This window comes from Xiphophorus couchianus, chromosome 7, assembly GCF_001444195.1.
Source record: "Xiphophorus couchianus chromosome 7, X_couchianus-1.0, whole genome shotgun sequence".
Taxonomy (NCBI): domain Eukaryota; kingdom Metazoa; phylum Chordata; class Actinopteri; order Cyprinodontiformes; family Poeciliidae; genus Xiphophorus; species Xiphophorus couchianus.
This window is the reverse complement of record NC_040234.1, coordinates 37,176,126-37,298,021: the sequence shown is the minus strand read 5'-3', so window position 1 is coordinate 37,298,021 and position 121,896 is coordinate 37,176,126. Positions and strand designations below refer to the sequence as shown.

Below are 121,896 nucleotides of genomic sequence, written 5' to 3'. Positions count from 1 at the left end.
AAATCTAATTATTACTGAAGGACAATATAATATACAGACTTCATAATCTGCACTCTTGGTTGAATGCAGTATTTATTTCCACTTTGGCTTTATGTTGTTTAGTTGTTTTTTCCAAGTGAGTTTTTTGTTAATGGAGACTGAGAATCCATTTTATTTTTGGTTGTTTTGTTTATTTTGTTTATCAGCTCCAGTGTTAAATATTCTTTTGAAAATAAAGTGTATCTATCTTTGGCAGGAAATAACATGCATTATTACATCATTTCCATTAAATCAGTGTAAAAAGGTCTTCAGACAATATTATCGTTTATCGCAATAATTTTTTGAGACAATTAATCGCTGAGCAAAATTTGCTATCGTGACAGGCCTACGATTAACTCAACTCAACTAGAAATCTGGATTAGTTCTGCTGAAATAATCCAGCTACATGTGGAAATGAGGGTTTATCAAGACTGAGCTCATGGCGCCATCTTGTGTGCAATGGGAAACGTTTTTTAACTGAAAATATTATGAATGGTGATAAAAATGTTGTCTGGAGACTTTTTCCTGGTGGCTCTCCCAGCTGCCCCTGCAGATCACAGGTTCATCTCAGAGCACAGATTTGGAATCAAACTGACGCTCCTTTCTCCACTTCAGGCTCTTAAATTCAGAAAACAAAAGATCTGGTTGGGATATTTTATGTATCTTTATTAAAACATGAACGCCACATTGATTGTTAAAAATTGCAAAAGAAACACGTGCAGTTTGGACAAAATCACAATTAATCACAATAAAAGTTAAAAAGTAAGAGAACTCAAACGTTGTTTCATTATTCATTCTGCATTTCCAACCACTGCAAACATTCAAATGAATCAGATCACAAAATCATGACAAAGAAATCATATTTCGGTGTAACCATCCCACAGTGCAGGAGACGAGCCGACCCAAAGGTCCAAAACTGACCCAAAGGTCCAAACCCGACCTAAAGGTCCAAACCCGACCCAAAGGTCCAAACTCGACCCAAAGGTCCAAACTCGGCCCAAAGGTCCAAACCCGATGCATATTAAAGCTCACTGAGAGACCAGGCTGTTCTTCCCACAGTCTAAAAACATGACTGGTTAATTGGTCTTTCTAGATTCTCCCTATGTGTGTGTGTGTGTGTGTGTGTGTGTCCATGATTGTACGTTAGCTATTGAGGCAGCAGCTCCTCCTGACCCCACAAGGTTGTAAGGAAATGGATGGATGGATTTCTAATACAAGCTTTTTCAGTGAGTTCATAAGCGGTCTTCCAGTGTGAGATTAACCTTCCCAGATCTCTGGTCTGGTAGCATTGGCCACCTCAACACAACAGCAAAGAAGAACAGATGCAAACTCTCACTGGATGGAGTCGGCTCACTCAGAACCTGCTGAAGGGTGCGTAGCAGATGTTGGTACAAAATAACACTTTGTAGTTTGATGCGACTCAAACTACAAATTCCTTTGGAGGCTGGTTGTGTTTAGGATGGCATACTCCTTGGCAACTTTCTCAATCTTTTTAGCAGATAGCTAATCAGAACCGGGCCACTGATTGGAGCGTCTCCACCGTTCAGCACCTAACTGCTGGAAAACAAAGCGAAAATCATGTTCTGTTTTTTCAGGTTCTGTTGGGCCGCTTCCGGCCCGACACATGGCGTCTGTCCTGCTGCTCATCTTTTCCTCTGACCAGAAACAAGGCAGCTTTAAAACCGCCAACAGAGGCTAGCAACTCTTAATGCTAGCAATGCTTGACGCTAGCAACTCTTAACGCTAGCAATGCTTAACACTAGCAACTCTTAATGGCTGGACTCCATTAAATCATCCAACCGAACATCCACCTGACCATCCATCCAACCAACATCCATCCATCCATCCAACCAACATCCATCCATCCATCCATCCATCCATCCAACCGACCATCCATCCAACCAACATCCATCCATCCATCCATCCAACCGACCATCCAACCGACCATCCATCCAACCAACATCCATCCATCCATCCATCCAACCATCCATCCAACCAACCATCCATCCAACCAACCATCCAACCAACATCCATCCATCCATCCATCCAACCATCCATCCAACCAACCATCCATCCATCCAACCATCCATCCATCCAACCAACCATCCATCCATCCATCCATCCAACCAACCATCCAACCGACCATCCATCCACCCAACCAACCATCCAACCGACCATCCATCCATTCAACCAACCATCCATCCATCCGACCAACCATCCAACCAACCATCCATCCAACCAACCTGAGAAGCCGGAGAAGATCCTACAGAAAGGGGAGAACCTGTGGCTGGACGTCCTGCAGCGACGATGACGGCAAAAGATGCTGCATGTCAAAAAGAAGAAGAGTTCTTGAAATGAGTTTTGCTGCACAGCATCCACTGTCTCCAAATACTGTCCTAAAGGAGATAAAGAGTCCTAAAGAGAGCAGGATTAACCATTTAATGCTGCACACATCCCAGTTACTTACATCCGAGACATGAACACCTCCACCTGCTGGTTCGGAGAACGGTTGCTATAGAAACATGAACATGAGGTGATTGACTTTGTGCTTCAGCCTGGACCACTCGCTACAATCACAACTTATTGTTCAGTTACTGCATGAAAAGTTGTTGGGTTTTTACTTCTGAACAACCAGAACAATAGTACAGCCTGCACCGCCCCCTTTTGGCCCTGTGAGGTATTACTACAGGAGCCCAGAAGGGAAACCAAACCCTGAAGGCCAAAGGATCCAGTTACTCTGAACCCACCTTTTGGGTTTAGCCAATCAGAGGATGAGACTGATTTAAATGGGTCCAACAGAACCAACAGGTCCAACAGGACCAGAAGTCGGAACCAGAGCTGATGAATACTCTCAAGTTTTTTTCTCCTCCTCTCTCTGTTTCAGACTGAGATGAATCAATGCCCCGCTGCTGGTTCTGCTGCTGGTTCTGGTTCTGCTGCAAATGTTTTCCTCCTGGTTCCTGCAGAGCGGCGGCTCGGCGCCTCCAGGACGCCTGGACCTTCGACCCGTCTCTCCTGGAGCTCAGGCAACTTTTAGCTTTTTTCCACCATATTTTTTGGAAAATATGAATTTTGGAAGTTTTTTATGTTCCTGCATCAGATGCACCAGTTAACTGCAAGTTTTACATTTCAACTTTAATGTTTTATATTTATCAGCCCTAAGAGGCTGAAGTTGTCACTACGCAGTGCTGGAAAAGTATTTACACCCCATCAACCATAGGTCAGATTTTGTCCAGTTCCAGCCTTCAGTGGTTTTTGGAACAGAAAACTGTGAAGTTGAAGGAAAATAATGGGATGTTTCTGATAAAAACCTGAAAACTGAGGCATGCTTTAGATCAAAGTAGCTTCACGGCCTAGTCAAAGGCCAGACAACACCTACACTCTCTGGAGGTTTTGATAGTTCTGACTCAGGAACGTAAATGCAAACCACATTCAGAATTTAGTTTGTGAAAAATGTTAAAAACTTTATTTTTCTTCCCCTTGGCGGTTCTGGACTTTTGGATCCGTCAGGAAACAGAATTCATCCTTCACAATAAAACGTAACTCAGTTCAATCTGGAGAGACTCAGACGGAGAAAAGGGAAACAATTAGAAAAGTTTATTAACAGGATGAATTAAATCTTTGGCGCCCGGCTGAGGACATTTATTATCGCAAACTTTGCGAAGGGCTGGGATGAGTTTCCATATGCTGTGAGGAACGTCATCCCCGGGACCCGGAATGGAAGGGTTAGAAATCCCTTGGATGGTGCCGGTCTGTTGAGTCTCCATGCTGCTGCTTGTCTCTACCAGAAACCAGGTAATTGGGCCAGAGTTCTGATCCGTTTTATTGGATTAATTAAACCTGGGGAGTTATAAAACCATCTCAGACAGAAAGAATTAAACCGATCAGAAAGAGGAAATGAGAAGTTTTACTTTCACTCTGTTTATTTCTTCACTTCGCTGCAAATCTGACAGAATTTAAAGAAGAGCAACTGTACAGTTCATCATCATCATCATCATCATCATCATCATCATCATCGTCAGAACAAGAAAATAAAACCTGATCAAATAAAATATATAAATACAAGTCGCAATATTGCAGCAAAACAAAGTGACCAGCTTCAGCGTGGCGGATTCTTCTAGAAGAAAACAGAAAGAGGCCCGGAGGAGGAGCAGCGCCGGCTACGGGTCCGTTTCAGTACCGGATCAGAACTTCCTGTACATTCGAGACTTATGGGCGATCTGGACCTCCTCACCGACATCCAGAACCACCACAAAGAAAATCTGAAGATTCATCAGCAGGACAAAGGTTCCTGCTAAACTCTGGAGCTGGAGCGGCCTGCGAGGATCCGGACCCCTCCAGAACCAGATCCAGAGGCTCTACTAGTTCTACTAGAACCAGAACCAGGCTGGGGTGACAAAGTGCACTTTAGAAGAGGCGGAGCTCCACATGCTAGCTAGCTCCACATGCTAGCTAGCTCACTGACGTGCAAACAGTGACCATCGACGTGTATTTACAGAACGCCTGCAAGGTTCTGGTCCGGGTCTCCAGCAAGAGACAGAACCAGACCTCTGGGGAGCTCCAGACCCTGGCCGCTGTCTGCTCCTCCAGTTAAGGCAACCAGATACTCTGCTCTCTGATTGGACGGTGGGATCTGTGACTGTTCTTGTTGTCCAATCAGGAGGTTTTCTGAACCAATGAAAATGTCTCCAAACTTTCAGTTAAAAGTCACTTTTGTTTATGTGAGGCTGATTAATTCCTGGGAACCAAATTTAAAGGTTTTCATTCGGACTCAGCTGTTTGCTCAGACTGAGCAGAGTTGGTCTCAGAACCGCAGGTCGGGTCCAGATGTGTTTCCAGGTGTGGAGCGGGTCTCTGCAGGTGGAACAGAGAAGACGTCACACTAGAGCAACAATCAATGCTTTGGAGAACCTCAATTTGATCCAAAGTTCTGGATGAGTTAAACGGGTCGGGTCGGTCCCTAAGGGCACGTTGAAAACAATCAGAAGGTGCTGCTGAACTTCTGGATCCGGCCGTGTGAACTTATGGAGAAGCTGCAGGAGAACCGGGTCGGCTCCAGCTCAGATGCAAAGCAGGACAGCAGGTTAGGGCGGAGCAGGAAGTTCTGCTCGGGTCCAGAAGGCTCTACAGGGCTCACATTAACTGTGAGAGGAAACGTCAGAGGAGCTGCTGCTGTTGCTATTGGTGGTCTGGGCCCGCTTGATGTAGAGGTTCAGAAGCTTCATCTGCAGACAGAGACAGAACTGTCAGGAGAACCGGCCCGGTTCGCAGAACCGTCAGGAGAACCGGCCCGGTTCGCAGTCTGGATGTAGTTTGGATCCTTCTATACATTTGACTGTAGTTTAGAGGTTTAGCATTAGCTTCCTAGCTTCCACTGGTGTTTTGGTGTCTCCTGCAGCCACAGCGGCCATTTTGAAAAATGTCCACCAGAAGAGGGGAACTGAAATCAATATCAATGGTTTCTATGGTTACAACATGTCGGCTCTGACACAAACATCTGCTGGGTGATTTTAGTGCAGAAATTGATTTTCCATGATGGACAGCCATCTTGAAAAATAAAAACAAATGAGTTAAAATAATTTGTATGGGTTCAATGACTTATGATTTGACACCAAATGTATTTATCAGGGATAAATATGAACAAATTTAGTGCAAAAATTACTTGAAGACGATCTTGAAAAGCTAACAGTGTTTTTAATAAACCAGACTGGGTCAAACATTCAGGTTGCTGCTGCGCTGCAGGAACAGAACCGAGGCATCCATCTCACACTGACAGAGGATCTTTGGTCCGGACTTTGTTGTAGATCTGCTGCTGGACAGATGGATTCACACTGGACTTTAGAAAACTGCAGTGAGCCCACATCATCACCCCTGGGCCAGAGAGACCATCAGAACCTGATGTTGGACCTGAGACGGGTCCAATGTGTGTGTGGGGGGGGGGGGGGGAGCAGTCAGGCAGGCCTGACCTTCACAACTCAAGGACACCTGGACAAATCGGAGCCGCAGCTTTATTATCGGCCGGAACCGGCTGAAGAGCAACAACATGGGGGGAAGATAAGGCTCTGCGTCTGTTAGCAGCACGGGGAGAGCTGCTGTGTGTGTGTGTGTGTGTGTGTGTGTGTGTGTGTGTGTGTGTGTGTGTGTGAGAGCTACCTTGCTGCCTGTCAGCTGTGCCAGGTGTGGCTTCAGCTCCTCTCCAATCACAGCGTAGATGGCCACCAGGCAGAACACGCTGGCCTTGCGAACGCTGCTCTCTGTGTTGTCATAACCCTGCAGCAGACACACGCAGCATCAGGTACGCCGTGCACGGCCACACGCCTACACACACACCCACACGCACGCCCACACGCCTACACACACGCGTGCACGGCGGGTCAGCGGGAACGTGGGAGGAGTCGCACCCGGAGCAGAGTGCACACAAACATTTCCAGGGACAATTAAGGCAAATAATTCCCACTGTCCAAATAAGCCGCTGTGCGGGCGTCATGGAAGAACCCGCCGAGGGCTGGAAACGGGTCGGAACCGGAACCAGAACCCACCTGCAGCAGGCCGGGGATGATGTCGGGCAGCAGCTGCAGCAGCGAGTCCTTGGCAATGCGTTCGATGACCTTGGTCTGCATCTTGATGGCGGCCAGGTTGATGGGGTAGTCGGCGGTCTGGACGATGGGGCACAGCACCTTGATGCACTGCTCCGGGTGGATGGAGCCGGCCATCGTGGACGCCGCCTCCTCGGCCGCACGCACCACCTGGGGAGAAGACACGCTGGCTAGAGACCGGCCTCGCAGCCGACCTCTGACCTCTCACACCGAAACATTCCTAGATTCGTCCTTTAGCGGCCAAGAGCAGAACTCCAAACTATCAGACTCCAGGAGAACCAGAACCACTTGAGGTTGATGAAGACCAAATCCTTCTGATAAATACTTCTCTGCTTTTAATCAACAGCGAAATCAGGAAAAGGAACAAAAGACACAAATTCAGAGAAACAGAGAAAGAAGAAAAACCAGGAGATAAAAAACCAAAAATTAAAAAACTGCAGAAACAGAGCTGCTTTCAGGAACCCGAGTGAGGTTCTGGAGGTTCTGGAGGCTGCAGACCCCGTCAGTGGAAACCAGAACAGAACCGATTTGGACCCGAGTAACGTTCCAGGATCGACACATGGGCGTTTATTGATCCGGAGGAAAACTACCGGAGGCCAAAGCACATCCCATCCTGCAGAGGTCAAAGGTCGCAGCTGTTCCTGCTCAGACCTGTGGAAGAACCAGAGCTGCTGGAGAACATGTGATCAGGGGTCAGAGGTCATGTGGCAGGATAATGACCCAAAACACTCAGCAGCTTTATAGACAAGAGCTGAGAAATTCATTTATTGCCTCAGTATGAAGCTGCAGGTGCCATAATTATTATTATTGTTAATATTATTGTTATTATTATTATTGTTATTATTATTACTGTTATTATTATTATTATATTATTATTGTTATTATTATTACTATTATTATTATTATTGTTAATATTATTATTGTTATTATTATTACTATTATTATTGTTATTATAATTATTGTTATTATTATTACTATTATTATTGTTATTATATTATTATTATTGTTGTTATTATTATTACTATTATTATTATCATTATTGTTATTATATTATTATTATTGTTGTTATTATTATTACTATTATTATTATTATTATCATTATTATTATTGTTATTATTATTGTTATTATTATTACTATTATTATTGTTATTATTATTATTATTATTATTTTGAATGAATGAATGAATGAATATCAGTCGGCTGATATTCATTCATTCATTCATTCATTCATTCATATCAGGGGTGCCAATACTTTTCACCAAGAAACCAGGAGTTTCTCCTGCTGACCTCATTTAATTCAGATCCAGGTATTAAAACCCAGATCAGCAGAACCAGAACCGGATCACCTCTTTGTGGGAGTCCTTGTGGGCCTCCAGGGTCTTCATGATGGTCAGCTCGGCGTAGTTCCTGAACCGGGTCGGCTGGTTCCTCAGGATCTCCTTCAGAACCCGCAGGGCCAGGGCCCGGATGGTGTGCTGCCGGGAGACGAGAACCGGGTCAGTACCGCCCCAGAGTCCTGGTCCGGTCCCTCTGGAGAGAGACCGCCAGCAGGCCTGGAGGAACCCCAGGAAGGAGAACCGGACCGGGACCGACCGCCCCAGAACCAGAACCTACGTCCTTGTCGCAGAGCGTCTCCAGCAGCAGCAGCAGGACGGTCTTGAAGTGTTCGTCCCACACGGGGGCGCTGTCCTCCCGCGTGAACTTCAGCAGCTCCAGCAGCGCCGCGCGCCGCTCCTCGCTGCGCTCGTTGTGATTGGACAGCTCCTTCAGCAGGTCCGCCACCAGGTCCGAATGGTCCGGTCCGACTGCTCGGAACCAGAGAGGGGTTAGCACGGCCGCTAGGACGTCCCTGACATCCTGAACGATTCTAGAACCGGGTAACGTCCCAGAGTCATAGCAGAACGACCCGACCCGACAGAACCAATCCAAACCAACGGAACCGGCCCGACTCAGCAAAATGACGTTTCTGTCGAGTTGGTTCTGATCCGACCCGACCCAGCAGAACCGACCCGACCTGAGAGAACCCGCCCAGCAGAACTGACCCAACAGGACCTACCCAGCAAAATGACGGTTCTGTCGAGTTGGTTCTGATCCAACCCGACCCAGCAGAACCGACCCGACAGAACCGGCCAGACTCAGCAAAATGACGTTTCTGTCGAGTTGGTTCTGATCCGACCCGACCCAGCAGAATCGCAGCAGAACCGACCCAAACCAAAGGAACCGACCCAGCAGAACCGACCCAGAAGAACCGACCCGCCAGAGCTGACCTGACCCAGCAGAACTGATCTGACCCCACACTACCGACCCATTAGGACCGACCCAACCCAGAGGTTAGAACCCACACCAACAGGAAGTGGGCGGAGCCACAGGATCATAGGAGATAAATGAGGGAAACAAACAGGAAGAGGAGGAAGAGGAGGAGGAAGAGCGTTTACCAGAACAAAAGCCTTTAGGGAGACTTGTCTTGTTTTCACCCGAATCCTTCTGCCGGCCTGCAGGGGTCAGGGGTCAGGGAGGATGATGGAGGATGAAGATGGGGAGGTGGGTGCAGAAGAAACAATGTGATGGCAGCAACAGAAACAAATGAACAGCTGGATGGAGACAAGTTTGGTTTCAGCATCTTTGCTTCCTGTTGCCATGGCGACAGACTGAGGTCTGAGGTGACCTCTCACCTCTCACCTGGATCACAGGTTACCACCGGCGCCCAGCATCCCACGCGTTCTACTTTCATTTCACACCAAAGTGATCCAGGATTAGTAACAATAAACTAAAGAAATATTTATTTTACATGTATAAACAATACAGTAGTAATAATGTAGGCTGTTTAGTTCTTAATTTGAATAAAATATTTTCACACGAATGTCGCCTGATGGTCAAACTAGCTCCGTCCAGCCAAACAGTGATACTAACGTCTTTTAGTCTTTTCAAACTGAATCGGAGCGTTGAAATCGATTGGAATGGAGAAATGACATGGAGTGATGATGATGATGATGAGGACCAAACAGAGGAAGGGGAGGATTGGACATAGGAGCTGCTGCTGCCTTCAGCTTCATAAATGAAATGATGAGCGACATGTACCTCTGGTACCACAGTACCTCTGGTACACTGTGGTACCAGAGGTACTGTGGTACCTACGATAAGGATCACACAGTCCTTATCGTAGGACTGTGATCCGACCAGAGGACGCAGCCATACCTCCGACACGGAGGCCCAGAAACAGCTGTTAGAGCCTTCCTCAGTTTTGCTCATACAAGTGACTCCAAGTCTTTTGGACAGAAATGTTGAGGGCCAAATAGGCCCTTTGTAAGTTCTGTTCGGCTGTGGCTCTTCTTTTTGTACATATGGAAACTTATCTACTCACCAGTTTTTGTTTGTTTGACTTACAGCCAACAGCAACACAGTGTGGCATTATCTAAAATTACACCATTCAAACACAATCTGATAAACTCGGGTAAAGTTAAGCTTGCTGTGTTTACTCTGTAGATTCCAGTACAGAACAGGTGAAAAAACGCGTCATCAACCCACTGGTGAAAGAATGGTGACCTCTATGGGTGAAAAATATAACTAAAGATAAACATTTTTGAAGTAATTATGAGTTTTGGCATATCACAAACTGCATTTTTTTAGTTAAGAAACTTTCGACATATTTAGGCCAACATCCAGTCAATGACTGCCCCCTGGTGGTCAGATAGTTATACGGCCAATGACTGCTGTCACTTTCTACTAGAATAGCAGAAAGTACAATACTGAGTCAATTTTATTGTTGTCACAATGTTTACCAATATTATTATTGAAATATTTTCTAATACTATAGTCATCACAATATTTACTATAAAATCATAATCAGAATATTTTGTAATATTGTGCAGCTCTTATTTCAACCCTTCCAGAGTGAAGGAGTCTTCCTGCTGCACAGCGCCCCCTCTAGGAGTCACAGAGAACTGGTTCTGGGATCTGTTAGCATGTTAACCTGTGTGACCCCTGATTCAACCTGGAGACGAGTCCAGGTGATAACAGCAGGTAACCTTTGACCCTTGCTGGGACATGCAGAGTGTCTGCAGACTCACAGTCACGGAACTGCTCCACGTCGTCATCGAACACGGCCTCCTTCAGCGCGCTCTTATCGTAGGCGCAGATGGTTTCCCCGTAGCCGTAGGGGGCAAACTCGCGGCTCCGGGGCCCGGAGAAGGACCGTGGCGACGGGGTGTTGAGCAGCGATGTCTTGTTATCCAGGGCGGTGCGGCCGCCTTCCACCACGTCTGAACCCAGACGACCATCAGGACCTGGAGACGGAGCCACGACTTCTCTTCCCACCTGACAGGAGGAAGTTCAGAATTAATCATACTTTCAAAATAAAATACCAAGATTTAGCATCTCTTTGCATTTGCAAAAAGCCGATATCTGGCACCTGGAGCTTTATAAATGCAGTTATTATATCTGGTTTTCCTGTAGTATTACTGACTATATGAAGGAAGTGGAAGCTTGTGACTGGCATCAGATGCCAGCAATCCACCAGTAAATCATCAGTAATCTGCCAGCGATACTCGAGTAATCCACCAGTAAAATCCATCAGCAATCCACCAGTGGGAAACTCACGCCGTCGTCCCTCTTGCCGTCACGGCGCAGCGGCTCTTTCAGGTCCTCCTGGCTGCGGTAGCTGAAGCTCTGGATGGCCTCGGTGACGCCGCGCAGCGAGCTGTAGATCTCCTCTGCGTTCATGTTCTCCGTGTCGTACTCCGTCACGCTGCTGGCACAGAGGCGGAACGGCGGGTCAGAGGATGCAGCTGGAGCAGAAACACGGCCACCGGTCCGCATGCGTGCGCAGTGTTTCTGCTGCCGATCCGGTCCAAGCGTGCCGACGTGTCGCTGAGCGACGCCTTCTGCGGCGACGCTCAGCGACAAACAGAACAACTGGACTCGGTCTACCTGGGTGAAAAGGCTCGGCGCAGGGCCCTGAGGCCGGGGGTAGCGGGGGGCACAGCAGGGAGCAGCCCGTCGACCCCCCAACCCCACAAACCACTGTAGCAGCAGGAAGGAAGGATGGAGGAGAGGAGGAAACCAATGAGAGGAGGCAGGGCAAGGACGGAGAGAGAGGAGAGACAAAAAGAGTCTGAGCTGAGAGGTTCAGGTTAGAGGACAGATCTGCTTCCTGCTGACGCATCCAGAGGTTCTGACTAGTGGCATGCCGATCGATCGGCCACCGATCATAATCGACCGATTTCAGTGAAAAAGTGTATGATTGGTGATCACCGATCACTGTCTCTTGTTGCCGATCACCCGACGGTGAACTCTCACACCGAACGTCTGCTTAAAGCTGCAGCATGTAACTTAAAGTTTTTACATTTGTATTAAAACGTTCGCTGTCCTGGCATGAGAGATAATCTGGGAAAAAAATGTAAATAAAAGATGTAGCTGCTCTGCCCCCTCCAGATGTTCTGCAGAATTACGCCGCTGGGTCAGAAAGCAGCTAGCCATGCTATCGCTACCAGGCAGGTTGATCTGGTAACGTAGGGTTGATGATTTCAATGCAACCTGCATTTGACTTTGAATGAATGTTTCATTTTTTTACTCGGCATTATTTAAGTGTTGTGAGATGTATTTCACTTTATGGATAATTTAGGCTTTGAGAGCCTTACTGTTACATATTTTATTACAGAGTGCAGGTTTCCTGTTGTCTTTTTGACTCATAACTTTATGCTTCGGGCCTGCAGGTATTTTATGTCTTTGTCTAAATTTCATGGTTCCGTTTTGCCAGATATCATAGCAGCATTTATACCTGAAGAGAAACATTAACAGCCAATCCATGTGATCGGTATTGGCAGGAAAAAACCTGATCGGAGCATCCGGAGGTTCTGACCTTTCGGACTCGGGACGGTTCTGGCGGTTCTGATGGGAAGCTTTTCACTTCCATCTGGAGCTTGGCTCTCAGCAGGTGTCATCGCTCCGTTACGATTTTTAGCTTAAAGCCGATGATTTCTACGCGAGTTTACGGCAGCAATCATGGCCGCTGCCATCTGTGGATGGACTATCGTGGAACCAGAACCCCTGGTGGGTCGGTACCAGAACGCCTTGCAGCCAAGGTTCTCCAGGACCAGCAGGCAGGTTTGGTGGTGACAGAACTGGCCGCGGTCCAGTTGGTTCCTACCTGGGAGACAGGCCGCCGTGGGAGCAGTTGGTGGGGGAAGTGAGAGGACTGGACCTGCTGGGGGCGTGGCGCGGCGCCGTCCGGCCCACCGTGTTGCTTGGAGACCCCTGGAGAACAGAAGCAGAAGCTGAGCTTGAGAAGGCCTGGACCGGGTTCTGGAGGTTCTGGAGGGACTCACCACGCCGCTGCTGGTGTTGCTGGAGTTCTTGAGGTGGCTGTGCAGCAGCTTGGTGGCGCCGTCCTGGAAGGTCTTGGGCAGCGCGCCCAGCAGCATGGTGAACTCCGGCGTGTTCAGCTCAAACAGTGCGATCAGAACCACCTGGGCTGCCTGCGCACAGAACCAGAACCGCTTACTGATCCCAGGTCCTGGAACCAGCAGAACCAAACCTGCAGAGGAACCTCTGTCAGAACCAGAACCTGGCACCTTCCATGGATTAGAGCAGGAGAACTGGACCAACAGAACCCAGCAGCAACAGGTGATGTCCAGCAGAACCTGGAGAAGTTCTGGTGTCAACTCGGCTCTGGATCTGGTCTGGATCTCCAGGAATCTCCTCCAGTTCTGCCGGGTTCTGCCTGAACGCAGGCCAACCAGTGTACTGAGATCTAGAACCTGATCTGGATCCAGATGGTGGACCTGCTCTGCCCTCCAGAACCAACCCCTGACCCGGCCCGCTCTCTCAGCTGAGAGTTTTAAAATCGACGCTGGCCCTTTAAGTGAGCTGGGTGTCTCTCAGGGCTGTCCTCTCTCCTCTTATTCATTTATATGATACAGCAACCTGTGGGAAAGTTTGCTGACGACCCAGTCGTCGCCATGACGACCGTGATCCGAGACCTGGACCGAAGTGAGACTGGTCTCTCCAGAAGCTCCTCGCTCGCCCAGCTGTGGCGGCCCCATCTCCCTAAGGGGGGGCATCCAGGTAATGGACCGGAACCAGAACTCAGCCGCTACAGGTCAACTAGGGATTCTGATAAAAGGCTTTCATAGTTTCAGATCCAATTAATTTCAGGGTTTGAAATTAATTAAATCACATCTTAATCAGCAAAACTTTCAGTTCAAAACCTTTTTACTGCTAATTTATGGAATAAACAGACAAATGAGCTAAAAACAAAACACAGTTTTAATCTTCAGGTGGAAAGCCTTTACTCTTGAATCCTGGATGAAATGCGTCTCACCTTCCTGACGTCGGAGCTTTTAGGTTCGGTGGTCCAGGTAATGATGCGGGACACCGCCAGCCGCGTCTCGCTGGAGTTCACAAAGTCGGTCGGGTCCATCTGGCGAGCCAGAGACTCGATGTACTTCAGGATGGCGACCTTGACCTGCGGATGACGGGACGTTTAGTCCCGGGCCGACGGAGACGCGGCGGCGGGAGACGACTGTGGCTCACCTTGAGGTTGGGGGTCTGGGTCTGGTCCACGATGAAGCGCATCAGGATGTTGAACTGCTGGTCGAAGGGGAACGACTCCCTGAAACGCAGCAGACAGAAGCTGAGTTCAGCGACCTCTGACCCAGAAGGAGCTGACCGGGTCAGAGCGAAGGAAACCCTGAAACCAGCTGGACGGGTCAACGCCGGACATCATCTTCAACCATCACAGCACGTTTCCTAGGAAACTTTGATGATTTCAAGCTTTCACTGATCAGAGATGATGTTTGAAGAGTAAATATTCAGAGCAGAATAATTCACACCAGGTAACTGGCAACAGAATCAGATCCAGATCCAGATCCAGATCCAGATCTGGTACCAATTCACCCAGTCGCCTGGTTTGTAATATTTGGTGAACTTCAGGGCTGACGACTCAGCCTCCTTCTGGTCCATTTTATCTAGAATTTATCTCGAGTTTCTCCACCGAAGGTGGTTAAATGAAGGTTATTTGAAGTCTATTCTGGAACCAGAGAAAACTACACCAACATAAATATGCAGATGATGCTCTGCTTGTTGTTTGGCTCAGGGTCAGGTCACTCTGGCTGGTATGAGAGAAGACCGGCCAGAACCAACTGGAGTCAGAAGGATTTTCTCTTTTCACAGATAAGGAACAACAAATTGACAAATTTGTTATTCGGCACCGCTGAGATGGAGCAGATTTTGATTTCCAGGAAGTCCAAAACCGATTCCTGGAAAGCCTAAAACCCAAATAGTACAAGTTGAGCCAGAATAACTAGCAAGGGAAGGGAAGCAATGCCATTGGTCCAAACGTTCAAATACACACAGTGTTGTAGTATTCGAGACCGGTCTTGGTCTCAAGACCACTTTTTGATGGTCTCATCTTGGTCTCGGGTGTTGAGGATTCGGGATTTTATTTCAAGACCGGTCAAGACCACAACTGTGGAAATGTCACTAAACTACCAGCATATTGTCCAGATTATTTGTTAACATCTTTGTTTTCAGTAGATGCATAACATACCGACTAAAATTCAAGCAATAACGTGACTTACTAATTACGTGTTTCTGTTGTCAAACGTCGCCTCCCCCTTTAACTCGCACGTCTCCATCTCCAAGACATGCGCAGTGGTTTCCTCTGAGCGGAAGATGTCTGTCTAATCGTCAGCAGAGGCTCTGCCAGGAGTTTTGGGCCCCATGACCAAAAGTTTAATTGGGCCCCTCCACCAGCTGCTGTTACAATTTCTTGAGTTTATCTGAACCATCAAAAGCGTCACAATTTTAAAGCCTTGCTTTCTTTGGTCCAGTACTGATAAGTAGCACAATATTTACTGCTCATGAATTTTACATCCAACATTCTGCACACAGTTTGCAAGTATGTTGCTTAATTTTGTTCTATTAGTTTTAGATACTAAAATGTTTCTCCAAACCAGCAACAGTCAGAAATATTGGTGTGTATTTTGCTTCATGTGCAAAATACACATGAATCAATCCAGACTTCTCAAAAAATGCTATGTAGTTGCATTTTATTCAAACTGCAGTTTATAACTTTCATTCAAAAAATGTTTTCTCCATATTTGTTAAAGTTGTCACCATGTCATGCCAGTTTGTTATGAGACAGATAATCTGTGAAAACAATCAATCTCCTCCACCTGAACTGCTATTGCTAGCTAAAGTAATACAACGTTCCGACCAAAACAATCAATCAGACCCAGGAGGAGGGTCTTAGCGCTGTCAATCATCCTCATTCACTCACTGCTAAATGTGCTAATGGTGGAGAAACAACATATTGTTATTGCTAGCTACAGCACAGCACAGAGCACTATGTCACTTATAAAAGTGACAAAGTGCAGCTTTAATTGGACTAGGAGAGGAGAGAGGACGGGTCAGGAGGTCAGAGCTGCTGCTGACTGACTCACCTGTTGTTAAGTGGTAAAAGGTTCAAGGGACGGTTTATCAATATATGAATATGTTGGTAATTTCTTTCCTTAATTCATTAAATGTTAGTGAAATGGAAGCAAACAGTCTGTAGCTAAGCTAACTATGCTAAATGGATGATAATCTCACAGTCTACCCAACTCTTGGATAAAAACTGGATTACACATTGACACTCTTGTTTTTTTCTCTCTCTATTTTTGAAAACCTGGCTTTATTATTTTTATTAGCAGCATAGTAACAGCCACAGTCGTTCTTGTTTTCCACTGTCTGCTGCTGAACATCGTCACCGTCAAACTAAGCAGGAAGGAACCATTTCCTGCAGATCCAGGGGGTTCTGGGTAAATGTCTGCTTTTTGGTCTGGGAGGGGCAACATTTGATTTTTACTGCTAAAAACTATTTTAGAAAACACAATATGATTAGTTTTGTAACTGACAGGGCTCCAATTGTTTTTTTATTTCTATGAAAAAATAAAATAAAATTGGGCCCCCTGTCGGAAGTGTCCTAACTTTCCCGGCGCCCTGATCGTCAGTAACAGAATCCCGCTACATAAATCATCAGACATGGAGACATGTAAATTCAGCAGCGCTTCGCTTTCGCAGACGGTGGGACTACGTCTAACTTTTATGGTCACTTAGGAAAGAAGCTCAAAGAAAGGTAAGCTCTGTGAGGTGATGCTAGCTAAACTAGCTGTTCAGGGACACTTTGCATATGAAAAACGCTGTCAGTCACTGCGCTGCATTATTGTGTGGAGGTGTTGACTGACGTGTCACATATATGGGACAGCGCTGTGACCAAAATCTGCTATATAGCAATATGACATTCAGGAAGGATCCGATTCTTCTGAACGGCTCTTTACTAAGAGCGACAGTTCTGGAGCCTCACTGAGAGCCGCTCTCTGCAGTAGCTATTATTATTTTATTTAGTTATACACATTGATATTTATTTAACTACAGAATAAATAAATGAGCATGCTCTCTATCATGCTCATTGCTCTCTGTTGATGTCGTCTCCTGTCATGTGGGAGATGTTACAGCTCTGAGCTGCTGGGAGAGAGAGAGAGAGAGAGAGTCACAGTCACCTTGTGCTTGGTTCCTTCTTGCTCCTTGGTCAGTGTCCATAGTTGAGTGTTTACCATTAGTGCATTGCCTTAATTGCTATGTTTAATGGAGCTGACGGTGGTGGTTTCTGACATGGGCAGTGTGGGCAACCGCCCAGGGCGTTATCTTGTTAGGGGTGGCAGGAGACCTCCAGATCGTGGCTCAGAGATGGAAGCAAAGCAGAACAAATAGTCTGGAATGATAATGATATTGGTTAAATTTATTTCAGCTCTAAGTATTTAATATCTGAGTGTTTTTATGGGAATGTGGATGTTTGAGATCAATTTAAGAAGCAATTTTGATCATATTTCATTTCATTGCGTCAGGTAGAGCGGGGCGCCGGTCTGGGACCCTAAAAGTCTTGGTCTTGTCTCGGTCTCCATACACTCTGGTCTTGGTCTTGACTTGGTTTCGGGTTAGGTGGTATTGACTACAACACTAAATACACACCAGTAGAGATGAAGCCCAATAAAAAGTGATGCATCCAGTAAGAGCTGTGAGATTTTGGATATTTGTTGCAGATGTGTTTTGTGATTCCACAGACGTGCGATTAAATCTCTTCCCACTCGGCCTGAGCAGGGAAGAATCCGAGTCCTGTGTGTTATTTTATATTCATATATTCCATAGTTAGTCACTTTAATTCTCCTGTATGCTTCACCTGAAACCAGTAAAACCAGCAATACCAGGATCTTTCTGGATGATCAGGACATATTTAAATAATGGTGAATCAGAGATTCCAGTACGGCTTTTGGGTTTAGTTGTGGTGGTACCACCGGGCCTCTGGAACCTGAAACCAGTAGTGGAGCTCAGAACGTTCAGCCAATCTAGGAAAGGCAGCTCTATGTTTCAGCGGTTCACAGACCCTCTGGGTCATCGGATCAGCGCCTTATTGATAAAAGCTTGAGCAGCCCTCAGGCCGCGCCGCGTCCCAGTTCTGACCTGGTGACATCCAGAGCCTTCTGGACCTTGGCCTGGACCGAGCCTAGCAGGTCGGCGCCCATCTTCTTCAGCAGCTGAGTGAGCAGGACGAAGAGCCAGTCCTGCAGGTCGTCCTTGTGCACCGTGACGAAGTCCACCAGCGTCTCCAGGAACATGCTGAACACCTGGGAGCAAAGGCAGGTTCTGGTCAGACTGGCTCTCCGTCCGACGGGGAGGACGCGGACTGAAGGAGCAAACACTCACTCTCTGGGGTTAGAGCCACAGCAAGGCGGGCCGTGCAGCAGAACACACACAGTTAGCTCCAGAAACATCTCCAGCTGAAGACCATGCATGTATCTGAGGGTCTCTACCTTACTGTGGGGGTCTGCAAACATTCTGGTGAAGATCTCACAGAGTCTCTTCAGCTCCACCCGGCTGCACAGACAACAAACAGTTGGTTAGAACCCAACAGAACCAGAACAATGACCCACGACTTCCTGGAAGGCAGGTCAGGTTCTGCCCTACCAACACAAACGTAAACATATGGAGTTTATTTACTTACTTTAATTATTTCTAACAGACAAGAAGTAAAACTTTCCAGTAATCTAAACAGGAACTTTGGTCAGACTAAGATGGATCTTTGGAAGAAAAACTGCTCAGAAAAAACTTCTTTCCATGTTTAGTTATTTAGTTGTCGTCCACATTATACTGACCCAAACCAACCTGTTCCCCTGCTGGCCTGTGGGGGCGCTGCACAAAGAACCACTGAAGGAAACGACACAAAAACCTCTGAAGACACTGAGAGCAACTTCCTTCTTCACCAGATAGAAACAAGATGGAGGCGTCAGATTTTAGTCGGAGGATTTCTCTTTAGTCTTTGGCTGAAGACCAGGAGCCATTTCTGCTGCTAGCGCTAGGCTAACACGTTAGCTTTGGTTGTGTTTATCCAGAATGCCCTGCGCTGTAGTCCACTTCCTGCTTTTGGAGCAGTCTCTGGTCCGCTTGGCGCTCAGATTCAAACTGAACCCAGACCGAGGTTTGGAGGACCAGAGGTCAGAGGTCGATTAGCATTCACACCTCACCAACTGAACCGGACTTTATAGCAAGTTTACCGGAGTCGGGTGGAAGCGGACTCAACAGGGCTGGTGGTGGTGATGCAGCCTTGGAGAGATGTCTGAGATTTAAAGTGATGATCTTTCCACAACATTTATGCTGTTATTACAGCTAAAGCCATCAAGTTTCTAAACAGGAAGTTGGTGACGTTAGAAAGAGGTCAGTACAACCAGGTTGTGTCATTTGACTGGGACTGAATAAAACCACTTCAGCTTCCAGTTTGTTAAAATTTAAGATGTTTTGGTGTCTCTGGCTCCCAGTTAAGAAGAACCTGAATGGGGAGAGCATCTGGCTGCAGAAGGGGGAATACATCTGACAGTCATCAACATATTATGGGAGCTCTGTGTTTCCCTCAAATAACTCCTAGTAGCAGACGGTTACTTTACTAACCCCCCTGACAGGCTCCCACCTGAGGATCCTTTGGCTCTTCAGCAGGTTCTGCAGGCCCAGCAGGCCCTCCTTCCTCTCGGACCAGTTGGAGCTGGCGCAGTGGTTCAGCACCTCGGCAACGTCCTCCGTCTGCCGCAGGTAGTGGGGGATGCCTCCGTTCCTGGAGCTGTAGGAGCGCTCTGAGCAGGCGCTGGACGCGTCGCTGTTGGCGTCGTCATCAGAATACATCCCAGGAGACTCGTAGCGCCGCCGCAATGGCTTCCTCTGCAGCGGAGAGGGAAACGTTCATGCAGCGTCATGCAGGAATGAGAGCTCGGCGACCAGGGATGGAGGTTAAGACACATGCAGAGCTTTGATGTGATTCAGTCCTGATCTGTGAAACAATCTGTTTTCAACTCAGAGGCAGGCGAGCAGTGCCGCGAGGCTCTGGAGCAGAAACGAGACAGAAACCGGAGGAAGTAAAGGAGGCAGTGAGACAGACAGGCTGGCGATGGAGTGAACACAGACGGCGGGAAGCGTCCGTCTACCTTGTTCCTGGAGTCTCCCAGCAGCTGCAAGCAAAACGCCAGAAGGAAGACGAGAGAGAGGAGCACAAACCCAAACTGTCAAGGACCTTTTCTCCGACTTTCCCCCGTGGTTCTGAAGGATTGTGGCGTGGAAGCAGGAAGTCACTCACCAGAGCGTCGGCCACGGCCGCCTCCACCTCGGTGCCGGTGTTCAGGACCCGCATGGCGTTCACCGACGCAGAAATCCTGGCTTGGTGGATCAGACCGTATCGATCTACAAAAACAAGACGGACGGCTGATTAATGAAGGGAACCGGCTGCCTGAGACTTACCTTCTTCTTCTTTGGTTTAATCATCAGCGCCCAACAAGCAGAGGAAGCCAACAGAAGAAGAAGAAACAGAAACATGCACCAGATGCTCAGAGTCTCATTAAGGGATGAAAACTGAAACAATCAGGCTGAAAACACAAAGAAACAGAAAAACGTCACTTTCTGCATGAAATATGGATCGGAACCAGAACCTTCCTGGAACCCTAACTACGTGTTTCCATGACAACTAAAGAAAAACCTGCCATGCTGGAGTAAAAACTGAAATCTGATGGGTTCTGGCTGCAGCCATGAGGAACGACAACAGAAGCAGACTGGTGGGCCACTCCAGCTCACACTGGGAGGACTGGGAACATGCAGGTCACCTGACTGGCCGTGGGGTTCAGCAGAGGACAGAGCGCTGGTGGAACGGGAGTGGCGTCTGGAGGCTGCGGGAGAACCAGGAAGTTACTACTGGATCAGAACCACTGGGTCCAGTTTCCCCAGTTGGCCTCTGGGTTAAATATGGCGGCAGAGGACCAGGCCCCAGAGCCACTCACATTTAACCTTTGACCCTACCGGTCCTCAGTGACCAGCACACCTGCTGCAGACCATCTTCAACAGCTCCTCTAAACCCAGGAAGTAGGCGGAGCCATGGTAGAAAAGCTTTTATTTCTAAGGTTGTACTCAGAGGAGATAGCCTGCTCCACTGGAAGCCCACATCATCACTCCTCCACCACCGTGCCTCACTGATTTCTGGGTCTGGTCCTGGTCCAACATCACTCTCTGCTCCGCTAACCTCGGTCCGGCGGCCATGTTGGTTCTATAGAAGAGGTTTCTCCAGTAACCCTTCCAAGCAGCCAGACTGGTTCAGTCATGACCTTTGACCTTTGACCTGCTGACTCAGTCTGAGATGGAGCTCTGACCTTGAGATGTTTTCCTCTTGGGAATAACCTTTTTTAATGTTTTAATTTTATTATTTTCTTTAATTCCAATTGAAATGTTTCAATTTAATCATTTTTTACATTTTTTAAAATGTCATTTTCATTAATTTTGTTTTATACTTTTTTACTCATATAATTTTTTATTATGATTTATCATCATTATTATTATTATTATTATTATTATATTGGGAATAATGTTTCTAGAACAGATTCCAGAGGGTGTGGAGATGACCTTTGACCCTTCCCAGGCTGATGAAGGTGATTAGCGGAGCTAAAAGCAGCAGCATGGAGCCTTCCAGCCACAGCTTCTGGTTGTGTTTTAATTCATTCATGAGTAGAGTCAGTTTGCTGCTGATTCTCCAGGATTCATTCTGAATAAAACGTTGGAAAGGCAGGAGCGACCCTGAGGAACACCAGGCCGTACTCACCCAGAGGAGCGAAGCCCCGAGCGGGGCTGGTGTCGCGGCTGCTCTCGCGACTGGTGTCGCGGCTGCAGCCCTGACTCATGCTGGGGCGCGGGATGCGGCTCCGGGCTAGCGTGCAGCAGGGGACAGCAGCAGAAGAAGAAGAGCATTAGCACGCAGGCTAGCTGTCAGAACAACTGCTTAGCTGAAAACATCAAGCAGGAGAGAAACAGGAAGGAAATACAGAAGGAAATGCCGGTTCTGGACAGCCACCAGAGGTCCAGACACAAAGAACCAGGGAACAGAACGTGCTCCACTTCAGAAGGTGTTAAACTGTTGATGTGAGCAGAGAAGCTAACAGGAAACTCCTGCTAGAGAACAGATGGTTCCTCTGGGCTGCAGAGGGGGAACCCAAACACTCTGATTGGTTTATCATCAAACATCTGCTGAGAGATGGAGGACTGGAGAGGAGAGTAGAAGGGCAGTGCGAATTAAAACAGTAGAAGAAGAAACAAAGTCAATCTGCTGCTGCAGACGAGAGAAAAATGTTTCTTTTTGGTGACAAATTTCACTCATCCAACCAGACAGAAATGGACCAGGCTGGACCGGGTCAGTACCATGGCTTTAAAAAGGTTCTAAAAATATCCTGCAGCTTAAGAGCTGGTGAGACTGATCCTGGCACACTGCTGGTCAGCTGGCTGAAAGCGTGTGGGATGGTTCTGGTGGAACCCGGAAGTGCTGATTTATCAACATTTCCTTTTAATTTGGTCAAAGTGATATTTCACTGCAGATGGTCAGAGATTCTGATCCTGACTGGAACAGAACTGGACCAAGCCACACAGCAAGACGGCTCCAGGAAGCCTGCAAAGTTTTAAGAACAACTTCCTGTCTGCACAGGAAGTTTGGTACCTGGTACCATCCACACAGGAGGAAACACTGGACCAGGACTAAAACTCTCCTCACTGGCTGAGGTCAACCTGATTCATCTATGTGTGTGTCTGTGTGTGTATGTCTTGTCTGTCTGTCTGGATGGACGAATGCTCAGATGGACGGTGGGATGGATGCGGTGCTCGGCGTCCTACCCAGGCCCGGCCTGCTGGGGCTGGTCTCGCGGCTGCAGCCCTGGCTGCGGGGGATTCTGCTGCGTCTCTCTGCGGCGGTGCTGGGCGGCGCTGCGGCCCGGGGGAGGCGGCCGTAGCTCTGGCCCAGCAGCTTCCCTGGGGAACTGGAGCGACTGCCGGCTGTGGGGAGCAAACGACACACACGCTGAGAGCCGGACGGCAGGTGGACGGCCGACAGGGCGCAGCGGCGGCAGCAGGGAGGAGGCGGGCCTTAGGGGGACCCAGTGACACATGGAGCACTAAGGATGCAGTGGAACCAGTGAGAACTGCAGAAACCAGAAGTGAACTGTTGAATCAGAGTCATGCAGCTGCAGGCGACACAGACTGCTAGAGGAGCAGGGGGCGTTCAGCCAGAGGGGTCAGGGGTCAAGCTGATCGGGTGGAGCCTAGGCCTTACCGCTGATGGGATTGGCCGAACTGGATCCTGTATGATGGGAGCAACAGGCCGCAGGACAGAGTGGACAGAGTGGACGGTCAGAAACAGACAGAGGGATGCATGTTTGTAGATTTTTACCCAGCATGCACTCTGGCCTGCAGCTGATTAGAGAACTGAGTGTGCATGGAGGAGCATGAAGACGATCAGATGAGACATGAGCAGATTTCACTGCAGCAGTGAAATAAAAATGGTCGACAGGCACATCTTCATCATCATCATACAGACTTACGCTGCGACTGGGAGACCACTTTGGCTCGACTCCGCCCCCTGCTGTCCACTACTGACGGACTGGCTCCGCCCACGCTGCCGGAGCTCTGTCTTCTCGTACGAACACGACCTGCAGAGACACAAGATACACTCGATAGTTTGGATATGAAGAAGGACAGACGGAGGACAGACAGAGGAGGACCTTGATGAGGGACAAGAGACAAAGCAGCGTCTCTAGAGACAAAACAACAACCTGAGGATCTGCTGGTTAAAAGTACGTCTACTGTTTATTTATAGATGTTTGGCGTTCTGCCACCGTCTTTTATGCGTTTACTATCCCTCACTGAAGCGCCGTGACGGCTCTGACGATTATCACGCATTTTTTAATCGTGATGCTTTAATGAAGCATGTCCAGATGAGGACGCTTTGTCCCCAAAGTAAGACGACAGGACATCCACACAACGAACAAGAGGGGGAAAAGACAGATGGAGGAGACACAGGAACGAACGTCACTAACAAAGACTGGAGCTTACCGTCACTCTTACCAGCAGCGCCGTCTTTTTAAAAAAGGCAGCAGAATGGAAAGAGGGGAGATGTTAGCAGCATGACAGGATGGACAAAATGGACAGGTCTAGTGGTTACTGTCAGTCCAATGAATGGAGACAGGCCGCTTAATGTGAGCACTGGGAGCCTAATTCCAGTAAGCTTCCATCACTGCTGAGCAGCAGTCATTAATATCCACCACCAGAGAAACCAGGAGGAAATAGGGGTAAACCACTGGGAGAGCTGATCCTAGTCCAGGTCAGGATCCAGGACCAGAACCGTGTCAGCTCTGGAGAAGAGGTTACATAGGCTTCAAAATAAAACCTCTGATCTTTTCAGACCAAGTCAAATTTTACATATCTTTTCTCTTTCTTTCAGAAAAATTAAAATTGACTAATTATTTAAGAAGGACCTGGCTGCAGCAAACAGGAAGGGGCGGGACGGACCGCTGTCAGTCTCAGACCTTATTTAGAAATGGGACCATTGCACTCCGGAAGTGAAGGGGGCGCTGTTTCCTATATTATCCGCGGTCTTCCGTTTTCATATTCTTCTGAAATCTGTGATATATCTTCACCTTTAGGAAGGATTTTCACTCTCAGCATGTATTTGAACTTCTCTCTCTTTTATTTACTTCAGCTCAGCTCACAGTTTTTAACAGATTCTGTAGCTTTCTGTGAACTTCTAAATCTGCTCCTTAGTTGCATCTTTTCGGGCCTGATACTGCCTCTAGTGGCGTGGAGGTGGTAACACAACTACTATAATTACATTACTAAATCAGAATAGCACAAAGTCTTTATTATTTATTATTAATTTTTCACTTTTTGTAAGGAGGTGGAGCTAATTATATGACCTCAAAGTGGTTCCAGTTTCACTTGATGGCCAACTTGTTGAAACTGTGACAATTTTTGGGTCGTTCCTGGACAGCCAGCTCAAAACACTGAAAACACTGGCTATATTTTTAACAGCTGTTCTCAGAGACTCTGTCTTTTTGGAAGACCCAGTGATCTTGTGGTTACTCAACTAGAGGTTGTGTACAAGACAATGCTGAGTGTTTTAACTTTTCATCTCCTCGTCTGGATTGGTCACATGAGCTGCAGAATAACAGACAATCTTTGAAGAAAACTTTCAATGGAGGACTTCTGGATGGCGGAGAAGCGAGCAACAGCATAAATTTCGAGTTCCCAGACAGTCGAGTTACCCCCTGACCAATAACTTATAAAACACAGTTTTTAGTATTTACATGTCATGTCAGGGAGTAACAAGAGGAAGACCAGAGGAATTCAGCAAGAAAACGCGAAAGAAACTGTTTTATCCAAGGTCTCTGAAGATAGCAAGCTAGCAGCCGACAAAGCTATGGAAGCTAACATTCTTACAGCTGAAAGAAGTTCAGACAAACCTCAAAAAACAAATCACTGACCAGTCAGGACTCATAACAAAAGAAATGTCTGAGTTTAGAAAAGAGATGGGGAAGCGGCTTGACGACATTGATGCAGACCTGAAAGACGTAAAGAACAGAGTTGAGGAGGCTGAGCAGCGAATAACAGAAGTAGAGGAATTCAACATGGCCGTCAAAGACGTGCTGAGCCACACGCTGCAGCTACAAGAAGGCCTACAAACACGTCTAACAGACCTGGAAGCCCGTTCACGTAGGAATAACATTCGTATTCATGGGGTCACAGAGGGAGAAGAAGGCGACAACTTGCAAAAATTTATAGAGAATTTCATTAAAACTGAACTCTCCCTCACGGACCCCACGCTGGGCATACAGCGCTGCCATCGGTCACTCGGGCCCAAACCGCCGCCCGGCTCCAACCCCAGATCCATCGTGATACATTTTCTGGAGTATACCACGAAGGAACTAGTGCTTCGTTCTGCGTGGGGTAAGAAAGTGATACAGCTGAGAGGAAAACGCATGTTCTTCGGTCAAGATGTCCCCTGTGACATCCTTGCTAAACGTAAAGCATATAATCCCATCAGGAAGATCTTACAAGAGAAGGGACTTCGCTTCCAGTCTGTACCCATCCAGACTTCGTGTGTTTTATCAGAACGGCCCTGTGATTTACAACAGCACACAGGACGCATCTGACAACATGAGGAAGAGGAACATGTTCGAAGCGGCGGACAAACCAACGGAGGACGCCTCCCCGCCCAAACCGGGAGCCTTCTCCCGGGAAGGAGCGAGCGGAACCCAGCGGTGGACCCGGGAAACGCGAGTGAAACACATCCAGGAAAAACTTAGGGCCTTCAAGCGCAAAGACAACACCCTGTAACCTTCTGGTGAATTCCTCTGTAAAGTACCAGTATTACGGACGACCGCAGATCTGGGAACAGACATGCTTTCTCCATGGGCGCTGCCATGATGGACGAGAGACGAGGGGCAGCACCGCGGGGAGCCCCCTGGGGTTCCAGGGACTCTGAAGGTGGACTGGTACTTCACTCTTGGAAGTCACGTATGTTATGTGTTTTGTTGTTTTTGCAGATCCCCCCTTGTTCACCAGAGCACCTGGAAAATAATAGGTATTTCTTTTTTTGTAAACTAATGACAGAAGTGAAACAACAATATAAGGTAATTACTCTTAATGTTAACGGCTTACATAATCCCATTAAAAGAGGCAAAGCTCTTGTAAAGATGAAACAAGAAAAGCAAGATATAATTTTTTGGCAAGAAACACATCTTTCTACTGCTGAACATGAAAAATTATGTAAAATGGGGTTTAAAAATGTGTATTTTTCTTCATGTGCAAAAAGCAGCTCTAGAGGAGTAGCGATTTTAATATCCAACAGGCTGAACTTTCAGTTCTTCTCACAAATTAAAGACAAAGAAGGACAGTATATACTGGTCAAAGGATACATAGATCATAAAGAAGTAACCTTACTGAATGTGTATAGACCACCCGGAAATAATACACAACTTATTAAGAAAATTTCTGACATGATCGCAACAGAAGTATCTGGGATATTGATATGCGGGGGGAGACTGGAACGTTCACTTAAATCCTTTTCTGGACTCAACCAGCAAAATTACAAAGGCTCAGACAGAAGCAATATACATTAAAAGAATGCTTAAAGAATTAGGGTTGGTGGATATATGGAGGAACTTGCATCCTCGGGATAAAAAATACACCTTTTTTTCTCACTCTCATCAGATGCATTCAAGATTAGATTATTTCTTTATACAAAATGTTGATAAACATAGAATAATAAACTGTGACATCGGGGTGAGAGATATATCTGATCATGCGGGGGTGTATATGACTCTTCACCTGGATAATGATCGTAAAGAAACCCTGTGGAGGCTTAATAATAGTTTATTGAATGATACTAAATTTGGCAGCTTCGTAGAAAAAGAATTCAAAGACTATATGGACCACAACAACACAGAGGATATTTCTCCCTGTATCTTATGGGACGCAGCAAAGACTGTTCTGAGAGGGAAGTTAATTATGTGATCCTCCCATAAGAAAAAAGAAAAAGAGAAATGTTTAAAAGCTCTTACTATAAAATTAAAATCTCTAGAAGTACAGCATATGGAAAATAATAATGACCACACCCTGCTACAAATAAGAGAAACAAAACAAGCTCTAAACTGCTTATATGAAGACCAGTTAGAGAAAAAAACTAAATTTATTAAACAGAATTATTATGAAAATGGACCCAAATCAAAGAAACGTCTTGCCTGGAGAATACGTAAACAACAAACTGATAGATTTATACAAAAAATTAAAAATCCAATAGATAAAATGACACACCACTCTCTAAAAGACATTAAAAAATCTTTTGAATTATACTACACTCAACTATACACACAGCCTCACGCAGTGGACCCGTCCTCAGTGAGAGCATTTCTTGCCTCACTGGATTTACCATCGATAGGAACAGATCAAAATAATAGGCTAACACAACAAATAACTGAGGAGGAGATTAATAAAGCAATTTCAAAAATGAAAGGGAATAAGATGGCAGGTGAGGACGGCTACCCGGCGGAGTGGTATAGACACTTCCGAAAATTATTTACTCCTCTGCTTAGGAGTTGCTTTAATCATATACTTTCTGGAGGGGAAACACCACCATCTTGGAGAAGAGCAGTGATCTCAGTGATTCCTAAGCCAGGTAAAGATAAAACAGAATGTGGTTCATACAGACCAATATCAGTTTTAAACATTGATTACAGAATATTTGCAACAATACTGGCTAAAAGGCTGGAATTTATAATCCCAGAAATTACAGACGCAGATCAGACTGCTTTTGTTCACAACAGACAAACCCATGACAATGTGAGACGGGCTCTTCACCTCATAGACCAAATGAAATACACAGAATCCATAGCTCTCAGTTTAGATGCAGAAAAGGCGTTTGACTCGGTGTGTTGGAACTATCTTTATTTGGCTTTGTTAAGATTTGGCTTTAATAATCAAATTATAGGTTGCTTTCGGTCTCTGTATGAGTCACCCTCTGCCAGGATTAAGGTTAATGGGGATTTATCAGATAAAATACAACTAGGAAGGGGCTGTCGCCAAGGCTGCCCCCTCAGCCCCACACTGTTTGAGCTTTTTATTGAGCCTCTAGCGCAGGCCATCAGAGAACACAAGGACATTATGGGTGTAACCATTAAAGGCACAATGCAAAGATATGCCTCTATGCTGATGATGTGCTTGTAACGCTAACTAACCCGGAAGTCAGCCTACCTAATCTTCTTTCTTTACTGAAGACATTCAGCACTTATTCAGTGTATAAATCACATCAACAGAAAACACAAGTTCTCTCATTTAACTACCAACCGTCACTTAAAAGGTTCAACTGGTACAATAAACCTATAAAATATCTGGGAGTTAAAACTCCTTAGAGTTATCCCAATTACATCCCACTGACAGTAGAGATTAGGGCGGAGCTACAACGTTGGTCTCTATTACCCATGAATCTACATAATCAAATAGATATAATAAAGATGAACCTTTTACCAAGGCAACTCTAAGATAACTATAACCTGGAGAAATGTGACTTTTTTTAGATACCTCTAGCTAAAACACCACTACAATAGAAGTATAAAATTTGGGGGGAGGACGAGAATGGTATACTTAAAATCCTATTAGATTCGAGGAAAGAAAGATCTCCCAAAAAAACAATATCCAAACTATACTTATGTCTACAAATGGAGAGAAAATGTAATACAACATATATTAAGGTTAAATGGGGAAAAGAGGCCAAAATAACAATAACTGACCATGTTTGGTTAAATATATGCAACTCTGTGATTCACACGTCAAGTTCTGGCCTGTGGAAGGAATTTTCCTGGAAATGCCTGGTGCGTTTTTTTGTTACATCGAACATTAAAAGTAAATATTGTAACGATACTGAAAAGGCAAAATGTTGGAGGAACTGTGGGAATGTGTCTGCAGGACATTTTCATATCTTCTGGGAATGTATTAAGATCGCACCCTATTGGTCGGAAGTGATAAAAGAAATCAACACTAAAATGGACTTAAATTTATGTTGTGACTTTACTGTGGTTTTCCTGGGTAATTTACCCAGGAACTGGAGAAATCTGATAGATATCTCCTACTAATATTATTATCAGGTGCAAAGAAAGCTGTAACTCGCCGGTGGCTTGATGGGGAATCACCGTCATGTTTGGACTGGAAGGACATAATTGAGGAAATTCATGCAATGGAGAGACTGACTTTCATTAAGGCTTGCCACCTATAAATACAATAAATACTGGAAGAAATGGATCACTCATCTGACACCAACAGTATAATTAATGTAATTACATATTTTCTTATTTATTGTTGATTATCACTCAACTGCTGTCAAACTAGTTGCTCTGTAATTTTTGTTAGAGGGGGGTCTAACTGTTCAATGTATGTATGTGTATCTCTGAAACTGATCAAATAAAAAAATATAGTAAAAAAAGAAGAAAACTTTCAATCTCAGGTATAACAGCAGGTAAATAGTGGTGAAACCAAAAACAACTCTGTCTCAACTGTTTGCTGAAAGAACATGAAAGATGGCAGGAATATTTCAGCAGAGAGCCTCCATCCTCTTTATTCATCAGTTTGACCCTCTGAGCTCATGAAGGTGTTACTGTTTTCCTCTGGGAACTAAGAACATCTTTTAGAAATCATTTAGTGACAGTGCAATAATTATTCATAACCAAACTAAATGACAACATTTACCTATAGCTTGTTAAGTGTTTTACTCTATGAACAAATGGTTGATATTGTGATTATATGAATATGTTTTATTTTATCTCTTTAGAGTCGTTGGATGGAAAATAAAAAATTATGGTGTTTTATTAGAGAATTTATCTTTTACGGTGCCAGTAATACTGGAATAAATAGCAAATAATAAAGACTTTGTGCTATTCTGATTTAGTAATGTAATTATTAGTTGCTGCGACAAACTGGCGACCTGTCCAGGTTGACCCTGCTTCTCGCCCGGAACGTTAGCTGGAGAGGCATCAGTACCTCCCGACATCACTAGGGACAAGGGTGTAAGAAAATGGATGTATGGATTATATTAGTTGTGTTACCACCTCCACGCCACTAGAGGCAGTATCAGGCCCGAAAAGATGCAACTAAGGAGCAGATTTAGAAGTTCACAGAAAGCTACAGAATGTGTTAAAAACTGTGAGCTGAGCTGAAGTAAATAAAAGAGAGAGAAGTTCAAATACATGCTGAGAGTGAAAATCCTTCCTAAAGGTGAAGATATATCACAGATTTCAGAAGAATATGAAAACGGGAGACCGCGGATAATATAGGAAACAGCGCCCCCTTCACTTCCGGAGTGCAATGGTCCCATTTCTAAATAAGGTCTGAGACTGACAGCGGTCCGTCCCGCCCTTTCCTGTTTGCTGCAGCGAGGTGGACTTGAATTATTTTCCAAAACTTTCCTTTCAATCTTCCCTTCCTGCAAACAAGATGGCCGTCCTGGGCTGACGTCACACTGCACTACAGAAGCCCGAGGAGGACAATGGAGAGAGAAAAAAACCAGACTGTCCAAAAATGTAGTCTTTGATTCAGGACTAAAATCAATCAATGGCCCACCCCCGATCAGACCATCCTACTGACATGAAGGATGTCCAGGGTCAAAGGTCAGAACACTTCTGCTCATGCTGTACTCACTCTGAGCTGCATCATGAAGTTCTGCAGCAGAGCTGGAATAAAAAAGGGCTGCAACGATTAATCGGCTGAAATAATCATCAACTGATCCAGTAATGGATTGATTACTGGATCCAGACTAAACAGTTAGAGTCGTAATTAAACCAAACCTAGACAAACAAAACAAACATTTTGTGTTTAAGATAAAAACGTTCTGTGTAAATCTGTTCCAACCAAACTCCTCTAACAGCAGCTTTAGCTTGACTTGGTTCTGGAAAAATCTCCTATTAATCAATAACTGATTTCCAGATCAGCCGTTCGCTGAGCAGTTCTGATTTTCAGCTGCAGATGTACCCTTTGCTGCAAATGATCAAACATTCACTAAAGGAATGCTGATACTGACAAAATTTTCTGATTTAAATAAAGAATGAAATGATTTTTTTCTATCTTTTACTGTATTTCTAATGCACTTGGCTTAAGTGGTTAAAAGAAAAAACTTTTTTATCGGATTAATCGTCTGAAACGATTGTCTCAAGAACTGTCAGAATAATCAATTAATCATTGGGATCAATTGTTAGAATAATTTATTAAGTATCAGAATAACTGAATCATTATCTGACAAATCAATTGTCAGAATAATCGATGACTGAAATAATGATCAGTTTGGAATAAACTTGAGCGATCCATCCTCTGGAAAACCTTTAAATCAGTCAGTCAGTCCGACCCGTTACTTTTGCACAGCAGGAGGGGTGTACCTAGCGAGGCGTAGGACCCCGGGGGCAGGGCGGCGGCGGCGCTGAACGGCGAGGAGGCCAGGACGCCTCCCAGGCGGGACTTGGCGCTGGAGGCGGCGTTGACATCGATGTCGCTACGGGAACGCTGCAGGGAACCCGGCGCAGCCGACGCCCTGGAGCCCGCCAGCTTACCTGGATGGGGACAGACAGGAGACACTGGACCGGAGCCCTCTGGACCAGAACCCGCTGCACCCGACACGGTTCTGGACGGGCTCGGCCCAAACACACTTACTTCTGGTGATGCTGCCTCCGATGACACTCTTCACAGACAGAGGTCGGCTGGAACAAAGCAGAGAACGTTTTGGAGTCATCCTGCAGGAAGGCTAGCAGAACCAGATCCAGAACCAAATCCAGAACCTCCGGGTCTTACTTGAGGCTCTCCTGCGAGGATGAGGAGGAGCGGTCGGACTGCGGCAGCGACACGATGCTGTCGGAGCTCTTCAGGTGCGACTGCAGCGCCTTCTGATAAGTGGCCTCCAGCGCCTGGAACAGAAGCTCCGCCTCCCGGCTGTAGTGGCCATGGAAACCCCAGTAGCACCTGCGACGGGACAGACAGGTGAGTCGGAGGCCGCTCCCGCCGCTGGCATCGCAGTGTGAGGCGGAGACGCGTACTTCCTGGCGATGGAGCGGGCCTCGGAGTCGGCGTCGTGGATTCCCTTCCGGACGGTCTCGGTGAGGACGGCCACGTGTCTGGGGCGAGACGGAAACATGAGGACAGAGAGATGGGCGCTGCTGGTTCCCACGGCGACACTCGAGGAATGAGCTCGCTCCCTGGGGTTCCCTCCCGCTTTTAATGCCTCCCCTCCCGTGGCCATGGTTACAGGAGCGGAAGCCGCCTCACGGCTGGAAGATGATGAAGACTCGCCCGGCATCCATCGATCACCCCGGCTCATCGGGAGCTTAGCGAGCCGACGCCTAGCCGCCTCAAATGTCACCATGGGGGGAAGGGGAGGGGGAAAGGGTACAAGCATCCCCCCTCTCCTCCACTCAGACCCCCCTCCTCTCCCCCATCCCCATCCATGCAGTCCTGGTCCGCAGCCGAGGCAGAACTCACCTCTCCAGGGTCGACGTGTGCCACTCCTGCAGCAGGAGGTCCAGGAACTCATAGCAGCGCCTGGAAGCACAGAAGAAGAAGAGCAGAGCAGCCATGTTGGACTAGTTCCAGACTATAGTTTTGGTCAAAATTTCAAAAACATAACTTCCTTTTATCTTCACCGCAGACAAACAAGATGAATGATAGTTAACAGCAATGAGAGCAGAGTGGCATACCCATCTCAGAAACGATACAATGTTTTTATTGCTGACAACCGCGAATGTTAGTGACCACTCTGCTCTCCAGTAACACAGCTATGTTAGCATTAGCAGCTAGTATATGCTAATAGCTAGCACGCCGTGTTGCACCTGAATGTTTGTGACACCAGAGCGTTTGGTGCTTTGGTTTTAAAGAGCGCGTAGCTGAGCAGCCAGCGAGGGCCAATGAGAAACTCATTACTCACTAGCGTTAGCTTTGGAGAGGCTAATGACTAGCATGTCTAAGCTGGTCAGTACCTGGATTACTCTTCTTACTGTGCTCTCCAGTAGCACAGCCATGCTAGCATTAGCAGCTAGTATAGGCTAACAGCTAGCATGCTTTCTTCTTCAAAGGGAACATTATGACGGTTGACGTGAACTCTGTATACCTCATTGATGGATGTTCTGCTTACTGCAGCCTGACGCCACCAGGAGCTGAAGTTGGTGTCAGAATGAAGCTTCCAGTAAGACTGAAAAGCTATTCCTCCTATTTTAAACTCTGTTCCTGGTTTCCATGGATACCAGGGACATGCCGTGGAGAAGCTCTTACCTCCTGACAGCCACAGACTTAGAGCTGCAGTTGCTGGTGATGATGGGGATGAGGCGAGGGTAGTGGGTGTGCTGGAAGAGAACCACAGGTGTTAGTGTCCACGTCCCCCGGAGGGACTGAGACGCCCCCCTGGGCCGGAGTCTCACCCTGAGGATGAGGCGGATGGCGGCCGCTCCGGACGTGGCCATGACCTTGGCGCTGTTTGGTACCAGGTTGAGCAGGGTCGGCATCACGCTCTCCGCTCCGTGGTCAAACTTGTTCCGTAGGACGGAGGACAGATGTCTGGTGGACACGGAGACACGGTTAAAGACGCTGCTTCTCTCTGTCCACCTGGGACACTGCTGCAGTACAGTCTCGGAGGAACCAGACAGCAGAGAACCAGCAGAACCAACAGATCTGGTCCAGAAATAGTTGAGGACCTCATTCTGGTTCTCATTTGCTTATTGAACGTTTCTTTGGTTCCTCAATTCAGGCTGTGTGCTGTGAAAGCTCACGCCTGAAAGGCTAGTTCTGTTCGGTTCAGTCCGGTCCGGTTCAGCCTGTGACGGCCTCAGGTGGTACCACAGCACACTATACCACCTGATGTGGTACGGTGTGCCACATCCCATTTAGCTTTGATCCATTCATCAAGCAGCTGCTCTTTAGCTGCAGACCTGCTCGGTTCCACCTCATCTGGGTTCAATTAGAATCTGGGTGATGGATCGAAGTTTCACAGCCGAGCAGAACCGGTTCTGAAGTAAACTGAAACCTAATCAGTTCCAGACCCGGTTAATGTCAGAGCTGCCATGAAAACAATCAGGAGGGAATTAATGACGCCTCAGGTCCATTAATCAGAGGCTTCCTGCGGCGTGGCCTTCTTAAAGGGCCAGAGGCGTCTTAACAGGTTCTTAAAGGGCCAGAGGCGTCTTAACAGGTTCTTAAAGGGCCAGAGGCGTCTTAACAGGTTCTTAAAGGGCCAGAGGCGTCTTAACAGGTTCTTAAAGGGCCAGAGGCGTCTTAACAGGTTCTTAAAGGGCCAGAGGCGTCTTAACAGGTTCTTAAAGGGCCAGAGGCGTCTTAACAGGTTCTTAAAGGGCCAGAGGCGTCTTAACAGGTTCTTAAAGGGCCAGAGGCGTCTTAACAGGTTCTTAAAGGGCCAGAGGCGTCTTAACAGGTTCTTAAAGGGCCAGAGGCGTCTTAACAGGTTCTTAAAGGGCCAGAGACGTTTTAACAGGTTCTTGAAGGGCCAGAGAATTTTTAACAGGTTCTTAAAGGGCCAGAGGCGTCTTAACAGGTTCTTAAAGGGCCAGAGGCGTTTTAACAGGTTCTTAAAGGGCCAGAGGCATCTTAACAGGTTCTTAAAGGGCCAGAGATATCTTAACAGGTTCTTAAAGGGCCAGAGGCGTTTTAACAGGTTCTTAAATGACCAGCGACGTTTTAACAGGTTCTTAAATGACCAGCGACGTTTTAACAGGTTCTTAAAGGGCCAGAGACATTTTAACAGGTTCTTAAAGGGCCAGAGACGTTTTAACAGGTTCTTAAAGGGCCAGAGGCATCTTAACAGGTTCTTAAAGGGCCAGAGACATTTTAACAGGTTCTTAAATGACCAGCGACGTTTTAACAGGTTCTTAAAGGGCCAGAGGCGTTTTAACAGTTTCTTAAAGGGCCAGAGGCATCTTAACAGGTTCTTAAAGGGCCAGAGGCGTTTTAACAGGTTCTTAAAGGGCCAGAGACATTTTAACAGGTTCTTAAATGGCCAGAGGCATTTTAAAGTCTTCTTAAAGAGCCAGTGATGTTTTAGCAGCGTCTCACCCCAGCGTGATGCAGGCTTCTCGGACCACCTGGGAGCGCAGGTCTTTGGCTGACAGCTTCAGTGGCGCCTCCAGCAGCCGCATTTGGTGCGGGAAGCCTTCGTGGTCCGGCGCTCCGGCCAGGACAAGAGAACGGACCTTCTTGAGCTGCAACAGAACAGAAGAGTAAGCCGGGCTCATCGGTAGGCGGCCTGGCTGAGGTCAGAGGACATACCGCCACCACGCGCTGTTCCCAGTCGTGCTTGTCGTCAGACAGAACATCTCGGATCTTGGTCAGCTGGTCCTCCAGCTCCCTGTTGGAGTAGAACTGCACACCAAGCACAACCCAGTAAGAGCGGCTCTCCTTCCAAAGGTTTTCACTCTCACGCATTGCCCTCCGCCCACCCATCCCTTCTAGAGTCTGGAGTGACCTTTGACTTCAGTTACTTCCTAGGCGCACCATCTCGTCCCACGGCGCGTTTTCATCAACATGTTTTAAAGACACACTAAGAGGAAACGGACTGACGTTGCGAACGCTGCCATCTGCTGGTGGGTCTGAGCTATAAAAGAGGCACCGGACCTAAAGTTTGGGGACGAGACTCTTTCTGGTCCACGCTAGTTAGCAACCGCTACTTCCTGTTTATTTAAAAACCTCTGATGACATCACACCTAAGGTTTCCCTGACCTGTGAGACGATTGACTTGCATTATTTGATGATATCATTATGTTAGTCGCAAATGGTCTTAAAACAGCAAAATGATCTTTTATTTATAATAAATTGTTCCAGAAATTGTTCCATAATTTCTGGAACAATTTCTGGTCCAACTGGGGGATTTATCATGGAGACGATCCGAACTGGACGCACCTGGACTTGCGGGACGTCCTCAAATGCCTTCACAAAGTCGTCTTCATCAACGGCTCCAGCAGCCGCCTCCTTTCCTTCACCACAGGGAGACACGAGCAGAGACAGTCAGCAGGGCGGACGGGGACGTCTGTCCGTCCTGTTGGATGTGTCCCTCACCTGTGGACTTGGTGGACGAAGCAGAACTGGGCCTTCTCACAGAGCTCACCACCGGCCTCCGTCCACTAGGAGGCGCCTTGGAGGAGGACGACGAAGAGGACCGGCCTCCGTCCACAGAGTCTTCATCCTCAAAGTTTTTATCTGCAGAAGAAGAAGGAGCAGCTCATCAGAGGTTCTAACCACAACTGGACCGAACCGGCCCGGTTCAGCAGACTGTTGACCCGGCACCGGCCAGAGCGAGAACATGGACCACAAGCAGCGGAACCATTGGAACCAGTGGAACCAGCAGAACCAATGGAACCGTGAAAACAGGACAGCAACAGAAGTGGTTCCCAAAGTGTGGGGCGCGCCCCCTAGAGGGGGAGCAGTGCCATTGCAGCGGGGGGGCGCAGGAAGCAGTAGGAATGAATAAATAAAAAAAGTTACACAAAAGTGTTTCACTGTAAAGATGGTTTGTAGTTTGTTTTGTTGCAACCTGAAGTGTGAAATAAACTTCAGTGGAGTTTGAAAACAAAATGTGTGTATAGGTTTATGTCTGGTTGAACGATGTGGGACCAGTTGATTCTTTTTATTGTAATCCATAGGGGGCCCAGAAAATCTTTGGGAACCACTGTGGTAAGCTAAGGCCTCCTCTGTGTGTAATGATGATGATGAAGCAGCAGCAGTGACTGGACTGAAGACTCCTGATAAGGAGGGGGCGGAGTCTGTTTATGGGCGGGGTCTGTTAATCTGAGGTCACCTGACTTCTCTGCTCGGATTGAAACCAGCGTGTTTCAGGTTAAAAAGTTGTCAAAAATGTAAAACATGACTCAGCATTGTTCACGATACTAAAAGACCAACTATATAGTTTTAAAGGCAAACACCAAAAATACAATACAATAACAATAAATTAGGGTGGTAAAGAAATAATCAGCCAGTGGATCTGAAAACAAGATGCTGGTCACATTTCAAAGGAAAATTAAAATAAATATCACCTAGAATGGAATTTGATGAGCCAGCATATTTATATGCCTAGCTAAGATTCTTGAAGTAGAAAATTAAACTATTATATTCATTTTTCTGTTTTTTTGTGTTTTGTTTAGTAGCTACTCCTTTGTTGTTCAGCAAATACAGCATTTACAAGAGCTACTGTGATTGGCTGCTGGAAACCTCTCTCTGATTGGTTGGCTTGTTTACTTCCTGAATGAGCGTGTTGTAAACACTCCAAACGTCGTCGTTTATAGATAAATGCTTTCATCATTCTCCCTGCGGGCTCAGTCGGACCAGAACCCTTTAGAGGTTCGGTCCGATCCAGCGCTGAGGCTGTTGGACCCGCCGGTGCGCTGGTGCCGAGTTCACTGAACCCAGCCTTCATACACGGATCTGCTCCGGCAGAAACCCATTGCTGGGGGCAACCCATCCCTCCCTCTTCTCTTCCTCCAGCTGAGAACTAGAACCAGAAAGGCAGACAGGAACTCACCAGAACCAGAAGACGGCATCATGTTCCCGGATCTCTGGACTTCATCAAACCTGCTGAAGATGACGTTCAACCTGAGGAAGAGGAGAGAGACGGATCAGATCGCGTCTCTCTCCTAATGATGATGACCATCATGGAGCAGAATGAAGACGATTCAAACTAGTTTATAAAGAAATATCTGAATGTGGCATATCTTAACACTAACCCTGGCATACATTTATTAAATGCAAAACACACCTTTAGAATTTTTGTCATTTTTCTTGAACCTTTGTGTTGTTCTGCCTCATAAAAGCCAAAAAATGCTGAACTTTCAGAATCAAACTTGATGAAATTTTGGGTCCTGAATCAGCTTGAAAATACGGAAAGATTCTGAAGACCAGAAATTAAACGGGAAGATAAAAACCATTCTTTATGGCTGCTGCAGTGTGCGTCAACTCCACCAGGAGGAGCCCTGAACCCTGGCCTCAGAGCAGGCCAGAGAGCAAGAAGGAGCCTGAAGACAGAGACAGAGCCCGGACCGGACCGGACGGCGACCCGGCGGCCCTCCGTACCGTGACTGGGGAAGACCCTTCTTGCTGAGGTCCAGCCTCACCCGCTCCCCAACATGGCGGTAGATCTCCACCAGGCAGCTCATGGCGCTGTCCCGGACCTGCAGAACCAGAGATTGGGTCAGTATCGGTCATCAGAGTTCTGGAACCAGGACCTGAGACAGAACCAGGATCCACTGGATCCCACTCTTTGGTCTGCTGCTGCAGAACAAAGAGTCTGCTGCAGTTCCTGATGGTTTGGTCCCTGATGGAACCAAACCTTCCTGATGGAGAAGAGTAAAGGAAACACCTGCGCTCCATCTGGATCCCTGTTTCCATGGTAACAAATTCACAGACTAACTTCCTGTGTTCAGAAGCTGAGGATGAAGAAATGAGTGATGAAGGTGGTGAGTGAGGACGATGGAGGTGATCATTATATTGCACGCGGCGTCAGGTTGTCTAGAACTCCGCCCACTTCGCCATGATGGGCGTCAGAACCACCAACGCCCCCATTAAAGCCGCTTCCATTCAGTTCATTTCCCTTTAAAATGGCCGCATCGCGCCGCGCGGCCGGCTGCACAGACAGACAACCATGCAAACCAAACTTGTCATTTTATTTTAGAACTTTTAACGAGGGAAGATGGCGGCCGTCAGTCATAAAGACTCGGTGAAACCACAGATTTACAGCAAACACTTTTTACAAGGTAAGAAGATCATTACTTTATGAGTAAGTATGATTAGAAACATATCAAATATCACATTATGGAGAAGGATGCCCTACATTCATGTAGCTTAGCATGTATGGAAAGGAAACTGGTTAGCATCTGGTCTTCTTCACGTTTGTAATGCTGCTCCACTTTAAGAGGAAACGCCATTTATGACATATTAATATAAATCATGTGGTCTGAATTCAAGCAAAGTCGGATCAACTCCTCAGGAGGGAGGAGGAACGGGTCGGTTTCTAAGCTAGCTTCTGTGAATCCCTCCGTCTATGAGCCCAACCAGGTGAGCTGCGTTCACAGACAAATGAACTAAAACAAGAAGCCATGAAGAAACTGGCAGAAACAATTTGGGAAAAGAATTTCGGTGGTTGTGTTCACTACCGACCGTCATGGCGGCCAGAATGATATAGTGAGGCGGCAGCGAAGGGCTGGGCCACGCGGTCTCCCAGCAGCCAGGCCCTACAGGAAGTATAGATATTTTCTGATGATGTCAGTGATGATGTCACCTGGGCCACGGGGTCTCCCAGCAGGCTGCAGATATGGGGAACGATCTTGCTCAGCGTCAGGCCGTGGGCTCCGGACCTGAAACAGAAACAAGTTGGGTCTGGTGGGTTCCTCGGGTTCTGGTTCTGGTTCTGGTTCAGCTCACGTGTTCAGCGTGGCGATGAGACACAGGCACACTCCCTCTCTGGTCCGGTTGTTCTTATGCTTGAAGCCTCCCAGCATCCGGTCCCAGACGTACTGGAACCAGAACCACAGGTCCACGTCAGCACCAAACTCCACCAGAACCAGCAGAACCAGACCCACACGGGCCCTTCAGGGCTCGGTTCTGTTAGGGCTCCATTTTTGCTATGTCATGACTTCCTGTTTCTCTCTAACCTAACTTCCTGTCATCAATCCATCAGAACCAAACTGGGTTCAAAGGTTCTGAGAAGTTTATCAGAACTTTTCTCCAGATTCAATTCCCAGTTTAACCAGAACAGCCGTCCAACAGAACCGCTCCCTGTCCGGACCCATCCGGATTGGTGCCGGTTGGGGGAATCGGGCCGGATATGAACTACCTGAGGGGAGGCAGCCTGCTCCATGATCTTCAGCAGCAGAACCTGGTCCTGCTCCCTCACCTGGTCCCTGGCGTCTCCCAGCCGGTCCATCAGGCTCGGCAGAACTGGAACAGAACCAGAACTGGCTAGACACGGGTCAGAACCAGCAGAGGCGCCGCAGCAGAGAGACTCACCCGTTCCGATGTGGGTTCTGAACCGGTCCTGGAGCCGGGTCACCAGAGCCGACAGGAGGTCCAGGCCCAGCAGGTTCACCTGCAGAACAGGCAGAACACAGAACCGGGTCAGATAATTATATTAATAATAATATATATTTTATTGGAGCAAGCCTTTCTCCATGGTAAGAGTTTAAAGCTCCTGATCCAGTCAAGGACTGGGCCGGGCCGTCCCAGCTGCTCCAGCCAGGTCCAGTTACAGTCCCAGAATGACTGATCCCAATATCACCCCAGCATAATCCCAGTATCATCCCAGTATCATGGAGCATTTGCTTGTATCAGAGACCTGAGTGGTTTCAGGACTGCAGAGATGCACTGATGGGAACGTTTGGGCCGATACCGATATATGTGCATCGCTGTCACATGACTGGTTCTAGTTAGCGGTTGCAGCTAGCTGTTCCAGTTAGCGATTCTAGGTAGCGGTTCTAGTTAGCAGTTGTTGTTAGCGGTTGTAGTTAGCAGTTGTGGTTAGCGATTCTATTTAGTGGTTGAAGCTAGCGGTTCTATTTAGCAGTTGTAGATAGCAGTGTAAGTTAGCAATTGTAGCTAGTGGTTGTAGTTAGCAGTTATAGCTAGCGGTTGTAGTTAGCGGTTCTATTTAGCAGTTGTAGATAGCGGTGTTAGTTAGCAATTATAGTTAGCAGTTGTAGCCAGCCTGCGACAGACTGGCGACCTGTCCAGGGTGAACCCCGCCTCTCGCCCGGAACGTAGCTGGAGATGGGCACCAGCACCTCCCGACCCCATTAGGGACAAGGGTGAACAGAAAATGGATGGATGGATGGAGTTGTAGCCAGCAGTTGCAGTTAGCAGTTGTAGCTAGCGATTGTAGTTAGCGGTTCTATTTAGCGGTTGTAGCTAGTAGTTGTAGTTTGCCGTTGTAGCTAGCGGTTCTAGTTAGCAATTCCAGTTAGCAGTTGTAGCTAGCGTTGTTGTAAGCGGTTCTAGTTAGCGGTTCTATTTAGCTGTTGTAGTTAGCAGTTGTAGCTAGCGCTTGTAGTTAGCAGTTGTAGCTAGCGATTGTAGTTAGAATAGAATAGATTTCAACATTATTGTCATTGCACTGTCACAAGTACAAGCAACGAGATGTAGTTTGCATCTATCCAGAAGTGCTCTACGAGATATAGATATTTATTTACAGATGTACAAGACTATGTATGTATGGACTATAAGGGATTATAGCAAGAGATATAGATATTGTGTATAAATATAAATATGGGAGCTATATGCACAGATTATACAGAATATACAGAATATACAAGAATGTTAGGGAATGGATTATAGATAAATAATGGCAGATAAAATTTACAGGTTGTATGTGTGTGTGAAGAAAACAGTCCGTGATGTGTGTCACATTGTAGGCTCCAGCCAGATTGGAGTGGACAGGGTGGACCCTTGGACATGGTCCAGGGTCTTGTCTCCTCTGGTGTGGCAGGAGACATGTTGGTGGAATCTGGGAAGAACTGTCTTCAAGTTGGAGTGATTGAAATCACCTGCAACAATAAAAGCAGCCTCGGGGTATTTGGTTTGGTGTTTGCTAATAGCCGCATAGAGTTCTTTCATGGCTAGCTTGGCATTAGCATCCGGGGGGGGGGGGGGGGGGTACACGGCAGTGAGGATGATCGAGGTGAATTCCCTTGGGAGGTAATCAGGTCTGCATTTGACCATTAAAAACTCCACATTCTGTGAGCAGTGACTCTCGGTAGTAGCAGAGTCTGTGCACCAAGCTGTGTTAATATAAATGCACAAACCTCCGCCTCTGGTCTTGCCGGAGTCATCTGCTGTCCTGTCGGCTCGGTGTGTGTGGCGTCCACTTAGCTGGATAGCATTGTCCGGGCAGCTGTTGTTTAGCCATGTTTCGGTGAAAAACATGACATTTGAGTCCATAATCCGTCTGTCACTCGTGATGGATAGTCGTAACTCGTCCATTTTATTAGCCAGAGAACGGACATTGGCGAGGAAAATGCTGGGTAAAGGGAGCCGATGTGGTGTTAGCTTTAGCCTAGCTCGCACCCCTCCACGCTTACCCCGCCTCGCGGCCTGCGTACACTTCCACCCGGCCGGGAAGTGGTTATAGTTAGCGGATCTATTTAGCGGTTGTAGCTAGTAGTTGTAGTTTGCCGTTGTAACTAGCGGTTGCAGTTAGCAGTTCTAGTTAGCAATTCTAGTTAGCGGTTGTAGCTAGCGTTGTTGTAAGCGGTTGTAGTTAGCGGTTCTATTTAGCTGTTGTAGTTAGCAGTTGTAGCTAGCGATTGTAGTTAGCGGTTATAGTTAGCCGTTATAGATAGCAATTGTAGCTAGCGGCTGTAGTTAGCGGCCGTAGTTAGCCGTAGCTGCAACCACAGGCATGAATACATAGACGGCTCATTGGACGCTGAGTCCACCATCTTGGATGTGGCAGTAGAGTGATGGCAGCTCCATACTTCATGTCTTACTTTTACTTGTTTCAATCATTTTAAAGTACAAACTGGATCGACTGGCATTACCTATCACAGGTAAAAATGAAAAAAACAATTTTACGAACATAATTTCTTGGTTTTGTGGCCAGAATCTAGCTTCTAAAAAACCAAGAAGTATTTCCTATGTAACTAAATTGGTTTGAAGTAACTATTCTGTTATTTTCTTAGCTTAGCTAACTTTTTTTTCATACTGTGCCGTTTTTCTAAAGAGAGTCGATGAGAAAGTGCTGTTAGAAGGGAAGTGGATTACCTCCCAGTTCCCTGGGGTTCTCCTCCCAGAGAAACCAGTCTGGGAGGATCACAGCTGGTTTCTTCAGTCATGTTTCACATCGTCAGTGTTTAGCTATACGAGTCCGTGCCCCAATATGCTAAAATATGTTTTTCTGAATGTGGAGGAGGGATGAATTTTCTATTACACTGTGAGATCATTTCATTTTTAACCTTCATTTTAGCCTGGCTACCAGGACGCCTCCCAGTCACTGGACTGCTCCCAGTTTGACCAGCAGGCTGAACCCTGCCTGTGCCCTGTGTTCCCAATATAACATAAATAAATCTGGATTTATTTAAAAAGTGTAATGTACGCTTTTTCCTTTCATTTCTTGCAGATTTTTAAGTGAAATATGTCAATCTGAAGTATTCGGGTATTAAGATAAATAAAAATAATTTAGTCTGTTAGATTTTTTCACACATTGTCTTTGCTGTCCACAGAACAGTCGACATATTGTACTGTATAAAATGTAGCAAAAATGTATAAATAATGCTTGACAATGGCTGATTTATCAAAGTTTATTATCTTTACAATAAAATACATAGAAATTAATTTTTTCATATCTTGAAATGTTAAGTGCACATTGAATTATGGAATTGTGTAAATATGTTTGTAAATATATCCCTGTAAAGGTGTGTGTGTTCATCAATGCCAATATAAAACCGATCAGAATCAGTCATAAACATTGTGCTCTTTATCCAGAAAACCCAAAACAATTAAATATTCACATCAAAAAGTTAGAAAAAGAGCTTTCTTTGATTCCCTGACATGTCAGAGTTTGTGAGTCAGTGACATTCACTAACTTCAATACTTTGTAGAACGGTGCTGTGGAAGTTCGTCCATTTAATTATATTAGCTTACTGGCAGATACGCCACATTCAATATGGCGGACACCGTGACGTATCGCAGCAACAAGCCGACATGTCCAATGAGCCGTCAACGTATTGACGGCTGCAGCCGCCTGCAGTCAGAGCGCCTTCGGGCGACCCAAACATCTGCCTGACGGAAAATAAACCTCATAAAATATCAGATTCAACATGGCTGCTGCAACATCTAAGGGTGTTGGGTTAGGGTTAGGGTTAGAGACAGAGATCAGAGGAAAAGCTTCAGAACCAGGCCGAGCCCAGAACCGGTTCCTGTGCCGGGTCCAGAACCAGGTCCAAAATGAAACGTCAGAGTGAACTCTGCAGCAGCCTGAGCGACGGACGCCTCTGAGCAAAGACTGGTTCATTCTGGTTTCTGGAGCAGTCCTCCCTCCAAAGACCAGAACCAGAACCCGATCGAATCAGAAACCGCTCTAACAGAGGCAGAGTGTCTCCGCTGTGTCCTACAGGCAGAGACACGGCCCGTCAGAGGGGAACCACGGGACGGGCCGTGACGCCAGCTGGGCCGCTCCGAGGCCCGCTCGCCTAAGGGTGAGCACTAAAAACAGAAACCGGAACCAAACCGGGTTTTGGAGAGTCAGCTGAACCTCAGCAGCAGAGCAGCGTGACGAGACGCCGCGCTGAGGAAGGCGGCTTGTCTTCACCCTGCTGCTGCTGCTCCCAGCATGCACTGCTGTCCACACAGACACCTGGTGTCAACAGACTCTTTGCAGGTCAGCCTAAAACGTTCGGGGAAAAGCGGCTCGGTCGTTTCCAGTCCGGTGAAAAAGTCTCTTTCCACTGGGTGTTTGCAGGGCTTGTCCAAGGTAACAATTAATGATGAACATCGACCCGAAGCCCCGACTATAAGCTGGAGAAAAGTTTTAAGATGTTCGCCTCGTTATACGTTCACAGAAACAAGGTGAGTTTTACTTTCTTTAAACTTTGTTTCTAACATTAGCTTTAGCTTATGCTAGTAGGCAATATTCTCGGATATTTTTATTGTAATTTTTTTTTTACATTTAAAAAGTATCTAAGCATTTTAATTCATTCTAACAGACAATGTTTTTTACCTTAGTTTCTGTTTATTTTCAAGTATATTATCCGTGTTTATCGTCGTTAGTGTCAAAAAGAGACCAAGTAACAGGGAGGTTACAGTTCGGCTTTTGTTTCCATAGCATCAGGAAACCTTGAGGTCAGGCAGCTCTGCAGAGACAGACAGGAGGACAGAAGGACAGGAGGACATTTGGTCGAAAGGACAGTTGGACAGCAAAGCCACGTTCCTGTGGAGCTGATTCAGACGTTCCCAGCATTCTTCTTCTGTGGTGTCATTTTGGCTCATCCTGACTGAGAAGTTGCTCGGCTGGTTGCTGCAGCAGCAACAGCTGTTGCTATAGCAACATAATAAGCTGCCATGACAGGATGTTTTACCTTCCAGGCGGCGGCTCTAACAGGTTCCGACCCGATCAGAGAGGCCGACGCTTCGCCTGAGGGCTTTGGAGCGCAGGGGGCGGGGCTTACTGCTGCCTGCACTGTGATTGGCTGACTGGGAGACCAGAGAGACCAGTGAAAACAGTGCGCAGACTGGATCTACTGGATCCAGCCGCTAGTTAGTTCGGCTTTATAGCTGCTGGTGTACTGGGAAGACTGGGAGCCGCACAGCAAGGTGAACCAGAACCAGAACCTGCTTCAGTTTCCTGAGGATTAATTCAGCTGGCCAGTTGTCTGCTTCAAGAAAATCAGTAGAACCTAGTAGAACCCAGTTGGCTCCATCATGGTGCTCCCCCACTGGTGCTGCCAACAGATTAGTAAATGTAATCAGATTACTCTGTGTGGCTCAGAGTAATCAGGATGGATCGCTGCCAGCCGTTCTGGTTCCAGCAGAAATGAAGACAAGCCCCGCCTCCTGCTGCACTCCAGCCAATCACATGCAAGCAACCATCTGGGTTTTCTGCAGCAGGAAGCAGTCAACCTGTTCAGAGGACAGTTTATGCCCCACCCCTTCTGCTGCCGCCCTGGGCAGCTGCGCTTACAGCCACTGTTAGCATAAACATGCTTCATTGTCTCAAACCAAACATGTCTGAAGATTCGCAGCTCTCCAGGGTTTTACCTACAGGACGGTTTAAAGGAAGCCATTTTGTTTTAAACGTTTAGAAACGTTCACTTCCTGTGGAAGTGGCGCCACGAGGCGACATCCACCACCGTCAGTCGTGAAATGTTCACACTGACGACACAAGACAAGCAGAAGCTCATTCAACTTCATTCATCCAAAGACTAAATTATTTGGCAGAGACCCACAGCATGACAGATCCTCCGCCATGCTTCCCCCAGAGCGGCTGTAGCGGCAGCCATGTTAGTCATGGTGTGACAGGAAGTTTATCTACTGGTTGTCATGGTGACCAGGTTTGGTCTCCAGCAGTGAGAACAGCAAAGCAGAACGATGTGATTGATAATGTGACAAACTGATCGCTTTTCCAATCAAAATCCTTCCCCGGAGCCGATTAGGTAATGTAAAGGATTTCTGCTCTGTTTCCACAGCAACAAGTTGCCAGAGGTCACAGAGGTCAGGCTGCATTCATCATGATCTGACTGAACGGATCGACAGCGGTAGTACCACCGGGTCGTGTCAGGACACTGGATGGAGGCTCCATGTCCTCGCCCCACAGCATCACCCCTCCCCCGCCGCGCTCCAGCTGCGTTTACCTTGAAGTTGCTGGAGTTGACCCAGGAGCTGGCGATGGCGTCCACCATCTTGTCCAGCGCCGTCTGGTCCTGCTCCAGTTCGGGGGACTTGTTCCTGTCCAGGATGTAGTCAATGACTTCCTGTCCCACCTGCAGCCGCCGGCCCACGTCCTTCTGCAGGACCTGCGCCAAGCAGCTCTCCACGCTGGGCTCCATCGGCGCGCCGGTTCCGACCAGACCGGGTCACGGACCCGAGGAACAGCCACTGGCTCACTCTAGAGGGACGGACGCAGCGGGGGCCTGGGAGCGGCAGCAATGCAGCATGTGTGGACAGCAGCTGAGGGGCGGCTGGTTCCGGCGGGGGTCGGGAAGCAGGTTGGGTTGGGTCGCTGGATCAAGGATCCATGTCTTCGTCCTGCCACTGTCCAGCGTTTTCCTGGAGGGAAGAGAGAAGGACCAGTCAGACCGGGACCGGGGACCCGGCACCGGGCCGGGTTCGGGTCGGTTAGAGAGTTACTGGAGACCTGGCACCGGGCCGGGTTCGGGTCGGTTAGAGAGTTACTGGAGACCTGGCACCGGGCCGGGTTCGGGTCGGTTAGAGTTATGAAGGGAGACATTTTTACCCAGCTAAAAAATCATTGCACTTCCAGAGACATTCTGAGCTGCGGCTCTTTTATTCACATCAGATCAATAAAAAGCATTTTAACCGAGAAACACAGAGCGGATCCGGTACCGGGTCTGGGTCCTTCATCACTAGCGCGGCGCTGCACGGAGGAGAGCAGCCGGTGACTCCGCTAACGCCAGCTGTGTTTCCACCGTTCTTTACGCGATTTTTGAAAAATAACTTTGTGATTTTGATCAAAAGGTTTATAAGTTCACTTTGGGCGGTTTATAGCTGTGTATAAAATATGCTAATGCGCTAAAGAGACAGAAACATGCTAGCTAAGCTCTGACATAGAGAACAATGCCACCCACTGGTGGATCTGAGCCTTACCAGATGAACCAAGCGTCAGACCTCCAAGAGAGCAGGACTCTCTCTGCTCCATGCTAGCTAGAAACCTCTACTTCCTGTTTACTACAACCATGTGTAACGTCAGTTTCTGATGACATCACGCTCTGTGTAGCCTGGCTGATTCGCTCCAAACCAGGAGCCTAATACGCATTTAATGCAAGATTTCAAAAGCTTGCTTATAATTAGCATGACAAACATGGCTAAAAGAATGTGTCAATCCCTACTGTTGCTTTTGCTACTTGTTCTAGCATTTCTTCCTTCCACTCAACTTTCCCCTAAAAAACGTCTGCACCCTGATCAGCTTTGCCTCAGTGAGCCCCCAGCACACCACAACATGTGCAGCAAGAATCCATTTCTGTGGTTCTGATCCAGTTCTGACAAGAGGAACTTGGGGGGGGGAGCTCAGGGTTTACCTGGTGGAGGGTCTCAGGGTTTGGCAGCCGCTGCTGATGTCTTTCCACCCTGGTATGGAGCTAATCTCACCTGGAAGCCCCAGGGCAGCAGACAGCACCAGTTTCTGGTTCTGGCTAGATAAAGCTGCAGTGTCACATGATGCTGTCTGGATCTCCATCCTGGTGCACCAGACCTCCCCCCTCCCTAGCTTAGCTCTGCTCCAGTTAGCCGCAGCCTCCCCGTCTCCACGCCTCCAGCGGACCGCAGGTAGCCCTCGGTCCGCTCCGGGAGCCTCCGTGGAACCTCCCGCCTCTCTTTTCAGCCTCTGCGGCCGCCTTCCCTCCGTGAAGCCTGGCAGTAACCAGCGGACCCAGCTACAGCTAGCTACCTTTGAATGAAACGTCAGTTCGCAGCAACAAAAGAAAACTGGGGGCGGGAGGGCCGAAGAGGAGCAGCTTCATCATTCGAGTTAACACTCACCATTTCCCGCCGCAGACTCTCCGGGCCGCCCGCTCTCCGCTCCGGGGAGAAAGCTTCAGTCCGCGGCCTCAAACCGCTCCTCTTTCTGCCTTTCTATCAACACTCTCCAGCAGGAATGCTGCCTGAAGGACAAGAATGGGGATCGTCGTGCGCATGCGCAGTCCATCCAGAGATGATGTTGGCACTTGGAAAACTGTCGCATGGAGAAGCGGCCGCTCGATCTCTGGCGACACCTTGCGGCCAGGGCTGGACTGCGCATGTGTGGTTCAGTCAGAACCAGATTTATGGGCCCCGATTGTGGCTTTGATTCGGTTTCCAGAAAAAAGTAAACACAGAAACTTTAGAAGAAATGCACAATATTTACGCATATTTGCAACAACATTTATTTATAAGAAAAAAAGACAGGAAACTAATTTAAGTCAATGTATGCCTGAAGGTTAAACATTTGTTCGTTTTTTTTTAAAGAGCTCTAACGCTGCTGCATCCCTCTGTACCAGAAGAACCACCTCTTCTGGGCCACTGCCTGGGATCCAGCAGTGGCCCAGTTACCCAGGAGACAATATGAAATCAATTCCTTACGATGTTATGAACTGGCACAGAAACAGTTTTATTCTTTTATAGTTTTACTTTAACAATGAATTAATAATGAAGCTCGAGCCGTACTGAGAGGATCCATTTGGTCGATCAGGGATCTGATCGCTGCAGCTTTGAATATTTTATTAAACTGAAATATTTCCCTGTTTTTGTTTCATTCTCTGGTTCTGTCCCGCTAAAACCCGTAACACGGCAGAACAACGCCCAGCTGCAGATCCTAACGCCTTAACCATGAAACTGCTGTTAGCGCCACTTTTAGCACTAATGCTAGCACCGATGTTAGCGCCGGTATTAGCGCAGGTTTTAGCACTGCAGCAGATCGGAGCTCATAGGTCTGAAAACATCGTCTGGGTTCATCGGACCAGCATCATGACTGAGACGGCCCAGAAGGTTCTGACTGATCCACTGGATGACCAGCTGACCAGCGGGGGGGGGGGGGGGGGTCATGCGGTCCGTGATTGGTCATGTGGCACAGCCCACGTTTTCCCTGGCTGGTCCGCTTCTCTGCTGCAATATTAGGGAATATTCTCTAATGGAGAATATTCCCTAATCATAGCAATAACAATAATAAAGCAGGAAGCAGAGCCATCCTGGACCAGCCCGGTTCTGTTGGACCAATCGGGTCGCTCTGGCTCCAGTCTGGAGGTAGAAACTGTCCCAGTCCACCTTAAATACTGAAACCCTTCACTGGGCCTCCTCTTTGTCCTCAGAGCTGTCAGAGTCCTCCTCTTCCTCATCTTCCTCCATGTTGCAGTCATCATCATCATCATCGTCTTCCTCTTCCTCCGGCATCTTCAGGATGATCTCGCTGTCCTCCTCGTCGTCCAGGACGACCGTGGACTTCCTCCTCTCCAGGAAGGACGGCGTACAGACGGGCGTGGTCTGCTGAGGAAGAGGAGGAGGAAGAGTCAGGCTGATCAGAACCAGCAACGAGGAAGATCAAAGAGATTAACATCATAAAAACATAAAGACCAACTAAACAAGCCAGAAACATTTTACCAAATATATAAACTATCAATGCACATCAATCACATTGATCATCTGTGTCGTCATGGTAACTAGTCATGTGGGGGCGTGGGTTTCATGGCGCCACCACAGGCAGGCGGCCAATCAGCTTTACGCCCCGCCTTCGTGTGGGCCCGGTTATCTGACCCGAAGCCACGGACCGGCGCCGGGCCATTTTCAGTACGGGCCAGAGGACCGGCGTGTCCAGAACCGGCGGGTGGACTTACATCGCTGCAGGACGAAGCGTCCAGGACGGCGGAGGTCGTCTTCTTCTGGGCCGCCTGGACCAGAACAGGAAGAACCGGTAAGAACCAGATCCTCAGAAATAACTGGTTCCATGAGAGCGTTGCATCAAAACCAGGGAAAGAACCATAGGCCCACTGATCTGGAGTCAACAGACCCGGGTTCTGACCCGGTTCTGAGATCACTTACAAATCCGGGGAAGTCATACTGGACCCCCTGCCGGGCCAGCTTCCTGCGCAGCTGCGACTCCTTCCTCAGCAGGCGGCGGGTCATGGCCTCCAGCTGCTCCGTCGAGCGGGACCGGTTGTACCGGGTCACGGCGGGCTGGGCCGGCCTGCGGAACATCCTCTGGGACCCGACGAACAGCTTCTCGTGGACCTTCTCTGGAGGCAGAACCTCACCTGGAAATGTGGAGGAATCCAGATCAGAAACAAAACCAGAAACCGAGCCCGGTTCTGGAGGTTCTACTCACACTTGATGAGCCTTTCCCCCATCAGGTAGTTGTTCATGGTTTCCGCGACGATCTTCGCCACCTCGCCGCTCTCGAACTCGATGAAGGCGAAACCTTTGCTGCCGCCGGTCTGCAGCAGAGATGACATCATCACTCCCTGTTGCTACGGTAACCACAACAGGCTGCTACAGGTAACCATAGCAATGGCTACTACTATTTAACACTCTTTATTTAAAATCAATCAAATTTGATTTGTATAGCACGTTTCAGCAACAAGGCATTTCAAAGTGGCTCAGCTGGTCCAGATCGGGTCCAGATCAGGAGGTTCTGGTGGTTCTATTGGACCACGGGCAAAACGGCCAGTAAGGTCAATGCACTAGAATCATGTTGGCCAGGATACTGGACCTCAGGACCCGGTCAAAACCAGAGTCAGAACCTCAGACCATTTTCAGTCAGGGCCGATAATCAGCAGAGGTCCGGGTCCTCGGAGACACCCAGCCGTGTCCCTCTGGGTCCAGTCCCACTGAGCCGTTCTTGTTTTCTGACCTTTTTGCTCCTGGACAGCCGCAGGCGCAGGACCGTCCCGAACTGCTCAAAGTAGGACCGGAGCTGCGGCTCGAACAGCCCCAGAGGAAGATGGCCGACATACACCACACCTGGAGTTACACGGCTCCCCTGGAGAACAAAGAAACCAACAGGAAGTGATGTCATAGGACACACGCAAGTCGTTTTAAACTAAAACACATGTTGGTTTCATCCAAGCTGCTGCAATCAGCCTGAAGGAAGTTTGCTAACCTGCTGATCCCCCACTGACTTTCTGCTTGACTCAAAGAGCAACAGCTTCAATTTGGATTCTTACAGTAAAACTGTGAAAGTAAAAATAAAATTTGTTCTTAGGATCCTGCCAGGTCATGTCATCATGAGAAATTGATTTAGCTCTCCGGTAACTGGGCCCCTGCTGGCCCCCTTCTAGGGCCGCCCATGGTTCTACAGATGTTCTACAGATAACCCTAACCCCGTCTTTTTATTTAAATCAACTGTAACCGGAAAATCATAGCAGAGATAAAGGGTGGAAAACTCCCGTCTGTGTGAAATTAACCTATATAATGCAATAAGTGATAAAGTACCTGAAACGATTTAATTTGTTAACCTAATTTATTGAATGGTTCTGCAGTCCTAGATCCAGTCCAGCGAGATGTTTTGGACCAAACCTGAGGTTCTTGGTTTAATCAGTTCTCTGCCTCTCCGGTTCCGAGCCTGAATCCCCCATGAGGAACACCAGAACCGACTTGTGCTCACCTTCCCGCCGCGGTTCTTCTTCTTCACCTCTTGGACCTTCTTCTTGAACTCGACCTCCAGCTCCGGGTTCAGCGCCAGCAGCTCTCTGGGCCGCTGCGAAGCGGACTCCGCTTTGCTTTCTGTCATCTCACCAGTTTATCCAGAGGTTCACTCGGCTCCGAAGCTCCTCACGCTGCTCCTCCTGAACATGTGCTAACAACTGAGGTGACAGGAAGCGCAGCGTGATCCGGAGCTGTTTCACAGCGCCCCCTGCAGGCCTGGAGTGGTGCGATCGGCTCCTTCGGTCGGCATTTTAACCTGATTGAAAAAAAATGAAGCTGATGTTAGCAGAAAAATCTGTTATTGGGGCTCAACAGTTTTTAAAAACGACTCATGTGGAGATTTATCCCGAAACAAATGGAATTTATATGAGAGTAATGCGCTACAGCGGAAGGAAGAGGAAGCACTTCCGCGATCACGTGTTTCTGACGTATTTCCGCCATTGAAGTCATTCTCTTTTTTTTAAATAAACTTTATTTAAACTGGAGAGGGCATAGAGAGACAGATTTAGAAATGAGTGTACAACAGTAACATTGATAAAGAAAAAAATAAATCAATAAAATAATAACTAAAATAGCAACAAAGGGATTAATATTTTAGGATTAACATGCATTGGTGGGAAATTCCATTAATAATTCTGTCAGGTATTCATATGATTCAATACATTTCAGAGATTTCAAATATAACTGGAATTCAGATTAAAAAATGTTAAAAACTGCAGATGATCTCAGCACTCTTTGTTTATGAATAAAGTATTTTGCCAGACAAAATATTACAACAGAGTTCTATTGTTTTGTTTTTCAATAACACTCCAAAAGTTGCCATATCTCTAGAAATAGATTCAGGAAGTGCAATTTTCAGTTTGATGAACCTTTCAAAGCAATTCCAGAATATTTTTGAGTTATTCTGGTATATTTTGGCATTCATAGAAGACATGGTCTATCGCTTCTACATCACTTTCACAGAATGAGCATTTATTGTTATCGATATTGAAGAAAATTATTAGCAGCTCTTTGGAGCAGTAAACAACATTTAACATTTTAGCTTCTTTACTTTTAGAGTTGTAGAGTTCTTAACCTTTCAATTGATGCAAAGGTTTTTCAAATTTGCAAAGAATGTTACTTTTATTTATTTTCCCAGTGAATAAAGTTTCTTTTAGACAGTTTCTAAATGTGTCGTTATTGAATTTTGGATCAGTGAATGATATTCCATTAATAGATACACTGGGGGCGTGCCGTGGTGGCGGAGGGGTTAGGGGGACCCACATTCAGAGGCAACGTGGCCTCGCCTCGGCTGTCACGGGTTCGACTCCTGGACCCGACGACGTTTACCGCATGTCTTCCCCCTTTCCTGCCAGCCTACTTTGAAAAAGAGACACTAGAGCCACAAAAAGACCCCTTGTGGGGCGATAAAAAAAACAAATAGATAAAATAAAAAATAGATACACTGGGTAATTCTGGAGTCATCGGATGATATGTTATTATATTTTTAATCTGATTAATAAATTGTTTTGGTAAGGCATTAAACAATCTGGTAAATTCAGCTTTTGGGGGAAAGAATTTATATTTTGCACAGAATTATTTTTAGTTTAACATGTAACCATTAGTATCCATTGATTGTTTAATAGACCAAATATTCTCCATCCAATCTGTGTAAAATAAGGATTTATTGTGATGTAGTATGAATCTGTTATTCCATATGATAGAGCAGTGTGGCCAGTAGTTAGTAGCATTTTCCAGTATAGTAACACTTTTTATGGAACTCTGATAGTTTAATAAATCATTTATGTTTATTGAAATCAGCTAGAAGTTCTAGACCATTTATTGTGTTAAATATATAATTGGGGACACAATACCAAAATAACAGAATTATTAATCCAGGATTTCAACCAATTAATCTTCAGGTTCCGTTAAAACATTCAAAGTCAATTACTTTCAGACCGCCATCTTTGATTTCTTTGACCTATGACCTTTCCTTAGGTGGTGTGGCCTGTTTCTCCAAATAAAGTTCATGTTCATTTGGTTAATAGTTTTAAATTATTTAGGACAGCAGTGCTACAGGTTGAATAAATTAATCTCGACAAACTTTCCATTTTTGATAAGTAAATTAGTCCTAAAATAGAAACGTCTCATTGGAGCCATGAGTTGAGGTTGAATTTATCTTCTTTAATCTTGTTTTCAATAGTTACGGTTGGCTCTTGGTTTTTGGTTATAACAGTTCCCAAGTATTTAATTTCAGATTTAATTGGAATACTAGATATTTCTTTTAGGTTGGTGTCATGAATGGCTATAAGCTCACATTTTTTAAATTTAGCATTAGTCCTGGAGCCTCTGAAAAAAGTTTAATTTTATCAATAACAGCTGGAATCTGCTTGTTTCAAGAAAACGGTGATGTCATATTAACGGGCTAAAGATTAATTCTGTACCAAAAATGTCTAATTTCTCAATGTCTGCACAATGTTTTAGATAGATTGCTAATATTTTTGCAACTGAATTAAAAAGATATGTGGAAATGGGAGACACTGAGGAATTCCAACATTAATGTTGAATGTAGCCATGGAGCCTTCAGGTGGAATTATACAACTATTAATGTTACGATACAGACGGCTATTATGTCGATACAGACTGTTGATGTGGACAGAGATGCAAGTTTTCCTCTCTTGTTCTCGGACGCTTTTTTCCTCTGCTCCCTCCCTGCCCGGCTCGCTCTGTTTTTGTCCTGTCCTTATCTATATTTTTGGAGACTTTCTTTGCACATCCTCCGAATCTACAAATTATGGATCTGGTTAACTGGTCTCTCAATGCAACTGATCAAATTTTCTCGATGAGAAGTCTGGGCACAGGAGAGCCCTCTTGTCCTGCAGGGATTCACCCTGGATTTATTCATGAAAACAGGATTTCTGCCGTTTGCAGATTCCTGGCTTATTGACAAATTTGTGATATTCTTGGCCGAACTAGTGAATATTCAGACTGTTGGTGTGGACAGAGAAGCAAGTTGGATGTGAGTCTTGCTGAGACTCGCAGCCCAGCTGAGGACTCTAAAACTCACTAATGGAAAGGAATCCATCTTGGAGAAGTTGCTAGTTTTGGATCAGTGGAACAACCAAACTAATTTAGATAATTGGGAACTGAGATGTATCGGAGAGACTTTAGGGAAGATTGAAATTTATAATCTACCCAACCTAAGACATTCTGTATCTGAATTGGCTTTCCCCGTGTTGCCTTGGCAGGGCTGCAGATTTCTAATCTCCTTGAAGATATGTAAACATAACGCTCCTTCCCACCTCAACCCCTCCTGTTATCCATGCAGCTGTGGAGCTGAGCGCTCCCAAGGACATGCCTTGATAACAACATCTTACCTGACTTCTGCCGGGAGGCTGAGCAACGTGGTTTCATGGCCCTGTGATGTCACTTCCTTCACTCATGTCTTTATTTTGTCTGAATGTTACCTAATGTGTCATTTCCTCTTTTTTATTTTATTTTGTTAGAAACTGTGGAGTATTCACTTTTTTTATTTTTTAAAAGGTTTTATTGGCTCTAGTGGCCTTTATTTGATAGGAAAGTGGGTAATGAGAGAAGGGGGAAGACATGCGGCAAAAGTCGCCAGGCCGGGAATCGAACCTGCGGCAGCTGCGCTGAGGACCAAGGCCTCCCCATGTGGGTTGCGCCCAACCCCTGCGCCACCACAGCACATCCTGAGTACTCACTTTTAACCCAGAAAAGGAATTAGAACAAACTTGGAATCCAGAGACGCTAGTTTATTAATTTATTAGTAACTCTTCAGGTTATTTTTTAGAAACTGTAGAGTACTCACTATTTTAGATCAATATTAGATTATTTTTTAGATTGTTATGCAGAGAGACTCCTATTATTGCAACCCAGAAAAGGAATTACAACGAACTTGGAATCCAAGAAAGAAATCTTCCAGAACACTTAGTTTTTATTATTACTTAGAAACTGTGGAGTACTCGTGACTTTTACAAATTTAGAGCATACTTAGAAAGTCCAGAGAATACTTATAGTTAACTAGCAACCCAGAAGTCCAGAGGATACTTACTTACACTTATTTAACAACCCAGAACGAGAATTAGAACTTGGAAACCAGAAGAAAAACTACCTTAGCAATTACTTTTTAGACTCCTAATCTCCCAACCCAGAAAAGAAATTAGACCAGAAGATACTTACTTATACTTATCTACCAACACTGAATAAGAGTATCTAGTTTATTTACTTTGGATCAACATTAGATTCTTTTTCTTCGTCTGCTCTTTCCTTTTGTTTGTATTTCCTTTTAATTCCTGTAAAGCACTTTGTATTGCCCTGTTGCTGAAAATGCGCTATAAATAAAATTACCTTTACCTTTAATGTTACCATAGAGACCTCTAATTACATTCAGACATTTTACTACAAATCCTAAATATTCAAGAACTGAGAGTAAGAACTGAAGTTAAACAGTCAGGCTTTAAGAAAGGAAGAGAATAAAGACATCATTATTGATCATTACTGATCATGTCCCAATATTCGGCCAGGTCTCGTATTGTTGATCTTCCTTCCAGATTGTGATTCTGTAATAATGTTTAGATGTTTGGTAAATATGGATGTTAGTAATTTATAATCTGAATTTCTGAGAGCAATACATTTTCTATTCTCAATAAATCTTGGATCCTTGTCTGGTTTGGGGATACATATAATAATTCCTTGTATTGTATGATTTTTAAACATTTCTGTAAAAACCTGATGCAGTAATATTTTTATGTCTTCCCAAAAGTGTTTCTAAAAGTTTCCAGTCAGTCCATCTGGACCCGGTGCTTTGGTTAATGATTAACAGCCTTATGAAGTTCTTCTATTGTAATATTGTTGTCACAGGTTTGTTTGTAACTATCTTCTATTTTAGGGATAAATGTTTTAATTTGTTTAAAAAAGGTGAGAGATTTTTGTTCTGAGAATTTGGAGATATACAAGTTGCTACTGAATTTAAAAATCTCTGTTGATATTAATCTTTCATTGTTGGTTTTGTTAAGGAAAAATGATTATTTTAGTGCTAAAAATACACTTAATCTTACAACAGGTGTAAAGGTATATTAAGCACTCTTATTTGAAAAACAGGTTTTGTGGGACCCAGAGAGAGGTCCAAGGAGACAAGCAGACGCCTTCCACTGTCTGCTTAAGAGCACACAAAAGCCATAAAATTAGCATCTCCATGGAAACGGCAGCTGGAATGTGGGAGGAAGAAACTCCAGGGGAGTCGGCGAGATTTATATCAGGACTTCGGTGCTGGGGACATTCGTGCGTGGTACGCACAGGATTAAGGGCTTTTTCCCTCCTGTTTGGTTTGACAGAGAACAGATCACCTTTGAAGCTGAGCTGTAAGGAGGGGAGTTTCCGGGGTTCTCTGGGGGCCGAAACAGGTCTCTGATTGGTTGAACAACAGAACGCCTTCTTTGCATATATTAAAGTGAGGAAACACCTACTCAGTATAAAGTTACATGTAACGCTAAAACAGAGGGAGTTTTTTCCATTTTTTCTCCACGTGGGCGCCTTTGTCTGTCTCTGTGTTTTGTGTTTGTCTGTCTCTCCTTGTCTGTTATTTTGTGATAAAATGCATATCTCTGTACCTCTGCAGCTTTGTTAACTGATTCATGCGTTGCTTTGTATGAATTAAACTCTGTGATCTGTGACGTCAACACGCCTTGTTGTTGTTTCGCTTTACAGCTGCGCTGCTCGCCGAGAGGATCCGGGCCTTTTAAGGAAGATACGAGCCAAACGTTTTGTTCAAAGCTAATAATAATTATTCTTCCTTAATAGTTTCTACATTATTTATTATTAAGGATTTGCTAGAATTGTTGTGGAGCGGAGGGGGGGGGGGGGGTGTTTTCTTTTGTTTACTCAACCTTCAGCCACTAGATGGCGTCAGATTCACCTTCTCTCTGGAGACTGGTGGATCTTCCTGCACACCGGGTTTTCATCATCTCATCAGGCCGAGAGTACAAGAGGAGCGGGCTGCCAGTACTTCGTCGCCAGAGTGTTTGCCAGCAATGGTGCTCCCTTTCGAGACGCCGTGGATCTCCCAGTGACGATTAGTGATGGGTAAATGAGGCGTCATGTATCGTTTCGACCCAAAGCAAAACTGTATTGATACTGTGTCGATGCTGCGTCACTGAATACTGACACCTGCTGGACATTAAAAATCTCGACAGGCAACGAAGTTCACAGACTGATTTAATGACCTAGTCTATACAATAAGATTTAAGTCATTTTATTTTATTGTATATTATATATTGTATTATTTCATATCTTCAGTTAAATTCAAAATATATTTTATATTCTTCGATACAGTCAATAAATAATGTGAACATGAACCAAGTGATGAAAATGAAAGTGAACATGTTTGGAATGAGGATGATGGTGGACTGTTTGTTTTTTCCCACAAATCTTCATTTAAAAAAATAAGTTTTTCCAACATTTTGTAATTTAGTCTGTTCTGGGTTTTTTGACACAACTTCTCCTGCTGTAGAAAAAACTTAAGTAAACAATACATTTATATGAAATAATTTACAAAAAGCAACTGAGTAATTTGTAGAATGGCTGCATACCTGAGTTTATCCAGGTGTATCTGCGACTTCATTCTCATGCTTTGCCCTATAAAGCCTCAGCATTGAGGAGGTGAATTTATTTAAATAAGACATTTCTGTCAAACATATGCGACACTTAACCTGCAGAACATAATATGAAAGTAAAGTAAGACTGAATTTCAGCTGAATTTGGATTCAGACAGATCAAGTACAAACTGAAAAGAACCGGATGAAACAACGAAATGAAAACTTGTTTTCCGATGTAAGATCAGATCAAAATGGCCCCACACTGCGGAAAACTTTCATTTGCCTTGAGGCTCCATAGTTGACGCCGTACAATAAAAGGTAAAGAATCTTTTTGGTAAATGCATCCTGTTGACAGATTCGCTTCCTTATAAACACAGTTTGGCGCGTCAGCGTCATTTCAAAACAGTTCCTGTATCGGTCACGTGACTTGCTGAAATCAATACGCGCACCGACGCGGGTTTTGGTCTATGGGCTTGATGCATGAGGGGACGCATCGGTGTTGCCAGACCCATCACTAGTGACGATCTAGTCTGGTTTCCCTTCCGGATTCTTTCCCTCGTGACGCCGTGGACAGTACCCACTGGTTGCCCGAGTCCCGTCTGCAAAACCTCCCCGTTGGATCTCAAGTCTTCCCTGGTTTGCCTCCGGCTGGTAGCCGAACCGCTCCCTTGTCGCCGGCCTGCCCGAACTTACCTGCCCGCTCTCTACCGCTCCTTCACGGAACCACTCGATTATTATCCGCCCGTAACCTGGAACTTGGACTCTCAAAGAGATAAAGGAACCCGAACCCACGGACTACTCCTCCCGAACCGAGTATTTTCACCCATACAAAGCTTCGACCGCTCCAAGAGACGTTCCCCCTCTACCCAGACCGATCCCAGCAGATTACTCTGTGCATAAAGAAATAAACTTATTTTTACTGATTCCGTTTCTCCGGTGTGGTGTTTGCATGTGGGCGAGACAAATAGAAACCAACATGACAAGAATTTTGTGATTGTCTTCTTTCCAGATTACAAAACTAGGCAGAGTTTTTTTCTCCCTCCTCGATCCGTTTAACTCTTGATTTAATAAAAGCTCCTTCAGCCCGTTTATAAACATTTCATCTAGTTCAGGTTGGAGGATTCCTACTTTTTGTTTGTCTTCAGTTGAGGGGTTGAGGTCCATTAGGGAGCCGTAACGTCTTGAGCAGTGGCGCATGTGAAAATCGAGTGAGGGCTTTACTGTCATTTTGGAAGAGGCGGATAACTTTACCGCAGTTGGATTGCAGCGCTATTAAACTCCACTGCTTTAGCAATGTTAGCAATGTTAGCGTTGTGGTGTGTCATGGTCCTCTGGGCGTTCCATACCAGAGGCGGGTTATGTACATGTATGGTTTCCGGTAAAAGTCACTTCAGTAAAATATGCCTGCCGGCTAAAGACAAGCTGTTGTCAGAGTCCTCAATTAATGGTCTACAAATTACTACAAGCGTGTTCCGTTTCATTTCTTCTCCAAAGTTCAGCATCATTTTCTGTAGATTTTCAGCTGCTTCTAAAATCTTGGCACTGGATGTATTTGAACTAACCTCCTCGTCTCCCTTCGTCTCCTTGTGTGGTCCTGGGGTCTTACACGGTGATGTTGGGGCATTTTTAGTCCCGTTGGCATCGGTGTCCATATTTTGTGCGTGGCAGTAGTCGTGTTAGCAGAGCCTTGTTAGCTTTGTTGTTAGCCATTATCGTCGTTGTTTTTCTCTTGCCCGTCTTTTCTTTCCTGTTATCACTGGACGCTTTAATTCATTATTATTATTATTAGTTTATTATTATTATTGTGTCAAGTCTGGACTTCATAGATGTTCAACTACTTATTTAAGGAGCTAGCTACTCAGAGCTCTTACCGCGCAGCCGCTGTCTCCGCCATCTTGCCGGGAGTTAGAGGAGTTCATTCTTTTTCTTTTTGTGTCTCAAATTATTAATGTGGGAAACGGAAAGTTTGGAGAAATCAGAGTTGTAAAGTAAAAAAAGTACTTAGTTGCTGTACTTAAGTAGATTTTTCAGGTAAATGTACTTTGCTTGAGTATTCATCATTCTGACGACTTTTTACTTTTACTCCCTTCATTTTGAGAAATGTTTGTACTTTCTACTCCTTACATTTTCGCATAAGGCTCGTTATTTTCATGACAAAAAATATAATAAAATCATAACTTTATTATAACTTCATAATAATATGGAGTCATAACAAAATGGAAAAATCTACTTCTAGCACAAAACGTGTTATAGTTGTTAATTCTCCATTCAGTTGGACGCAAACAAAGCAAAGCAGAACACGTTAACATTGCAGCAAAATAAACTTGTGAATCATTTTCCATGATTTCAGAGGTCAGAGGTCAATCAGCCCCTCCACATTTACAAATTACAATTGTCAATGAACTGATCCATGTTCTGTCACACATTTTCTATTATTGATCACGTTCATGGTGATAGATACGGGTTCATGGCCAGCAGAGACAGAACCAACTGATCCGGTTCGGAACTAGATCAAACACCGAGCGCTGGTTCCGTGTGTGTGTGTGTGTGTGTGTGTGTGCGTTGATTAAGACAGAACACACTGAGCTGATTTGATTCCAGCATTTATTTTTGGGCTCAGATTGTTACAATCGAGGAAGAGGAAGAGGAGGGGATGAAGAGGAGGGGAGGAAGAGGAGAGGATGAAGAGGAGGGGATGAAGAGGAAGCAGCGTCTCTGGGATCATGATCAGACTGCAGCAGCTCCCGCTGCAGCAACATGGCATCCAAAACGATTCACTTCACCGTGAACGGGATCCCGGAGCGGGCCGAGTTCCCAGGAGACTGTCCGGCTCAGGAGGTCAAAGGTCAGTCTGGACTTTTCATGTTTGGTTTTTCTGCTTCTTTCAGTTCATTAAAGAAAAGTCAAACTGTCGTCATGGCAGCAGCAACCAGAACCCAGATAGCACAACATGACGCAGCATTGAATCCATATTGAAACATTTGGGTTGATTTTATATTGAATCAATAAGGAATCAATATTGATTCATGTACATGTTTGCTCTGACAGGTCTACATCATAACGTACCATTAAACGATTCTTCACTGGTCTTATTGGCAGACAATGGCATCATATAATTCATAATTTTCTTTAACATATTTCCAAAAATGTGTTTCCAAAAGGTTAAAAATGACAACATGGCATTAATATAACATTTTATTTAAAATAACAGGAATAGATCTGTAAACATATTTGACTCCTTTTGACAGAACATCAGTCTGTTGTCCATGAAGATCAGCATCCATCAGCTTCAGCCTGGTTCTGTATGAACCAGGAAACAGGACAAGTTGGGCCGACCCAGGTCTGACTCTGGTTGGCGTCACTTTGGTTCCTTGATGCCCTCCTCCCGTTGTGGCGCCTAATGGAGCCGCTTCCTGACCGTTTCCCTGCAGCCGGTCGGCTCTGGGTGAAAAACAGATCGGAGTGAGGAAGGCGCCGGTTAGAAAGACGATAAACGTTAGAAAAGTTGGAAAGACATTGAAATATTAAATAGTGTACTGCTTATAGAACAGACACAAAGTGGACGGTTCCCCATGTACACTTAGTTAAATTAATAAAGACACGCTAATGAATATTCATTGATATTTATCTTAATGTTAGACATATACAATTACATTTACTCATCAAGCTGCAGCATTGTGTAGCATTTATGATGCTGCACTCATTGAAATGAGGGAATCGATATTTAAAATAAATAGGTGGAGGGGGCGCGACAAGCAGCATACTTTGATTCAGAATAGATTATCAGTTTTTCCCAATGCCGGTTTCAAGGCAAACTGACCTGCATGTTTGCAATTCAGCCAAACTTGTTAATGAGCTGTCAATTAAAATCCTGTGTGCTGAATTAGGGAAATGTCTAAACCCTGCAGGCCAGTGACTGGAGGAGCAGTGATGGAAAACACTGGATCAGACGTTGGCGTTTCATTCATTAGAGTTCGACCACAAAACAACATAGACTCAATGAATCTTCAGCGTTGGTTACTGGGCTAGAATTGGATGATTGATGGTTGATCCACCATCAGTTCTCAACCAGAAACAATCATTCTGACTATAATTCAACGTTGAATTACCACCGCCTGCAGATTCTATCTGCGGTTCTGATCCAGGTTCTCTGTTCCTGTTCCAGAAACAGACTTATTGTTGCATTACAGAAATCTTTTATTATTATCTTTTATATACAGAACTTTAATTTACTTTAATTTAAAACCAACATTTCTAAGATCAGGTTTAATAAACTAATAAATTAACCTATAGAAAATCTTTATGGGAGCTGGTTTCAGAGCTGCTCACCATATTCTGCAACATGAACATCGGCTCCGCAAGGCGCCATCGGGTTGATTTGCGTCAAAATTTTGGTTTAAATTGAATCCTGATTTTTTGGTTCTTTCAGGATTTTAGGAAAATCGGGAAACTGCAAACGTTTGGCTCTGCATGGAAAACAGACAAGTCAAGTTCAAAGTCAAATTCAGAACATATGAAATATAGAAATTATGTTTGGCTGATGTATAAAAGTGTGCTGAAGATTTCTGTTTTACCTCATTGGACAGCTAGAAAGACAGACAGATACCTCTCTGCCTTACTCTTAGGGTTAGAACAATCTGTTGGAGAGAAAATAAACTGAACAATTTGCCCTTGACCTTTCACCTCTACGACAGCTGGAAGCTCCACTCCCACCATGTTTGACCAAATGTTGGCTCAGAAGGAGGAACTTTAGTGAGTTGTTGTGAGAAGTGAGTGACAGATGGACGGATGACTTGCCATTTCAGATTTGTTTCGCTCTGCAGCCGAGGCCGGGCCTCACGACATCCTGAAACTCTACAACCCCAAAGGGAACATCATCAACATCTGCCCCGGCCTGGAGCCCAACAGCCCCGCCTCCTGCTACAGGCTGGAGGTGGTAGCTGCCGACTGCAACAGCGAGCCGCTAGGTAAGCTAGCACCGTGAGGCTCCGGCTGCTCTCAGCGCCACCTGGTGGTCATCTGCTTCCTTCTCGCTGCAGGCGCCGAGCTTGCTGGTGCACTCGGATTCGATCTGTCATCCATGGAGAAAAGGTAGATGGTCCAGTAGGAAACTTCCTGAGTGATCTGGGATCCTGGCTGGATGGCAGCTACAGGCGCTAATGTGCTGATCTGTCCCAGACTGCAGGGCCTGGAGAAGAAGGTCCTGTTTGCGGCTGGAGAGACGCCTGCCGTCGTGCTGGAGATGAAGAAACAGGTGGACTGTTTCCAGCAGAAGCTGGAGGTATCGGCTCATGCTGTTTCCTGACCTCTGACCGATGGTTTGATGTTGGGCTGGTTGATCCGTTCCCTCGGTTCTAGAGTGTCGAGCATCTCAGCTGGCTGGGCTTCTACAAAGACCTCTCAGAGGGACCGCACCAGCCGTCACCATTTTATCACAAGAGGAGTCTGCACAAGACCAGAGAGGAGGTGGAGCACGTCCGCGAGAAGGTCCTGCAGATGAGGTGAGTCTTCCTGGACAGGGAGCTGCTTCTCTACACAGACTCTGGCTCTAGGACTCTCTGCTGTCTCTCTGACGTCCTGCTGCAGCTCCCTGGAGGTCTCAGAGGAACTGAGGCAGTACCTGAAGACCCCCACCTTCGATAACTGGTGAGTGTTGGATCAAAGCTGTAGTCATAATGATGGTGAGATCAAGGACAACGAGGTTCAGCTGATATTTTGCTGTTGAAGAGCAGATCCTTTGCTGCTCAGCATCACATTCATCTCAATATGAATAGAGCTGCAGATCAAAGGAACGGCTGAATATTCATTGAGCCTGAAGAGGAAGAGGAGGAGGAGGAAGGTCTTCAGAGCCAGGGCTCTGGAGGTTCAAGGAAAAGGAAGAACAGCCGCTCCCCAGCATGATTACCACCTGACCAGTACATTAATCACCTGAACAGAGCCTGTCTGACAGCATGAAGTAGCCTGAGCATTCAGAGAACAGGAAAACCTGCTGGGCTTCAGACTCCATGTCTTCCTGTCTGTCCCGCTCGTGTCTCCAGGCAGTGGGAGGACGCAGAGATCATGGTTCTCCTGCAGGTCATGTTCACAGATTTGGATTTCATCTCCTCCTTCAACATCGAGCCTGAAGCTCTGCAGCACTTCCTGTTTGAGGTCTACAGAAGATACAACAACATCCCGTTTCACAACTTCCAGCACTGCTTCTGCGTCACCCAGATGGTGAGACCCTGCGGTCCAAGGACCGTTTCCATGGCGACAGCGGTCCCCGGACCAGTGGGTTCATGGTCGTCTCTCTGTTCAGATGTACGGGCTGATCTGGCTGACCGACCTGAGGAATAAACTGGAGAACATCGACCTGCTCATCATGATGACCTCTGCGGTCTGCCACGACCTTGACCACACCGGATACAACAACGCCTACCAGGTGGAGGCGTCTCTGTCCAGCAGCGGCTCGACTGACACCTTCAGCTGAACGCTTTCCTTTCGTTTGCAGATAAACGCGCGGACCGAACTGGCTCTGCGGTACAACGACATCTCTCCCCTGGAGAACCACCACTGTGCCGTGGCCTTTCAGATTCTGCAGAAGGTGAGACCACCGTCCTCTGCTTCCTGCTGGAATCAGCTGACCAGAGTCAGTAACAGGTTCTTCCTTGTGTCAGAGAGAGAGCAACATCTTCAGGAATCTGTCCTCGGATCAGTACAAACGGATCAGAGAGGGAATCATCAAGTGAGATCATCTCCTTCAGGAGCTCAGTGTGATTCTTATTGCACTTCCTGGTTCAGATTGTGTTCTAACTGCAGATGCATCCTGGCCACCGACATGACGAGACACAACGAGATTCTGAACAAGTTCAAGTCCATCCTTCCTGCTTTCGACTTCACCAACAAGGAACACAAAGACCTGGTGAGGGCGGCGCAGCGCCGAGCGACCCGACACCACCAAGAGGGAGATAAACCCGGATGGTCATGATATCCAAGCGACACGGATTCTGCTGGGAGATAAATGAGAAATGTTGTCATTCAGGGGAAAGTTTCTCTACTTTAATTCTGACTAGCAGCTCCATTAGTCATAGAAACATTTAATATGCTGAGAAACAAGCAAAATGAATGAGCCTTTACAAGTTGATGGAAAATTTATTTTTGTTTTTAAGAAATCTTCAGAAACAGACAGTCAGACTCAGCTAGAACTACATCAAACGCTTCCAAATTTCATTTCAGAAATAAAATCTGCAATCTGAGACTTCTGTATATTCAAAATGATGGTTTTATTGTAAATAAACCCATTTTTCATAAAGTCCTAGTCAAACAAGTCAAAGTTAACAGAAAGCATCTAAAAATATATTAAAACTTTCAAAGATATTTCATTTTCCCCCAAATTCCCATGTGTTCCCTTCTCTGAGCAGCTCATGATGATCCTGATCAAAGTGAGCGACATTTCCAACGAAGCGCGGCCCATGGAGGTGGCCGAGCCCTGGCTGGACTGCCTGTTACAGGAGTTCTTCAACCAGGTACCACATAATCCGGCTTCAACTTCTGGATTAAATGTAAACAGAAACAAAAGGCTGCGTGAAATTATCTTCACTTCTCCCTATAAAATATCTTTCAGCTGTATATTATTGCCATCTAAAAGATACTGAAGCTACAGCTTTGGTTCTCCATATTTGATTTCTGAAGCAAATAAAACATAAAATGAATCCTGCTGAATAAAGTTTAGCTGCACTAAAACAATCTGAGGACAGGCAGCTGTCCTAGTTTAGCTAGGCAACAATATGGTTAGCTAAATCCAGCCAAGCTAGCACAAATAGCTGTGTTAAAGTGATGACATTTGTCATGAATTGACTCTATTTAAGTAAATTGAATAGAAAATAATAAATTAATACAACAAAGTTGAAACTACACCAGCATATTGTAGCTACATTAAACTAAACTGAGAAAATCTGAGACAAATTATTAATCTCAGGTGAGTTGGTAAAACAAATACAAAAAAAGAGTAAACTAAAGTTATCCCTTTAAGATAAACATAAAAACATGCTAAAAGATGGGCTACGCTATGCTAATCAAAACTAAAATTCGATAAAATAAATTAAATAGCTTTAGTTTGACAAAGCAAAAATAAAGTATGATACTCTCGCATAATCCATGGCACGTTTAGATAGACTGAGCTGAGATAAGGCCACTTTTAGCAGACTAACAAATAAACTTAGCTCAGGCAGGCTACGCTAGGCTAAACTAGTCAGCAAAATAGAAAGAGCACCACCTGAAGTAATTTGGAGGCAGGAGCCACACCCAGGTTCACGATCCAACATGGCCACTGCACATGGAAAACTAATATCCAGTATGACGGCGTCAGAGAGAGTTTGGATGCTCAGCATCACATTCATCTGAATATGAATAGAGCTGCAGATCAAAGGAACGGCTGAATATTCAATATTCAGGAAGAGGAGGAGGAGGAAGGTCTGTGTAGATTAGGAGAGGTACACTACAGTTTTTCCTTTATCTCAGGTAGATTACATGAACTAAAATCAGACACCCTGAGCTGTGATTAGTTTGTAGCCTTGGACAAGTTCTGCTTTTGCTCCACACTTCAGAGAACATGGCCGCTGGGCCGAAATGTAAACTGAATCCAGGAGTTTCTGTCCTCAGAGTGACGTGGAGAAGTTGGAGGGTCTTCCAGTCAGTCCCTTCATGGACAGAGACAAAGTGACCAAACCTTCATCTCAGATCGGCTTCATCAGGTTCGTCCTGCTGCCACTCTTCATGGAGCTCGCCAACCTCTTCCCCTGCCTGGAGGTGAGCAGACACAGAAAAGAAATTATGAAAAACAGATATGAAGAAATCCTCCTTCAGCCAAACGCTGGGCGGTCCGTCTGTCTGTCTGTCCACAGCAGCACATCATCGACCCGGTGAGGAAAGCCCTGGACTATTACACCGAGATGGACAAAGCTCTGGACAGGGAGCAACCCAAGACTGCAGCCAGAACCAGACCAGAACCCAGTAAACCAGAGACGCCGTGACGGCCTGGCCTGAAGAACCGAACCGCTCCGAGTTTCGGCACGTGGATGTGAATTTGATGCTTTATTTCTTCTTCTGTGGTATTGTAGTTAGACTGTTTACGCCTCTCTCCTTTGCTCCTGGTGCTGCTGTTCATTTCTCAATATGTCCCGTTTATTTATATTTTTACTAAGTTATTTAGTTTCTGTTTTCTTTACTATTGTAATAAATAAATCTCTTCCATAATGGGAATATTTAAGTAACGATTGTAAAGCAGAAGTCACCTTTAGTTTTGTGCAGGCCCTGCTTGTTTTCTGTGTCTTGATCTCGTCAGAATAAACCAGAACTTCTCAAATAGTGGAGGGAGCAAGAAGCAGGACTTTATAATGTCTTTATTGGTGGGCTTCAGACACGTGACCCAGATGACCCGAAATTCAGATGGAGGCCTGGAAGGGGATTTCTCCGGTTCAAAACAAAGCAAAATTGATCACGAGTAACTAATGCCCTAAATCGGCTGAACAGATGAAACATCTCGAAAAAATACGCGTATATTTAGGATATGATCCGTATTATCTCTGTAAACGACTTCTTGTCATGATGGGTCCTAGTTTCTTTTCCCACATAAAGATGAAGAGATAAATAAAGTTTATTTTAACAATGAGGAAAAGTGAGACTGTATAGTTCTTGTCCTTGGGGTTGGCAACCAGGGTCGTCTGTATTTCTTACATTGTGTTTGAATTGTGAGACAGTTTTTTTTGTTGTTGTTTTTAAGCTTATGCACCGACTGATGGCACTTTTTTAAATTTCGTTGTTCTTGTGACAATGACAATAAAGATTTATCTATCTATCTATTCTGAAGAGCAGTGAGAAACAGGTGGTGAGTTTGAGGTAATTGGAAAGTGGAAATTCAGGAAGAATTAGACTGATCTTACTTGAGATGAAGATGGACTTCCTCCAGGGGCCGATGCCGTGGTTTGGTCTCTTTGTGGGTGTCCTTGAAGTGATCCGGGTTCCAGCGTCAGATCTTGACTGAGTGAGTTCTTTGCAGGTAGATGTAGAGGCTGCGGTGGAGGGCGGACAGGTAAGTTCAGGTGTGGAGGAGCGAGGAGCGAACCGACTGCCAGCTGAGAATCCAGGAATGGTTTATTGAAGATCTGCAGAGGCCAGGAAGGAACTCGGGCAACCAGTGGGTAACAATCCACGGCGTCACGAGGGGAGAGATCCAGAAAGTCAGGACTCGGGCTTCACAGGGGAATTTCCAAGGCGTCACAAGGAAACACCTGAGAGAGAGAGAGGCAACAAGGATTAATTACCAAAAGTAATTTCAGAGAAACACAGAGAGCAAGCTCAGAGGGGCGCAGAGTACCATAACTGGCAAACACTCAGTGCTGGCAGCCTGCTCCTCATATACTCCTGGATGATTAGGTGATGAATCACAGGTGTGCTGACCTGAGTCAGCAGGCACGCCCTCCAAGGTGTAGCAGCCTCTACCACCATCTAGTGGCCGAAGAGGGAAGCAGCAGGCAAACAGCAAATCCCCACAAAGAACCAAAACCCCGGTTCCCAACACTTCTCTAATAATCTTGAGAATTTACCTGGTGTCGAGGCGATCCACATAACTAACTATCTCAGTGGTTCCCAAAGATTTTTCTGGGTCCCCCTATGGATTACAATACCCCCCCGTAAAGCAAATGTAGCAGTGTGATGTTATTACACTAGATGGGCTCTTTGCGCCTGCTGCACTGACGTCACAACCGCATGCGCAAATGCGGCTCTCTTTTTTTCTGCTTTGAGTTACCATGACAGCTAGAAAAGACAAAGTCTTATTTCTATGGAGTGAAAATAGTGTCAAAAAGATTTGTGTGTGCGTAAAAAGATTTGTGCGTGCGTAAAAAGATTTGTGCGTGCGTAGCAGGATATGTAAACCTTAAAAATAAAATACATGTTGAAAAAGTACACACAAATCACCTGGTATGCACACACAAAACTGCAGTTACACACAAATCTGGTTACGAGTGCACAACTATTTTTGAGACTCATTTCACTCCATAGCCTGGCCATCCTGAACCTTGAGCTGAGCAACCTGAGACACATCATTCTTCATGCTGCTTTTCACCTCAACCAGTCCAAACGGGGCTGATTCTGACGGGTCACACGCCTCGCCATCCGGAGTTGCACCAAGATCTGATGTGTCAGGGCCAACAATGAATCCCACAGGGAGCAAGTTGACCCTCGACGTCTCAGCAGAGTTTGCCAGCAGCTCAGACTCCATCTGCAGACCAAGCTTCATGGCGGCAGGTTGTCTAGTGACCCCTGATCATCCGAGATGCCAGTGCTGCGGCAGCAGACTCCTCCTCTGCAAGCATCAGGGAAACAGCTAGCAGTGAGTCTTGGCTGTCGAAGATGTACCCATGCAGGACATCTGGACTGCTGTCTTGTTCTGGCCTCTATTTCATAAGACATTTCCAGTGACACTTGCAGAGACTGAAGATCCATAAGTTGACCGAATTTGGGCACAAAACACATCTTCGGAAGACTGCAGCATCAAAGGAAGAGAAGGGAAGTCTGGAGCCGTGTGGTGCAGAATGATGCTACCAGAGGACAGTCAGGTGGGCACTGATCAGACACTGGTGAGCCCTGGGGCACAGGCCCGATTCATTTGTTCCAATGAGATGGAGAGGGAACAGATTATTTCAGACGGCTGGAATAATCCCCCCAGTTCCCTCATTGCTTTGGCAAATAAAGAGCAACTGTTTCCAAATTCTCAATGATTGTCATATTTAACACTAGAAGGTTTTCCAGAAACACTCTCATCAAGTCTAATCTTCCTGTCCTGCCATCAGCAGCTTCCATTTTCTTATATCAGCAATGAAAAATTATAAATTCACACTATTTGTTGGGAGACTGTGTTTAGTGACTGACGTTTATTTTTACTGGAGAGACAAAAGTAGGAAAAAGACAGAATCTCTTGGTGTTTAAAACAATAAAAACAGGGTAAGAAAACCTGGTTAATTTTTTTATTTTACAATTTTGTTATTGTTTCTTTTTTAAACAGCAGCTGATTAAACTGAAAGTTACAACCTTGACATGATTATCTGAGTTGTTTTACCGAGAAATCGACCAGAAGCGCCATGGAAACGGTCAGAACCGCCAGACCTGAGCTGAGTGAAGCTGACACCCCACCCACGTCAAAAAATTCAGCAAATAGTCTGAGTGGTTATAGTGCTCCGTTTGTGCAGGTTTGTGCCGGTGAAACGGTCGTTTGTGCAGCTTTGGTTTTCGAGATATTACAAGTTATTTTTTAGGTCATTCAGAGTTCACCAACAAACCAAACTGGGCTACTGCTCATTATGAGCTATTATATAATTTTCTTTCATACGCCAACTGACTTCCCCTAAATTGATGACTGTGGCCTGCTCTGGATATAACCACAAAGCAAGCAGTTATTCATTTTGTATGTTATTGTGTAAGTTAAATTCTGCAGATTTTCAGCTGTTGTACAATGTGTACCTTCTTTTGTTTTGAACTTCAATAAAGATTTAGAACAAGAAGAAATTTGTCTCATTTCAAGAAATGGTTTTTACGGAAGAGGATTAGGGCCACTGAAAAAAAAAAAATCTCTGAATTTTCATGTAAAAAAAAAAAAAAAAAATTCAGAAACCACAATTCTGACTTTTTGCTAATAAAATGTTACTTTACCCAATACTTTCCTGGTATGGTTTTCAATATGTTGATTAAGCTCATTTTCCATTTGAGCAGGTCTAAAAGCTATAGTCTAAATGCATTAAAATACAGTTATCCCTGATAATTACTAAAAATATATAAACTGTTGCATTTGAAGGAAGTCACAAAAACGCTCTAAAAATGTTCTCATGTTTTTTGGAATTTAGAAAATACAATTTTGCTAATTCTAACTAACTTAGAACAAGAAACGTTGGGGTGGTGCGGTGGAAAAGCACAACCCATGTATGGAGGCCTCAGTCCTGAATGTGGACATCACAGGTTCAAGCCCCGGACTGATGACCTGTGCTGTGTAGCTTCATTACTGGCTTTCCTGTCTGATCATTCTCAAAGGAAGAGCAAATAAAACCTTAAAAAGTAGGAAAAGTTTTGTCTTATAACGTCAGACAGTGAGAAAAAAATTGCACATGACTTTTTTTATTATTTATTTTTTTATTATATATATTTTTTTACATTAATCAACTGCTCATAAATATCTGGTATCAACTCTACTATGCAAACTCTTGGTAAACAAAACAATGAAGTTCATTTGTATTTCACAAAGAACTGGTTTTCATGTGTTCAATTTATGACGTAATTCTTGCTGTACTGCCATTTTGTTCACATCTCAACCATACATTGTCAATATCTTTAGTTTAACAGAACAGCATTGTGTTTGAAAAAAAATTATATTTTTCATTAATCATAATGCATACCCATTTAAAAGGATTGATATTTGGTACATAACTGATTATCATAGAACAATAATTAACTTTGCATCAGCGTTGTTTCTTCAAATGACAGTGTGAAAGCAAAACAAACTATGGATTGGGAAATGAAAACATGTCAACAAAACTGTATGTTTTACTTTTATCAGCACAGTAACAGCTTGAAGACTAATGTCAGGTCAAATCAGAACTCTACAATAAAATTATGACAGCAATAAACTTTTATGTTCTAGCAGAATGATGTCGAAAATGTTATGTTTGCTTGCACACAATATGTCTAATTAAATGCAGTGCAGGAAGTCCTGTTTAGAGGGCACCTATCAGACATTGCAAAAACTATCAAATGGCTCCGTATGATCGAGATAAACAGCAACACTTTTTAAATTATCTTTATGCGCACTGAAAGTGGCTAAACACTTTGAAGAAGAGCTTTTATTATTTCTAGTAAACATACCAGCAGATTTGCTTTTAATACTTTTTAAAACAAAAACATTACAGTGAACCAGTAAACACTTCTACCTGAATAAGATTAAGAAAGCAGAATTGGATGAGGCTTTTATCCAAAAAGTCTCCTGTAAAGTGATCATCATCCAGAAAGGTTTGAAATAAGTTCCTCCAAAACTGTGCACTCTGTTTGCCGAGGGTCGACCACCAGCCTTCTATGCGCTGGTTGGATGTACTTCTTCCGTAAAGGAAACTTTTGTCCCCTGCAAAACTGTCTGTGTGGTTTTGCTGCAGAAATATCTGCATTTGTTCAATACAAATGTTTTCTGTGCCTCTGTCGGCACGTATCCTCTATGGACATCCGTTGACGCATGAAAATGTTTTCAAATAGTAACTTGCAATCAATTTGGGGTCATTGTTCGTGGTATAAGCCTCCATCCATAAAACATGTCGGCTAAAACCATCTATACAGCCACTGATAGCAATGCCATAAGGTTTTAGTTTATCGTAGCCAGAGTGCATTTGGTCCTCTGCAATTGTACTGACGTCTTCTCAACCGTCGTGCTCGTCTCAGTTCCACACCTTCTGGGTCAAACAATTTGATCAAATATCTCACAGTGTCTTGTGTGACACCACAAATCCATGTTGAACCGCACGAAGATGTAGCCACCGATAACCTTGCATTTGTCCATTAGTCATTATTTGTTGTTGGATAAAGGCCAGCACTTCTTCAAGGTCGCACTGATTCTTTCTTCTAAACAGCCCAAGTCTTCTGCAAATTCTTTTTAGAGTTCGATTACTTAATATAGTATGATGACTGTGCACTAAAATATGAAGGATTTCTTTGTTACTTAAAGACAGTCTGAAGTAAAGCCTAATGATATCATCCAAATCTGACACTTTCTAGCTTCTTTCACTTTAAGAAGGGAACAGTCTTTAGCAGAAGGCCTTTTTTGGACAGTTTTTTGCTTTAGCAGAAGTTGAAAAAAGAAATTCCGTCTCCATAATTTTCCAGCGTTGCTGCGACATCCCAGTCAATCTGCACACAAACAGATGAGAAAGGACAATTATTTACTCTGCACATCAACGTTAAAGTTACCTTTTAGATTGTACCCTTAGGTCCCTGCTTAAAACGATTTACTGTTTTGGGGAGAATTACAATAACAGCAGCAGTAAATGTTCAATCCTCTATTTTACTGAAAAAGGAAGAACTGGATTTTTTAGCATGTAAGTATAAAAACACAGATTCATAAATATACAGTCCGTTTAAGGTCAAAAGTATCATGCATCAAAACACACAAGGAAATATTGTTAACAGTTCCATTGTTATTACAAAAATTAAACATCACATTAACTTTGAGTTAGTTAAACAAAGCCTACCATTTCCACACCTGTGCGATAAATGTGCTGATAGTTTAGTTCAGGGATTGAGATGTAATTTCAGTCCTGAACTGACATCACATTGCAGGAAATTGATTTTGTGATTCTCATATGTAACTTTTTCCAACGCAGTAACACAAACATATGATATACATAAGATAAAATATCACAGATATGCACATTAGTTGGTGTTGGTGAAGAGATCCTACGATCAGATCTACAGCCAGCCGCAGATCGGTTAAATATTTGCATATATAAACGTTTATGTGACTTTATACTATAGTTTCTGTCCTCCACTGAACTAAAAGTTACACAATTTAACACAGCGGGCATCTTATTTAGAAGGTAGCTGACATTCAGCTAACCTAGTTTCATTGTAAAACATTCAAACAGAACAATAAAATAAAGGCACCAAACATTTACGGGACAATTCCAGCAATCACCAGCTGTTACATCCTTTATTCATCTGTGTGATTTAACATTGTAAATCAGCTTATTGCTACAACCGCGTGAGCTAACAAACATGCTAACTACTAGCTATAACCGTTGGGCTTTAGACACCAAACTATCATTTGATTTACTCACCTTTTGTTCTTCCATTAGTGCAATAGAAGCTTCATGGACTCCTCTGGCACGTAAAAAGTGACTTAAATCAGACATCTTTCTCCAAAATGTCAGCTGTCCGCCACAACTCGCGTCTGTCTGTGGTTGTGAAGCTGGTTGCTTGCTGGCGCCCATCTTCTTCTTCTTCTTCTTCTTCTTTCGTTTTTTATTGGCGGCTGGCATCCAACTTAAGGTGCATTTACCGCCACCTACCAGACTGGAGTGTGGTCATCAGAGATCTCAGAGGGAATTAAATCCACCTCAATGATGTGTAGGATGTGCAAATTCACATCCTAACACACTCATTAATACCTGAATTAATGCATGAGCATGCACTGACATACACACAAATACTTGTTCATATCCTAAATACGACTCATTAACCCAGTGTTATTTAAGAACCTAAATAAGAGATTTCTAACATAACTTGATTTATTATCTAATAGACTAATCATAGACAGTCCTATATTCTTTCTACTTAGTAACGACTTTAAAATCTGGCGTTCCTCTGAGTATTTATCACATTCTAACAAGACATGCTCCACTGTTTCCACCTGATTGCAATAATTACAAGCCCCATTCTCATGCTTTCCTATTTTAAAGAGCAAACTATTAAGTCCAGACTGTCCAATTCTAAGTCGAGACATAACTACTTCCTCTTTCCACCTTCCACTCATATAATTACTATCTCCCACACTCTTTTGAAATGTATATAGTTGTCTTCCATTATCATGGTTATCCCATAGCTCCTGCCAAATCTTAATAATTTCTTTTTGAATAATAGATTTACCCTCATTTTTACTCAAAGGAATATTCAGATGAACAATATCTGATTTCAAGGCCTGCTTAGCTAGAATATCTACTTCCTCATTTCCTTCTATACCCACATGAGCAGGAATCCAGACAAATTGAACCAAGCATTTATTGTTATAAAGATGAACTAATAATTGATATATTCTTAATATCAAATCTAATCTGCTAGATTTACCAGATTTAATACTTAATAATGCTGCTTGACTATCTGATGCTATGATAAATGTACTTACTTCCCTAGTATCATTACCAAGCAACCATTCTAAGGCCAATATGATGGCTGATAATTCAACTGTAAAAACAGCTAAATGGTCAGCTGTTCTCCTCTTAATCAAGACTTTATGGTGTGGGATATTCACTGCTGCCCCAGTTCTACCACTATTTGGATCTTTAGATCCATCTGTATATATAATTATGTTGTCTTTATATCTTTCAAAATATCTATTAACTACAACCCATTCTGGAGTCTTTCCCTTTTTAAGAATTTCATTTAATTGAAGATCAACTTCTGGAGTTAGAAATAACCATGGAGGAATTTCAGATTGAGGAACTGTAGCACTATACTGGAGCATATTTAAACCAAGCTGTTTTGCCTTTATTTCCCCAATCCATCCAAAACTATTACAATTTAATTTATGATGTTCCCAACATTCCTTCAGCACCATCTTAGTTGGATGATCACACTTATGTCCTTGTAAGTTCACCCAGTACATGTACATTAATTTCAACCTTCTTAATCTTAAAGGAAGCTCACCAGTTTCCACTTGTAAAGCAGCTAAAGACGATGTTCTGAAAGCTCCACAACAAATCCTCAATGCTTGTGTTTGCTCACTATCAAGTTTTCTCAAATGACTGTCAGCAGCTGCCATATATGCTATACCCCCATAATCCATAATAGATCTCATGAGCGCCTGATAAACTCCCAACAGTGCACTTCTTGAAGCTCCCCATTCCTGTCCTGAGAGACATCTTAATAAATTATTCACTTTTTTACATTTATTTTGAACTGATTCTATTTGATGTTTCCAAGTTAAGCTTTCATCAAAGATGACACCTAAAAACTTCACTGTTTTCACTTGTTCAAGTTTATGTTTATAAAGATTCAACTTAACTTCCTTATGTCTTCTATAAAAGCAAATTACTTGAGTCTTTGCGATTGACATCCTAAAACCCCATTTATTAGCCCAACCTTCCACTTTCAAAATGGCAGCCTGCATCTTTTTCTGTAAATAAACCAGATTATGTCCCCGCCGTATAGAGCACCATCATCTGCAAATAAAGATTTGCCTATACTACTATCTATCTCATCAAAAATGTCATTAATCATAATATTAAAGAGAATTGGGCTACACACACTACCTTGGGGGGTACCATTCTCAACAGCATATCTAGAAGAGAAATTCACCCCTACCCGAACTTCTATTTCTCTACCAAACAAAAAATCCAAAATCCAATTATAAATCTTACCTCCTATACCAATTTTCCCTAATTTAATCAATAATCCTTCTTTCCATAACATATCATATGCCTTCTCAATGTCAAAGAACACAGCTATCACTAACTCTTTATTCGCTTGAGCTTTTCTTACTTCTGACTCTAGACACAGAACTGCATCCATCGTATTTCTCCCTTTACGAAAACAACTCTGGAATGGACAAAATTTATTTTTACTCTCAATAAAATAATAAAGCCTATCTGTAACAATCTTCTCCATTATTTTCCCTAATTGATATGTAAGAGCTATAGGTCTATAATTTGATGGGTCTGTTGCATTTTTACCAGGTTTTAAGATGGGAATTATAACTGACTGTTTCCATTCTACCGGAATTCTCCCAGTCATCCAAATCAGATTAAACAATTTTAATATAACAGTAAGAGATGAATATGTAAAATGTTTGAGCATTACATAACACACTCCATCCTTCCCCGGAGTTGATTGCTTAGCATTATTAATAACTTTTTCTAACTCATACATAGAAAAAGGCATATCTAAATCCTGGTTTGAGACTTCTCTCCTAGTAGTAACTTCTGGATTTCCATCCAATAAATCTAATTTATTACTTTTCATTTCTTCAGATAAATTTTCTGAACTATTCACCTTAATTAACGTTACTGCTAATAATTCAGCTTTTTCTTTATTACTAACCGCTATTTTCCCATTTAATTCTAAAACCGGTAAGGAAAAACTCTTTTTAACACCATTCATTTTTTTAATAACTCTCCATACCTCTGACAGTTTGGTCTCTCTTCCAATGGAATTACAGTATTGCCTCCAACAAGCCTTCTTAGCTTCTCTAATAGTCTTCCTAACTATAGCTTGTGCTTTCTTATATTGAATTAGTGCCTCAAAGGTATGACATCTTCTTACCAATTTAAAAGCTTTATTTCTTCCCCTTATAGCAATACTACATTGCTCATTCCACCATGGAGTAGACTTTTTATTTCCTCTTCCCTTTGATTTAGGAATTGAACTTTCAGCTGCATTAATAATGACAGACTTAATCTTTGAATAACACATCTCCACATCACAAAACAAATTCTCATCCAGATTATTAAATTGACTATCAACTAAATTTTTAAATAACTCCCAATTAGCGTTACTTAACTTCCATCTTGGAATCTGTCCTTCCTCTTCTTTTATCACTTCAGAACCAACTGAAATTAGAATAGGAAAATGATCACTGCCCATTGGAGAATCAATCACCGCCCAAGAAGTAATTCCAGCTAATGTATTTGAAACCAATGTTAGGTCTAAAACACTCTTTAAATTCCTACAACAATCATATCTAGCTGGCGCCCATCGGTCAGAATTGTGGTTTCTGTATTTGATTTATTTTTTTTTTTCTGGGACACAAAAAAAAAAAATTTTTTTTTTTTCGGGACACTGAATTTTTTTTTTTTTTTTTTTACATGAAAATTCAGAGATTTTTTTTTTTCTGGGCCATAATTTTTTTTTTTTTTTTCAGTGGCCCTAATCCTCTTCCGTAGTTTTTAGATAGTAATGTTTTCTCACCAATAAAACTTTCTCCACAATAACTGAATCCTGTCAATACAGGACATGCGGCTGTGACCGTGACGTAATGTGTGTATTTGTATGAGGTGGTTTCAACAATTATATTCACATTGTTGACTTACTTTCTGCTGATTATGCAGCAAAAGGGTAAAAAACGACAACAACAAAAAATCCATAGCTAACATGCTAGTTGCTTGAGCAAATAAAGTTTTTGCAGAGTAAAACCGGAAGTGCACGGCAGCGTCATTGGTTCAACAAAGTTCATCCAAGTAATGTACTTTATATTTAGTAAATATATTTTAAATGCAACGAGTTTCATTTCATCCAATTTCTGACATTAAATGTATGTGCGTGGATTTTTAAAAGCACGTAAAATGTTTTGCCAACTTTGACAAAGTTCTCACAGCGTGAACTGTGATTGGCTCCGCCCACACTGCAGCGAGTGTTTTTGCGGCAGAGCAGGTGTAATTTCAACCTGTCCTTAAAATTATTCTAGCAGTCTGAAAGAAATCGTTTTGAAAGAGTCATCTTTGGAATTTTTCCAACCCTGATTTTGATTTTTGAACAAGGTAAGTAAATTAATGCTCAGGTTTCATATAAAATGTTGACTCGATGCAAAGCAGAGAGGATGGATGCATGGATAGCTTACATATGCTTTTATTTAAATTCACAACTTATATTTGAAGTCCAGAATTTTTAAACCTGTTGAAACAGATAATTTATTCCAAAGGGAAATAAAAATGTAACAAGTACTTAAATTGCCAATTCACAAGACTAGTAACAATGCATTATTGAAAATTATTTTGTAAAGCAAAAATGTTGATGTTTGGAGCAACATGGTGATTGAATCGGCCGAAATGATAACTTTTAATATCTCGAAAACCAAAGCTGCACAAACGGAGCACTAACTGTGTTGCCCAGTTTGGTTTGTTTTGGAGCAACATGGGGGGATGGTGAACTCTGGATGACCTACAAAATAACTTTTAATATTTCAGAAACCAAAGCTGCACAAACGGAGCACTAACAGCTCCAGACAGCCTCTCTGGCTGCGATGCGCGCTCCCGACGCTTCGCACAAGACCTCTGGTTCGGTAAACTCCGGCCGGTTCCGGCGGCCCCGCCCCCTGCGCCGAAGGAAGCCCAGAAGGACTCGAGTCCCGGGAGGCGAGCTGCAGACATGGACCCGCTGGCGGCTGCCATTGACCAGGGAACCAGCTCCACCAGGTTCCTGGTGAGTGGACCGAACCGAACCGAACCGAGGTTTCATTCTGGAAAGGTTTTACAGCAACTTCTGCTGCTTTTAAAGTTTCTGTTTTCATTCATTTACTGTTCATGACGTCAGTAGTGATCGCTGCTGCTGCTGGTTAATCATTCCTGGTCCAATCCGCTCCTCGGAACCAACAGAACCAGAACCGGGTCAGAAAACTCATAGTAATTATAAAACCACGTTCGAAATAAAAATGCGTTGTTAGATATCAGCAATATGAAGTCAGCATATTTATTTCTGCAGCTGATTCACATCCAATATCATCTTTATTTCAACTAGTTTAAAAAGTTTTTATGGAATGAAACCCAGCAGAGCATCATTCCTCCTGACCAGCAGGGGGCGGCAGTGGAGAGGAGAACTCCCCGTTCACAGGAAGAAACCTCCACCAGAACCAGAACCAGAACCGGATCTGTACCAGCTGCCATCTGGAGGTCACAGCAGAACTGAACATAAAACGTTTGGCAGCAGGAGAGGAGAACGATCAGCTGATGCCCCGCCTCCAGGAAGGAACCAGCCAATCAGAATGCAGACTAGGTGGAGCTTCTATGGAGAGAAAAATGAAACGCTAAATTATTTTATATCATTATCCTGGAGCTCAGCTAGAATCCTAAACTGGGAACAAACTTGGACCTGGTTAACTCCCAGTTTCTTTGGAAACGGACCAGAACCGGATGGATGGATGGTGTTCGTCGGGTCGATTCCCATCATCCATCTGTATGCAGTGTAAAGAGGCAGACGTCTTAAGGCCCCGCCCTCCTCATTTGCACAGTGAGACAGCGGCGAGGTGTGCGGGTGACATCATGGGTCCAGTTTGTGATGTCAGCTGGTCTGCAGCCGAGGTCCGGCTGATGAAGCTGAGGGTTGCGGTGTTAGCACTGTGATCTGACAACAGGAAGTGTCAGGGACGAAGGAGGATGATTGGCTGCAGTCACTCACCGCTTCAGCTTCCTGCAGCCTGAAACGACTCACTTCCTGTTGGAGTCAGGCGGGTTTCTGCCCGGGGAGCCGCCTTCCTGATGGCTCATCAGGAGCTGGACAGAGGAGTACAGAATAGTCCAGGATAGCCTTTAATAGCCCCAGCTGGGTGTCTCTATCACAGGGGTCTCAAACTCCAGGCCTCGAGGGCCGCAGACCTACAGTTTTTAGATGTGCCACAAGTACAAAACACTGGAATGAAATGACTTAATGACCTCCTCCTTCTGTAGATCAGGTCTCAGAGCTTTAATGACCTAATTATTCTGTTCAGGTGCTGCAGCAGAGGCTCATCTAAAAGTTGCAGGACTGTGGCCCTCCAGGACTGGAGTTTGAGACCCCTGCTCCATCATGTCAGAGGCGGAGCTGAACATCCCTTCTGTCCTGCTCTCTGATTGGCTGCTTTTCTCTGCAGGTGTTCAACACTAAAACAGCCCAGCTGATCAGCCACCACCAGGTGGAGCTCAAGCAACATTTCCCCAAAGAAGGGTGAGACTCTGGACATCGTAGACACGGGATCGCTTTCACAAAAGTTTTAATCCGCATGAACCCAAATAAATCTGCGTCTGAGCGTTGTTTAAACATTCTAAGCCAGAGGGGGCAGTGTAGAGCTAAGGCAAAACCTGTCAGCCAATCAGAATCCTTCAAAACATCCACGACTTCCTGTTAGGAATCAAACATGGCGCCAGGCGGTTCATCTGTAGGTAGAACTATTTTCTACGCATTAGAAAATAGGGTTATTAAAACTCAAGACGATGTAACTGGAAATATTGGTGCATTATTTGACTGGAATGCGACGTTTTCCACCAACACACTCAAATCCAGAGGTTTCTCACATCTCCCCTTTGGTCATAGTTTTTATAAATAATCGTTTTTAGTGACATTAGATGTTTTTGTGTGGATGAAAGGCCAAAGCACATAAAAATGTGTCAGTTTTCCCAGATATCGGCTATGTTTGGACTAGGACTCAGCCAGTTCCATTCAGTCATCTGTTAGGAGGCAGAACCTGGACTTAGTGCAAAGAGATGCTGAACATGTGTGGACCAATCATCTCCTCAGGTGGGTGGAGGCGGACCCCAGGGAGATCATGGACACTGTCCACGAGTGTCTGGAGAAGACCTGCCAGAAGCTGGCGCAGCTCAGCGTGGACGTGTCCCGCATCAAAGGTTGAACGCTGCCGCGGTTCTGTTTCTGCAGCTTCATCCACGTTCACATTGTTGTTGTTGCTCTGCAGCGGTGGGGGTGACCAACCAGAGAGAAACCACCCTGGTCTGGGACAAGGAGACCGGAGAGCCGCTCTACAACGCCATCGGTGAGTCCAGCACATGAAACCAGTAAGGACTGGTTCCAGTAAAACCTGCAGAGGCTTGGAAGGAAGCTTCTCCATTACTCCGCAATGGAGGTAGTCAGCAGCTCTGCAGCCAGCTTAGGTTGGGTTCATCTAGGTTAGGTTAGGTTTATGTCTTAGGTTCATTAAGTTACTAAACCAGGTTTTCATCCTGGTCATGGATCACTGGACCAACTCTACACCCTCAGCAGGGTCCTGGAGAGTTCTGGGAGTTCACCCAACCAGTCTACATGTCCATTTTGTAGACCTGGGGAAGGTGTTGGACTATGTTCCTCAGGAAGTCTTGCAGGGGTACCAGACCTTTTGATATGGGCTGCTGGTCCCTGGTGCTGGTGACCGCTACCAGAGCTTGGTCCTCATTATTGGCAGCAAGTCGGACTCTGGTGAGAGCTGGACTCCGTCCAGGCTGCCCCTTGCCACCGATTCTGTTCATAGTGTTTGTAGACCAGCCAATGCGTTGAGGGGATCTGTTTTGATGGCCTAAGGATGGAGGAGTTTAAGTATCTCTGAGCTCATGAAGGCGGATTGGTGGACTCTGCAGCGAAGCGAGCACTGTACCGATTGGTCATGGTGAAGAGAGCTGAGTTGGATCTATGGTCATGAGCTTTGGGTAGAGGCCAAAAGAACGAGGATATGGATACAAGCAACTGGAATGAGTTTCCTCTGCAAGGAGAGACGATCTTTTCTCTGGGAACACTGTGGGATTCTCCTGGTAGAGTTGGACCAGGAGGCTGGAAGGAAATCTGGGCCTCCCACGTTAGACTGATGCCCCCACGGTCTGACCCTGGATTAAGTTCAATACAAAGGGGTGGATGGATGGATAGGTTTATTTCAGACCCTTCACAAGAACAAAAGAACAAGAGCTGCAAGGAAAACATGGAGATTCCAGTAGGTTTGGTTCAGTTGACTGACAGAGTCCACCAGTTTTTACCATAACTGAACTCTTTAAAAGATCGAACAGGACTCGTTATACTGTACCAAATTGGACTCTTCTCCTGCTAAGGCCTCCAGATTTTCCAAGTGGCGGACGGTTAGCTGACCTCCTCTCAGAAGCAGTCAGACTCTGATCATGTGGACGTTCTAATCTCTGTGTTCTGTACTGTTCTGCAGTCTGGCTGGACCTGAGGACGCAGTCCACTGTGGAGAGACTCATCAGCAAAACTCCCGGCAGGAGCAAGAACCACCTGAAGGTAGGACCGTTAACCCTAAATCTTGAGAGGTCAGGGAGCCACTGAGGTCAACCTGTTGTTGGTTCTCCCGTGGGTTCTACTGGACTCGCCTGGCAGCATAAGACCGGACTCCCCATCAGCACTTACTTCAGTGCTGTGAAACTCTGTTGGTTGCTGGACAATGTGGAGGCGGTGCGGCAGGCGGTTCTGAGTAAGCGGGCCTTGTTTGGGACCGTGGACTCCTGGATCATCTGGGTAGGAGCAGCAGGCCGCCGGTTCCAGCTCCAGGTTTTTATTCCCACTGGTTAAAGAGCTCTCTCTCTCCTCCAGAGTCTGACGGGCGGCCGAGACGGAGGAGTCCACGTCACGGACGTGTCCAACGCCAGCCGCACCTTGCTGTTCGACATCCACAGCCTGGACTGGGACCCCGAGCTCTGCAGGTGACCTGGACCAGTCCGTCTCACTAGCAGGAGAAACCGGCTCTCAGGAACCGGATCTCAAAGCCGTTCCTTCTGGGTCTGGACTCAGATCCAGAGCTTATCGGTTTCCCAGGAATGTTTTGGTGCTTCAGGTGCCGGGAATATTTTCCCACAAGAGTTTGCAAACTGAATTTATCCTTCTTAAGTTGGAGCTTGGATCATTTCTCATCCAGGCTACTATTCATTTACGACCGGTTCTGGCTGGTTCCAGTTCTGGCTCATTCTGACCGGTTCTGACCAGTTGACCAGTCATTTAAAGCTTCGGTTTGATGGACTCGGTTGTGTTTCCAGTTTCTTTGACGTCCCGATGGAAATCCTCCCCGCCGTCAGAAGCTCCTCTGAGATCTACGGCCGCATGGTGAGCCCTGAACGCCACGCCGACGAGAATTAATCATAACGATAATTAATCATTACGATGATAATTAATCATAACGATGATAATCATAACGATAATTAATCATAACGATGATAATTAATCATAAGAAGAAGAAACAATCTGTGAAACTAAAAGATTTTGATGATTTTTTTCTAACGTCTATGTTCTGGTTCTGACCCATTACTTATTGAAAGAAGTTACACCGTTACACATTTTTGGTGCTATTTTCCTGAAGTCTGGACTTTAACTAGGCCACTCTAGAACCATGGTACGTTATGTGCCCATTGGCTAAAAATCTGAACTTTCTGCTTAAAATAAGTTCTTTATGAATGAAGAGGTTCTAATGGAACCGGGTCAGAACCGCTAACGTAGAACTGAAACCTTTCAGAAAGCGTCAGTCAGAATAACTGGAGGTTCTGTTGGGTCGGAACTGAAACCCGGATTTTTTCAGGTATGAAAATATTAAACTGAATGAACTGCAGCAGAAATGATTCTTTTCTGTATTTTAGTCATGAATCAATAAAACATGGAATCACGTCTGAAGGGTCGCACTGAGGCTCCGCCTCCTGCCAGCGACTCCAGGAAGTCCAGTGCGATTACTGGTGCTTCACCAGTCCAGACCTCTGGTTTCCAGTTTGATTCAGTGAACATCCAAACTCCATCATGTCATGACAGCGAACGTCGTTAAAACATGGCCGCTCAGTGAATACGAGGCATTTCCTGTTTGCGCTCATCAGGACTGATGGCGGCGTTTCCGTCCCGATGGACCGTCTTCACTCAGACCAGCAGCGGCAACATGTTGCTACCGTTGAGCAATCCAACATCCATGAGTACGAAACCGTCCCTTTAAGCCTCAGTAGAGAAAGTTCACATTTATTCAACCGGGTTTGAGTTGCCGTGACGACCTGTTGGAACCGGTGGCTTTACCAGCCTACCAGGTTCTGTTAGATGATTTTTAGGAATGATTTGTTGTAATGAATGTGTGAAGCTGCTTGCTGCTCTGGATCAGAACCGGTCTGGTTCTGATCACAACGCGGTTGCTGCACACTGTTTGTTCAGGTCCAACTGAATGTCCTGTCAGTGTTTGTCTCATATCTTATCTTCTGGACCCGACCCGACCCGATCTGCAGTCCAGAGGTCAGCTGCACGCCTCACTGCTTTGGTCCAGAACATTTTTACCGCTTTTAGCTTCTTTTTGACGTTTTGATCCTCTAAACAGTCGCTGGTTTTATTTTTCAGAACTGAGCAACATGTGGGCTTGGTACCAGACGACCCGGTTCTGGTCAGTGGCGGCTCTTCATTCTGCTGTGGGACGTTTTATTGAACTTCCCTGTAAATCTGATCTGATAACAGCGTCAGATTGTTACACTTTGGTCTCTGCGGTGAAGCTCTGTTGTTGGGTAAAGATATTAACCAAAGATCAGAGGAATGCATGACTGGTTCACTTTATTGGACCTTTGTCCAGGTTCTACAGAACAACCCATCATGGTTTATGATCCACTTCGGTGAGATTTCGTTTAAATCTCCAAAAACCAAAACCATTTGCTTTTACAATGCTCAGAACTGGACTGCAGCCAAAGTCCAAAGAATTGTTTAAAAACGACCTAAGACTTTTGCACAGTGATGCATTTCAATCAGACAGTCGATGTCGATGATGGCGTCCAAATGAACCTTCTTCCTGTTTCTCCAGAGGTCTGGCTCGCTGGCAGGGGTTCCCATCTCGGGGGTAAGGGCCTTCTGCTGTACTGTCAGGAGTCCAGTCAAGGTTCTGCCGGTCCTCCATCTTGGACCGGTTCCTCCAGAACCTGACGGTGTCGTTATCTCTGTCAGTGTCTCGGGGACCAGTCGGCAGCTCTGGTCGGTCAGATGTGCTTTGAGGAAGGCCAGGCCAAAAACACTTACGGGACGGGATGCTTCCTGCTCAGGAACACAGGAACCAAGGTAAGACGCTTCAGAACCGTCAGAACCGTTTCTTGTGATCCAAACTGAGTTCGTTGTCTTCTGGTGATTCTGGCAGCCGGTGATGTCCGAACACGGCCTGATCACTACAATCGCCTACAAGCTGGGGAGGGACAAGCCAGCCTGCTACGCTCTGGAGGTGAGACTTGTTAGTTCTACACTAGGTTTGTCTGAACCTTCCGACCAACGGGTCGGGACCAGGGGACATCCTGCCCTGCAGGGTGAGGACTGCCAGGTCCAGATCCTGCTCAGTGGAAGTTCCTGATCAGTAAACTGGAGGGCAGTGGGACCATTTGATCAGTCATGTCGTCTGGTCCGAGACGCCGCTAATGTTTTGGACGTTTCACTGCTTCACTGAGTCTGATTCAGATGCACTTCAGAAAACACCTAAAACATGCAGGGCAGTGAGCTGGGGAACCAACCAACCAATTAATCAATCAATCAACCAATTAATCAATCAATCAACCAACCAACCAATTAATCAACCAACCAATTAATCAACCAACCAATTAATCAATCAACCAACCAATTAATCAATCAACCACCCAACCTGTAATGAAGGTCTTCATTACTGGTCAGGATAACACTTTAATTATGTGTAAATGATAATGAGACGGGTACAAATAGATTGAAGTATTTTATTGGGTGTTTTATGCAGGGCATCTCAGTGGGTATTGAGGGTGTCCTGGGGGGAATAATATAAATGAAGTAGGTATGGTAATTATGAAATGTATTACAAATGTTGGTAGATTATGGCTTACCTCTGTCTGTTCCTCTGTAGGGTGTTCAGGCGAAAAGAGTCCCCGGGGGCCTGAACACCTGATAAAGATTCCGGAAGAGACCAAGTGCAGATGGAAGAGGGGGAACAAAGCCTGAGGCATTTTAGCAGTGATGAATAAATTAATATTTATATGAGGGTAGTTTTAGATAGCAAATGAGTATGTAACCATGAAGAATGTTTGTTATTTATGTGTTGAAGATTGGTTGTTTTGTTAAGTTGTTTGGTGTATATGTGGTTTGTTCTATCCTGTCTTTTGAGAAGTGTGTTAATTGGTGCCGCCCAGGATTACAAAGCCTGCATGTTGGCCACATGATAGGAGTAATAGGTGCGGGTGCTGCGACACCTCATGACCATGTAAGCAGGAATGTCATCTTTGTTAAATGTTGGAGATTAAAACACCTGGTTGGTTGCACTACCCCTGCCTCCAGACTCCTATTTCAGCCTCCCGCTAAGGGCCATCTTAACACAACCAATCAACCAACCAACCAATTAATCAACTCATCAACCAATCAACTGTATCTGTATAGGACAGGGGTGTCAAGCTCAAATCCAGAGTGGGCCAAAATTTTAAATTGAACAAAGCCGCGGGCCAAGGTTGAACAAATGAATCTTTTAATATGGACCCAAACAAGTTTTGATTTAACAATAAATATTGAACAAGCAAGGCTTATATAACTTAAAAGTGCAGGTGTGCAAAATTGAGTTGCTAATAATAATAATAAAACATATAAATGGAATATTAAATAAAATTTAAATAAAAATTGAAAGCCTCCTTTCTGAGGTAAATGTCAAAATTAGCTTCGTACACAGACTAATAAATTTGAAAATAACATAACAACTATGAATAAATCATTAAATAAACTATGAATAAACCATTCAGGCCTTGGAGTAACAAGAAAAGGTGCATAGAAAACGTATTTATTGCTCATTTTGCGACACACTGATCTACTCTGATGCAGCCAAGCCAGATACCTGGCATCTTTTCTTGGATGCCAGTTCATCAATGTTGGGGCTCAGAGTTTGAGCTGAGGAAACCTTCATTATCGAACAAAGGTGTTCGTCAGTCAGACGTCTCCTGTGAGACGTTTTGGTCATCTTCACTGAGGAGAAAAGTTGCTCACATACATATGTAAACAGATATTCTGTCTCCCACCTGTCCAGAAAAGTTCTATTTTCTGTCTTTCTTTTTGCCATTTTTTGGTAGGGTAACACAGTGACAGCTGTAGTTTGAGGTCACAGTGTGGTTTGGGGGAGAGGCCCGGGGATGCGGGGTGCGCCGGGGCTTTCACCCAAGGAGTGCGCAAGAAGACGGATCACCACCTTCCTAATACATCCATGTCCGCTACCATAAGTGCTACTGACACAGAGGAGGAGGCGTGTCTGCCTCTGTCCTGATTGACGCGCCAAAAAACAGCAGAGCATTATGGGATTTGTAGTATAAGCGGTGAGTGCGGCGTCACAGCGTTGCCACTGTATAATACCGGCGGGCCGGCTCTAATATTAATTTGAAATTGCCTCGCGGGCCAAATATAATTACACTGCGGGCCAAATTTGGCCCGCGGGCCAGAGTTTGACACCTATGGTATAGGACATTTCAGCAACAAGGCAGTTCAAATGCTTTACATGATGTAAAGCATTTGAATCAAAAAATCAACAATTGAAACATTACATTTCTCCAAGTGCCGTTATCACACTTCAGAATCCTGGTTAATGTTTCATTTATTAACTCTAATTTACCCACAAGCCCCCAGACAACTGAGCAGCTCAAGAGGCCTGGATGAGGCTGGTCATAATGTATTGACTGAAACGCTCTGGTGTTTCTCTGCAGGGTTCGGTGGCTATAGCCGGAGCAGTGATTCGCTGGCTGAGGGACAACATGTGCATTGTGCAGTCGTCCTCTGAGATCGGTAATTCTTGAAGCCTGGTTCTGATACCAGAACCAGGAAGCTTCTGTTGGGAGGAGAAGCTTCCCAACAGAAGCTTCTCCTCAGAAGCTTGTGAGTGTTTTAGCGCCACCCTGTGGTTTCAGAGCAGCTAGCAGCTGAAGCAGGAACATCCTACGGCTGCTACTTCGTTCCAGCGTTCTCCGGCCTCTACGCTCCGTACTGGGAGCCGAGCGCCAGAGGGTGAGACTCTCTGCTCCTCTAACTGGTCTGGTCTGTGGGTCCAAAGCTGTGCTAACCTCTGGCTGTTCCCAGCATCATCTGCGGCCTCACCCAGTTCACCAACAGAAGCCACTTGGCGTTTGCCGCCCTGGAGGCTGTCTGCTTCCAGACCAGAGAGGTGAGCAGGCATAAAGAAGCTTTGGTTCTGCTGAGGTCCAGTTAAAGTCTGATGGTCGTTCTGCTGCGCGCCAGATCCTGGACGCCATGAACCAGGACTGCTGCATCCCGCTGCCGGTGCTGGGCGTGGACGGAGGCATGACCGGGAACCGGCTGCTGATGCAGCTGCAGGCCGACATCCTCTGCATCCCCGTCGGTAAGAACGGAACCGCACACAAAGCCTGACTCTGGGTTTTAGAACCGATTCTGGTTCTGTCAGAGACAGTCACCTCTGACCTTTGACCTGTCCACCATCACAGGTAATGACCTGAATCACCTTCTGAGTCCAAACATAACAGAGTTGGGATACAAGTAAATCATTTTTCATGATTGTAATTAAAATGAGTAAATTTGTCTTAGTTTTTACAGTGTAATATGTTCTGGTCCGGTTCTGGTTCCGATTGTGTCTGTCCCTCCTTTCAGTGCGACCCAGCATGTCCGAGACCACGGCTCTGGGTGCAGCCATGGCGGCCGGCGCCGCTGAGGGCGTGGAGGTCTGGAACCTGAACCCAGATCAGCTGCCTCAGGTCACGGCTGAGCGGTACCAGCCTCAGATCAACACGCAGGGTCAGAACCAGAACCACACAACACACCGCCTGCTGGTCATTTAGCTGTACTGTAGTCATTCAAATTCAAAAACACTTTATTGATCCAAGCGAAATGTAACCTTGTAGCTTATATTCATTGAGATTTTTCAGAGTTAATGTGGATCTCCTGTAGCAGTCTGTGTTACAGTGAATCTGAAGAAGCTTCTGAATGAAGACTTTGGTCAGAGACCTGCTTTGCATAATGAATAATGATCTGCTGCCATCTAGTGGCTGTTTCTGCTCCAACTGAACCAGCGTCTGTCCTCCACCAGAGAGCGAGTTGCGCTTCGCTCGCTGGAAGAAGGCCGTCCAGAAATCCATGAACTGGGAGACGTCAGAGACCAGTTGCACCAGTAACGGTAAGCTGCCGCACCACCTGAAACCAGAACCAGAGTCTCACTGGGCCTCATGCCGGATACTCTCTCATTGGCTGAACACAGGTGTAGGGAAGACGACGAACGGCGCCCCCTGCTGGTCCCTAGGCCCCATCAGAGTGGACCCCTAAGGTCCGGCCGTAGCCGTGCTGCATGTTGCTGGTTCTGATGGGCTGCATGCGCGTCTAACACAGGGTTCTGATGTGTTCAGAACCAGCTCGGTTCTGAACACATCAGTGTTTTAAGGTGGACCGACCCACCTGAGCTTATGACATCAGGCTGTTCTGGTTCCTTCGTCTGGTTCTGGTTCTGGTCGCATGTGTAAGCCTTCTTGCTTGTCACAGCGCCAGTGTAGCCTTGGTTGGTTGTTGCCACCTAGTGCCATATAAAATAAACTCTCACAATGTGACTGACTGGTGGCCCAACAGCTGAAAATCAAAACACAGTTAGCATCGTGACCTAGCGCTCAGCCACTAACACCAACTGGAGCAGCTCCCACTCAGAGGGTCATTTCTGTCCAGCCCAACCACAAGAAAACTTTATAAATCACATTAGTAATTGCTAAATGATCTTACAGTATGTTGTTAATGTTGAATTAGGAAAATATGACCCTAAGTAAAAAATACAGCGAAGAGCTGCAGCTGGTGGGGAAGCCGAGAGAGCGCCTGAAGGACCCGTTGCATGCAGTCACTCATCACACCACTAGGTGGCTCCAAACACATGGATACAAACATCTCATTGCAAACACATACACACTATTATTATCATTATTATTTTGGGCAAAATTCACTTACACATAGACACACACATTCTGCCTGAATGTTTTCCTGTTTGTTCATTTTTATTTCTACTTGCGGACATGTTGATGTTTCATCGTCGCTGTAAACGTCTTTGACGCCTGAAGCCTGACGTCATCTCATTGGTTGCGTGTTTTTGCTGCAGCGGACTGAATGACTCCTTCTGCTCTCTTATCTTTAATGGCGGCTCAGAGCTTCTCTGTTTGTCTCCCGGATGAAGCCAAAATCTTGCTTTTCTCTAAAGTACAACGTTCTCCTGGTTCAGTTCTTCTGCTCTGTCTTCTCGAACCTCTAGCAGATAGCCGCTGGTACTCAGAACGGTTCTGGTTCTGATAGAGGTGTGCCGACTGATCATAATCGGCCGATTTCCGTGATGCAGCATGATGATTGGTGATCGATCATTGTCTCTTGTTGCCGATCACAGATCAGCTTTATCTCACTGCGCAGGCGCAAATCGTGTCGCGAGGAGCTTTAACGCTCAGAGTGGATGAGACGTTTGCGTGTTGCGGCGGAGAATGACCTCTGGGCGAAGCTCGTCACAACGCATCAACACAACCAAGCTAATAAGATATTTAAAAACCAAACACTTGATTGATTTGGCTGCATGGAGGCTCAACGCAGGAACCAAAGACGTCCGGATCCAGACAGCAGGTAGAGCAGCGCAGCTTCCAACACGGTCAGAAAGATGAACAATAATTCAAGTCTGGAGCTGCGGAGCGAGACGCCGGTTCTGCTCCGGCTGTTGGACCGCCTCTACTGGAGGTGATATTTCAGACGGAGCCGCTGAACCTCCAGACTGAACTGTCACAGCGAGCAGCAGCTGAGCCGCAGCTTGTAGCTTAAACTAAACTAACCATTTTACAGACGTATTAAAACTTTCACTGTCCTGACGTCAGACAAATAATCTCTGGAAAAAGAATCGATCTCTGAATCCTGGCCTGCTGCAGAATTACTGAGCTCAGTCAGAACCAACCAATCAGAACCAGCATTACTCAGCCAGTGTTGTAAGATTAATCTGACTTGTATAATTTATGGCTGACAGTCTTACTGTTAAATAATATTTCACTGATTAATATTCAGTGAAATATTATTTTTCAGTCATTTTGCCTGAATAGCTGCTGTTTTGTGCCTGCAAGTATTTTGCATGTTTTATGTCTAAATTAGGTGAATTTATTGCCGGATCACATAGCAGCATTTATACCTAAAGCAACAAATGATCGGCAGAGATCGATGATCAGGATCGGAGCGTCCCTGGTTTTTTAAAATTATTATTAATTTCTGTCAGGCGCAACAAAGGCAGCTTTAGTTTTACAGTTAACTTTTTTATTGAATATACAAGAATAACAATGACAAACTCACAACATGTCAATAATAATAATTAGTCCTTATTTGGACTATTATAGATTTGTAAAAATTTTGTAAGAGAACTGTGTTTATGTTATTTATTGAATATTATTATTATATTATTTATTGATTCAAAACCCTGTTTATTATCTCTAATGTCCACATGCTCAGTTTGAATCTTATGAAGTCTTGGAATAAAGAAATTAGGTAAATAGTTTTTAACTGACTGAATGAGGACATTAGGGAAACTATATAAAACTTTCTTATAAATTGTTAGTGAACAATCAGCTCCAAACTTCCTGTTAAATTCCTCCAAACTCAGAATTTCACCATTTCCATCCAGTAAATGAATAATTGACCAGATTTGTTTATTCCACCAATCTTCTAGAAACATAGATCTTCTACACATAGAATGGCTCTGTTGTTCCACAGTGGAACATTATGAGGCTGAAGTTGTTTAAACATAAACTTCCTCTGTAACAAAACCTGTTGATGGAAATTAAAGAGTTATAGGGAGTTTAGATAATTCAAAATCACATTTCAATAACAGCTCAATAGCTCCAACTTTTTGAAATACAAACGACGGTTTAACAAACCAAATAAAATCACCGTTTTTTAAAAAGGACTGAAGCCATCTAATTTTTAAAGTACCATTCATAATTTCTAAATCGATTGCCTTGATACCACCTTCCTCAAAATGTTTTAGCAAATCACTTTTTCTGGTGTAATGGTGTTTGTTTTTCCAAATAAAGTTAAAATTAATTCTGTTAATCTGTTTTATGATATTTGGAGGGATGGAATCGTCAGCCTGGATTAGGATTCAGTTTCTGTTAATAACCAACAGCCTGAAATCTCTTTGAAGCCAAATATTTAAGGTTTTTTCACATTTATCAATGTTGTCCTGTAAATTGTTTCTAACACTGGTAGCTTTAATCCACATGCCTAAGTATTTAACTTCATTTTTAACTGGAATATTGAAAATTGAAGAATCAGAACAATTATGGATACTCATAATTTCACATTTATTTACATTTAGCTGCAGCCCTGAGAGAACAACTTTATTTCCTTTAGAGCTAAAGGAATTTGTTCTTTGTTTTTTAGGAAGAGGGTTGTATCATCTGCAAATTGGCTAATGATTATTTTTTGGTTATTTATTTCCAGACCTTCAATATTAGAGTTTTTAATTGTTATTGCTGGTAGTTCTGTGACTATAATAAATAAGAGAGGCGAGATACTGCAGCCTGGTCTGATTCGTCTTTCTACTTTGAATCTGGGGCATGAGCCCTGTGACAAAGACACACAGCTTAATATTAATATATATATATATATATATATATATATATATATACATGTTAATATTGGTGTTTAACATAGTAATCATATTAAGAAAACTATTTCCAAAACCAATAATATAAATAAATTGATAAATAGATTTGTGTAAATCTAAAAACAACATAAAACCATCATCTCTTATTAATGACTATAATCAATAAGGTCCAGAACCAGGCGCATGTTGTTATGATGGATCTGGATTTCAGAAAACCGGATTGGGTTTGACTAAATATTTTAGGTAAACCAGTTTTTAACCTCATTGCCAAAACTTTGGTTAAGATCTTGTAGTCAGTGATCAACAGTGAACAGCAGATTTCTGACTTTATGAAAAAAATGATGAAGTAATTTGTTCTGTATGTGAAGATTTATAAAGATTACTACAGAAATTAAATACTTCTTGTTATTCTCTTAGTCTCAGAACATTAAACTCCATCAATTATAAGACTATTATATTCCTGTCAGTTTGTCTAAGTTAGAAAGAAAAGCCCGATTCTTTTCTCCTTGGATCCACCTGGACCTCACAGAACCACCTTTTGGTCTATTCATGTAAATCTCTAGTTTATTCTGATTTATTTATTGTTTCTTTATCCTCATTGGAGCGTCCCTGGGTTCTGATGGAGGAGTGATGCTGCTGGTTTCCTTGGAAACAAACCTTTTAAATATTCTGAATGACAAACTGAGCTTTGTGCTCTGATTGATCAATAAGATCAGTTGGAACTAATCGATCGGAACGATTCCCGTACAGTCGACGTGTTGGGAATCGCCGTAGCGACCTGGTTCAGACAGCCGTTGTTCCTCCAGCAGAACCGGGTTTAGAGGTTCTGAACCCGCTCCGTTTCTCCTCACAGGTTGGCAGCAGGGATCCGACTGAGTCCACATGGTACCGGGCACCGTGCTGGTTCTGGAGATGAAACCGACCCTGGAGCTTCTGAAAGAACCGGCCTAGTTAAAGTTCTGCTCATTTAAACCAGTGATATCAGAGCGGGACCACCAGAACCCTTTCCAACCCAACCAGAACCTTTTGTCTCAGATCTCATTTGTTCCAGAACCTCCATGTTGGCCAGCCTTCCCAGAACCAGTTTGGATCCGATTGGGATCGCTCCCAGTTCAACCATCCAGCTGACAGAACCGGTCCGACTGGGTCAGGTGAAGGTTTGGTCCAACTTCGCTCTGGCAGCAGAACCTCAGCCAGAAACCTGGTTCCGACCCACTGTGGATATTTTTATATTCAAAGGGAAATAAAATGTAGAAACGATCAACAGAATCCAGATTCAGACGTGAAAATGTTTTTATCTTTGTGACAAATTGTCATTCTGTGAAACTTGATTAACTGAGCAGAAGATTTTAGAGCAGAAGAAATGTCTTCAAAATAAAAACCTTGTTTTAATATCATTAGTGTCCTAGTCAAAGTCTGCGGTGAAATAAAGCTTAGAAACACAAAAAACTTTGTTTCCTTTATTAGAAATGTTGAGTTTTACAGGGCATTTACAGCAGGGGGCGCTCCGCTCAGCGGGAGAACTGCCGGCGGTCGCTCGGCCCCCTGCTGACGTGTTTGAAGATCCGGGACTTCCTGACGTTCTTGGCCTTCTGGTAGCCGAAGCCGCCGCCGCCGCCGCGTTTCTGCAGCTTCAGGCCTTTGCTGCTGTGAACGTCTGGAGGAGGCGGAGTCAAGGAGGAACCATGGAAACCATGAAGCTTGAATTATTCAGGTTCACTTCTGAACATGGATCTAAAATCAGATTTTGTGTTCAGACTGAATTGGTTCAGGATTTAACATTTGGAGCAGCAAGTTCTTCTCTCCAATCAGAACAAAAAATCAGATTCAATTCTTAAAAATAAAGATAAATAAAGATCCCAGTTAGAGTATCTGCTTTTCTACAGCCCACCGGTCCGGTCCAGTCCGGTTCAACCCAACTCCAGTCCGCTTGTAATAAAGTTCAGTGTGGATGCTAGTTGACCTCTGACCTCTGGTCCTCCAAACCTCAGTTTGAATGTGAACACCAAGTGCTCCAAAAGCAGGAAGTGGACTACAGTGCAGTGCATTCTGGGTAAATCCAGCCAAAGCTAACGTGCTAGCTTAGCGCTAGCAGCAGAAATAAAGAGAAATCCTCCAAATCTGAGGCCTCCATTTTGTTTCCATTTGGTGAAGAAGGAAGTTGCTCTCAGCTTCTTTTTCAGAGTCGTTTCCTTCAGTGGTTCTTGGTGCAGCGCCCCCACAGGCCGGGAGGGGAAGCCCATTCATACCTCCACAAATGAACCGGACCGGAGATGATCAGCTTTATTGAGGTTTTGACTAGGCCAGGGGCCAGCAACCCAACATGTTCAAAGAGCCATTTTGGACCAAAAAAAAACAAAAAACACATCTGTCTGGAGCTGCAAAAAATGATAAGCCTTATAATGAAGGCAACACAGGCTTTAAGTGTTTATATTAGCTATTTTAGCTAATATAAACAACGACTAAGTGCGTACATTTATGAGCATTCATGATTAAATGTTTATTTTCCCTGCAGTGAGTCCTGGAAAGAATGATGCACCACATTACTATTCTGTTACAGTTTTGCTTTAAGTTTACCTCCCGTTACAATATGAATGTATTATGTTTTGTTGCATTGATAAAATTAAATAAATGCAATAAAGAAATCTAATTTTTGATGTCATTTTTATTATGAAGATGGACAGGGAAAGATATTTTCCCTTTTGGAACTAAAAAAATCTGCTCCCAGATGCAGTTTGCGTAACAACGACGGCTCCTGGTAAATAATCACGTTAAATATGTGATTGAAAAATTAACAAAACGGAACGTGGCCAGCAAACCAAGTGCAAAAACAAACAAACAAAAAACGCAACCTGTAGTTATAAAATAAAACGGCAGCCTTTTGAAAAGATAAAGTATCTAAAATTAAATTAATACAGTTTAAGTTTAATGCCAAACAAGTCAGTGCAATTTTAAAACAGAGCAGCTTCCTCTTCTCTTCTGACACTCAACCGTCCTTAGCAATATAACCTGAGTGATATCAATTAGTGTCATTTTAAATATATACTAAAAAAATCACTAATCAATTTAAAAAACAACCACTTTATTACTAAATATATGTGCTTATGGCAGGATTGTGTTCTTAATGTGATTTCTGTTCACTGATCTCTGGACACTTTCTCTACATCAGGCTTGTAACATGTAACTTTAATCTTGATGCAGCAGCTGAAGTAACAAACTTTCCCTAAATGTTTTTCCATATTACCGGATTTTTCAGACTGTAAGTTGCTACTTTGTCTCCACGATTTGAACCATGCGGCTTATAGTCCGGTGCAGCTTACGTTTCCAGTTTTATTTATTTAAATTTTTTTTTTTTTAATTTGTAGGTGCGGCTTATATTAAGGTGCGCTCTATAGTCTGGAAAGTACGGTACTGTTTTTACTCTTTTTGATATTTGACAACTTCTCTCTGCAGAGCAACATTCCGGTAATTCTTCCGCTTTGGCAATAAATGCAAATGATTCGGTCCAAGAAGTGGAGAATTTCTCCTCGGCTACGTTTCTCTTTTCCTCTTTGCTCTCCATGACCCAACACACACACACACACAAACACACACACAGCCGCCGGTTTGTTTACCACCTGCCTGGCGCCGCCCAGCTGGAAGAAACATCGCAGGCTACAACAATGTCAAATGTTGACATTTCTGTCAACATTTGACAGAAATGTTGAAATTTAATATTTATTCTACACATTTTTATAGGATTGGAAAACGTTAAGAATGATTGTCATGTTTGTCCTCCTACAGAAACCATATTAAAACAAAATATATATTTCCCACCCCCATCTTTTTGCATTTTCAAACATTTTTGGAAAAGCTCCAGGGAGCCACAAGGGCGGCGCTAAAGAGCCACGCGTTGCCAACCCCCGGACTAGACCCTTAGCAGCAGAGAAAAGGATACTGAGGTCGACGTAGGGCGGCACGGTGAATCCAAAGGACAGCGCCACCATGGGGAGGTTCAGGGTACCGACGCTGTAGATCTGCTTCAGAGAGTGAGAGTCGTAGGCCCGGACGTACGACTTGTAGGCCTCCTGGGCCGACTTGTGCAGGTAGTAGTTCTTTTCTATCAGTTTCTCCAGCTGCATGGGACAGAGGCACAACCGGGTCAAACCGGGTCAGAACCGAGAACTGAACCGAGGACAGAACCGGTTCGGGTTCTTACCTGAGACTGGATGTCGGAGATCTTGCTCCAGGAGAACTCGAACTCGCTCAGCGGGACCTGAAGCAGAGAGAGCAGAGCTGGGGATCAGCCAGGGGTCAGAGGTCAGTCAGAGGTCATGCTGGGGTCAGAGATCACCTTGGCCTGCTTCAGAAAGCGCAGGAAGCCCAGCTCCTGGGGTCGCAGGATGAGCAGGGCGTGGCCGCGGCCGTCGATGCCTCTGGCGGTTCTGCCGACCCGGTGGATGTACTCCTGCAGACGGGAACCAAGAGAGAGGTCAGAGGTCAGAGTTCTAGCCACCCGGCGCTGCCCACCCCGCCCGGCGCCGACCTTGGGGTCGTCCGGCGGGTCGTACTGGACGATCCAGTCGACCTCGGGGATGTCGAGGCCGCGCGCCGCCACATCGGTGCACAGCAGGATGCCGGAGTCGGCGTTGCAGAACTGGAAGAAGGTTGTGGTCCGCTTGGTCTGCTTCTGCTTGCCCTGTGGGGAGAAATGGGCCGGTCAGAACCCAGCGGAACCGATCAGCCGGGTCGGTTTGGGTCAGGAGCTCACGTGGATGGCCATGACCGGGAGGTCGATGTAGTTGAGAAGCTCGTAGTGGAACTTGACCGACATGCAGGAGGAGAAGAACACCATCAGCTTCTTCCTGCGGTTCTTCTTCAGGAAGGTGAACAGCAGCAGGAAGCGCTTCTCCGACGGGCACACCACGTAGCCCTGCAGGGGTCAGGAGGTCAGCCGGGGTCATAGGGGTCAGGGGGGCTCCGTCGGTCAGAGGCCTACCTGCTCCAGGCCGTCCACGGTGGCGCTGTCCTTGTGGTCGTCCACGCCAACGTACAGTGGCTCCTTCTTCAGGGAGATCCGGGCCAGGTCTTCCACCCTGCGCGTCTGAGTGGCCGAGAACAGCATCGTCTGCCTCTTCTCTGCAGAGACGGGGCAAACGGGGTAAAACAGGGGTCACCGGGGGTCAGAACGCGGCGCTGCAGTGGGACGTACTGGGCAGCAGCTTGATGATCTGCTTCAGCTCCTCCTCAAAGCCGACCTCCAGGATCCGATCGGCCTCATCGATGATCAGACACTGCAGGTTCTTAAACATGAAGCCCGGCGTGTTCTGGGAGGAGACAGCAGGTAAACTGGGAGACGAACTGGGAGGCAACCAAAAGCAGAACCGAGCCTCTGGTGCAGAACTCGCCTGCAGTTCCACCGTCTCACCTGCAGGTGGTCCAGCAGGCGGCCGGGCGTGGCCACCAGGATGTTGACGCCGTTGGCGAGCCGCTGGGCCTCGGCAGAGCGGTTGCTGCCGCCCATGATGAGGCCGAAGGTGTGGACGTCGTGCGCCATCAGCTCCTTCATCACGCCGTACGTCTGCATGGCCAGCTCCCGCGTCGGAGACAGGATCACCACGCCGGTACCTGAGGGAGGGCGGAGGGGGCGGAGCCTCAGAGTAGGAACGCAGAGCAAGGAGGCGGAGCCTCAGGAGGAAGACTCACCGTTCCTGGGCATGAACTTGAGCTTGTTGATGAGCTCGATGGACGGGATGAGGAAGGCCAACGTTTTCCCGCTGCCAGTTTTAGCAGCAGCCAGGATGTCTCTGAGGAGAAACCATGGGATGAGCTGATGATGTCATCATTAGGACCCGATGATGTCACCAGGAAGACCTGATGATGTCACCAGGAGGAAGCCTGCCACAGTGCCGGTGAGTGAAGCAGGTCAGTTCACCTTCCCTCCAGCAGGGGGCGGATGGTTTTGTGCTGGATCTCGGTCATGTGATCGAAGCCCATCTCCTTGATCGCCCTCAGGATGTGGTCGCCGACCAGGCCGGTGAGAGAGGCGAACGAGGTGTCCTCGAATGCGCCTGAACAGAAAGCAGCAGGTCAGCTTCATCCTGATGAAGGCTACAGCTCTTCTTCTTCTGCTGTGAGTCAACGTCACCGCTGGAAGGCAGCGCCACCTGGTGGTGCCTTCAGGGACCAGCTGAGCACTTACCTGTCAGTCCTGTGGGTAGTTCAGGCTCCTCTTCCTCTACTGCTTCATCATTAATGTCTAATCCATCCTCTTCCTCAGTCCTGATCTTCTTCTCAGCTGAAACTGAAACATGAACCCAGTGAAACCAGTAAACCCAGTGAAACCAGTAAACCCAGTCTGCTTCCTGGTGCTAACGCTACCTGCGGCTCCATCTGCTAGCTTCCTCTTCTTCTTCTTCTTCTGTTTCTTCAGAGGAGTTTCCTCTGCCTCCTCTTCCTCAGCCGGGTTCTGCTGGTTCCGCTCTGGTTCTGTTGGACCAGCAGCAGCCGGTTCCTCCCAGCCTTCCTCACCCGGCCCGTTGGACCTCCCTGTACCAGAACCAGAACTGACAGTTTAGGATGGGTTCATCCGTCTGGGTAAAATCCATCATTAATAAAACGATTTTAGATTTTCTAGTTTTATCTTTAAAACATCAACATGTAAATTAATAAAATGAGGTATAAAATTACAAAATGATGTGCTGAAAGATTATTTCCTATTTGTAAAACCAAAATGTAACATCAGAAGATGCTCAACATTAACGTTGTTATTTTTTATGGAGTTATGATAAAATTACTACATAATTCTACCAATATTACAACTCTGATAAGATCTTATTCTCTTATTACTTGTCGCATTATTAAGACTTTATTCTCGTAATGAAAGCGAAATGTTTTCATAGCCTGGTTCTAAAGCGCCGTCATAAAATAAAGTATTTTAGCCAGAAACATTCAGCTCCTTATATTTAAAATTCAGCATTTTATACAAAATATCAGTTTGTTCAAGGCAATCAGATTAGAGTTCACAGAAATGTTTGAAATAAAAATGTGCACCGATTCAATCGGTTTATCACAGGAGTCAAACTCCAGTCCTGAATAATGGCGTCATCAGCAGACGCAATCAATAATCAATCTAATTTTATTTGTATAGCACATTTCAGCAGCAAGACATTTCAAAGTGCTTTACATCACATCAAACACAGAAACACAAAGCAACATAGAATCAATAATCAAAACACAGCATTAAGTCAAGTTCCATCAATAAATTTGTAATTGATTACGTTTCAAATACAATCCTAACCAGGTGGGTTTTTAGTGGAGTTTCATCCATAAAGGTTTACCTGTTTCACTCCTACTGTGTTATATGGAACAACATACCTGCTGCTATTTTTATTCCCACTCACAATCACACAGTTTAAAACGATGTAAACAGAATTTTAATGGGCATCTGGTACCAGGTTCTGTTCACCTCTTTCACTGAATCTGGAGCAGGGACTCCATCCATCATCCATCCATCACGGATTTTTGTGCAATTCTATGGTTCCTATTAGATATGGTTCCTAGAATTTACAGGGTTTGTGTTACGCGCAGTGGTCTGTGGCAAGACGGCTCCGTTCTGTTGGGACAGTTTCCTCTACAACACCTTATTGGTTCCCTTAACACCTTGAGGGAACCAATAAAAACAACATCCTGAAGAGTCCAGGAAGATAAGATAAGATAAATCTTTATTGTCATTGTCACAAGAACAACGAAATTCAAAGGGTGCCATCAGTCGGTGCATATGCTTAAAAACAAAAAAATAACTGTCTCACAATTTACACACAATGCAAGAATCAACAAACTGGCAAAAAAAAAAAAGTAAGAACAGCCACATTCTCTCATCCATCATTTATGATGATTAATGGTTGTTTTTGATTGCATTTAGTTTTGTTATTGCTATCGGGTAGAAACTGTCTCTGAGACGGTTGGTTCTGGTTCTGGTTGCTCTGTATCTTCTGCCAACTCATTGCTCTCTCGGTCGGTGTATATACATATACAGTCGGGACGATCTCCTGACGATCGGTGCCTGCTACCAACGAGATGTTACAGCTGATTTTCAACGCTTGTTCAATATTCTGGGGGACATAGCGAGGAGCCCCGGCGCGCCGTGGATTACCATCGCAGCAGGGAGGAAGCGACGGCGGCGTAGAGAGAGAAGGCAGAAGCGGGGCTGCAAGGCCGGACTGCTAGCTAGGCTACGGAGGCAACCACACAAACCACCAGCCTGTTTCTCTCCAACGCCAGATCCCTTGCAAACAAGATGGATGAACTGAGACTACAGGCTGCATCTCACAGCGCAGTGAAGGACAGCCGTATTCTTCTGATCACAGAGACCTGGCTGCATCCAGACGTAGCAGACTCTGCCATCGAGCTAGCAGGCTACACAGTACAGCGCCGCGACAGAACGAAGGACTCCGGTAAGAGCAGAGGAGGAGGCTCTGTGTACCTGAACAACACCTGGTTACTAACACAGCGACTGTCATCAGCCATTGCTCCCCAGACCTGGAGTATGTGACTGTTAGATGCAGACCAATATACCTCCCCAGAGAGTTCACCGTAGTCATGGTAACCGCTGTTTACATCCCACCGGATGCTAATGCTAAAACAGCTATTGGACTTTTGCATGGCAGCATTAGCCATCTGCAGAGCATCTATCCAGATGCTGTGCACATCATAGCGGGGGACTTCAGCCATGCAGACTTGAAGACGGCGCTCCCCAAGTTCCACCAGATGTAAAGTGTGCTACAAGAGAGGCTAACACTCTGGACAAAGTCTACTCCAACATCAAGCTAGGCTACAGGGCTAGACCACTTCCTCACCTGGGTCAGTCGGATCACCTGTCCCTGCATTTAATTCCTGCTTATGCCCCCCTCAGGAAAACTGCTCCAACCATCACCAAAACCATCAAATCCTGGCCCCAGGATGCGACACAGCAGCTGCAGGACTGTTTCGACAGGACAAACTGGGATGTTTTTGAACATCAGGACCTGGAGGTTTTTACAGACAGTGTACTGTGCTACATCAAGAACTGTATTGACACTGTAGCTGTGGATAAACGCATCCGGGTCTTCCCAAACCAGAAGCCTTGGATGACTCAGGAGGTCCAGCGACTGCTAAAGACCAGGAATGCCGCCTTCAGGTCTGGGGACAGGACCGTCTACAGTACAGCCCGAGCTAACTTGAAGAGCGGCATCAGAATGGCTAAGTCTGACTACAGGAGGAGGATAGAGGGCTACCTTGACAGCAACAACAGCAGGCAGGTGTGGCAGGGAATCCAGCATCTCACCAACTACAGGACCAACCTCGCAGCTGCGGAAGGCGACGCCACGCTGGCAGAGGAGCTGAACCTCTTCTTTGCCCGCTTTGAGGTGAAGCCAACAGAGGCAGCCACACTACACCAAGCAACCCACAACACCACACCCCTCGTTGTAGAGGAGCACGAGGTAAGGCGCACACTGCGGGCTGTCAACCCAAGGAAGGCTGCTGGACCTGATGGCGTCCCTGGACGTGTCCTGAAAGACTGCGCCGATCAGCTGGCTGGAGTCTTCACCAGGATCTTCAACCAGTCCCTAGCCCTGTCTACAGTCCCATCCTGCCTGAAATCTTCCACCATAGTCCCCATACCCAAGAAACCTCACATCTCTTGCCTCAACGACTACCGGCCAGTGGCACTAACCCCTGTGGTGACGAAGTGTTTTGAAAAACTGGTCCGGGGTCACATCACAGCACTTCTCCCTCCTGGCTTTGACCACCACCAGTTCGCCTACAGAGCCAACAGATCCACAGAGGACGCTGTGATCACGGCCCTCCATGCTGCTCTGTCACATCTGGAGCAGCAGGGGAGCTATGTGCAGATGCTCTTTGTAGACTACAGCTCTGCTTTTAATACCATCCTCCCTCACAGACTGGTGGACAAACTGGGGGACCTGGGCCTCCCTCACTCCACCTGCATGTGGATCCTGAGCTTCCTGACCAACCGACAGCAGAGAGTTAGGGTGGGAAAACATACATCCACTGCCCTCAGCCTTAGTACTGGCTCTCCACAGGACTGTGTGCTGAGCCCCCTGCTCTATTGTCTGTACACATACGACTGCACCTCTGCCCACCACAGCAACACCATCATCAAGTTTGCTGATGACACCACAGTGGTGGGGCTCATCTCAGGAGGCGACGAGTCCGCCTACAGGGGAGAGGTGGAGCGGCTGTTGGTGTGGTGCAGGGAGAACAATCTGCTCCTCAACAACTCAAAGACTACAGAACTCATAATAGATTACAGGAGGAATAAAACGGACATTACACCACTAACCATTGGGGGAAAATGCGTGGAGAGGGTAGCTGATTTCCGTTTCCTGGGGGTCCACATTGAGCAGGGCCTCACATGGAACATGAACACCTTGGAGCTGATAAAAAAGGCCCAGCAAAGACTGAACTTCCTGAGGGTTCTCAGGAGGAACAGCATCAAGGAGAAGCTGCTGGTGTCCTTCTACAAGTGCTCCATAGAGAGCATACTGACCTACTGTATCTGCGTCTGGTATAACAGCAGCACTACGGCTCAAAGGAAAGCTCTCCAAAGGGTTGTGAATACAGCTGTAGTCTACAAAGAGCATCTGCACATAGCTCCCCTGCTGCTCCAGATGTGACAGAGCAGCATGGAGGGCCGTGATCACAGAATCACAGAACCTCCGACCTGGACCTAATGGACCACCGGAACCCGCCCGCGGCCAGAATATTTCTGAATAAAACACAATAAAACTGATAAACTGATTAAAACAGCTCGCTTTTAGTTTTACTCTGTAATCAGTCAGTTTAACGTAGGCTCTTATGATTCTCAGCCAGTTTTCGGGCCAGACCTGAACTTGTGGTACTATCCCGGTCCCGGTTCGGAGCCGTCAGTCGGTTCCGGATCACTCACCGTGCACACCTGCCTCCTCTTCTTCCGGCTGTGTCCTCTTCTGTTTCCTCTCCCGGTTCTTTTCGGTCCTTTTCTGGATTTTCTTTCGGAGCAGCTTCATCTGAAGGTCCGCCATGGTTCCTCAACACGTGTTTAAAAATATGACGACCAGGACCCATCAGGACACCCGCTGCTGTGCCTGAGTAAAAATAGGCGCAGAAGTAGACGTGTAAAAAGCAATGAACCAGATAACTGAAGAGTTTCAGCGATTAATTCCTTAATATTGTTTCCCCCTTATTATTTCGATTTTATTTCTTTTTTTTATTTGATTAATTTTGGGGTTTTCTTACTTCTTGGTATATTAAGCTATTGTTTATTCACCGTAAGCATAGGCGTAAATCCCGGTGGCTCGGGGGGACCCGGACTCCCCCAATCTTGGAAAAGTCTAGAATCCTCCCCCAAAAAAAATCCTTGAAGAAACATTTGCATTTAAATAATACCAATATGAAAAGGCAAAAAAAACAAAGAACGAAATAAATCTACCATTTATCTCAGAGAAATTAATATGAATTTATTTTTAGTTCCCCCACTACCATTATTAGAACAATGGTTCAGTCCAAAGTAGGAGGAGCAACAGCAGCTGAACGGCGCAGGCTGATCAGAGCTGCTGAAGAGAGCTGCTAGCTGTTAGCTGTTAGCTCTGCTGCACAAACAAAAAACCCTCCAGTAAGTAAATACTTAAAGCAAAAGACATGTAAACATTTTATTTACTTTCACTGCTCAATAAGAAGAAACACATTAACAATAAAGATCAGACTGCAGTTTGTTATTTTCTTACTTTGGCTGAATTATCATTAGCAAAACTGCTACACTGCTTTCATAGACTTGAGCTTTTTTTGTTAACGGTAGCAAACATCTCATTCATATTTAACTCCTTAACTTTTAGTTCATTAGAAGAGTTTGAAACGTGAGGAGAGGCAGACAGCTCTGTAGGAACCGAGAACAGATAGAAAAAAGAAAGCTGTGCTTTAATTTCTATCTGTCTTCAATGTAGAGCCTTTAAAACCACAAAATAAAATTGAATATTTTTCTATATAAACCCTGGTGCTTCAAGTGCTACGTTTAAGTTATAATACCCCCCAGATATTCATTTCTATCTACCTGTTGGTTCTCAGCCATCCAGGGCATGGCAAAACTAAAAAAGGCTTAAAAATAAAGCAACTTAACACATTTTAATTTAAATAGCCCATAACTTGTATTGGGAACCATTTCAATAAATCAATATTTATGAGGATTTTTATTAAGAGCAGTTACTCATTAAAGCTTTTTTATTGAGAATCTTAAATGTTTGTAAAGGTGCAGCAGAGATTAGATCAGACTGAACAAAACTCGTATCTAAGCAACATTTAAATTTTAGTTTTATTTCTCTGCAGGCTGTTTACTGAGAAAAAAACATGTTTGATGTGCATTACTAGTCATTTTTGGTCCTGCAGCTTGAATGTGGTTGAAAAACTTTCTAAACCACATTTTACGTTGCATTTCACTGGGGAACGTTTTTCTTTTGCGTTCCCTCGCAATATGCTTACTGCAATATTTACTGGTCTATTTTGTATACAGTCACAAATGTCAATTTAAAATGTCAAATATATACACATTTAAAGAAGTGTTTATTCATTACAGAGAGGACATGGGGAAAACATTTCTTTTGCATTCCCTCACAATAATGTACTGATGAGTTCATGCTGCATAACTGAATCCTGCAAGCCTTTCTTACTGCACAGTTTGTCCTGGTCAGTCTGTCACAGTCCTTATAAAGTCTGAAGCATGATAATCAAAATGGAATAAATCGATAATCGTGGCCTGGAGATGATTGACACCCGGACAGATGAGATTCCCCGAGTTAACCCAGTGCGGCTCTCATTTAGGCTCTTTAAATGTGTATATATTTAAAATGTTAAATTGACATTCGTGTCTGTATACAAAATAGACCAGCAAATATTGCATTAAACATATTGTGAATGTGAGGGAACGCAAATTTTTAAAAATAAATTATTATTTATTATTATTATTAGTACCTGTTATTAATGTTATTACTAACATTTATTAATACAACTTCAACTTTTTTAGTGTGTCAAACTAAATAAATAAATAAAATAACATTGTGATATTAGCTGACAGGTTAAAGAATGTCCGCCATATTGGATATGGAAACACCTAAACTGGTTATAACACTGGTTAATCTTTATTGCAAATAATGACAACTGTGCATTTAGTATGTTATCATAAAGAACAATGATATAAGGTACAAAAAAGGAAACAAATTACAAAGCTTAAAGATAACATAAGTACTTTTGTGACAAAAGGAAAACATGACAAGTGTTTCAAACAAGAAAAAATTAAATCACAATAATTTAGTCACTGGAATTAATAAACCTCTGGTTTATTAATAACCTTAAAAGGTTATTAAACCTTTTAAGGTTTAACTTTTGAGTAAAAATTGAATAAAACATTTGAGGTTTCAGGCAATAAATATCAATTAGATATAATTTAGTTCCACTAAATGACATCCAGGTTCCTCCTTTTTGCCGTAGCATTTGTGTTGTATCTCGTCAATCTCAAGTTGTGATAGCAGTTGCCGTTTGCGGATGTTGGAACACTGAGCTACTAGTTGTTTAGCGCTTAGTGTTGACTGGGGATGTCGAAGTAACCATTCCTTCACCAGTCTTTGCATGTAACCTCTCTGATTAGGGTTACTTGAGTAGTAGCATTCCAACAGATCCACATTTTCATCTCTCGCCCATTTCCGTCTTGTTCCAGTAGCCCATTTGTCATCAAGGTGCTCTGGTTCCCCAAACACCTTGTTTGGCCGGGCGACGTCTGAGCCGGCATGTTATGCATTTTAGTATCTCTCATGGTATGAGGTAGGCAGTAGCTTGAAGGGTCTTGCCTAAGGACCCAGACTGGATTCGAACCCCTGCCCTCTCGGGTGATATACTGATGTCTTATCTATTGAGCTATCCAGTAGGCTAGTAGGGTCTCACTCCCAGAAGGAACAATAGCAGACATAGAGGACAGTTACAAGTACCTAGGTATACCACAAGCAAATGGCAACCTCGATGAGGTCACAAGGAAAGGAGCCACAGCTAAATACCTCCAACGAATAAGGCAAGTCCTGAGAAGCCAGCTCAATGGCAAGAACAAAATCCGTGCGATAAACAGCTATGCCCTGCCAGTAATCAGATACCCTGCTGGAATAATTAGCTGGCCAAAGGAGGAGATAAAAGCCACGGATATTAAGACTAGAAAACTACTAACAATGCATGGAGGGTTCCATCCCAAATCCAGCACCCTGAGACTGTACATGAGCCGCAAGGAAGGAGGCAGAGGACTAGTGAGTGTGAGAACCACAGTCCAGGACGAAACAACTAAGATCCATAAATACCTCAGGGACAAAGCCTCAACAGACAATGTGCTCAGTGAATGTCTCAGACAACAGGGAACGGAGGTTGAGGTGCCAGAGATGCCATCATGGGAGGACAAGCCCCTACATGGGATGTACCACCAGCAAATAACCCAAGTGGCTGATATCAGTAAATCCTACCAATGGCTGGAAAAAGCTGGACTCAAGGACAGCACAGAGGCCCTCATCCTGGCCGCCCAGGAACAGGCCCTAAACACCAGAGCAATAGAGGCCCAGATCTACCACACCAGACAAGACCCAAGGTGTAGGTTGTGCAAGGAGGCCCCTGAGACAGTCCAGCACATAACAGCAGGGTGCAAGATACTGGCAGGGAAAGCGTACATGGAACGACATAACCAAGTTGCAGGCATAGTGTACAGAAACATCTGTGCAGAATATGGACTGGAAACCCCGAAATCAAAGTGGGAAACACCCCCAAAGGTGGCGGAGAACGCCAGAGCTAAGATCCTGTGGGACTTCCAGATCCAGAGAGATAAAATGGTAATGGCGAACCAACCAGACATTGTCGTAGTGGATAAACAACAGAGGAAAGCCGTTGTGGTAGATGTAGCAATACCAAGCGACTGCAACATCAGGAAAAAGGAGCAGGAGAAACTAGAGAAATACCAGGGCCTCAGGGAGGAACTGGAGAGGGCCTGGAAGGTGAACACCACAGTGGTGCCTGTGGTCATCGGGGCCCTCGGGGCAGTCACCCCCAAACTGGACCAATGGCTACAACAGATCCCAGGAACAACATCAGACATCTCAGTCCAGAAATGTGCAGAACCCTCAAGCTCCCAGGCCTCTGGTAGAGGAGCCGAGCTCAGAGGATGAGAGAGACCACCCGCAGTGGGTGAGAAGGGAATTTTTATATATATATATATATATATATATATATATATATATATATATATATATATATATATATATATATATATATACACAGCTCAAAAAAATAAAGGGAACACTTAAACAGGTGTTTAACACTTAAAGTGTTCCCTTTATTTTTTTGAGCAGTATATTTAACCAAATGTTAAACCTTTAGCTGTAACTGACAGTGGTGACTGGTTCCTCTTCCTCATGATGAAGTCATCATCACTTCCTGTTTTTGGTTGCCTCAGAAAATGGAACAATAAATTTAAACTTGACATTTTAACGGCGCCTCTTCAGGAATTTATCTCAGCAGAATCTGAAAGTCCAGACGTTTCCAGGGCTGCTGCTGCGTTTACCTGCTTGCTTTAACTCACCTGTTGGTTCGTTCATGTCGTCGACAGCTGAAGCTGCTGAGGTGTGAGACACCAACATTTGTTTGTAAACCAAATTTTATTGTAGAAACAGCCAAACACACACTTCTTATACAGCATCTTGAGTGACTAGCAGTAGCAAAAAACCAACAGGATCACAGAATGACATGAAGCCAAATGACACAACAGGTGATTATTAGAAAACTAAATAAACATAAAGCGTAATAAACAGCTGGAGTTATTGTACGGGGTCTTAATCATTAACTAGATAAATGTCAAAAACCAAACAGGACAAAGTGAAAGAGCACAGCAGCATCTTTGTCTCGATCATTTTCACAGAGTTGAACACAAGTGAATTATTTTTACTTTATTTTTTACGAATCCTGGGGGCTATTTTCAAAAATTTATATTTGTGTAGGTAATATCTGGTTATTAACTATAAATTCCAACTTTGTGTACAAAAGATAAATGCCCAATTTAATATTGTTGTAAGTTAAAATTGGAATATTTAAATTGTTGGTTAGCAACCAATTATAAAGATCCTTCCAAAATTTAGTTGCATAACTACAAGAAAAGAATAAATGTTGCAAAGTTTCTACATCAGATTGACAAAAGGTACAATCATTTTCCTCAGACGGCGTCTGAAGCGCAGGACCGAGTTTCCTGTAGAAAAACAAAAAAGAAAAATGGCTTTTGGTTTTCCATCGTCTTTAAGGCCCTAGAGTTGAAAGAAATGAACGATAAATTGGCTTTCAGAGAAAACATTAAACCTGTGGCAACAAGAAACAGTTCTGAGTAAATTAAAAATCACCAACAAGAGAAAAAGTTTTTTTAGGTTGTAAACTAATAGATTGATTCTAGTAGAACTAGTTGATTCTATGTTGCTTTGTGTTTCTGTGTTTGTAATGATGTAAAGCACTTTGAAATGACTTGCTGCTGAAATGTGCTATACAAATAACATTTGATTTGATTTGATTTTTTTGACTTTAATAAATTATTCCTCTTTTGAATACGATCCCACATATCTGTAGTTTGTTTGTTACAAACAGGATTAAAATCTGGATGAGGCGGCCATTTCTGTAACTATGAAGAAAAGGCTTTTTCTCCTGCTTTCCTATTGGCTGATGTGAGGCAACAGCCGCCTGGCAGCCAGATCTTCCTTCCTTAGATCCTCGGCTAATTTAACTCCAGCATCTTGACAGATTTTCAATTCTTCATCTTCCCAAACGCGTCCCTGAGACGGCGTCTTGAGAACTGGATGATGATGTTTTCTACTCCATCTGTTCCCCGGGCGGTGCACCGTGTCCTCCATGTCCTCCGTGTCCTCCATGTCCTCCGTGTCTTCCATGTCCTCCGTGTCCTCCATCCTCTGTTCCCAGTGCGGCGCCACTTTACTCAGCAGGTGAACCACCTTAGCTCTGGTATCTTCATTTAGTTTTTCCTTTAAGCCTTTTAGTCGGACATTCCATTTTCTTTTATATCAATCTTGTTCTTTGAATTTCTCCTTTAGCTCCACATTTTCAGCTTGTAGCTGTTTAACATCTTCCTCCATCGCTGCCAGCCTGGACTTTAACCTCTGAGGAGGTGAATTCAGAGGCCTTGGTGCCGATCGCAGCAGATTTAGCTGCATGCTAAGCTCCTCAATCTCTTCTCCTGCATATCAAATCTTGCAGCAAGTGTATTAATTGCTGCTGGGATCGCCCTTCAAAACCTAAACCTAACGAGACTTCATCTTCGTTAGGTTTAGCTATTTTTTGTGGATGGTGTGGAGGCCGACAGGCTGATATTCCAGCTTCTTTTGTCGCCAGAGCTTTTGGTCTCCATGCGGTTTCTTTGCACGTAGTCATGTTCCATTTGTTGGTAGCATGTCGCTATATTATATTTTAAAATTGGAGGGGGGGTTCGAAAGTTCATTAACTATTATTTGATGAATTCTTTAAGAGAAGAGCACTAGTAGAAGTGCTCAGCCTGCCATCTTGCCCATCTGTTAGACACCAACATGTCAGCACTTCCTGTTGCCTCCCATTCACTTCCTCTGTTTATTTTTAGTATGATTGACCTCCATTACATGTTGACGGTGCAGACTTTGATTTGCTCAGGTCAGTGTAGAGAGGCCTGTTAAATGGTAAATGGACTGAACTTATAGCTGTCATGTTCCTGAACTGGGAGGAAGCTGGAGTACCCAGAGAGAACCCTCACATCCACAGGGAGACCCAATAATTCAATTCAAAAAGTGAAACTCAGTTAAGATATAGATTAATTCCATACACACTTAAAGTGTTTATTGATGTTATTCTCAGAGACGTGCGGTGAGGTTCATAGCTGGTGAGGCACTGACGTCATCAGAATCAGATTTGCAAATAGATGCATAGATTGACAGCAGTTTACAGGTTATGTTTCACTTCTGCATCCTTACACATACAAACCTTTCAGCTCCGGCGTTGGTCTTCCTTTGGTTATTATCTCCTGCTTCGATTGAAAGTCCACTTGAGAAAACTTTTTTAGTGCTGTAATGTAGTCATCCATGTCGAAAGTCGGGATAAGCGAGAGGAAAAAAATCACTATCTCTATTATAATCTATCGCTGCACTTGACTTGCTTCCCGAATCGTTTAGCCTAGCTCGCTGTCACTTACTCGGCAGTTGAGGAGTGAACAAGACGAACGTCTGGGATCTTGAGCGCCCCCTGCCATGAGGCAAGAGAACTGCCTGCCTCACCTCGAACCTGTTCTCTGCCGTTTATAATCGCTCATTACACGAAACACGTTACACAAACACAGTTGGTGACAAAAAGCACTGTACATTATATACATAAGCTAAATTATTGGAAATAAGTTCACATATTAAATTTGTTTAAACCATTTTATTGACGCCGTACAGCAACATGCTCTCTCCGCTTAGCAGCCAGCGCAGAGCCAGGGGTTGCGCAATCCAAGGTGAGGCAGAGCTCGCTGCTGCCTCACCGGCATCGCTTCCAAGCATTTCAATGGGAAAATAAGAAAATTCAGCGATTTTGAACAAATAAAAATCGAAATTGGTGAAGCTACATGAAAAATAAATATTTTTTAGTACAAACCACCGGATGAATATAACAATTTAAATTACTTTATGATTATATATTTTCTTTCTTTCCATGATGGCAGGTGAGGCACTGCCTCACCTGCCTCCCCTGACCGCACGTCACTGGTTATTCTAATGATTTTGGCTGATAGATAGATCGATAGATAGATCGACCTAGGTCTGCACCATTGGCATGCTAGCACAGCAGGAGTTGCACCAGGTGGGTGGAGTTCCTTCATGTTCTAAGTTATAACAATCATGTTGCAATGTAAATGCTAAAAATGAAAATAAATGTTAAAATTCATAATACAATGAAGTCACAAAACTAGTTGAAAATGATATTCATGATTTCCAGTAATGAGCAGATTATTTCTCCCTATTGCCCATTTATATTAATGATGTCATGGGGGGAAAATCTGAAAACAAACAAACACAACAAAACACAACAAAAACCCAGCTGGAACGGTCCCCAAAGTTCTGACACGGAAAACAACAAATCACCAAACTGAAGTCCAGTTCAATATGGCTGACATGTAAAATATAAGAGTTGCAGGTTTATTTGCACTTTCCACTTTCTGTTTCCTCTTAAATCAGCCGCATTGAGGACAGTCTTCTGTTATTAACTTGTTCCTTCTTCACAAGACATTAAACAAAACAAAGAACCCCAAACAGCTTTACTCTGTGCGTAAAATTTGTTTCTACAACATAAAGTATAAGTGACCCCAGACGGAGGTGTCCCTGAGGACAGAGGAGATAGAAGAGTTTCAGAATACAGAAGATGTCCTGATTTTAGAGGAGCTGCACTAACTCCTCCCACTGGGATGCAGCAGGATGAAAACATGGAAACACTGGTGAGCCCCGTTTGGGCGCGGCTCCATTCCTGCGTCAGAAATGTTCAGTTTCTCCAGTTTTATCAAAATCCATCCTGAAAAAAGGCACAAGACACCTTCCTTTGTTTCACTGGATTTATTTAACCTGATTTCAGATAAGTTAACAAAAACCTTCCCAACTTATTTACAAATTAGCAACTTCTGTGGTAAGTTTGTTCTGTTAATGAATACAATTTAGTCACACTAGAGTGGCTTTATTCACAATAATCAAACAGAAACTGAGCTGACAGAGAGACAGGGAAGACATGCAGCAAAGGTCAAAGGCCAGGAACTAACTGTTTAAAGGCCTACCTCTACACCAGACTTAGTAAATTAACTCAAACATGACTTTACATCCAAAGTATAATTCTTCAACATTTAAGGGAACCCAGAAACTATTTAGATTTGTTTAAAAGCTTAAGAGATTATTTTTTAGGAACCTCCGGGATTTGAACCAAACATCGAACCTCAATCGTTTGGGTGACGCCGCCTGCTCTCGGGCCGCCCTAGCTGCCGGCTGGCTGCAGAGGAGCGAACCCCGCTGAGTGACAGCCGCCCCGCCTCCGCCGCTCCGCCCGGCCTCCGCCATCTTGCCTTTCCCTGGATGCCAGAAGCCGAGCGCGGAAGAGGAAACGGTTGTGTGCGGGCTCAGCAGGGTTCCGCCTGTCCTCCAGCCTCCACCAGAAAGCAGCGCTTCAGCAGAGACCCGGGGCAGAGATGGCTGGACGGCTACCGGCGTGTGTGGTGGACTGCGGGACGGGGTAAGCATTTGGAGCCGGGAACGGAGCGGTGGAGCGGGGCTCAGTCCGGGGCTCGGTCCGGGGTTTCTGTTTACCGAACTTTGACTGACAGCGCTGGTTCTGTACGCTGGTTCTAAGCGTACAGAACAAACGGAACCAACCAGAACCGGTTTAGTTATTACGGGTCGGTTTCCTTCAGGTTGACGCGATGGCTGCTCTAATTTCCCAGTAAACCAAACATTATAAATCTGTTCAGCTACGCATGCGCGGTGCTACTTCCTAAACTCAACCTGCACTTCCTCATTCAGCCTTTTTAGTCCATATATGGTTGTGACTCGGCACCAGAACCCGGTTATTACACCGGGACAGTACAGGACCCGGTTCTGGTTCTGACAGTGGGTTCATCCTGCTGCTCTGCAATCGGGATGGTTCTGGTTCTGGACATTTGGATCCGATTCTTGTGGAGACACTTCCCTCTGGCTGCAAACCAGTCTGCAGCCTCTGACCCGGTTCTGCAAAAAAAAGTAAAAAAAGTTCTGGTTCTGTTAGAGCTGATGCAGTACTGTGCAAAAAGGCCATTCTTGTTCTCCTTTAAGGTAGTCCTGAATAGTAGATCTGTTGGGTTTTTAAGTTGGTTCTGATCAGTTGGATTTCTGGATGATTTTCAGTTATTTTTCTAGACTTTGCTTTGTGGATGATTTGCAGTCCAGTCCAGCAGAACCTTATGGGCCAGCGGCCTCCTAAGCTTTTGGCCTGACTCGGTCAGTGGACCTGATGTTCAGCCGGTTCTGAAATGTTTCTGTTTGTGCAGCAACGGGGAAAAGTGCCCGAGGCCAAAGAAAGCGGAAAGACTTTGAGAAACCTGGAGGAAAGATCGCGTCTCCTAGGAGACGGACTGGCGGACGGACTGACCTTCGCCCGTCCTCCTTGAGACCCAGCACAGGACCGGTTTCTGCTGATGAGCTCGGTACCAGGAGGTTCTGATGATGCCATCAGCTGTTGCTGTCCACAACATAGACATAAATAAAGAACAGGCGCCTCATAGCCGCTCCTGCTTATTGTAACAGACAAGTTTTAGGACGGCCATCTTGGAGAGGTCGACAGGTCCACTCAGCGTTATGTGTTTGACAGGCACAATGAAGTATCAGCGCATTTAATCGATCATAACTCGCTAAATACTAAACATATTTTCACGATTTTTTAATGTCAACCTCATTCAAACAGCTTTCATAGCTACATTTACTAGAAAGTTAGTTTTTAAGTATTTTTGTACTGACTGATACATGGTTGAGCATATTTACAGAATAGATTCGGAATAGAATATTTTGATATTGATGAATGATGAGCATTTTACAAAACATACAACCAGTCATAATTTTTTAAAATATATTATTTAGTAATATCAATACATATTTATATAAATATACAAACAAAATAATACAATCATAGAAAAACAAAGATGATTAAATAATGATGAACATGGTTATATACATAATATCTACATAGGTTTTATTCATGTTTTCCAGCCGAGGAGAATTAAGAGATCCATCAGCAGTGGATCCGTCTCTCCTTAAACACATTTCTGTCTTTATGAAACCTTCAAAACTAAAACGGGAGCTACCTTACTTTAGACAGAGTGAAAGAATTACACATTAATAACAGTCTTTCCACCTTCTGTCGCATAATCTAAATCAATGTTAGAGAAGATTTACAAAATCTTAGCGGGGCTGAACCCGGTGTTACACCGTTAGCACTATAGCTAATATTAGCTGGCTTTTTGCCGGTGGATATAAATATTACAGTTTAGTAATATTCTATTCATAAAATATAAACACTAATATGTCCATCTTACTTGTGAAACGTTATCCCCCGAGATCTCACGTCAATAGTCCGTAGATCTGAAGAAAAATATCCGGCAGTGCTGAGGCTCCTGCTGCCGTTTTGGTTTAGCCAAGCAGGAGGGACGACCGCTCCAAGATGGCCGCCGTGTTTCCCAGAGCAGCCAGTGCGGGGTCTGTGGTCCACAAAGTGAGAATTTCACTTCCTGTTCTGCAGCGGTTCTGGGTTCAGCCGGACGGGTTGTCATGGTGACGCAGCAGCAGAGTGGACCTCTGTGCGGTTCCGACCCGGATCAGAACCGCGCTGCGGGTTGGGCTCCCCGGCTGCGTGCGCTGCATATTTGCGGCGTGTCGCGGCAGGTTGCAGCCGACATGCTGGGACTGTTCTTTGAAATGAGCCGGGTCAGACGGGTCGCAGCAGAACCAGCAAAATGTTCTGACAGTTAGAGGCGGCGCTCTGGTGGTGGTGATGATGATGATGATAGTGACGAAGGGCACCAGTAGAATAAACCAGCATCATGCTGGGTTCTGTTCTGGCCCGGTTCAGGAGCTCTTCCTCAGATTCCAGATATTTGTCTGTAAACAGGAAATGCTTTGATCACGTTATTGGATCACATCCTGTATTGTTGGAGCTGCTGTTTGGACCTGGACGGGTTCTGTTGGGTCAGACAGACCAGTGGACATTTGGACCCAACAGGAAAGTGGTGGAGGTGTGGTAATGTGGAGCTTCAGTTTTCAACAGAACTGCCTAGTCAAAGTCCAGACCTCAGCCTGATCTCAATGCTATGCTTGGACTGAAGGTTCTCCAGAACCGCTGCCAGGTTCTGATAAAAAAAACTTCCTGCTGTCCAGAACCTGAAACAACATGGAGAACATTGACTTCCTGTTGGAGCCCAACCAGAACTAGAACCATCAGCAGATTAAAATAACCGGGCCGATCAGAACCTCTGGGCCGGGTTCTTACAGTAACTGGACTGTTTTCTTCTCTTAGTTACACCAAGCTGGGCTACGCAGGAAACACCGAGCCGCAGTTCATCGTTCCCTCATGTGAGTAGAAAGGAAGTCCTCCTCCTGCGGACAGGAAGTCCTCCTCCTGCGGACAGGAAGTCCTCCTCCTAACACTACTTGTTTCTTCAGGCATCGCCATCAAGGAGTCGGCGAAGGTGGGCGATCAGGCCCAGCGGAGGATGATGAAGGGAGTGGACGACCTGGACTTCTACATCGGTGATGAAGCTGTGGACAAACCCACGTACTCCACCAAGGTAAGAGGTCAGAGGTCAGAGGTCAGGAGTCAGGTTTGAGCAGAACCTCAGGGGGTCACGCCATCGTCAATCAGCAGAGAACCGTCCGGAACCTTCTGGATTTATTTATCCACACTTGGCGGCCAACCAGAGCAGCCAAACTACTTTACACTTTACCCAACTGGACCGGTTCAGCTGTCTGCGGTCCATGTACGCTTTAAGTGGTGGTTCTGGTGGACAGGACGGGTTCTGGAGGTCCAAACAGAGCAAGGGTCATCAATTTGGTCAGGGTCCGATCCTCCATCCAGAGTTCTGCTGATACTGTGAGCTAGATCAGTTCTGTTGGACCTTCTGGTCGGTCCAGCTGGTCTCTGGGCCAGGAGGTTCTGCTGAGTTCTGGACCATGCTGTCCTGTTGCTGACCTCTGACCTCTCCTGCCCCAGTGGCCGATCCGCCACGGGATCGTGGAGGACTGGGACCTGATGGAGCGCTTCATGGAGCAGGTCATCTTCAAGTACCTGCGGGCCGAGCCGGAGGACCACTATTTCCTGCTGGTGAGTTCTGGACAGGCCACCAGACCCGGGCCGGTTCACGGCCCGGGTCTGACCCGGTCTCCTGTTTGCAGACGGAACCTCCTCTGAACACGCCGGAGAACCGGGAATACACGGCCGAGATCATGTTTGAGTCCTTCAACGTCCCGGGGCTCTACATCGCCGTGCAGGTCAGAGGTTCTGGTTCTGATCCAGCTTTTCCTGGTTCTGTTTCATGGTTCTGATCCCCTCTGTGTGTTCTGCAGGCCGTTTTGGCGCTGGCAGCCTCCTGGACTTCCAGGCAGGTCGGAGAGCGGACCCTGACCGGAACAGTCATCGACAGCGGAGACGGCGTCACTCACGTCATTCCTGTGGTGAGTCCTCCATGGGGACGCCCTGTTGGACCCTGCAGGTGATTCTGTACGGTGGCCTGGAGGTCCAAAACAGCTGCAGACTCGGGAAGCTGCTTCTGGTTCTCCTGCATGTGTGGTGGCATGCTGCTGCCACCTGGTGGTCGCTGTGGCTCATTGCAGGTCGACCTGATGGCTCATTTAAAGCCCAGCTCTGCTTTTCTGATGATTCAACAGTTTTTTAAACGTTAAACCAGCAGAACCGCTGAGTTGGGTTCATCAGTTTTTCTGAGGGATCTCCTGTTCAGCATCAGAGACGTTTTTAAATCTGCTGCCACTGCTGTAATAACATTTTTATTCAAATAAAAATGTTAAAACTGAATTTATTGGAAACATGAAAACAGTCCAGATGGAAACTTTACAAACTAAATCACTTCAAAGATGAACGAACAAGAACCTGATATTTGAGACGATTTCCTGATCATTTGTCCTCATCTGTCTCCCCCAACCCCTCTGTCCCCTCCGTCCCTCTCTGTCCCCTCCGTCCCAGGCTGAAGGCTACGTGATCGGCAGCTGCATCAAGCACATCCCCATCGCAGGTAGAGACATCACCTACTTCACCCAGCAGCTGCTGAGGGACAGGGAGGTGGGCGTCCCACCGGAGCAGTCCCTGGAGACGGCCAAGGCGGTCAAGGTGAGTCCTCAGCTGGACGGAGATGAACATTCATATCACCCTGAATATTAACCTAAATATCACTGAAGGTTGATTATATCAGTCTGGCTGTTTGACATCAAGACAGAGCAGGCTCTGCTGTTCTTCATGTGGCCACCAGGTGGTGCTGTTGGTCTGTAACTGGTTTTAGTTGGACATGAACATTAGCCGATACGAAACTAAGCAGCTTCAGGTAGAAATCCACATCCTGAAGCTTCACTGAAGCCGGTCAAAGACTTTAGATCCACCAGAGCTCCGGTTCCCCTCATTCATCTCCACGTTCCCTCTGATGTTCCCCCTCTCCTTCCCTCTCAGGAACGGTTCAGCTACGTGTGTCCGGACCTGGTCAAAGAATTCAGTAAGTATGACTCGGACGGGTCCAAATGGATCAAGCAGTACACCGGGGTCAACGCTGTCAGCAAGAAGGAGTTCACCATCGACGTGGGCTACGAGCGCTTCCTGGGCCCGGAGATCTTCTTCCACCCAGAGGTCAGTCTGGTTATTATTGCACAGCGACGCAGCGGGTCATGGTTCTGACCGCATTAGGACGACCCGACCCGACTGTCGGAACCTTCTGACCCGCTGTCTCTGGTCCCAGTTCGCCAACCCGGACTTCACCCAGCCCATCTCAGAGGTCGTGGACGAGGTCATCCAGAACTGTCCCATCGACGTTCGCCGTCCGCTCTACAAGGTAACCGCGGCGTCCCGGCATGGCCCGGCCCGGTCAGGTTCTGCGGTTCCATAACCCAAATGTTCCTCCTTCCTCAGAATGTGGTTCTGTCCGGAGGCTCCACCATGTTCAGGGACTTTGGGCGGCGGCTGCAGAGAGACCTGAAGAGGACGGTGGACGCCCGGCTGAAGCTGAGCGAGGAGCTGAGTGGAGGAAAGCTCAAGGTGGGAACCATCGCCGCAAAGTTCCCAGGCCTCGTTTCACAGTAGATGTCTGTTAAACTTTCCAGGCTTTGCTTTCCGGTTCTGTTTCCATTAATCAGCCTGGTTCTGTTCTCTCTGCAGCCCAAACCAATCGATGTTCAGGTCGTCACTCATCACATGCAGAGATACGCCGTGTGGTTTGGAGGATCCATGCTGGCATCGACGGTAAGCATCTGCAGACGCTAACATTAGCGTTAGCTGTTTACTCAATAATCACACTACTGATGTTAGCATCCACACTTTAATGGTCGCCATTAACATAGCTAACAACATGCGCTCCAGCGTTCCTCTCACAACAGCATGAACAGTTCTCGCCCCGCCTCCTATTACCTCGCATCCAACACATGCGCAGTAAGCTACTTACAACTTAACATTAGCTGCTCCCATGGAGGCTAACATTAACGTTAACTGTTACCGTGGGTGCTAACATTAACGTTAGCTGTTACTATGGGTGCTAACATTAACGTTAGCTGCTACCGTGGGTGCTAACATTAACATTAGCTGCTACCATGGGTGCTAACATTAACATTAGCTGCTACCGTGGGTGCTAACATTAACATTAGCTGCTACCGTGGGTGCTAACATTAACATTAGCTGCTACCATGGGTGCTAACATTAACATTAGCTGCTACCGTGGGTGCTAACATTAACATTAGCTGCTACCGTGGGTGCTAACATTAACATTAGCTGTAACAGTTTCTGGTCAGCTGACTTCTTCTTCCTCTGCTCTTCAGCCCGAGTTCTACCAGGTCTGCCACACCAAGAAGGACTACGAGGAGATCGGGCCGAGCATCTGCCGCCATAACCCCGTGTTTGGGGTCATGTCCTAACCTGCTGGACCCACTGCGTTCTGACAGCGAGGGTCTGAACGGCGCCGTCAGGCCCGGTTCCATGATTTTCAGATGAGACCAAACTGATCAGCCGGGAAATTTATCCAGAATTTTTGTTCTGTTTCTTTTGTATTTTCTTCTGAAATATGGGAAAAGCGTTTGTAAGCCAAGAATATTCCTGGTTCTTCGGACCTTTGGGAACAATATTTATAAATAATAATCTGGACTTCAGGCTCAGTTCCCCTACAGGTACAACAGATTGTTGAGTTTTTGTCCGACTTTTTCTTTCTGCTCCAGCTTGGTTCTAACTGGTTCCGTTGATCCGCTTAGAGCCTGTTTTTGCTTCTTAAAGTTTTTTATGTTTCAGTCCATAAATTGATGCCAGTATCAGTACCAGGCAGAACCTGCAGCAGCTTTTAATAAATTCAGACGATACGTTCTGATCAGTTTGTGTATTAATGCAACGTTCCAATAAAGCCGACCCGTTCTGTCTAAGAGCTTCTGTCTGGAAATTCTTCATCTCAGGACAGAACTCTAGCAGGTTCTGACTGGACCAAAGGACAGATGAGGGAGCCCGTTCTGCTGGTTCTGACGGGCCACCAGAGACCCGGTCGGGGATCAGGTCCATTAATCGGCTGATGAGAGAGGCGGCAGCGGCAGGATGGTTGCCGTAGCGATGGATGTGTTGTTTCTAGATGGATCTGCTGAAAGCTACTCTTCTTGAAACTTCATCAGGAGGAAGAGGATGGGCAGCGCCGCTGACGGCTCGGCTTTACTCTGCATGACGGCGATGAAGAGCGGCTCGGTTACACATCAATAACTCAGGTTCTGGTTCTAAAAGATGTTCAATACACTGTAAAACATTAATAATAATGTTCAATAAAGACCAAAAGTATTCACACCCCAGCAGATTCTCCTGTTTCTGACAGGAAGGGAGTCGGCCATCTTTCAGGAGAAAATAAACTTTAAAAAGCAACAAATGAAAAAACCTGACATTTAAAATGATTAATGCTAAAATCATAAATCCCTGGAAGATTGTCCAGACCAGAAGAAGAATTTTTATAGATTTCATGGTCCCGGTTCCGAGTCCTCCGGGTCCCTGCCAGCTGTTCTGCAGCGGCTTTGTTAGCAGAGTCACCCTTCAGCACAGCGTTCAACGTGACAACATGAGACTCACAGGTTATGGCTTTCGTGTTGAACCCTCTTTGCATGAAGGACACACCTTTTATTGTACACGAGTGTTTTCAATTAGACAGGTCACGTGATGTGACTCACAATAATCCAATAATGATAAAAACAACAACAAATGAGAGCACAAAAACATTCATACTGTCAACACCCCCACTTGCTCACATTTGGGTAACTTCCTCTCTCTTAATACTTCTACCAAAATACATTCATGTTCCACCAAACATAAACATTTCATACTTCCTCAACTTAATCTTTGTTGCTGG

General features: G+C 45.1%; 6 protein-coding genes, 3 long non-coding RNA genes and 1 other non-coding gene across 45 annotated transcripts; 4 read left to right on the top strand and 6 right to left on the bottom strand.

The window, feature by feature from the left end:
- Nucleotides 1–3,916: 3,916 nt before the first annotated feature.
- clasp1a (cytoplasmic linker associated protein 1a) lies at nucleotides 3,917–49,735 on the bottom strand. Of its 27 annotated transcripts, none has more exons than XM_028023636.1 (44): nucleotides 48,711–49,735; nucleotides 46,847–47,261; nucleotides 40,518–40,596; nucleotides 40,345–40,448; nucleotides 39,933–40,024; nucleotides 39,790–39,865; nucleotides 38,586–38,683; nucleotides 38,038–38,108; nucleotides 36,579–36,719; nucleotides 36,423–36,496; nucleotides 35,793–35,885; nucleotides 35,580–35,725; nucleotides 33,935–34,070; nucleotides 33,789–33,859; nucleotides 33,003–33,062; nucleotides 32,561–32,638; nucleotides 32,319–32,486; nucleotides 32,181–32,227; nucleotides 31,910–32,080; nucleotides 24,048–24,071; nucleotides 23,537–23,644; nucleotides 23,269–23,295; nucleotides 22,833–22,991; nucleotides 21,775–21,879; nucleotides 20,789–20,851; nucleotides 20,269–20,372; nucleotides 20,120–20,143; nucleotides 19,612–19,856; nucleotides 18,461–18,524; nucleotides 18,354–18,356; nucleotides 18,111–18,274; nucleotides 14,145–14,223; nucleotides 13,933–14,076; nucleotides 12,938–13,087; nucleotides 12,760–12,866; nucleotides 11,541–11,633; nucleotides 11,211–11,361; nucleotides 10,682–10,928; nucleotides 9,050–9,106; nucleotides 8,229–8,419; nucleotides 7,961–8,089; nucleotides 6,558–6,764; nucleotides 6,172–6,288; nucleotides 3,917–5,243 (listed from the first exon to the last, which is right to left on the bottom strand). In XM_028023636.1, the coding sequence occupies exons 2-44, from the start codon at nucleotides 47,039–47,041 to the stop codon at nucleotides 5,157–5,159; spliced, it is 4,749 nt and encodes a 1,582-aa protein (XP_027879437.1). In that variant the 5' UTR covers nucleotides 47,042–47,261; nucleotides 48,711–49,735; the 3' UTR covers nucleotides 3,917–5,156. The 27 variants fall into 27 exon arrangements, with proteins under 27 accessions (XP_027879437.1, XP_027879438.1, XP_027879445.1 ...); XM_028023637.1 differs by having other exon boundaries at nucleotides 11,211–11,358; XM_028023644.1 differs by lacking the exon at nucleotides 9,050–9,106.
- Nucleotides 49,731–52,709, bottom strand: nifk (nucleolar protein interacting with the FHA domain of MKI67). 2 transcript variants are annotated; one of them, XM_028023666.1, is made up of 6 exons: nucleotides 52,303–52,709; nucleotides 51,550–51,678; nucleotides 51,025–51,133; nucleotides 50,742–50,953; nucleotides 50,537–50,590; nucleotides 49,731–50,186 (listed from the first exon to the last, which is right to left on the bottom strand). In XM_028023666.1, exons 1-6 carry the CDS (start codon nucleotides 52,426–52,428, stop codon nucleotides 49,989–49,991), a joined length of 828 nt encoding a protein of 275 aa, XP_027879467.1. In that variant the 5' UTR covers nucleotides 52,429–52,709; the 3' UTR covers nucleotides 49,731–49,988. The 2 variants fall into 2 exon arrangements, with proteins under 2 accessions (XP_027879467.1, XP_027879466.1); XM_028023665.1 differs by having other exon boundaries at nucleotides 49,731–50,189; nucleotides 52,303–52,704.
- On the bottom strand, nucleotides 50,367–50,495 carry LOC114148986 (small nucleolar RNA ACA64). Its single transcript, XR_003596403.1, has one exon. It is a non-coding gene; the product is annotated as a small nucleolar RNA ACA64 (small nucleolar RNA).
- Nucleotides 52,710–61,381: 8,672 nt separating the features above from the next.
- LOC114148071 (high affinity cGMP-specific 3',5'-cyclic phosphodiesterase 9A) lies at nucleotides 61,382–68,644 on the top strand. Its single transcript, XM_028022998.1, has 13 exons — nucleotides 61,382–61,784; nucleotides 63,745–63,906; nucleotides 64,087–64,220; nucleotides 64,298–64,440; nucleotides 64,526–64,585; nucleotides 64,978–65,155; nucleotides 65,238–65,360; nucleotides 65,430–65,522; nucleotides 65,596–65,663; nucleotides 65,738–65,840; nucleotides 66,340–66,444; nucleotides 67,580–67,726; nucleotides 67,822–68,644. Exons 1-13 carry the CDS (start codon nucleotides 61,697–61,699, stop codon nucleotides 67,948–67,950), a joined length of 1,533 nt encoding a protein of 510 aa, XP_027878799.1. The 5' UTR covers nucleotides 61,382–61,696; the 3' UTR covers nucleotides 67,951–68,644.
- LOC114148072 (uncharacterized) lies at nucleotides 66,341–69,735 on the bottom strand. The gene is made up of 3 exons (XR_003596207.1): nucleotides 68,860–69,735; nucleotides 67,194–67,720; nucleotides 66,341–66,469 (listed from the first exon to the last, which is right to left on the bottom strand). It is a non-coding gene; the product is annotated as an uncharacterized LOC114148072 (long non-coding RNA).
- A 2,547-nt stretch (nucleotides 69,736–72,282) lies between these two features.
- On the bottom strand, nucleotides 72,283–75,133 carry LOC114148073 (uncharacterized). The gene is made up of 2 exons (XR_003596208.1): nucleotides 74,785–75,133; nucleotides 72,283–73,858 (listed from the first exon to the last, which is right to left on the bottom strand). It is a non-coding gene; the product is annotated as an uncharacterized LOC114148073 (long non-coding RNA).
- A 3,914-nt stretch (nucleotides 75,134–79,047) lies between these two features.
- On the top strand, nucleotides 79,048–95,125 carry LOC114148070 (glycerol kinase-like). Of its 8 annotated transcripts, none has more exons than XR_003596204.1 (20): nucleotides 79,049–79,197; nucleotides 79,624–79,858; nucleotides 81,282–81,355; nucleotides 81,926–82,032; nucleotides 82,101–82,178; nucleotides 83,325–83,404; nucleotides 83,501–83,638; nucleotides 83,714–83,823; nucleotides 84,154–84,220; nucleotides 85,929–85,964; nucleotides 86,069–86,179; nucleotides 86,256–86,336; nucleotides 88,807–88,885; nucleotides 89,008–89,104; nucleotides 89,177–89,261; nucleotides 89,336–89,456; nucleotides 89,723–89,866; nucleotides 90,115–90,245; nucleotides 90,327–90,392; nucleotides 94,582–94,642. XR_003596204.1 is itself a non-coding variant. In XM_028022992.1 (20 exons), the coding sequence occupies exons 2-19, from the start codon at nucleotides 79,805–79,807 to the stop codon at nucleotides 90,389–90,391; spliced, it is 1,614 nt and encodes a 537-aa protein (XP_027878793.1). In that variant the 5' UTR covers nucleotides 79,049–79,197; nucleotides 79,624–79,804; the 3' UTR covers nucleotide 90,392; nucleotides 94,582–95,125. The 8 variants fall into 8 exon arrangements, 5 of the variants coding, with proteins under 5 accessions (XP_027878798.1, XP_027878793.1, XP_027878795.1 ...); XM_028022992.1 differs by having other exon boundaries at nucleotides 90,159–90,245; nucleotides 94,582–95,125; XR_003596206.1 differs by lacking the exons at nucleotides 90,327–90,392; nucleotides 94,582–94,642 and adding an exon at nucleotides 89,560–89,611 and having other exon boundaries at nucleotides 79,048–79,197; nucleotides 90,115–90,227.
- A 43-nt stretch (nucleotides 95,126–95,168) lies between these two features.
- Nucleotides 95,169–104,822, bottom strand: ddx18 (DEAD (Asp-Glu-Ala-Asp) box polypeptide 18). Of its 2 annotated transcripts, none has more exons than XM_028022991.1 (14): nucleotides 104,668–104,822; nucleotides 100,089–100,256; nucleotides 99,910–100,011; nucleotides 99,643–99,778; nucleotides 99,414–99,514; nucleotides 99,136–99,335; nucleotides 98,920–99,034; nucleotides 98,707–98,846; nucleotides 98,479–98,640; nucleotides 98,254–98,406; nucleotides 98,062–98,175; nucleotides 97,927–97,983; nucleotides 97,666–97,843; nucleotides 95,169–95,385 (listed from the first exon to the last, which is right to left on the bottom strand). In XM_028022991.1, exons 1-14 carry the CDS (start codon nucleotides 104,771–104,773, stop codon nucleotides 95,240–95,242), a joined length of 1,878 nt encoding a protein of 625 aa, XP_027878792.1. In that variant the 5' UTR covers nucleotides 104,774–104,822; the 3' UTR covers nucleotides 95,169–95,239. The 2 variants fall into 2 exon arrangements, with proteins under 2 accessions (XP_027878792.1, XP_027878791.1); XM_028022990.1 differs by having other exon boundaries at nucleotides 104,659–104,813.
- A 9,027-nt stretch (nucleotides 104,823–113,849) lies between these two features.
- Nucleotides 113,850–120,939, top strand: LOC114148108 (actin-related protein 3-B). Its single transcript, XM_028023062.1, has 12 exons — nucleotides 113,850–114,029; nucleotides 116,838–116,893; nucleotides 116,984–117,108; nucleotides 117,531–117,641; nucleotides 117,713–117,808; nucleotides 117,884–117,991; nucleotides 118,518–118,661; nucleotides 118,995–119,168; nucleotides 119,278–119,370; nucleotides 119,448–119,573; nucleotides 119,694–119,777; nucleotides 120,347–120,939. The coding sequence occupies exons 1-12, from the start codon at nucleotides 113,986–113,988 to the stop codon at nucleotides 120,440–120,442; spliced, it is 1,257 nt and encodes a 418-aa protein (XP_027878863.1). The 5' UTR covers nucleotides 113,850–113,985; the 3' UTR covers nucleotides 120,443–120,939.
- Nucleotides 114,393–115,451, top strand: LOC114148109 (uncharacterized). The gene is made up of 2 exons (XR_003596211.1): nucleotides 114,393–114,541; nucleotides 114,820–115,451. It is a non-coding gene; the product is annotated as an uncharacterized LOC114148109 (long non-coding RNA).
- Nucleotides 120,940–121,896: the final 957 nt, after the last annotated feature.

Bases quoted from the DNA above. Each gene is read 5' to 3' on its own strand.
- clasp1a (XM_028023636.1), bottom strand. From the start codon at position 47,041: ATGGAGCCCAGCGTGGAGAGCTGCTTGGCGCAGGTCCTGCAGAAGGAC. The intron at 14,224-18,110 runs GTCAGAACTGGG...GCTGCGTTTCAG, and splicing joins AAGGCTCTGGATGTCACCAG to GGAGTCGTTCCCCTTCGACC. The intron at 10,929-11,210 runs GTGAGTTTCCCA...TCCTCCTGTCAG, and splicing joins ACGGCAAGAGGGACGACGGC to GTGGGAAGAGAAGTCGTGGC.
- nifk (XM_028023665.1), bottom strand. From the start codon at position 52,428: ATGACAGAAAGCAAAGCGGAGTCCGCTTCGCAGCGGCCCAGAGAGCTG. The intron at 51,134-51,549 runs GTCAGAAAACAA...TCTCTGCTGCAG, and splicing joins GGCTGTCCAGGAGCAAAAAG to ACCGGCGGCAGCAAAGGTTT. The intron at 50,190-50,536 runs GTAAGTCCACCC...CCTCTTCCTCAG, and splicing joins ACGCTTCGTCCTGCAGCGAT to CAGACCACGCCCGTCTGTAC.
- LOC114148071 (XM_028022998.1), top strand. From the start codon at position 61,697: ATGGCATCCAAAACGATTCACTTCACCGTGAACGGGATCCCGGAGCGG. The intron at 65,841-66,339 runs GTGAGGGCGGCG...TTCTCTGAGCAG, and splicing joins ACAAGGAACACAAAGACCTG to CTCATGATGATCCTGATCAA. The intron at 67,727-67,821 runs GTGAGCAGACAC...GTCTGTCCACAG, and splicing joins ACCTCTTCCCCTGCCTGGAG to CAGCACATCATCGACCCGGT.
- LOC114148070 (XM_028022992.1), top strand. From the start codon at position 79,805: ATGGACCCGCTGGCGGCTGCCATTGACCAGGGAACCAGCTCCACCAGG. The intron at 83,824-84,153 runs GTGACCTGGACC...TTGTGTTTCCAG, and splicing joins TGGGACCCCGAGCTCTGCAG to TTTCTTTGACGTCCCGATGG. The intron at 89,262-89,335 runs GTGAGCAGGCAT...GCTGCGCGCCAG, and splicing joins TCTGCTTCCAGACCAGAGAG to ATCCTGGACGCCATGAACCA.
- ddx18 (XM_028022990.1), bottom strand. From the start codon at position 104,773: ATGGCGGACCTTCAGATGAAGCTGCTCCGAAAGAAAATCCAGAAAAGG. The intron at 99,515-99,642 runs GTGAACTGACCT...GTTTCTCCTCAG, and splicing joins CGCCCCCTGCTGGAGGGAAG to AGACATCCTGGCTGCTGCTA. The intron at 98,176-98,253 runs GTCGGCGCCGGG...TCCCGTCTGCAG, and splicing joins ACCCGCCGGACGACCCCAAG to GAGTACATCCACCGGGTCGG.
- LOC114148108 (XM_028023062.1), top strand. From the start codon at position 113,986: ATGGCTGGACGGCTACCGGCGTGTGTGGTGGACTGCGGGACGGG. The intron at 114,030-116,837 runs GTAAGCATTTGG...TTCTTCTCTTAG, and splicing joins GTGGTGGACTGCGGGACGGG to TTACACCAAGCTGGGCTACG. The intron at 116,894-116,983 runs GTGAGTAGAAAG...TTGTTTCTTCAG, and splicing joins GCAGTTCATCGTTCCCTCAT to GCATCGCCATCAAGGAGTCG.